Here is a 144,179-nt window from a genome sequence, read left to right as displayed (position 1 = left end):
TGCCACCAACAAAACTGCCCCCATCATATTGCCATCAAAACTGCCCCATCAGAATTGCCCCATCAAAATTGTCCCCATCAAAACTGCCCCATCAGAATTGCCCCATCAAAACTGCCCCATCATATTGCCACCATCAAAACTGTCCCATCAGAATTGCCCCATCAAAATTGTCCCCATTAGAATTGCCCCATCATATTGCCACCATCAAAACTGCCCCATCAGAATTGCCCCATCAAAACTGCCCAATCAAAACTACCCCGATCAAAACTGCCCCCATCAAAACTGCCCCATCATAATGCCACCTTTAAAACTGCTCCGTTAAAATTGTCCTCATCAAAACCGCCCCATCATATTGCCACCATCAAAACTGCCCCATCAGAATTGCCCCATCATATTGCCACCATCAAAACTGCCCCATCAGAATTGCCCCATCATATTACCACCATCAAAACTGCCCCATCATATTGCCACCATCAAAACTGCCCCCATCATATTGCCATCAAAACTGCCCCATCAGAATTGCCCCATCAAAATTGTCCCCATCAAAACGGCCCCATCATATTGCCACCATCAAAACTGCCCCATCATATTGCCACCTTTAAACCGGCTCCATTAAAATTGTCCCCATCAAAACGGCCCCATCATATTGCCACCATCAAAACTGCCCCCCATCATATTGCCATCAACACTGCCCCATCAGAATTGCCCCATCATATTACCACCATCAAAACTGCCCCATCAGAATTGCCCCATCAAAACTGCCCCATCATATTGCCACCATCAAAACTACCCCCATCAAAACTGCCCCCATCAAAACTTCCCCATCATATTGCCACCATCAAAACTGCCGCCATCATATTGCTATAAAAACTGCCCCATCAGAATTGCCCCATCAAAATTGTACCCATCAAAATTGTTCCCATCAAAACTGCCCCATCAGAATTGCCCCATCAAAACTGCCCCATCATATTCCTCTATTATAAATCAGTACATGGTGTGTCTGTCCCCTCCCCCGGCCTCTGTAATCAGAGCTGAGCTACTCCAGCCACCTCCCCCCTGTGTATAACAGAAGCTTTGGTAACCATGGCAACAAAAGCAACACAGTACACTCTGTTTAACAGCTAAAATTTCCTGAAATGACCACTAAACAAACAGCTTTTTCACAAAAACTGTAAAAGATATCAAACTGAAAAGATATAGCCAGATAGCTGAATATTTTGTGAACATTTTAAAGTTTGTTTGGCGTCTGTAGGTGAAAGTATGAAGGAGCTAAAACTTTTGGAAGTGGAAAAAGATTTTAAGGATCTGAAGCATGCTCCCATTGACTTCAATGTTAAAAAAAAGTGATAAAAAGCTTAATATTTTAAAAAGTATAAATGGTAGAAAAAAAGTTGAAAAAGTCCCATCATCAGCTAAAAGAGACGAACATTTTAATAGTTGAATGGTTTTAATAGCTAAAAGTATGCAGAAGTTACGCAGAGCCAAAAAACGTACGGAATAATAAACTAGAAAATGCATTTCCTGGGGAAAATGCATGGGAATGCTGAATAGCTGAATTGCTAAAACGGCCCACATCAAAACTGCCCCCATCATATTGCCACCATCAAAACTTCCCCATCAGAATTGCCCCATCAAAACTGCCCCATCAGAATTGCCTCATCAAAACTGCCCCATCATATTGCCACCATCAAAACTGCCCCATCATATTGCCACCATCAAAACTGCCCCCATCATATTGCCATCAACACTGCCGCATCAGAATTGCTTTATCAAAACTGCCCCATCATATTGCCACCATCAAAACTGCCCCATCAGAATTGCCCTATCAAAACTGCCCGATCACATTGCCACCATCAAAACTGCCCCATCAGAGTTGCCCCATCAAAACTGCCCCATCATATTGCCACCATCAAAACTGCCCCCATCATATTGCCATCAAAACTGCCCCATCAGAATTGCCCCATCAAAATTGTCCCCATGAAAACTGCCCCATCAGAATTGCCACCATCAAAACTGCCCCATCATATTGCCACCATCAAAACTGCCCCCATCATATTGCCATCAAAACTGCCCCATCAGAATTGCCCCATCAAAATTGTCCCCATCAAAACTGCCCCATCAGAATTGCCCCATCAAAACTGCCCCATCATATTGCCACCATCAAAACTGCCCCCATCAGAATTGCCCCATCAAAATTGTCCCCATCAAAACTGCCCCATCATATTGCCACCATCAAAACTGCCCCATCATATTGCCACCTTTAAAACTGCTCCATTAAAATTGTCCCCATCAAAACGGCCCCATCATATTGCCACCATCAAAACTGCCCCCCATCATATTGCCATCAACACTGCCCCATCAGAATTGCCCCATCAAAACTGCCCCATCATATTGCCACCATCAAAACTGCCCCATCAAAACTGCCCCATCATATTGCCACCGTCAAAACTACCCCCATCAAAAATGCCCCCATCAAAACTTCCCCATTATATTGCCACCATCAAAACTGCCCCCATCATATTGCTATAAAAACTGCCCCTTTAGAATTGCCCCATCAAAATTGTCCCCATCAAAATTGTTCCCATCAAAACTGCCCCATCAGAATTGCCCCATCAAAACTGCCCCATCATATTCCTCTATTATAAATCAGTACATGGTGTGTCTGTCCCCTTCCCCTGGCCTCTGTAATCAGAGCTGAGCTACTCCAGCCACCTCCCCCCCTGTGTATAACAGAAGCTTTGGTAACCATGGCAACAAAAGCAACACAGTACACTCTGTTTAACAGCTAAAATTTCCTGAAATGACCACTAAACAAACAGCTTTTTCACAAAAACTGTAAAAGATATCAAACTGAAAAGATATAGCCAGAGAGCTGAATATTTTGTGAACATTTTAAAGTTTGTTTGGCGTCTGTAGGTGAAAGTATGAAGGAGCTGAAACTTTTGGAAGTGGAAGAAGATTTTAAGGATCTGAAGCATGCTCCCATTGACTTCAATGTTAAAAAAAGTGATAAAAAGCTTAATATTTTAAAAAGTATAAATGGTAGAAAAAAAGTTGAAAAAGTCCCATCATCAGCTAAAAGAGACGAACATTTTAATAGTTTAATGGTTTTAATAGCTAAAAGTATGCAGAAGTTACGCAGAGCCAAAAAACGTACGGAATAATAAACTAGAAAATGCATTTCCTGGGGAAAATGCATGGGAATGCTGAATAGCTGAATTGCTAAAACGGCAAACATCAAAACTGCCCCCATCATATTGCCATCAAAACTGCCCCATCAAAATTGCCCCATCAAAATTGTCCCCATCAAAACTGCCCCATCATATTGCCACCATCAAAACTTCCCCATCAGAATTGCCCCATCAAAACTGCCCCATCAGAATTGCCTCATCAAAACTGCCCCATCACATTGCCACCATCAAAACTGCCCCATCATATTGCCACCATCAAAACTGCCCCATCATATTGCCATCAACACTGCCCCATCAGAATTGCTCTATCAAAACTGCCCCATCATATTGCCACCATCAAAACTGCCCCATCAGAATTGCCCTATCAAAATTGCCCGATCACATTGCCACCATCAAAACTGCCCCATCAGAGTTGCCCCATCAAAACTGCCCCATCATATTGCCACCATCAAAACTGCCCCCATCACATTGCCATCAAAACTGCCCCATCAGAATTGCCCCATCAAAATTGTCCCCATGAAAACTGCCCCATCAGAATTGCCACCATCAAAACTGCCCCATCATATTGCCACCATCAAAACTGCCCCCATCATATTGCCATCAAAACTGCCCCATCAGAATTGCCCCATCAAAATTGTCCCCATCAAAACTGCCCCATCAGAATTGCCCCATCAAAACTGCCCCATCATATTGCCACCATCAAAACTGCCACATCAGAATTGCCCTATCAAAACGGCCCCATCATATTGCCACCATCAAAACTTCCCCATCAAAACTACCCCTATCAAAATTGCCCCCATTAAAACTGCCCCATCATATTGCCACCTTTAAAACTGCTCCATTAAAATTGTCCCCATCAAAACTAGTCCATCATATTGCCACCATCAAAACTGCCCCATCAAAACTGCCCCATGATATTGCCACTATCAAAACTGCCCCATCAGAATTGTCCCATCAAAACTGCCCCATCATATTGCCACCATCAACACTGCCTCATCAGAATTGCCCCATCAAAACTGCCCCATCAGAATTGCCCCATCATATTGCCACCATCAAAACTGCCCCATCATATTGCCACCATCAAAACTCCCCCATCAGAACTGCCCCATCAAAACTGCCCCATCATATTCCTCTATTATAAATCAGTACATGGTGTGTCTGTCCCCTCACCCGGCTCTGTAATCAGAGCTGAGATGCTCCAGCCACCTCCCCCCACCGTGTATAACAGAAGTTTTGGTAACCATGGCAACAAAACCAGTACACTACGATTAATAGCTGAAATTTCCTGAAATGACCACTAAACAAACAGCTTTTCCACAAAAACTGTAAAAGATATCAAACTGAAAAGATATAGCCAGATAGCTGAATATTTTGTGAACATTTTAAAGTTTGGCGTCTGTAGGTGTAAGTATGAAGGAGCTGAAACTTTTGGGAGCGGAAGAAGATTTTAAGGATTTCAAGCATGCTTCCATTGACTTCAATGTTAAAAAGCTTAATATTTTAAAAAGTATAAATAGTAGAAAAAAAGTTGAAAAAGTCCCATCATCAGCTGAAAGAGACAACCATTTTAATAGTTGAATGGTCTTAATAGCTAAAAGTATGCAGAAGTTATACAGAGCCAAAAAACGTACGGAATAAAATTAAATAATAATAACTAGAAAATGCATTTCCTGGTGAAAATGCGTGGGAATGCTGAATAGCTGAATTGCTAAAATGGCCCCCATCAAAACTGCCCCCATCATACTGCCATCAAACTTGCCCCATCAAAATTGTCCCCATCAAAACTGCCCCATCATATTGCCACCATCAAAACTGCCCCATCAAAACTGCCCCATCATATTGCCACCATCAAAACTGCCCCATCAGAATTGCCCCATCAAAACTGCCCCATCATATTGCCACCATCAAAACTCCCCCATCATATTGCCACCATTAAAACTGCCCCCATCATATTGCCATCAAAACTGCGCCATCAGAATTGCCCCATCAAAATTGTCCCCATCAAAACTGTGCCATCAGAATTGCGCCATCAAAACTGCCCCATCATATTGCCACCATCAAAACTTCCCCATCAGATTTGCCCCATCAAAACTGCTCCATCATATTGCCACCATCAAAACTGCCCCATCAGATTTGCCCCATCAAAACTGCCCCATCATATTCCTCTATTATAAATCAGTACATGGTGTGTCTGTCCCCACCCCCGGGCTCTGTAATCAGAGCTGAGATGCTCCAGCCACCTCCCCCCCTGTGTATAACAGAAGCTTTGGTAACCATGGCAACAAAATCAGCACAGTACACTCTATTTAGTAGCTAAAATTTCCTGAAATTACCACTAAACAAACAGCTTTTTTCACAAAAATTGTAAAAGATATCAAACTGGAAAGATATAGCCAGATAGCTGAATATTTTGTTAACATTTTAAAGTTTGTTTGGCGTCTGTAGGTGAAAGTATGAAGGGGCTGAAACTTTTGGGAGCGGAAGAAGATTTTAAGGATTTCAAGCATGCTCCCATTGACTTCAATGTTAAAAAAGTGTTAAAAAGCTTAATATTTTAAAAAGTATGAATAGTAGAAAAAAAGTTGAAAAAGTCCCATCATCAGCTGAAAGAGATGAACATTTTAATAGTTGAATGGTTTTAATAGCTGAAAGTATGCAGAAGTTACGCAGAGCCAAAAAGCGTACGGAATAAAATTAACCCTTTCATGACTAAGCCTATTTTTGAAATTTGGTGTTTACAAGTTAAAATCCATATTTTTTGCTAGAAAATTACTTAGAATCCCCAAACATTATATATATATTTTTTAGCAGAGAATCTAGAGAATAAAATGGAGATTGTTGCAATATTTTATATCACACGGTAATTGTGCAGCGGTGTTTTAAATGCAAATTTTTGGAAAAGGGACACTTTTATGAATTTTAAAAAATCCAAACAGTAAAGTTACCTAAATTTTTTTCTATAATGTGAAAGATGATGTTACGCTGAGTAAATAGATACCAAACATGTCACGCTTTATAATTGCACGCACTCGTGGAATGGCGACAAACTATGGTAGCTATGAATTTCCATAGGCGACGCTTTAAATTTTTTTTACGGTTACCAGGTTAGAGTTACAGAGGAGGTCTAGGGCTAGAATAATTGCTCTCACTCTGATGATCGAGGGGATACCTCACATGTGTGATTTGAACACCGTTTACTTATGCGGGCGTGACTTCCGTATGCGTTTTCTTCGATGCACGAGCTCGCGGGGAGGCGGGGGCGCTTTAAAAAAAAATTATTTTTTTTATTTATTTAATTAATTTTTTTAATTATAAACTGTGTTTTAAAAAAAATGTTTTTTTTAACTTTTATTGCTGTCACAAGGAATGTAAACATCCCTTGTGACAGTAATAGGTGGTGACAGGTACTCTTTATGGAGGGATCGGGGGTCTAAAAGACCCCCGATCCCCCCTCTGCACTTCAAAGTATTCAGATCGCCGAAAATGGCGATTCTGAATACTGTGTATTTTTTTAAATTCGGCGCCATTGGCAGCCGAGTAAATGGGAAGTGACGTCATGACGTCGCTTCCGCGTTTACAGTTAGAAGGCTGAAACGAAGCCATTCATGGCTTCGTTCCAGACTGCCCCCAGCCGCCGGAAGCAGCCAATTGGACAGGGGGCCTGCCGATCGCACGGGAGGCCCGGTAAGAGCGGCGGGAGGCGGCGGGAGGGGGGGTCCCCTCCCGCTCCTCCAGTATAACAGCCGAGCGGCTTTTAGCTGCATCGGTTGTTATATACGGATAGCCGATCGCTGGCTCAAAACAACGGTACCGGGATGATGCCTGCAGCAGCGGGCATCATCCCAGTATAACCCCCGAAAACCGAGTACGCACATCTGCGTACGGTCGGCGGGAAGGGGTTAAACTAGAAAATGCATTTTTTGGGGAAAATGCATGGGAATGCTGAATAGATGAATTGCTAAAACGGCCCCCGTCAAAACTGCCCCATCATACTGCCATCAAAACTGCCCCATCAAAAATGTCCCCATCAAAACTGCCCCATCATATTGCCACCAACAAAACTGCCCCATCAGAATTGCCCTATAAAAACTGCCCCATCATATTGCCACCATCGAAACTGCCCCATCAGAATTACCCCATCAAAACTGCCCCATCATATTGCCACCATCAAAACTCCCCCATCATATTGCCACCATCAAAACTGACCCCATCATATTGCCATCAAAACTGCTCCATCAGAATTGCCCCATTAAAATTGTCCCCATCAAAACTGCCCCATCAGAATTGCCCCATCAAAACTGCCCCATCATATTGCCACCATCAAAACTGCCCCATCATATTGCCACCATCAAAACTGCCCCATCATATTGCCACCATCAAAACTGCCCCATCATATTGCCACCATCAAAACTGTCCCATCAGATTTGCCCCATCATATTGCCACCAACAAAACTGCCCCATCAGAATTGCTCCATCAAAACTGCCCCATCAAAACTACCCCGATCAAAACTGCCCCCATCAAAACTGCCCCATCATATTGCCACCTTTAAAACTGCTCCGTTAAAATTGTCCTCATCAAAACTGCCCCATCATATTGCCACCATCAAAACTGCCCTATCAGAATTGCTCCATCAAAACTGCCCCATCATATTGCCACCATCGAAACTGCCCCATCAGAATTGCCCCATCAAAACTGCCCCATCATATTGCCACCATCAAAACTCCCCCATCATATTGCCACCATCAAAACTCCCCCATCATATTGCCACCAACAAAACTGCCCCCATCATATTGCCATCAAAACTGCCCCATCAGAATTGCCCCATCAAAATTGTCCCCATCAAAACTGCCCCATCAGAATTGCCCCATCAAAACTGCCCCATCATATTGCCACCATCAAAACTGTCCCATCAGAATTGCCCCATCAAAATTGTCGCCATTAGAATTGCCCCATCATATTGCCACCATCAAAACTGCCCCATCAGAATTGCCCCATCAAAACTGCCCAATCAAAACTACCCCGATCAAAACTGCCCCCATCAAAACCGCCCCATCATATTGCCACCATCAAAACTGCCCCATCAGAATTGCCCCATCATATTGCCACCATCAAAACTGTCCCATCAGAATTGCCCCATCATATTGCCACCATCAAAACCGCCCCATCATATTGCCACCATCAAAACTGCCCCCATCAGAATTGCCCCATCAAAATTGTCCCCATCAAAACTGCCCCATCATATTGCCACCATCAAAACTGCCCCATCATATTGCCACCTTTAAAACTGCTCCATTAAAATTGTCCCCATCAAAACGGCCCCATCATATTGCCACCATCAAAACTGCCCCCCATCATATTGCCATCAACACTGCCCCATCAGAATTGCCCCATCAAAACTGCCCCATCATATTGCCACTATCAAAACTGCCCCATCAGAATTGCCCCATCAAAACTGCCCCATCATATTGCCACCATCAAAACTACCCCCATCAAAAATGCCCCCATCAAAACTTCCCCATCATATTGCCACCATCAAAACTGCCCCCATCATATTGCTATAAAAACTGCCCCATCAGAATTGCCCCATCAAAATTGTCCCCATCAAAATTGTTCCCATCAAAACTGCCCCATCAGAATTGCCCCATCAAAACTGCCCCATCATATTCCTCTATTATAAATCAGTACATGGTGTGTCTGTCCCCTTCCCCTGGCCTCTGTAATCAGAGCTGAGCTACTCCAGCCACCCCCCCCCGTGTATAACAGAAGCTTTGGTAACCATGGCAACAAAAGCAACACAGTACACTCTGTTTAACAGCTAAAATTTCCTGAAATGACCACTAAACAAACAGCTTTTTCACAAAAACTGTAAAAGATATCAAACTGAAAAGATATAGCCAGATAGCTGAATATTTTGTGAACATTTTAAAGTTTGTTTGGCGTCTGTAGGTGAAAGTATGAAGGAGCTGAAACTTTTGGAAGTGGAAGAAGATTTTAAGGATCTGAAGCATGCTCCAATTGACTTCAATGTTAAAAAAAGTGATAAAAAGCTTAATATTTTAAAAAGTATAAATGGTAGAAAAAAAAGTTGAAAAAGTCCCATCATCAGCTAAAAGAGACGAACATTTTAATAGTTGAATGGTTTTAATAGCTAAAAGTATGCAGAAGTTACGCAGAGCCAAAAAACGTACGGAATAATAAACTAGAAAATGCATTTCCTGGGGAAAATGCATGGGAATGCTGAATAGCTGAATTGCTAAAACGGCCCACATCAAAACTGCCCCCATCATATTGCCATCAAAACTGCCCCATCAAAATTGCCCCATCAAAATTGTCCCCATCAAAACTGCCCCATCATATTGCCACCATCAAAACTTCCCCATCAGAATTGCCCCATCAAAACTGCCCCATCAGAATTGCCTCATCAAAACTGCCCCATCACATTGCCACCATCAAAACTGCCCCATCATATTGCCACCATCAAAACTGCCCCATCATATTGCCATCAACACTGCCCCATCAGAATTGCTCTATCAAAACTGCCCCATCATATTGCCACCATCAAAACTGCCCCATCAGAATTGCCCTATTAAAATTGCCCGATCACATTGCCACCATCAAAACTGCCCCATCAGAGTTGCCCCATCAAAACTGCCCCATCATATTGCCACCATCAAAACTGCCCCCATCACATTGCCATCAAAACTGCCCCATCAGAATTGCCCCATCAAAATTGTCCCCATGAAAACTGCCCCATCAGAATTGCCACCATCAAAACTGCCCCATCATATTGCCACCATCAAAACTGCCCCCATCATATTGCCATCAAAACTGCCCCATCAGAATTGCCCCATCAAAATTGTCCCCATCAAAACTGCCCCATCAGAATTGCCCCATCATATTGCCACCATCAAAACTGCCACATCAGAATTGCCCTATCAAAACGGCCCCATCATATTGCCACCATCAAAACTTCCCCATCAAAACTACCCCTATCAAAATTGCCCCCATTAAAACTGCCCCATCATATTGCCACCTTTAAAACTGCTCCATTAAAATTGTCCCCATCAAAACTGGTCCATCATATTGCCACCATCAAAACTGCCCCATCAAAACTGCCCCATGATATTGCCACTATCAAAACTGCCCCATCAGAATTGTCCCATCAAAACTGCCCCATCATATTGCCACCATCAACACTGCCTCATCAGAATTGCCCCATCAAAACTGCCCCATCAGAATTGCCCCATCATATTGCCACCATCAAAACTGCCCCATCATATTGCCACCATCAAAACTCCCCCATCAGAACTGCCCCATCAAAACTGCCCCATCATATTCCTCTATTATAAATCAGTACATGGTGTGTCTGTCCCCTCACCCGGCTCTGTAATCAGAGCTGAGATGCTCCAGCCACCTCCCCCCACCGTGTATAACAGAAGTTTTGGTAACCATGGCAACAAAACCAGTACACTACGATTAATAGCTGAAATTTCCTGAAATGACCACTAAACAAACAGCTTTTCCACAAAAACTGTAAAAGATATCAAACTGAAAAGATATAGCCAGATAGCTGAATATTTTGTGAACATTTTAAAGTTTGGCGTCTGTAGGTGTAAGTATGAAGGAGCTGAAACTTTTGGGAGCGGAAGAAGATTTTAAGGATTTCAAGCATGCTCCCATTGACTTCAATGTTAAAAAGCTTAATATTTTAAAAAGTATAAATAGTAAAAAAAAGTTCAAAAAAGTCCCATCATCAGCTGAAAGAGACAACCATTTTAATAGTTGAATGGTCTTAATAGCTAAAAGTATGCAGAAGTTATGCAGAGCCAAAAAACGTACGGAATAAAATTAAATAATAATAACTAGAAAATGCATTTCCTGGTGAAAATGCGTGGGAATGCTGAATAGCTGAATTGCTAAAATGGCCCCCATCAAAACTGCCCCCATCATACTGCCATCAAACTTGCCCCATCAAAATTGTCCCCATCAAAACTGCCCCATCATATTGCCACCATCAAAACTGCCCCATCAAAACTGCCCCATCATATTGCCACCATCAAAACTGCCCCATCAGAATTGCCCCATCAAAACTGCCCCATCATATTGCCACCATCAAAACTCCCCCATCATATTGCCACCATTAAAAATGCCCCCATCATATTGCCATCAAAACTGCGCCATCAGAATTGCCCCATCAAAATTGTCCCCATCAAAACTGCGCCATCAGAATTGCCCCATCAAAACTGCCCCATCATATTGCCACCATCAAAACTTCCCCATCAGATTTGCCCCATCAAAACTGCTCCATCATATTGCCACCATCAAAACTGCCCCATCAGAATTGCCCCATCAAAACTGCCCCATCATATTCCTCTATTATAAATCAGTACATGGTGTGTCTGTCCCCTCCCCCGGGCTCTGTAATCAGAGCTGAGATGCTCCAGCCACCTCCCCCCCGTGTATAACAGAAGCTTTGGTAACCATGGCAACAAAATCAGCACAGTACACTCTATTTAGTAGCTAAAATTTCCTGAAATTACCACTAAACAAACAGCTTTTTTCACAAAAATTGTAAAAGATATCAAACTGGAAAGATATAGCCAGATAGCTGAATATTTTGTTAACATTTTAAAGTTTGTTTGGCGTCTGTAGGTGAAAGTATGAAGGGGCTGAAACTTTTGGGAGCAGAAGAAGATTTTAAGGATTTCAAGCATGCTCCCATTGACTTCAATGTTAAAAAAGTGTTAAAAAGCTTAATATTTTAAAAAGTATGAATAGTAGAAAAAAAGTTGAAAAAGTCCCATCATCAGCTGAAAGAGATGAACATTTTAATAGTTGAATGGTTTTAATAGCTGAAAGTATGCAGAAGTTACGCAGAGCCAAAAAGCGTACGGAATAAAATTAACCCTTTCATGACTAAGCCTATTTTTGAAATTTGGTGTTTACAAGTTAAAATCCATATTTTTTGCTAGAAAATTACTTAGAATCCCCAAACATTATATATATATTTTTTAGCAGAGAATCTAGAGAATAAAATGGAGATTGTTGCAATATTTTATATCACACGGTAATTGTGCAGCGGTGTTTTAAATGCAAATTTTTGGAAAAGGGACACTTTTATGAATTTTAAAAAATCCAAACAGTAAAGTTACCTACATTTTTTTCTATAATGTGAAAGATGATGTTACGCTGAGTAAATAGATACCAAACATGTCACGCTTTATAATTGCACGCACTCGTGGAATGGCGACAAACTATGGTAGCTATGAATTTCCATAGGCGACGCTTTAAATTTTTTTTACGGTTACCAGGTTAGAGTTACAGAGGAGGTCTAGGGCTAGAATAATTGCTCTCACTCTGATGATCGAGGGGATACCTCACATGTGTGATTTGAACACCGTTTACATATGCGGGCGTGACTTCCGTATGCGTTTTCTTCGATGCACGAGCTCGCGGGGAGGCGGGGGCGCTTTAAAAAAAATTATTTTTTTTATTTATTTAATTAATTTTTTTACTTATAAACTGTGTTTTAAAAAAAATGTTTTTTTTAACTTTTATTGCTGTCACAAGGAATGTAAACATCCCTTGTGACAGTAATAGGTGGTGACAGGTACTCTTTATGGAGGGATCGGGGGTCTAAAAGACCCCCGATCCCCCCTCTGCACTTCAAAGTATTCAGATCGCCGAAAATGGCGATTCTGAATACTGTGTATTTTTTTAAATTCGGCGCCATTGTCAGCCGAGTAAATGGGAAGTGACGTCATGACGTCGCTTCCGCGTTTACAGTTAGAAGGCTGAAACGAAGCCATTCATGGCTTCGTTCCAGACTGCCCCCAGCCGCCGGAAGCAGCCAATTGGACAGGGGGCCTCCCGATCGCACGGGAGGCCCGGTAAGAGCAGCGGGAGGCGGCGGGAGGGGGGTCCCCTCCCGCTCCTCCAGTATAACAGCCGAGCGGCTTTTAGCTGCATTGGTTGTTATATACGGATAGCCGATCGCTGGCTCAAAACAACGGTACCGGGATGATGCCTGCAGCAGCGGGCATCATCCCAGTATAACCCCCGAAAGCCGAGTACGCACATCTGCGTACGGTCGGCGGGAAGGGGTTAAACTAGAAAATGCATTTTTTTGGGAAAATGCATGGGAATGCTGAATAGATGAATAGCTAAAACGGCCCCCGTCAAAACTGCCCCCATCATACTGCCATCAAAACTGCCCCATCAAAAATGTCCCCATCAAAACTGCCCCATCATATTGCCACCAACAAAACTGCCCCATCATATTGCCATCAAAACTGCCCCATCAGAATTGCCCCATTAAAATTGTCCCCATCAAAACTGCCCCATCAGAATTGCCCCATCAAAACTGCCCCATCATATTGCCACCATCAAAACTGCACCATCATATTGCCACCATCAAAACTGCCCCATCATATTGCCACCATCAAAACTGTCCCATCAGAATTGCCCCATCATATTGCCACCAACAAAACTGCCCCATCAGAATTGCTCCATCAAAACTGCCCCATCAAAACTACCCCGATCAAAACTGCCCCCATCAAAACTGCCCCATCATATTGCCACCTTTAAAACTGCTCCGTTAAAATTGTCCTCATCAAAACTGCCCCATCATATTGCCACCATCAAAACTGCCCTATCAGAATTGCCCCATCAAAACTGCCCCATCATATTGCCACCATCGAAACTGCCCCATCAGAATTGCCCTATCAAAACTGCCCCATCATATTGCCAGCATCAAAACTCCCCCATCATATTGCCACCAACAAAACTGCCCCCATCATATTGCCATCAAAACTGCCCCATCAGAATTGCCCCATCAAAATTGTCCCCATCAAAACTGCCCCATCAGAATTGCCCCATCAAAACTGCCCCATCATATTGCCACCATCAAAACTGTCCCATCAGAATTGCCCCATCAAAATTGTCCCCATTAGAATTGCCCCATCATATTGCCACCATCAAAACTGCCCCATCAGAATTGCCCCATCAAAACTGCCCAATCAAAACTACCCCGATCAAAACTGCCCCCATCAAAACTGCCCCATCATAATGCCACCTTTAAAACTGCTCCGTTAAAATTGTCCTCATCAAAACCGCCCCATCATATTGCCACCATCAAAACTGCCCCATCAGAATTGCCCCATCATATTGCCACCATCAAAACTGCCCCATCAGAATTGCCCCATCATATTACCACCATCAAAACTGCCCCATCATATTGCCACCATCAAAACTGCCCCCATCATATTGCCATCAAAACTGCCCCATCAGAATTGCCCCATCAAAATTGTCCCCATCAAAACTGCCCCATCATATTGCCACCATCAAAACTGCCCCATCATATTGCCACCTTTAAACCGGCTCCATTAAAATTGTCCCCATCAAAACGGCCCCATCATATTGCCACCATCAAAATTGCCCCCCATCATATTGCCATCAACACTGCCCCATCAGAATTGCCCCATCATATTACCACCATCAAAACTGCCCCATCAGAATTGCCCCATCAAAACTGCCCCATCATATTGCCACCATCAAAACTACCCCCATCAAAACTGCCCCCATCAAAACTTCCCCATCATATTGCCAGCATCAAAACTGCCCCCATCATATTGCTATAAAAACTGCCCCATCAGAATTGCCCCATCAAAATTGTACCCATCAAAATTGTTCCCATCAAAACTGCCCCATCAGAATTGCCCCATCAAAACTGCCCCATCATATTCCTCTATTATAAATCAGTACATGGTGTGTCTGTCCCCTCCCCCGTCCTCTGTAATCAGAGCTGAGCTACTCCAGCCACCTCCCCCCCTGTGTATAACAGAAGCTTTGGTAACCATGGCAACAAAAGCAACACAGTACACTCTGTTTAACAGCTAAAATTTCCTGAAATGACCACTAAACAAACAGCTTTTTCACAAAAACTGTAAAAGATATCAAACTGAAAAGATATAGCCAGATAGCTGAATATTTTGTGAACATTTTAAAGTTTGTTTGGCGTCTGTAGGTGAAAGTATGAAGGAGCTAAAACTTTTGGAAGTGGAAGAAGATTTTAAGGATCTGAAGCATGCTCCCATTGACTTCAATGTTAAAAAAAAGTGATAAAAAGCTTAATATTTTAAAAAGTATAAATGGTAGAAAAAAAGTTGAAAAAGTCCCATCATCAGCTAAAAGAGACGAACATTTTAATAGTTGAATGGTTTTAATAGCTAAAAGTATGCAGAAGTTACGCAGAGCCAAAAAACGTACGGAATAATAAACTAGAAAATGCATTTCCTGGGGAAAATGCATGGGAATGCTGAATAGCTGAATTGCTAAAACGGCCCACATCAAAACTGCCCCCATCATATTGCCACCATCAAAACTTCCCCATCAGAATTGCCCCATCAAAACTGCCCCATCAGAATTGCCTCATCAAAACTGCCCCATCATATTGCCACCATCAAAACTGCCCCATCATATTGCCACCATCAAAACTGCCCCCATCATATTGCCATCAACACTGCCGCATCAGAATTGCTTTATCAAAACTGCCCCATCATATTGCCACCATCAAAACTGCCCCATCAGAATTGCCCTATCAAAACTGCCCGATCACATTGCCACCATCAAAACTGCCCCATCAGAGTTGCCCCATCAAAACTGCCCCATCATATTGCCACCATCAAAACTGCCCCCATCATATTGCCATCAAAACTGCCCCATCAGAATTGCCACATCAAAATTGTCCCCATGAAAACTGCCCCATCAGAATTGCCACCATCAAAACTGCCCCATCATATTGCCACCATCAAAACTGCCCCCATCATATTGCCATCAAAACTGCCCCATCAGAATTGCCCCATCAAAATTGTCCCCATCAAAACTGCCCCATCAGAATTGCCCCATCATATTGCCACCATCAAAACTGCCACATCAGAATTGCCCTATGAAAACGGCCCCATCATATTGCCACCATCAAAACTTCCCCATCAAAACTACCCCTATCAAAATTGCCCCCATTAAAACTGCCCCATCATATTGCCACCTTTAAAACTGCTCCATTAAAATTGTCCCCATCAAAACTGGTCCATCATATTGCCACCATCAAAACTGCCCCATCAAAACTGCCCCATGATATTGCCACTATCAAAACTGCCCCATCAGAATTGTCCCATCAAAACTGCCCCATCATATTGCCACCATCAAAACTGCCCCCATCATATTGCCATCAAAACTGCCCATCAAAATTGTCCCCATCAAAACTGCCCCATCATATTGCCACCATCAAAACTGCCCCCATCATATTGCCACCTTTAAAACTGCTCCATTAAAATTGTCCCCATTAAAACTGCCCCATCATATTGCCACCATCAAAACTGCCCCCATCATATTGCCATCAAAACTGCCCCATCAGAATTGTCCCATCAAAACTGCCCCATCATATTGCCACCATCAAAACTGCCCCCATCATATTGCCATCAAAACTGCCCATCAAAATTGTCCCCATCAAAACTGCCCCATCATATTGCCACCATCAAAACTGCCCCCATCATATTGCCACCTTTAAAACTGCTCCATTAAAATTGTCCCCATCAAAACTGCCCCATCATATTGCCACCATCAAAACTGCCCCATCAGAATTGCCCCATCAAAACTGCCCCATCATATCGCCACCATCAAAACTGCCCCATCACAATGGCCCCATCAAAACTGCCCCATCATATTCCTCTATTATAAATCAGTACATGGTGTGTCTGTCCCCTCCCCTGGGCTCAGTAATCAGAGCTGAGATGCTCCAGCCACCTCCCCCCCCTGTGTATAACAGAAGCTTTGGTAACCATGGCAACAAAACCAGCACAGTACACTCTGTTTAATGGCTAAAATTTCCTGAAATGACCACTAAACAAACAGCTTTTATACAAAAACTGTAAAAGATATAAAACTGAAAAGATATAGCCAGATAGCTGAATATTTTGTGAACATTTTAAAGTTTGTTTGGCGTCTTTAGTTGAAAGTATGAAGGAGCTGAAACTTTTGGGAGCGGAAGAAGATTTTAAGGATCTGAAGCATGCTCCCATTGACTTCAATGTTAAAAAAAAGTGCTAAAAAGCTTAATATTTTCAAAAGTTTAAATAGTAGAAAAAAAGTTGAAAAAGTCCCATCATCAACTGAAAAAGACAACCATTTTAATAGTTGAATGGTCTTAATAGCTAAAAGTATGCAGAAGTTACGCAGAGCCAAAAAACGTACGGAATAAAATTAAATAATAATAACTAGAAAATGCATTTCCTGGGGAAAATGCGTGGGAATGCTGAATAGCTGAATTGCTAAAATGGCCCCCATCAAAACTGCCCCCATCATACTGCCATCAAAATTGCCCCATCAAAATTGTCCCCATCAAAACTGCCCCATCATATTGCCACCATCAAAACTGCCCCATCAAAACTGCCCCATCATATTGCCACCATGAAAACTGCCCCATCAGAATTGCCCCATCAAAACTGCCCCATCATATTGCCACCATCAAAACTCCCCCATCATATTGCCACCATCAAAACTGCCCCCATCATATTGCCATCAAAACTGCCCCATCAGAATTTCCCCATCAAAATTGTCCCCATCAAAACTGCCCCATCAAAACTGCCCCATCAAAACTGCCCCATCATATTGCCACAATCAAAACTGCCCCCATCATATTGCCATCAAAACTGCCCCATCAGAATTGCCCCATCAAAATTGTCCCCATGAAAACTGCCCCATCAGAATTGCCACCATCAAAACTGTCCCATCATATTGCCACCATCAAAACTGCCCCATCATATTGCCATCAAAACTGCCCCATCAGAATTGCCCCATCAAAATTGTCCCCATCAAAACTGCCCCATCAGAATTGCCCCATCAAAACTGCCCCATCATATTGCCACCATCAAAACTGCCACATCAGAATTGCCCTATCAAAACGGCCCCATCATATTGCCACCATCAAAACTTCCCCATCAAAACTACCCCTATCAAAATTGCCCCCATTAAAAATGCCCCATCATATTGCCACCTTTAAAACTGCTCCATTAAAATTGTCCCCATCAAAACTGGTCCATCATATTGCCACCATCAAAACTGCCCCATCAAAACTGCCCCATGATATTGCCACTATCAAAACTGCCCCATCAGAAATGTCCCATCAAAACTGCCCTATCATATTGCCACCATCAAAACTGCCCCCATCATATTGCCATCAAAACTGCCCCATCAAAATTGTCCCCATCAAAACTGCCCCATCATATTGCCACCATCAAAACTGCCCCATCATATTGCCACCTTTAAAACTGCTCCATTAAAATTGTCCCCATCAAAACTGCCCCATCATATTGCCACCATCAAAACTGCCCCATCAGAATTGCCCCATCAAAACTGCCCCATCATATCGCCACCATCAAAACTGCCCCATCAGAATTGCCCCATCAAAACTGCCCCATCATATTCCTCTATTATAAATCAGTACATGGTGTGTCTGTCCCCTCCCCTGGGCTCTGTAATCAGAGCTGAGATGCTCCAGCCACCTCCCCCCCCTGTGTATAACAGAAGCTTTGGTAACCATGGCAACAAAACCAGCACAGTACACTCTGTTTAATGGCTAAAATTTCCTGAAATGACCACTAAACAAACAGCTTTTATACAAAAACTGTAAAAGATATAAAACTGAAAAGATATAGCCAGATAGCTGAATATTTTGTGAACATTTTAAAGTTTGTTTGGCGTCTTTAGGTGAAAGTATGAAGGAGCTGAAACTTTTGGGAGCAGAAGAAGATTTTAAGGATCTGAAGCATGCTCCCATTGACTTCAATGTTAAAAAAAAGTGCTAAAAAGCTTAATATTTTCAAAAGTATAAATAGTAGAAAAAAAGTTGAAAAAGTCCCATCATCAACTGAAAAAGACAACCATTTTAATAGTTGAATGGTCTTAATAGCTAAAAGTATGCAGAAGTTACGCAGAGCCAAAAAACGTACGGAATAAAATTAAATAATAATAACTAGAAAATGCATTTCCTGGGGAAAATGCGTGGGAATGCTGAATAGCTGAATTGCTAAAATGGCCCCCATCAAAACTGCCCCCATCATACTGCCATCAAAATTGCCCCATCAAAATTGTCCCCATCAAAACTGCCCCATCATATTGCCACCATCAAAACTGCCCCATCAAAACTGCCCCATCATATTGCCACCATCAAAACTGCCCCATCAGAATTGCCCCATCAAAACAGCCCCATCATATTGCCACCATCAAAACTCCCCCATCATATTGCCACCATCAAAACTGCCCCCATCATATTGCCATCAAAACTGCCCCATCAGAATTGCCCCATCAAAATTGTCCCCATCAAAACTGCCCCATCAAAACTGCCCCATCATATTGCCACCATCAAAACTGCCCCCATCATATTGCCATCAAAACTGCCCCATCAGAATTGCCCCATCAAAATTGTCCCCATGAAAACTGCCCCATCAGAATTGCCACCATCAAAACTGTCCCATCATATTGCCACCATCAAAACTGCCCCATCATATTGCCATCAAAACTGCCCCATCAGAATTGCCCCATCAAAATTGTCCCCATCAAAACTGCCCCATCAGAATTGCCCCATCAAAACTGCCCCATCATATTGCCACCATCAAAACTGCCACATCAGAATTGCCCTATCAAAACGGCCCCATCATATTGCCACCATCAAAACTTCCCCATCAAAACTACCCCTATCAAAATTGCCCCCATTAAAAATGCCCCATCATATTGCCACCTTTAAAACTGCTCCATTAAAATTGTCCCCATCAAAACTGGTCCATCATATTGCCACCATCAAAACTGCCCCATCAAAACTGCCCCATGATATTGCCACTATCAAAACTGCCCCATCAGAAATGTCCCATCAAAACTGCCCTATCATATTGCCACCATCAAAACTGCCCCCATCATATTGCCATCAAAACTGCCCCATCAAAATTGTCCCCATCAAAACTGCCCCATCATATTGCCACCATCAAAACTGCCCCCATCATATTGCCACCTTTAAAACTGCTCCATTAAAATTGTCCCCATCAAAACTGCCCCATCATATTGCCACCATCAAAACTGCCCCATCAGAATTGCCCCATCAAAACTGCCCCATCATATCGCCACCATCAAAACTGCCCCATCACAATTGCCCCATCAAAACTGCCCCATCATATTCCTCTATTATAAATCAGTACATGGTGTGTCTGTCCCCTCCCCTGGGCTCTGTAATCAGAGCTGAGATGCTCCAGCCACCTCCCCCCCCTGTGTATAACAGAAGCTTTGGTAACCATGGCAACAAAACCAGCACAGTACACTCTGTTTAATGGCTAAAATTTCCTGAAATGACCACTAAACAAACAGCTTTTATACAAAAACTGTAAAAGATATAAAACTGAAAAGATATAGCCAGATAGCTGAATATTTTATGAACATTTTAAAGTTTGTTTGGCGTCTTTAGGTGAAAGTATGAAGGAGCTGAAACTTTTGGGAGCGGAAGAAGATTTTAAGGATCTGAAGCATGCTCCCATTGACTTCAATGTTAAAAAAAAGTGCTAAAAAGCTTAATATTTTCAAAAGTATAAATAGTAGAAAAAAAGTTGAAAAAGTCCCATCATCAACTGAAAAAGACTAATATTTTAATAGTTGAATGGTTTTAATAGCTGAAAGTATGCAGAAGTTAGGCAGAGCCAAAAAACGTACAGAATAAAATTAAATAATAAAATGAAAAATAAATCGAACTAGAAAATGCATTTCCTGGGGAAAATGCGTGGGAATGCTGAATAGCTGAATTGCTAAAACGGCCCCCATCAAAACTGCCCCCATCACACTGCCATCAAAACTGCCCCTTCAGAATTGCCCCATCAAAATTGTCCCCATCAAAACTGCCCCATCATATTGCCACCATCAGAATTGGCCCATGAAAACTGCCCCATCATATTGCCACCATGAAAACTGCCCCATCAGAATTGCACCATGAAAACTGCCCCATCATATTGCCACCATGAAAACTGCCCCATCATATTGCCACCATGAAAACTGCCCCCATCATATTGCCATCAAAACTGCCCCATCAGAATTGCCCCATCAAAATTGTCCCCATCAAAACTGCCCCATCATATTGCCACCATCAAAACTGCCTCATCAGAATTGCCCCATCAAAACTGCCCCATCATATTGCCACCATCAAAACTGCCCCATCAGAATTGCCCTATCAAAATTGCCCCATCATATTACCACCACCAAAACTGCCCCATCAAAATTGCTCCATCAAAACTGCCCTATCAGAATTGCCCTATCAAAACTGCCCCATCATATTGCCACCATCAAAACTGCCCCATCAGAATTGCCCCATCAAAACTGCCCCATCATATTCCTCTATTATAAATCAGTACATGGTGTGTCTGTCCCCTCCCCCGGGCTCTGTAATCAGAGCTGAGATGCTCCAGCCATCTCCCCCCCTATGTATAACAGAAGCTTTGGTAACCATGGCAACAAAAGCAACACAGTACACTCTGATTAATGGCTAAAAGTTCCTGAAATGACCTCTAAACAAAAAGCTTTTTCACAAAAACTGTAAAAGATATCAAACTGAAAAGATATAGCCAGAGAGCTGAATATTTTGTGAACATTTTAAAGTTTGTTTGGCGTCTGTAGGTGAAAGTATGAAGGAGCTGAAACTTTTGGGAGCGGAAGAAGATTTTAAGGATCTGAAGCATGTTCCCATTGACTTCAATGTTAAAAAAAAGTGATAAAAAGCTTAATATTTTAAAAAGTATAAACGGTAGAAAAAAAGTTGAAAAAGTCCCATCATCAGCTGAAAGAGATGAACATTTTAATAGTTGAATGGTTTTAATAGCTGAAAGTATGCAGAAGTTACGCAGAGCCAAAAAACGTACGGAATAAAATTAATAAAATTAAAAATAAATAAAATCGAATAACAATAGTGGGACTGCTAAAGCAGTCCCACTAATAACAATAACAATAGTGGGACTGCTAAAGCACTCCCACTAATTAAAAATAAATAAAAACGAATAACAATAGTGGGACTGCTGAAGCAGTCCCACTAAAAAAAGGATAATGCTGATTGTGGATGTTTCAAGTGTAGTAAAGGCCAACGGTGACAGCCATGTGCTGTCTCGTTTGGACAGAAAAAAATATAGTCTGCAGATTAAACAAAGAATAGATAGACAGCAGTCCCCCAAGGATATGTCCTACCTGTGTCAGTTCCACGCTGCCAAATTAACCTTCAGCCTGTTTACAGGCTATAGAGATGAGAGAGACACCCTGAGCCCACTGCACCGTATAAGAGGACTAATCTTCTCTAAATTGTCCCTAGGTGTGGTCCGGCAGCCAGGATTAATGATCTCCAGCCAGATCCTAGCCCACTATTTCGAGGAAGGGGAATGCCCATATCTGAATGCCCATATCGCAGCCACTAATAGGGGGGAAGAAATTAACAATTACAATGCAATATATATATATAAGAATATATAACCTATGATTGGTTTCAAAAATTGTCACCAATTGACAATTTAGAGGGTCCCACATATTGACCCATACACATGGAGTAGCATAGCGATTCGTATTATGCAAGAAGGAGGGTAATAGGGCAATACACATCGCCTCACATAGTAATTAAAGGGAAAGTGTGGAGTGGGTCACATCATTAAACTCTTGAATTATCTAGAAAAATGAAGGCCCCAGCAACACGACTCGGAAGTAACAGCGACTTGGGAAAAAGCGCAATACACATCGTCTCACATAGTAATTAAAGGGAAAGTATGGAATGGGTCACATCATTAAACTCTAGAATTATCTAGAAAAATAAAAACCCCAGCAACACTGCGACTCAATGGGGCAATAGGAGATCCATGGGTGTGCTTTACATTTTTAAAAAATAATTAGTGGGACTGCTTTAGCAGTCTCACTATTGTTATTCGATTTTATTTATTTTTATTTTTTTATTTATTATTCCGTACGTTTTTTGGCTCTGCGTAACTTCTGCATAGTTTTAGCTATTAAAACTATTCAACTATTAAAACGTTCATCTCTTTCAACTGATGATGGGACTTTTTCAACTTTTTTTCTACCATTTATACTTTTTAAAATATTAAGCTTTTTATCACTTTTTTTAACATTGAAGTCAATGGGAGCATGCTTCAGATCCTTAAAATCTTCTTCCACTCCCAAAAGTTTCAGCTCCTTCATACTTTCACCTACAGACGCCAAACAAACTTTAAAATGTTCATAAAATATTCAGTTATCTGGCTATATCTTTTCAGTTTGACATGTTTTACAGTTTTTGTGAAAAAGCTTTTTGTTTAGTGGTAATTTCAGGAAATTTTAGCAATTAAATAGAGTGTACTGTGTTGCTTTTGTTGCCATGGTTACCAAAGCTTCTGTTAATCACAGGGGGGGAGGTGGCTGGAGCATCTCAGCTCTGATTACAGAGCCCGGGGGAGGGGACAGACACACCATGTACTAATTTATAACAGAGGAATATGATGGGGCAGTTTTGATGAGGCAATTCTGGTGGGGCAGTTTTTATGGTGGTAATATGATGGGGCAGTTTTGATGGGGACAATTTTAATGGTGGCAATATGATGGGGCAGTTTTGATGGGGCATTTTTAACGGTGGCAATATGATGGGGCAGTTTTGATGGTGGCAATATGATAGGGCAGTTTTGATGGGGCAATTCTGATGGGGCAGTTTTGATGGTGGCAATATGATTTTGTTTAGAGGTCATTTCAGGAAATTTTAGCCATTAATCAGAATGTACTGTGTTGCTTTTGTTGCCATGGTTACCAAAGCTTCTGTTATACACGGGGGGAGGTGGCTGGAGCATCTCAGCTCTGATTACAGAGCCCGGGGGAGGGGTCAGACACACCATGTACTGATTTATAATAGAGGAATATGATGGGGCAGTTTTGATGGGGCAATTCTGATGGGGCAGTTTTGATGGTGGCAATATGATGGGGCAGTTTTGATGGGACAATTCTGATGGGGCAGTTTTGATGGTGGCAATATGATGGGGCAGTTTTGATAGGGCAATTATGATGGGGCAGTTTTGATGGGGCAATTCCGATGGGGCAATTTTGATGGGGGCAGTTTTGATGGTGGCAATATGATGGGGCAGTTTTGATGGGGCAATTATGATGGGGCAGTTTTGATGGTGGCAATCTGATGGGGCAGTTTTAATGGTGGCAATATGATGGGGCAGTTTTGATGGGGCAATTCTGATGGGGCAGTTTTGATGGTGGCAATATGATGGGGCAGTTTTGATGGGGCAATTCTGATGGTGGCAATATGATGGGACAATTTTGATGGAGCAATGCTGATGGGGCAGTTTTGATGGTGGCAATATGATGGGGCAGTTTTAATGGGGACAATTTTGATGGGGCAATTCTGCTGGGGCAGTTTTGATGGCAGTATGATGGGCAGTTTTGGTGGTGGCCGTTTTAGCAATTTACCTATTCAGCATTCCCACACATTTTCCCCAGGAAATGCATATTACCACCATCAAAACTGCCCCATCATATTGCCACCATCAAAACTTCCCCCATCATATTGCCATCAAAACTGCCCCATTAGAATTGCCCCATCAAAATTGTCCAAATCAAAACTGCCCCATCAGAATTGCCCCATCAAAACTGCCCCATCATATTTCCACCATCAAAACTGCCCCCATCAAAACTGCCCCATCAGAATTGCCCCATCAAAACTGCCCCATTAGAATTGCCCTATCAAAACTGCCCCATCATATTGCCACCATCAAAACTGCCCCATCAGAATTGTCCCATGAAAACTGCCCCATCATATTGCCACCATCAAAACTGCCCCATCATAATTGCCCCATCAAAACTGCCCCATCATATTCCTCTATTATAAATCAGTACATGGTGTGTCTGTCCCCTCCCCCGGGCTCTGTAATCAGAGCTGAGATGCTCCAGCCACCTCCCCCTGTGTATAACAGAAGCTTTGGTAACTGAAAAGATATAGCCAGATAGCTGAATGTTTTGTGAACATTTTAAAGTTTGTTTGGCGTCTGTAGGTGAAAGTATTAAGGAGCTGAAACTTTTGGGAGCGGAAGAAGATTTTAAGGATCTGAAGCATGCTGCCATTGACTTCAATGTTAAAAAAAAGTGTTAAAAAGCTTAATATTTTAAAAAGTATAAATGGTAGAAAAAAAGTTGAAAAAGAGCACACATCAGCTAAAAGAGACGAACATTTTAATAGTTGAATGGTTTTAATAGCTGAAAGTATGCAGAAGTTACGCAGAGCCGAAAAACGTACGGAATAAAACGTACGGAATAAAATTAAAAATGAATAAAAATCGAATAACAATAGTGGGACTGCTAAAGCAGTCCCACTAAATAGAGTGTACTGTGTTACTTTTGCTGCCATGGTTACCAAAGCTTCTGTTATACACAGGGAGGAGGTGGCTGGAGCATCTCAGCTCTGATTACAGAGCCCGGGGGAGGGGTCAGACACAACATGTACTGATTTATAATAGAGGAATATGATGGGGCAGTTTTGATGGTGGCAATATGATGGGGCAGTTTTGATGGGACAATTCTGATGGGGCAGTTTTGATGGTGGCAATATGATGAGGCAGTTTTGATAGGGCAATTCTGATGGGGCAGTTTTGATGGGGCAATTCTGATGGGGCAGTTTTGATGGGGGCAATTTTGATGGTGGCAATATGATGGGGCAATTGTGATGGGGCAGTTTGATGGTGGCAATCTGATGGGGCAGGTTTGATGGTGGCAATATGATGGGGCAGTTTTGATGGGGCAATTCTGATGGGGCAGTTTTGATGGTGGCAATATGATGGAGCAGTTTTGATGGGGACAATTTTAATGGAGCAGTTTTAAAGGTGGCAATATGATGGGGCAGTTTTGATGGGGACAGTTTTGATGGGGCAATATGATGGGGCAGTTTTGATGGGGCAGTTTTGATGGGGCAATTCTGATGGGGCAGTTTTGATGGTGGTAATATGATGGGGCAGTTTTGATGGGGACAATTTTAATGGTGGCAATATGATGGGGCAGTTTTGATGGAGCATTTTTAACGGTGGCAATATGATGGGGCAGTTTTGATGGTGGCAATATGATGGGGCAGTTTTGATGGGGCAATTTTGATGGGGCAGTTTTGATGGTGACAATATGATTTTGTTTAGCGGTCATTTCAGGAAATTTTAGCCATTAATCAGAATGTACTGTGTTGCTTTTGTTGCCATGGTTACCAAAGCTTCTGTTATACACGGGGGGAGGTGGCTGGAGCATTTCAGCTCTGATTACAGAGCCCGGGGGAGGGGTCAGACACACCATGTACTGATTTATAATAGAGGAATATGATGGGGCAGTTTTGATGGGGCAATTCTGATGGGGCAGTTTTGATGGTGGCAATATGATGGGGCAGTTTTGATAGGGCAATTCTGATGGGGCAGTTTTGATGGGGCAATTCTGATGGGGCAATTTTGATGGGGGCAGTTTTGATGGTGGCAATATAATGGGGCCGTTTTGATGGGGCAATTATGATGAGGCAGTTTTGATGGTGGCAATCTGATGGGGCAGTTTTAATGGTGGCAATATGATGGGGCAGTTTTGATGGGGCAATTCTGATGGGGCAGTTTTGATGGTGGCAATATGATGGGGCAGTTTTGATGGGGACAATTTTAATGGAGCAGTTTTGAAGGTGGCAATATGATGGGGCAGTTTTGATGGGGACAGTTTTGATGGGGCAATATGATGGGGCAGTTTTGATGGGGCAATTCTGATGGGGCAGTTTTGATGGTGGTAATATGATGGGGCAGTTTTAATGGGGCAATTCTGTTGGGGCAGTTTTGATGGTGGCAATATGATGGGGCAGTTTTGATGGGGCAATTCTGATGGTGGCAATATGATGGGGCAGTTTTTATGGGGCAATTCTGATGGTGGCAATATGATGGGGCAGTTTTGATGGGGAAATTCTGATGGGGCAGTTTTGATGGTGGCAATATGATAGGGCAGTTTTGATGGGGACAATTTTTATGGGGCAATTCTGATGGGGCAGTTTTGATGGCAATATGATGGGGCAGTTTTGCTGGGGGCCATTTTAGCAATTCAGCTATTCAGCATTCCCACGCATTTTCCCCAGGAAATGTATTTTCTAGTTTATTATGCCGTACGTTATTTGGCTCTGCTTAACTTCTGCATACTTTTAGCTATTAAAGTCATACAACTATTAAAATGTTCATCTCTTTTAGCAGATAATGGGACTTTTTTAACTTTTTTTCTACCATTTATACTTTTTAAAATATTAAGCTTTTTATCACTTTTTTTTAACATTGAAGTCAATGGGAGCATGCTTCAGATCCTTAAAATCTTCTTCCGCTTCCAAAAGTTTCAGCGCCTTCATACTTTCACCTATAGACGCCAAACAAACTTTAAAATGTTCACAAAATATTCAGCTATCTGGCTATATCTTTTCAGTTTGATATCTTATACAGTTTTTGTGAAAAAGCTTTTTGTTTAGAGGTCGTTTCAGGAAATTTTAGTCATTAATCAGAGTGTACTGTGTTGCTTTTGTTGCCATGGTTACCAAAGCTTCTGTTATACACAGGGGGGAGGTGGCTGGAGCATCTCAGCTCTGATTACAGAGCCCGGGGGAGGGGACAGACATACCATGTAATAATTTATAATAGAGGAATATGATGGGGCAGTTTTGATGGTGGCAATATGATGGGGCAGTTTTGATGGGACAATTCTGATGGGGCAGTTTTGATGGGGCAATTCTGATGGGGCAGTTTTGATGGGGACAGTTTTGATGGTGGCAATATGATGGGACAATTCTGATGTGGCAGTTTTGATGGTGGCAATATGATGGGGCAGTTTTGATAGGGCAATTCTGATGGGGCAGTTTTGATGGGGCAATTCTGATGGGGCAGTTTTGATGGTGGCAATATGATGGGGCAGTTTTGATGGGGCAATTCTGATGGTGGCAATATGATGGGACAGTTTTTATGGGGCAATTCTGATGGTGGCAATATGATGGGGCAGTTTTGATGGTGGCAATATGATAGGGCAGTTTTGATGGGGACAATTTTTATGGGGCAATTCTGATGGGGCAGTTTTGATGGCAATATGATGGGGCAGTTTTGCTGGGGGCCGTTTTAGCAATTCAGCTATTCAGCATTCCCACGCATTTTCCCCAGGAAATGTATTTTCTAGTTTATTATGCCGTACGTTATTTGGCTCTGCTTAACTTCTGCATACTTTTAGCTATTAAATTCATACAACTATTAAAATGTTCGTCTCTTTTAGCAGATAATGGGACTTTTTCAACTTTTTTTCTACCATTTATACTTTTTAAAATATTAAGCTTATTATCACTTTTTTTTAACATTGAAGTCAATGGGAGCATGCTTCAGATCCTTAAAATCTTCTTCCGCCCCATCAAAACTGCCCCATCATATTCCTCTATTATAAATCAGTACATGGTGTGTCTGTCCCCTCCCCCGGGCTCTGTAATCAGAGCTGAGATGCTCCAGCCACCTCCCCCCTGTGTATAACAGAAGCTTTGGTAACTGAAAAGATATAGCCAGATAGCTGAATATTTTGTGAACATTTTAAAGTTTGTTTGGCGTCTGTAGGTGAAAGTATTAAGGAGCTGAAACTTCTGGGAGCGGAAGAAGATTTTAAGGATCTGAAGCATGCTCCCATTGACTTCAATGTTAAAAAAAAGTGTTAAAAAGCTTAATATTTTAAAAAGTATTAATGGTAGAAAAAAAGTTGAAAAAGAGCACACATCAGCTAAAATAGATGAACATTTTAATAGTTGAATGGTTTTAATAGCTGAAAGTATGCAGAAGTTACGCAGAGCCAAAAAACGTACGGAATAAAATTAAAAGTAAATAAAATCGAATAACAATAGTGGGACTGCTAAAGCATTCCCACTAAATAGAGTGTACTGTGTTACTTTTGCTGCCATGGTTACCAAAGCTTCTGTTATACACAGGGGGGAGGTGGCTGGAGCATCTCAGCTCTGATTACAGAGCCCGGGGGAGGGGTCAGACACAACATGTACTGATTTATAATAGAGGAATATGATGGGTCAGTTTTGATGGGGCAGTTTTGATGGTGGCAATATGATGGGGCAGTTTTGATGGAGACAATTTTGATGGGACAATTCTGATGGGGCAGTTTTGATGGTGGCAATATGATGAGGCAGTTTTGATAGGGCAATTCTGATGGGGCAGTTTTGATGGGGAAATTCTGATGGGGCAGTTTTGATGGTGGTAATATGATGGGGCAGTTTTGATGGGGACAATTTTAATGGAGCAGTTTTAAAGGTGGCAATATGATGGGGCAGTTTTGATGGGGGTAGTTTTGATGGGGGCAATAAGATGGGGCAGTTTTGATGGGGCAGTTTTGATGGGGCAATTCTGATGGGGCAGTTTTGATGGGGCAATTCTGATGGGGCAGTTTTGATGGTGCAATTCTGTTGGGGCAGTTTTGATGGTGGCAATATGATGGGGCAGTTTTGATGGGGACAATTTTTATGGGGCAATTCTGATGGGGCAGTTTTGATGGCAATATGATGGGGCAGTTTTGCTGGGGGCCGTTTTAGCAATTCAGCTATTCAGCATTCCCACGCATTTTCCCCAGGAAATGTATTTTCTAGTTTATTATGCCGTACGTTATTTGGCTCTGCTTAACTTCTGCATACTTTTAGCTATTAAAACCATTCAACTATTAAAATGTTCGTCTCTTTTAGCTGATAATGGGACTTTTTCAACTTTTTTTCTACCATTTATACTTTTTAAAATATTAAGCTTTTTATCACTTTTTTTAACATTGAAGTCAATGGGAGCATGCTTCAGATCCTTAAAATCTTCTTCCGCTTCCAAAATTTTCAGCGCCTTCATACTTTCACCTATAGATGCCAAACAAACTTTAAAATGTTCACAAAATATTCAGCTATCTGGCTATATCTTTTCAGTTTGATATCTTATACAGTTTTTGTGAAAAAGCTTTTTGTTTAGAGGTCGTTTCAGGAAATTTTAGTCATTAATCAGAGTGTACTGTGTTGCTTTTGTTGCCATGGTTACCAAAGCTTCTGTTATACACAGGGGGAGGTGGCTGGAGCATCTCAGCTCTGATTACAGAGCCCGGGGGAGGGGACAGACATACCATGTAATAATTTATAATAGAGGAATATGATGGGGCAGTTTTGATGGTGGCAATATGATGGGGCAGTTTTGATGGGACAATTCTGATGGGGCAGTTTTGATGGGGCCATTCTGATGGGGCAGTTTTGATGAGGGCAGTTTTGATGGGGGCAATATGATGGGACAATTCTGATGGGGCAGTTTTAATGGTGGCAATATGATGGGGCAGTTTTGATAGGGCAATTCTGATGGGGCAGGTTTGATGGGGCAATTCTGATGGGGCAATTTTGATGGTGGCAATATGATGGGGCAGTTTTGATGGGGCAATTCTGATGGGGCAGTTTTGATTGTGGCAATATGATGGGGCAGTTTTGTTGGGGCAATTCTGATGGGGCAGTTTTGATGGTGTCAATTTTGATGGGGGAATTCTGATGGGGCAGTTTTGATGGCAATGTAATGGGGGCAGTTTTGATGGTGGCAATAAGATGGGGCAGTTTTGATGGGGACAATTTTGATGGGGCAATTCTGATGGGGCAGTTTTGATGGCAATATAATGGGGGCAGTTTTGATGGTGGCAATATGATGGGGCAGTTTTGATGGGGCAATTCTGATGGTGGCAATATGATGGGACAGTTTTTATGGGGCAATTCTGATGGTGGAAATATGATGGGGCAGTTTTGATGGGGAAATTCTGATGGGGCAGTTTTGATCAGTTTTGATGATGGCAATATGATAGGGCAGTTTTGATGGGGACAATTTTGATGGGGCGATTCTGATGGGGCAGTTTTGATGGCAGTATGATAGGGGCAGTTTTGCTGGGGGCCGTTTTAGCAATTCAGCTATTCAGCATTCCCACGCATTTTCCCCAGGAAATGCATTTTCTAGTATTTAGTGGGACTGCTTTAGTAGTCCCAGTATTGTTATTCGATTTTATTTATTTTTATTTCCCCAGGAAATGCATTTGCTAGTTTATTATTCCGTACGTTTTTTGGCTCTGCGTAACTTCTGCATACTTTTAGCTATTAAAACCATTCAACTATTAAAATGTTCGTCTCTTTTAGCTGATAATGGGACTTTTTCAACTTTTTTCTACCATTTATACTTTTTAAAATATTAAGCTTTTTATCACTTTTTTTAACATTGAAGTCAATGGGAGCATACTTCAGATCCTTAAAATCTTCTTCCGCTTCCAAAAGTTTCAGCTCCTTCATACTTTCACCTACAGACGCCAAACAAACTTTAAAATGTTCACAAAATATTCAGCTATCTGGCTATATCTTTTCATTTTGATATCTTATACAGTTTTTGTGAAAAAGCTTTTTGTTTAGAGGTCGTTTCAGGAAATTTTAGCCATTAATCAGAGTGTACTGTGCTGCTTTTGTTGCCATGGTTACCAAAGCTTCTGTTATACACAGGGGGAGGTGGCTGGAGCATCTCAGCTCTGATTACAGAGCCCGGGGGAGGGGACAGACATACCATGTACTAATTTATAATAGAGGAATATGATGGAGCAGTTTTGATGGGGCAGTTTTGATGGTGGCAATATGATGGGGCAGTTTTGATGGGACAATTCTGATGGGGCAGTTTTGATGGGGCAATTCTGATGGGGCAGTTTTGATGGGGGCAGTTTTGATGGTGGCAATATGATGGGGCAATTCTGATGGGGCAGTTTTGATGGTGGCAATATGATGGGGCAGATTTGATGGGGCAATTCTGATGGGGCAGTTTGGATGGTGGCAATATGATGGGGTAGATTTGATGGGGCAATTCTAATGGGGCAGTTTTGATGGTGGCAATATGATGGGGCAGTTTTGATGGGGACAATTTTAATGGAGCAGTTTTAAAGGTGGCAATATGATGGGGGCAGTTTTGATGGTGGCAATATGATGGGGCAGTTTTGATGAGGCAATTCTGATGGGGCAGTTTTGATGGTGGCAATATGATGGGGCAGTTTTGATGGGGACAATTTTTATGGGGCAATTCTGAAGGGGCAGTTTTGATGGCAATACGAAGGGGGCAGTTTTGCTGGGGGCCGTTTTAGCAATTCAGCTGTTCTGCATTCCCACGCATTTTCCCCAGGAAATGCATTTTCTAGTTTATTTCTTTATTATTCCGTATGTTTTTTGGCTCTGCGTAACTTCTGCATACGTTCAGCTATTAAAACCATTCAACTATGAAAATGTTCGTCTCTTTCAGCTGATGATGGGACATTTTCAACTTTTTTTCTACCATTTATACTTTTTAAAATATTAAGCTTTTTTTCACTTTTTTTAACATTGAAGTCAATGGGAGCATGCTTCAGATCCTTAACATCTTCTTCTGCTCTCAAAAGTTTCAGCTCCTTCATACTTTCACCTACAGACGCCAAACAAACTGTAAAATGTTCACAAAATATTCAGCTATCTGGCTATATATTTTCAGTTTGATATCTTTTACAGTTTTTGTGAAAAAGCTTTTTGTTTAGAGGTAATTTCAGGAAATTTTAGCCATTAATCAGAGTGTACTGTGTGGTTTTGGTTGTCATGGTTACCAAAGCTTCTGTTATACACAGGGGGGAGGTGGCTGGAGCATCTCAGCTCTGATTACAGAGCCCGGGGGAGGGGTCAGACACACCATGTACTGATTTATAATAGAGGAATATGATGGGGCAGTTTTGATGGGACAATTCTGATGGGGCAGTTTTGATGGTGGCAATATGATGGGGCAGTTTTGATAGGGCAATTCTGATGGGGCAGTTTTGATGGTGGCAATATGATGGGGCAGTTTTGATGGGGCAATTCTGATGGGGCAGTTTTGATGGGGCAATTCTGATGGGGCAGTTTTGATTGTGGCAATATGATGGGGCAGTTTTGTTGGGGCAATTCTGATGGGGCAGTTTTGATGGTGTCAATTTTGATGGGGGAATTCTGATGGGGCAGTTTTGATGGCAATATAATGGGGGCAGTTTTGATGGTGGCAATATGATGGGGCAGTTTTGATGGTGCAATATGATGGGGCAGTTTTGATGGGGAAATTCTGATGGTGGCAATATGATGGGGCAGTTTTTATGGGGCAATTCTGATGGTGGCAATATGATGGGGCAGTTTTGATGGGGCAATTCTGATGGGGCAGTTTTGATGGTGGCAATATGATAGGGCAATTTTGATGGGGACAATTTTGATGGGGCGATTCTGATGGGGCAGTTTTGATGGCAGTATGATAGGGGCGGTTTTGCTGGGGGCCGTTTTAGCAATTCAGCTATTCAGCATTCCCACGCATTTTCCCCAGGAAATGCATTTTCTAGTATTTAGTGGGACTGCTTTAGCAGTCCCACTATTGTTATTCGATTTTATTTATTTTTATTTCTTTATTTATTATTCCGTACGTTTTTTGGCTCTGCGTAACTTCTGCATACTTTTAGCTATTAAAACCATTCAACTATTAAAATGTTCGTCTCTTTCAGCTGATGATGGAACTTTTTCAACTTTTTTTCTACCATTTATACTTTTTAAAATATTAAGCTTTTGATCACTTTTTTAACATTGAAGTCAATGGGAGCATGCTTCAGATCCTTAAAATCTTCTTCTGCTCCCAAAAGTTTCAGCTCCTTCATACTTTCACCTACAGATGCCAAACTTTAAAATGTTCACAAAATATTTAGCTATCTGGCTATATCTTTTCAGTTTGATATCTTTTACAGTTTTTGTGAAAAAGCTTTTTGCTTAGAGGTCATTTCAGGAAATTTTAGCCGTTAATCAGAGTGTACTGTGTTGCTTTTGTTGCCATGGTTACCAAAGCTTCTGTTATACACAGGGAGAGGTGGCTGGAGCATCTCAGCTCTGATTACAGAGCCTGGGGGAGGGGTCAGACACACCATGTACTGATGTATAATAGAGGAATATGATGGGGCAGTTTTGATGGGGCAATTCTGATGGGGTAGTTTTGATGGTGGCAATATGATGGGGCAGTTTTGATAGGGCAATTCTGATGGGGCAGTTTTGATGGGGCAATTCTGATGGGGCAATTCTGATGGGGCAGTTTTGATGGTGGCAATATGATGGGGCAGTTTTGATGGGGCAATTCTGATGGGGCAGTTTTGATGGTGGCAATTCTCAACTTTTTTTCTACTATTTACACTTTTTAAAATATTAACCTTTTTATCACTTTTTTTAACATTGAAGTCAATGGGAGCATGCTTAAGATCCTTAAAATCTTCTTCCGCTCCCAAAAGTTTCAGCTCCTTCATACTTTCACTTACAGACACCAAACAAACTTTAAAATGTTCACAAAATATTCAGCTATCTGGCTATATCTTTTCAGTTTGATATCTTTTACAGTTTTTGTGAAAAAGCTTTTTGTTTAGAGGTCATTTCAGGAAATTTTAGCCATTAATCAGAGTGTACTGTGTTGCTTTTGTTGCCATGGTTACCAAAGCTTCTGTTATACACAGGGGGGGAGGTGGCTGGAGCATCTCAGCTCTGATTACAGAGCCCGGGGGAGGGGACAGACACACCATGTACTGATTTATAATAGAGGAATATGATGGGGCAGTTTTGATGGAGCAATTATGATGGGGCAGTTTTGATGGTGGCAATATGATGGGGCAGTCTTGATGGTGGCAATATGATGGTGCAGTTTTGATAGGGCAATTCTGATGGTGCAGTTTTGATAGGGCAATTCTGATGGGGCAGTTTTGATGGGGCAATTTTGATGTGGCAATTATGATGGTGGCAATATGATGGGGCAGTTTTGATGGGGCAATTTTGATGGGGCAGTTTTGATGGTGGCAATATGATGGGGCAGTTTTGATGGGGCAATTCTGATGGGGCAGTTTTGATGGTGGCAATATGATGGGGCAGTTTTGATGGGGACAATTTTTATGGGGCAATTCTGATGGGGCAGTTTTGATGGCAATATGATGGGGGCAGTTTTGCTGGGGGCCCTTTTAGCAATTCAGCTATTCAGCATTCACACGCATTTTCCACAGGAAATGCATTTTGTAGTATTTATTTTTATTTCTTTATTATTCCGTACGTTTTTTGGCTCTGCGTAACTTCTGCATACTTTCAGCTATTAAAACCATTCAACTATTAAAATGTTCGTCTCTTTCAGCTGATGATGGGACTTTTTCAACTTTTTTTTCTACTATTTATACTTTTTAAAATATTAAGCTTTTTATCACTTTTTCAAATAAACTTTAAAATGTTCACAAAATATTCAGCTATCTGGCTATATCTTTTCAGTTTGATATCTTTTACAGTTTTTGTGAAAAAGCTTTTTGTTTAGAGATAATTTCAGGAAATTTTAGCCATTAATCAGAGTGTACTGTGTTGCTTTTGTTGCCATGGTTACCAAAGCTTCTGTTATACACGGGGGGGGGGGAGGTGGCTGGAGCATCTCAGCTCTGATTACAGAGCCCGGGGAGGGGACAGACACACCATGTACTGATTTATAATAGAGAAATATGATGGGGCAGTTTTAATGGGGCAATTATGATGGGGCAGTTTTGATGGTGGCAATATGATGGGGCAGTTTTGATGGGACAATTCTGATGGGGCAGTTTTGATGGTGGCAATATGATGGGGCAGTTTTGATAGGGCAATTCTGATGGGGCAGTTTTGATGGGGCAATTCTGATGGGGCAGTTTTGATCGTGGCAATATGATGGGGCAGTTTTGATGGGGCAATTCTGATGAGGCAGTTTTGATGGTGGCAATATGATGGGGCAGTTTTGATGGGGCAATATGATGTGGCAGTTTTGATGGGGACAATTTTAATGGAGCAGTTTTAAAGGTGGCAATATGATGGGGCAGTTTTGATGGGGGCAGTTTTGATGGAAGCAATATGATGGGGCAGTTTTGATGGGGACAATTTTTTATGGGGCAAATCTGATGGGGTAGTTTTGATGGCAATATGATGGGGGCAGTTTTGCTGGGGGCCGTTTTAGCAATTCAGCTATTCAGCATTCCCACGCATTTTACCCAGGAAATGCATTTTCTAGTTTTTATTTACTTTATATTATTTTCACTGACCACCAATGTAAGGGGCATTCTTCCCACTGACCACCAATGTAAGGGGTATTCTTCCCACTGAACACCAATGTAAGGGGCATTCTTCCCACTGATCAAAATTGTAAGGGACATTCTTTCTACAGGCCACCAATGTAAGGAGCATTCTTCCCGTTGACCACCAATGTAAGAAACATTATTCTCTCTGACCACCAATGTAAGAAACATTATTCTCTCTGACCACCAATGTGAGGAACACTCTTCTTACTGACCACTAATGTAAGGAACATTCTTTCCGCTGACCTCCAATGTAAGGAACACTCTTTCCGCTGACCTCCAATGTAAGGAACATTCTTTCTGCTGACCACCAATGTAAGGAACACTCTTTCTGCTGACCACCAATGTAAGGAACACTCTTTCTGCTGACCGCCACTGTAAGGAATATTCTTTCTGCTGACCACCAATGTAAGGAACATTATTCTCACTGATCACCAATGTAATAAACATTATTCTCTCTGACCACCAATGTAAGGAACATTCTTTCCGCTGACCACCAATGTAAGGAATATTATTCTCACTGACCACTGATGTAAGGAGCATTCTTCCAACAACTGATCACCAATGTAAGAAACATTCTTCTCACTGACCACCACCAATGTAAGAAACATTCTTCTCACTGACCACCACCAATGTAAGGAACATTCTTTTCACTGACCACCACCAATGTAAGGAATATTCTTTCTGCTGACCTCCAATGTAAGGAACATTATTCTCACTGACCACCCATGTAAGAAACATTCTTCTCACTGACCACCACCAATGTAAGGAACATTCTTTCTGCTGACCACTAATGTAAGGAACATTCTTTCTTCTGATCACTAATGTAAGGAACATTCTTTCTGCTGACCATCAATGTAAGGAACATTCTTTCTGCTGACCATCAATGTAAGGAACATTCTTTCTGCTGACCATCAATGTAAGGAACATTCTTCCCGCTGACCACCAATGTAAGGAACATTATTCTCACTGATCGTTCTCTCACTATACAGATATCAGTGTTATGGAAAAGCACTCAGTGTATAGATGTCAGTGTAACACATAGTGAATATCACTAAGTGCTTTTCCCTATATATAACTGACATCTATGCACTGAGTGCTTTTCCCTAACACTGATAATCTGTATACTGAGAACTATTTCTTATATACAACACTGATATCTGTACACTGAGTACAGATATCAGTGTACTAGGGGATAGCACCTGGTAGATGGGCACTGAGCAAGAAGGAACTCTGAGTCAGCCTGGCTGGTGATCATAGACACACTAAACTGCTGTGATTACACAGTGACCTGCTGCTGCGGCTCCTGTGCTCTGCTATTGAGTCCCACACTTTTCTAAATCAGGTGTATGTTCCAAAAGACTCTGTTCTGTAATAATAATTAAAAAAAAACAATTTGTAAAAAATGGCCATCTATCAGATCAATAAGACAGTAAGGTTACCACTAGTTATTAGAGGGTAGTAGGATATTGCACAATGTAATCTTTGGGGCCGAACATTTGAGGGTAAACCAAAGCACAGAAATGTAATAAATGCAACTTGACAGTCTTTAGTCTTTTTTTTTCTTTTCCTAATATTTAGGAGGAGAAAGCTCATTGTACCTGTAAGGGTAGGGGGTGACACTCCTTCCGTGTTCCCGTCCTTGTTAGGCGCCAAGCGTGGGTCACATGGAATGCCTACCCCGGGATTGGTTATTCTGGGCTACGCTAGGCACTTTGAATAGGGTCACTGCCTTACACATGGGGTACCTTTACTTGAACAGACAACTGAACTCCAATAAACTCTTTCAATGTATTATACACCACCACAGTCACTGATGCATTTAGGAAGGACATGCAGAGCCAATGCCCACTCCACCTATCCAGCGTATCACCGCTACCTCACTCCCAGTATGGGATCCTGTCGTGCACTCACTTAACTCTTCCTCTTCGGTACCTGTGTGCAGGATGGGGACCTCTGTGATGCTGATCTGCTCCTGTTGCTATGGGAAACAGACCTGCTCACAGAGTGAGTGCCGACAACCACTCCTCCTGCCAGAGGCTTTCCCACCTGTCACATGTACATGCTTCATGGTAGGCTGCTAAGAGACCTTAGTTAGCTTTGGACGGTAACAAAGACCCTTGGACCTCTCGTACCATTATCTTCATACCCCTGTGTGCTTAGCTGAATCGAACTGTATGCTATATGTGCTGGTTACTTGCATTACACCCCTTGAGTAACTTCAGACCAGGCAAAGACAACATTTCAAACGCTTTACCTGAGCAACTTGGCATGACAAAAAAGGTTACAGTCTTTCCTTAAACTAATCCCTAACTCAGGTTTTTGCCACCTGTGTGTGAAAAAAACCTAAAGCCTAGTACACACTAGTAGTTTTTTTTTTTGTTCAACCCAGCAGGGCCGAAAGAAAAATAAAACTGACAGCGCAGGAGGAGCCGCTGTACTAACAATCCAACGTTATTCCAGCGATCCCCCCCCCCCCCCGCCAGAACACTCTAGTCTACACTCTGAGCCATTGGCTGAGAGCACTGATTGGGAGACGATTGTCAGACCTTCTTGGAATGGCTGGCTTCTGTCGGACAGACTGCAGTACACACGGGCCAGATGTCGGCCAGTTTATATTGACCTGGCTGATGCCGCCAGACATTTGACCCATGTGTACAAGGCTTTAGAGTGAAAGTGAACTAGGAATACGAGAGGGGATTCTACGATTAAGCCCGTGGGCGGGTGAAATGAATTAGAGGCTTGGGAGGAGACGGGCTAAAGCCGATCTGCTACATATTATGACTGGAAGGTACGCCAGTGTGCGCCTCTGTGTTCTTTCTTGACGGGGAGGGAAGATGTTCTGTACTTCACTAACCTGGGCATGGCATATAAGACTCTGTGACATTTCAGTATAACAGAGCTACTGTGTTGTCAGGAAATTACAAATTCACTGGATTTCTGACTGGATCAACAGGTATGTTTTTGAGGTATTCGAACAGATATAACAAAATGTTTGTTGTATGGTATATTTACCAAACCAAAAGGAAGAAAATAAAAAATGTTCTGCCCCTGTTTGTATTTGGGATTCCTCCCCCAATCCAAAAACATACTGATAAGCTAACTGGACTGGTTAACTTGCTCTAATATGTATAAATCTAATAAGAATATTAGATTATGCATAGCTCCCAACTATCCCTCATTTAGATGGATAGTCCCTGCTATGGAACCAAATCCTTGTGTCCATTTGCTCACATATGTAGCACCCCCCCCTTAGAGTTGCTGATTTGTCCTGGGTTCTCTCCCCAAACCCGTGTAATGGCAGCCAGGCACACCACGACAGTCACTCCCCTGGCAAAATAAACAGTCTATTGGTTGCTTTTTCTGAAATGTATTGCTGAATAAACTTGGATAGGACATAAGGAGCTGTGGGATACTTCATTAACTCTGAACAGCAATGAGAGGACACTCTTTACTTTGGTGTTACTCCTAGGACAGTCCCCTTTAGTAATGCCCCAGAAATTGGACTGCACTGAGACACTGTCAGAAAGCACTGATACCAGGGAAGCACTAGTACCGACACACAAGGGATAGCAGAAGCAATCGTCACCAGGATCCTGCACTCAGGTCTGTACTCACTATGTCCTTGGATACTTGGATGCCTCGTTCCAATATCAGACAGACATTACCCTAGTGAGCGCTCCAGACCAAATCCTCAGCGAAACCCCTTGTTTAGCTTCAGAGATTCTCAGCAAACAGGCCTCAAAGCTCTAGAATACCTGGAACCTCAATGAGCACCTGTAGAATTTCAGCTGGGCTGCCAGGAAGGGCAGCAGTTCTTCAGACTCAGAACTTCTCCAGGACAAGGCTCCAGGCATCTGACTTTTTATACACTCCTCCAACCACTTTCTGGGCACACTCCTCCAGGGATTGGCTGAGACAACATAAATATTCAGGTTGCTAATTTGCCTTTTCAGCTCACTACATTCTGAAATCTTCCAGAGGGGATTAATCAAACCTGCAACCAGTGGAGCCCAGAACAGCCCTAAGCAATTACAAACTGCTCCAATGATTACAGTGGAGCCAAAAAGAACTACATTTACCTAGCTTCCCTAGCAACCTATCTAGGAGGGTGCTACACATACTTTGTATGAAAAGTTGAGAAGTATGGATTATTAGCTCTATCAGAAGACAAAGAATGGTGTGAATGGTTCAGTGTTTTCTGTAAAGTGCTATATATCATATTGTTCCTATAAAATATATCTATATGGTAAATCAGGAATTCAGGGATGGCGGGTAAAATGATCTGCCTTTCAGGAAAATTAAATAATATTGTAGATATACTATTTAAATGCTCTGCTTAAATCCTAAATATAAGGAAATTTAATTTATTCCTTTTCCAACTGCATAACTATTCATACTGTTACTTCTCAATTACGTTTTCGGGTTGAGTTTCTATTTATGTATAACTGTCTTTTAAGTTAATGTGTAATGTAGTACTATGTACTCTAATGCAGCTTTTCTCAACCAGTCCTCAGGGGTTCTTTGGAAAAGTATAAAAATTTGCTCCAACTAAGTCAGACAGTTATGCCGCGTACACATTCTGACGGACCTAGAAATAGAACATGTTCTAAATATTTCCAACGGAACCAATTCCTATCGGGAAAAACGCTTGTCTGTATGCTGTTCCGATGGACCAAAAACGACGCATGCTCTGAAGCAAGTATGAGACGGAAGCTATTGGCTACTGGCTATTGAACTTCCTTTCTCTAGTCCCGTTGTATGTGTTGTATGTCACCACGTTCTTGATGGTCGGACTTTGGTTTGACCGTGTGTAGGCCGCTCGAATGGAATTTTGTCGGAGAAACCTTCGGAGTTTATTCCGACGGCAAAACCGGTCGTGTGTACAGGGCATTTCAGTTTAAACATTCTCCCCTGCTGCTTCAGCCTCAGCGCTGTGGGTCTGTTTTTTGATTATTAAACTGCCATTAAAGCTGCAGGAGTGCTGTGCGGGCTGCCCGCCTGAATCCTGACACCAATGACATCATTGGTTGCCAAGGGCGCATTGGATGCCTGCACATTTTACTGGAACCATTGCGCACAGGTGCTTTCTGGGAACTCAGGGTGCCGCTCTTGTGCTGGGCTGTGTAAACTGTGTGTCTGTGTAAGGGGGGCCACGCACCGTGACAGAAAGAAGGATGGTCATTGGTCTTCTGAGCTTTTTGGAGGTACATGGCTAATTGGGCATAGGTAGTAGAGCACAATTGCTTTTCATCTGGTACAGTTTTTTTGCTTGGCACCTTTTTTTTTTTTTTTTTTGGAGATCTTGAAGTGATAATGCCCTGTTACACATTTTTAAAACCTTTTGCTTGGAATTTAATTATGGTTGTGTATTTTTTTTTATATATATAACTTTATGTATGTAGTGGTTTCTACCAATCTGTGAACTCTGTGTTTATACAGTAACTACTGAAACCTGAACGCACAGTTCAGAGTTCAGTATTTTGTAATGCAGAGTTCAGAAGTTTGTAAAGAAGACCCGTGGGGGTTATTTACTAAAGGCAAATCCACTTTGCACTACAAGTGCACTTGGTGGTGCAGTCGCTATAGATCTGAGAGGGACATGCAAGGAAAATAAAAAACAGCATTTTTGCTCGTACATGATTGGATGATAAAATCAGCAGAGCTTCCCCTCATTTCAGATCTTCCCCTCAGATCTAAAGTGACTGCACTTCCAAGTGCACTTGCAGTGCACTTATAGTGCAAAATGTATTTGGCTTTTAAATCAACCCCTGAGTTCTCTGCATTACAAACTACTGAACTCTGAACACTTTGTTACAAACGACTGAACTCTGCATTACAAACTACTGAACTATGTATGCAGGTTTCAGTAGTTTGTAAAGCAGAGTTCAGGTGGTTGTAAAGGATGAAGGTTTTTTACCTGGGTTTTGCTGAAGTCTAAAGGTTTTGCTCAGCCCCCTAATACTTAACTAAACCCGACACCCATCCAGCGATGTGCATGAGAGTCGAGGCTAGTGAGGAGGGAGCGGGGAGCAAGGCTGAGCCTTATAGACACAGAAAGCCGGCTCAGGAGTGAGCATGCACGAGTGCCCCCATAGCAAACGATTTGCCATGGGGGCACTCGGCAAGGTGGAGGGGCCCAGAGCACTGGCGGGGGCACCCAAGAAAAGGTAAATCAGGGATGCTCTGTGCAAAACCATTGCACAGAGCAGGGAAGTATGATATATTTTTTATTTTTTTATTTATCTAAATATTTTTTCCTTTACAACCGCTTTCAGTCATTTGTAACGCATAGTTCCGTAGTTTGTAACACAAAGTTCTCTGTGTTACAAACTATTGATCTCTGAACACTGCATTGCAAACTACTGAACGCCGCATTACAAACTTTTTACGATTTTGACTGGTGTGCCCCAAGATTCTGCCAAATTTTAACGGGTGCCTTGGCTAAAAAAAAGGGTGGAAAAACACTTTTCTAATTTGTTGGAGTTACCTTGTTCACAGTAACAAGTGATGGTAGTGTGATGCTGCAAAGGAAGCTGGTACCACATATTATTGTATGTTTCCTATCACTTTGTGCACAAGAGGATTGTGAGTATGGAAAGTTTGATGCAGCTTCCTGAATTCCCATTGACCACACAGTATGGAAAAACAATATTTCAATTTAAACAAACTATTCATGTAACTGGCAAAGCTGTGTTAAGATAATCTGTTCAGTAGATAGTTCATCCTCTAGACGTATAGAAGCTGATGTGGATATTTTCTGTTATTTCTATACACTGGCACTATTGTCACTTGGAGTCAAAGGTGGTGGTCCTCAATAATTTAAGGGATCCAGTTCATCTGCTACCTCTGCCTTTAAAACCCCTGAAAATAAACCGTCACGGCTAGAACCATTATGAACCCAATTTGTTTTTGTTACACCAGGTTTACATCAGTGCAGTGTGTTTTTTCTTTGTTGTGTTTTTAATGCACGTTTTACACACATTTTTAGGTGTGCTGACATTAAAGTTTATAACAATGCACATTTTATGAAAACGCATCAAAGATGCAGCATGCAGGACATTGGGGCTTTCATGAAAGGATCTTTGGTTTTTTGACAAGTGACAATTTTTTTTTAACTGGGGGTCCAAAGACATGGTCATGGCAATTGTGAACTGAGCCTATGGTGTGTAGCAGTGGTCTCCAAGCTCTTGAAGCAAAGGGCTTGTTTACTGCCGTTCAAACTTTGGGGGGGCAGAGTATGGCCAATGGGAGTAGAAAATGCCCTGGTATCTGTGGGAGTAAACAATGCTGTAGGCATTACATCATTGGTGTCAGTGGGAGGAATAGCGGCCCATCTCTGGTGTCAGTGGGAGGAATAGTGCCCCATCCCTGGTGTCAGTGGGAGGAATAGTGCCCCATCCCTGGTGTCAGTGGGAGGAATAGTGCCCCATCCCTGGTGTCAGTGGGAGGAATAGTGCCCCATCCCTGGTGTCAGTGGGAGGAATAGTGCCCCATCCCTGGTGTCAGTGGGAGGAATAGTGCCCCATCCCTGGTGTCAGTGGGAGGAATAGTGCCCCATCCCTGGTGTCAGTGGGGGGGAATAGTGCCCCATCTCTGGTGTCAGTGGGGGGGAATAGTGCCCCATCTCTGGTGTCAGTGGGAGGAATAGCGCCCCATCTCTGGTGTCAGTGGGAGGAATAGCGCCCCATCTCTGGTGTCAGTGGGAGGAATAGCGCCCCATCTCTGGTGTCAGTGGGAGGAATAGCGCCCCATCTCTGGTGTCAGTGGGAGGAATAGCGCCCCATCTATGGTGTCAGTGGGAGGAATAGCGCCCCATCTCTGGTGTCAGTGGGAGGAATAGCGCCCCATCTATGGTGTCATTGGGAGGAATAGCGCCCCATCTCTAGTGTCAGTGGGAGGAATAGCGCCCCATCTCTGGTGTCAGTGGGAGGAATAGTGCCCCACCCATCATTGGAGCACAGGTGTGTCAGGAGGAGGCTGTCTCTCTGGAGCTACTGCAGGTGATCCGTGTGAGAGGGGATTGGTGAGGAACTCTCTCCCAGCTCTCCTGGCTCCTTTCTGGGGAAGCCATGGAGGACAGCGGGGCCTCTCCTGCTGGAGGCTCCCAGCCATCTCCTGGGCCATCAGGTAACATACCTGCCCCTATACAACCCATGGTTGGTGATCTCTCTGCCCCTGGTGAAGATGAAGGTTCCGGGGCCATCCGGGAGCGAGTGGTGGCCGGGATTAAGGTCCTGAATAGGGAAAGAGACAAGCTGTACAAGCTCAGAGCGGAGCTGAAGCGCCTGAGAAGGCAGCGTGAGGGCTTACATAGCCAGAGACGTGGGTCCATGGATCCGGAGATCCAACTGGCCAAGGTTCGGGTGGAACACCAGGAGACCATTGTGGCCATGATGGAAGGCAGAGATGGGCCATTTAAAGAAAAGTTTTGTAATGATAAAAGATTTGCGAGGATGACAAAGATGGAGGTGGAGGAGGAGACCCCCAGTTCTGACCCCCTGCCCCCTCAGGGAGAGGTAAGCAGCCCCATGCCTTCCCAGGACTCAGGAGGCATGCTCAGGGCCATCCAGGTAATGGAGTCTCCTTTGCGGGGGGATCAGCTGGCATTTAATGATGAGGACATTACAGACAATGTGCCTGACAAGGTAAAGCCTGTCAAGTCCCATATTGTGGATAAAACAATTTTTGTGCCATTCAACACTGTGACTGATACAGACAATGTACCCAGTGAGAGTCAGGCTGCTAGTCCTATGTGTAGTAATGCTGTGCCTGCTGATGCTGCAGTACAGCAAAGTTTGCTTTTAAAAAATGACATTCCTGCAGATGAACTACAAGATTCAGCAGAGCCAATTAACCCCCCTTTAGCTGAAGCTGTTTGCCCCACAGCTGCTGAGGACTCTACAGCACAGCTTCAGGAGACAGCTGGTATTGCATCAGAAACTGTGACTATTCCTGATGGGAATGTGAAGTTTTGTGTGACTGATAAAAATCATCCCAGTACCAGTGTGATGAACAATGGTCCCAGTTCAAGTGTGGACAGTCCTACCAACTCCGTTCAAGCAGTGAATAATAATAGTAATGTACAGACTGCTGTGACTTCAGTGTGGGGCCTTGGCCCTGATAAACTTACCTTTGCTCAGGTGGTACGCTCTGCTCCTGGTAGCTCTGCTCCCAAGCGGGGTTTTCCCCTACAGGCTACCACTTTGAGCACCCCAGGATCTGGTCTTGGGTCTCTGGCTTCTGCTGGGGGTCCCAGACGTAATGTTGTTATTTTGAAATGGGAAGGTGGTGCGATCCCTCCAGCACGGCGTGCAGTGGTGGATTTGATTTTAGAGATGGGTTTTGGGGCAAATGATCTGTATGCCTTTATACATGTAGCTGGGACACGGGATTATACAGTTAGCTTCACCAGGCCAGAGGGTCTTGACCTGTTCTGGGAGAGATATGAGGCTCGTTGCAGGTCAAGACCTGAATGGGAAGGTCTGGCCCCAGTTGCAGTTTCTCAGAGGTCTACAGTAAAAAAAATCACAATTATCCTCACTAATGAGAGTGTCCCTGCCCGGGATCTAGAGGTTTGGTTAAGGAACTATGGGGAGGTTTTGACCAAGCCCAATAAAATCCTTGATGAGCGTAACATCTGGACTGGGGGTTGGTCAGTAACAGTGAGGTTGGCCAGGGATGGGAATGTTGTCCGTCACCTGCCCTCCTCAGCTTTTATAGGGAGGGATAGGATGACTGTTTTTTACCCTGGTCAGCCGAAGCTGTGTCACCGCTGTGGAGAAAAGGGGCATTTGAGCTCCTCCTGTTCAGCCTTGATATGTTCAGTGTGTCGGGGTCAGGGTCATATGGCTAAGGACTGCACCGAAATGATCAGGTGCAACCTGTGCCTGCGCCTTGGCCACCCCTACAGCAGATGTCCTGAAGCCTGGCACAATATGGAGAAGGAGGTAATAGATGACTTGTCAAGGCTGGACAGGATGGAGGGTGAGGCCCCTGGTGTACCATCCTCCTCTGCGGTGACCGACTCCCCTGGTCCTGCTCAGGATCCCTCTCCAGTTCCTGTGGCCACCCCTCATGTGTCTGTAAGTATTCCTTCTGTATCTGTATCTGTCTCCCCCCAGCCTACTGTATCCCCTCCTCTTGTGTCAGAACCTTCCAAGTCTGTGCCCCCTGAGTCAGTTACCCCCCAGGAGTCTACCCCTCCTAAGTCTGATTCAAAGGGAGCACCCCCCCCCACCAGGAGTGGCAGTGGGTACTAAAAAGGTTGCTTCTTCCTCTGTAAAGAAGTCTTGTGGAAAGACTTCACAGAAAAAAGTAAGAGATGAGGGCATCTCTGAAGCTGACCTGCAGTACCTGGAGGAGAGAAGGAAGGTTGGGAAGCGGAAGAAGCAGGTGGTGAGGACGGAACAGGCTCCAGTGCCTGTCTCCAACCGTTATAGGTCCTCTAATTGGGATATTTCTTCATCTGGAGCTTCTTCGGAGCGAAGTTCTGATTCCGAAATGGAGTTTGAGGCGGCCTCAAGAAAGAGAGAGGCTTCTGGTGATGAGCAGCAGAGGGGAGCTAAGAAGCAATCCACCCAATAACCCAAATGGCGGTTCCCCCTCCGTTAAAAGTGGTGACAATAAATGTCGCCAGCATTAAGTCAGTAAGAGCTCGTTCTATGGCCTTCTTTTTGTTCAGCCAATTAGATGCTGAAATTTTATTTTTGCAAGAGACTAGGCTCACCTCCTTGGCAGATATTCATATGGCCAAGAGAGAGTGGAGGTATGGTCCATCTTACTGGTCTCTTGCGGCCGAGCCTTACGGCGGTGTGGCGGTGTTGTTTAAAACCGGCATGGTAACTGTCCGGCGGGTTATTGAGGTGGAGATTGGGAGATGTATGGTCTTAGACGTCCTTGTGGGAGGGCAGGACCTGCGCCTAATTAATGTTTATGGACCGCACACAAAGTGGGACAGGAAATGCCTTTTTACAAGGATCAAGCCATTTCTTTTTACATCCCGGCAAGTGGTCTTTGGAGGTGACTTTAATACAGTAACTAGGCCCAAGGACAGGAAGGACTTCAAGGACAGGCTGGGATATGATAGCGTTTTTTTAAATAGTATGGTTAGGGATGCTGGTCTTGTGGATGTGCACATTAAGCACCTCCCGGATGACACTGGGTTCACCTTTCATCGAGGTAATAGTCAGAGTAGAATAGATAGGTTTTTTTTGAAGGAGACCTCTGCTTTCTCGCTCCCGGTGGTGCAGGCAGTAGAGTTCTCCGATCACTGTATGCTATCTGTGGTCCTGAATGCTTCAGACGCCCCTCAGAGGGGCAAGGGCATCTGGAGATTGAATTCGACTCTACTCAAGGAAGAACATGTTAGACAATCCTTTGAGGAATTCTTTCAGGCACAGGTGACCATCCTGGACTTTTGTAGCAGCAAGGCTGAGTGGTGGGAGCTGACCAAAAAGAGGATTGCTGGATTCTTCAGGGGCCTAGCCAATAGAAAGCAGTTTAATAAATACATGACCTACCAACGTTTACGGAGGAAGCTGGATATTCTTGTCTCGAGAGGAGGAGATCCTGGGGCAATCTCCGAAGTGAAACTCCTTCTCAGGAAGTGTCAATATGACCGGCATGCCTCTTTGGTTCTGGAGAGGGACTATGGGAAGTACCACTCGCCTGACCCTTACCAGAACTGCAAACAAGGTGTAGCTGTTAAAACGGTCGTTGGCCTTAAGGACAGTACAGGTTCCTTGACAAAGTCCAGGTCAGGGATTCTGGAGGTCATGAGGTCCTTTTATGCTGACCTTCTTGGGAGGAAAGAGCTTGACCGTGACAAGATGGAAAGCTTTTTGGACTCTACTCCAGGTCTAAATGATGAAGATGTCCCATTGATGAATTTGACAGAGGAGATCACAGTTGAAGAGGTGATAAGGGCAATTGAACAGCTTGCCATCAAAAAGTCACCTGGACCGGATGGCTTGACGGCTGAGTTTTACAAAGCTTTTAAGTCTATTCTGGCCCCACATTTGGTAGAGGTTTTTAACAGTTGCCTTGCTGAGGGGGTACTTCCCTCTTCCATGAGGCACTCAGCTGTGATTCTTCTTTCAAAGGGTAAAGATCCTTCGATGGTTGAGAATTGGCGCCCCATCAGCCTTCTTAATGTCGATAGAAAGATACTGGCAAAGATCATTTTCTGGCGCCTATCGTCAGTAGCAGAGTCTTTGCTTTCTCGTCATCAGCACTGTTCGGTCCAGGGTAGGTGCACCTTCACAGCAGTTTTAGCTGTCCGGGAGGCCTTGGAGCGGTGCAGGGCTGCAGGCTGGGGAAAGTATTTGCTGACACTGGATCAGGCAAAGGCTTTTGATCGTGTTAACCATGAGTACCTGTGGTTGCTCCTTAGTAAGTACGGTCTGCCGGGTGGTTTTGTCGATTGGTTAAAAGTCTTGTATGAGGGGGCAGAGAGCTTTCCTCTTGTTAATGGTTGGGTTGGGCAGTCCTTTGAGGTTGGCTCCGGGGTGCGCCAGGGTTGTCCCCTGAGTCCCTTGCTCTATGTGTTTGCAATCGACCCCTTCATCAGGAGGCTAGAGAGCAGCATGTTGTGTGGGGTGCCAGTGGGGCTTCCGGGTGAGCCGCCTTTGAGGGTTGTTGCCTATGCGGATGATGTGTCAGTGATTGTCACCGGGGCGGATGAAGCAGAGGAGGTGGTCTCTCTGACATCACGGTATTCTGAAGCATCAGGCTCCAAGATCAATCAGGAAAAGAGTGAAGTCTTCTGGATGGGAAAGGAAGGTGAGGGTTTTGATCTCCCGGACACCTTTCCAGTGCCCCAGGAAAGAATTAAGATTCTAGGCATTGAATTTGGACCCGGCGATTATGGCCTCAAAAACTGGGAAGGCAGACTGGAAATTGCCAATACTAAGGTGGTCAGCTGGAAGAAATGGAAGTTATCTATGAGGGAAAGGGTTGATCTGATTAAGACTTACCTGATTCCGATCTTTTTGTATGTCAGCTTTGTCTGCATCTTGCCAGTGTCTCTCTATGCTAGGGTCAGTAGTGTGTTCTTCCAGATGTTGTGGGGGAACAGACTGAACCCCATCAAGAGGAATGTCACCTATCTATCCAGGAGGGAGGGTGGCTTAGGTATGGTCAACCCAGTTCTTTTCTTTTCACTGCTTTTTCTCAAGTTTAATATTGGTAATATGCTTGCAGTGGAACCTCCTGGATGGGCAGGCATTTTTAGATCTTGGTTTAGGCCTTTTCTGCGACTTTGGGAAGAAGGTGGCCAAGTGAAGAATCTCAGGGGTCATCGTGGTCAGCTACCAGCCTATGTCGCTCCGTGCCTGAAGTTATTACGGCAGTGGCGATTGTCGGCTGAAGATCTCAGATCGGTTCCGAGGAAAGTCCTTATGAGTCGAGTCTTGAGCGAAGTCTTTCATGACCCACTGGCCTTAAGGGATTGCCCAGGCCCAGTTTTGAGGGCAGGGTTAAGACTTATTAATTTGGACAGAGTACCTCCTAAATTCAGGGATCTGGCCTGGATGTGCTTCCATGGGAGGCTCTATGTTAGGGGCAATTTGAAATTCCGCAGTGGGGTGGATCGTAGCTGTCCTCGGGAGGAGTGTGCAGGTGAGGAGGAGACTATGGACCATTTTCTGCTTCATTGCCCTTTTAACATAGAGGTGTACAAACAGGTGGGGCGGGCCCTCGGTGTCCCTTTCCTCTCCAGGCTGGGTTATGCTGAGTGGGTGTATGGAGCATTCAATACTGGTGGGGTTTTTTGTTTAGATACACTTTTTCTAGTTAGCCTAGTAGTCCGTTATTTCACTTGGAACGCACGGTGTCAGGTCAGCATTCGGCGTAAAATCCTTCCTGTTCAGGTGGTGGTGTATGACATTCTGCATGAGGTGGAGAAGATTCGGGTACTTGAGAGAGACAAGCGGAGTCAGGGGGCTTGGTTGAAGGCGTGGAGGGGTTTCAAGCCTCCCTGACTGCCAGGAGTCTCTTTCCCGGGTGTGGCTGTCTGTCTCTTATCACCCTAGATTATTATTTTTTGGATTAATTTTTGATAAATGGCTGCGTACATAGGTGATGGGTTGTGCCTCTTAGGCCCTCTCTGCTGCTTTATGTAAATAGTTTTGGTAACGGATTATGTACATATTGTATATATTCTGAACATGGATGTGTATTCCTTGGATTTCTGTTGAAGTTTTGTACTATGGTTTTGTTTTTTACTTTTGTATAAAATTGGTTGCTTGATTCTTTTAATAAAAGATCAATAGCGCCCCATCTCTGGTGTCAGTGGGAGGAATAGCGCCCCATCTCTGGTGTCAGTAGGAGGAATAGCGCCCCATCTCTGGTGTCAGTGGGAGGAATAGCGCCCCATCTCTGGTGTCAGTGGGGGGGGAATAGCGCCCCATCTCTGGTGTCAGTGGGAGGAATAGCGGCCCATCTCTGGTGTCAGTGGGAGGAATAGCGCCCCATCTCTGGTGTCAGTGGGAGGAATAGTGCCCCATCTCTGGTGTCAGTGGGGGGAATAGTGCCCCATCTCTGGTGTCAGTGGGAGGAATAGCGCCCCATCTCTGGTGTCAGTGGGGGGAATAGCGCCCCATCTCTGGTGTCAGTGGGAGGAATAGCGCCCCATCTCTGGTGTCAGTGGGAGGAATAGCGCCCCATCTCTGGTGTCAGTGGGAGGAATAGCGCCCCATCTCTGGTGTCAGTGGGAGGAATAGCGCCCCATCTCTGGTGTCAGTGGGAGGAATAGCGCCCCATCTCTGGTGTCAGTGGGAGGAATAGCGGCCCATCTCTGGTGTCAGTGGGAGGAATAGCGCCCCATCTCTGGTGTCAGTGGGAGGAATAGCGCCCCATCTCTGGTGTCAGTGGGAGGAATAGCGGCCCATCTCTGGTGTCAGTGGGAGGAATAGCGCCCCATCTCTGGTGTCAGTGGGAGGAATAGCGCCCCATCTCTGGTGTCAGTGGGAGGAATAGCGCCCCATCTCTGGTGTCAGTGGGAGGAATAGCGCCCCATCTCTGGTGTCAGTGGGAGGAATAGCGCCCCATCTCTGGTGTCAGTGGGAGGAATAGCGCCCCATCTCTGGTGTCAGTGGGAGGAATAGCGCCCCATCTCTGGTGTCAGTGGGAGGAATAGCGCCCCATCTCTGGTGTCAGTGGGAGGAATAGCGCCCCATCTCTGGTGTCAGTGGGAGGAATAGCGCCCCATCTATGGTGTCAGTGGGAGGAATAGCGCCCCATCTCTGGTGTCAGTGGGAGGAATAGCGCCCCATCTATGGTGTCAGTGGGAGGAATAGTGGCCCAAGGGCCAGATAAAGGCAAGCAAGGGGCCACAGTTTGGAGACCACTGCTGTAAAGGAACCTTAAGGTGCCGGAATACTGTAGTATCAGTTTAGTTTGAACGGAGGAATCATACCATTCACATCAGTGCTGCTTTGAAAATGCGCTACTGCTCTGGTACACACTGGTGCAATGCAGGAAACGCACAAGATTCGCTGCATTTCCCCCGCGTTGCACAGCGTCCATGTGATTTGCTGCAAGATTAACGACATCAGAAACAGAATGTAAAATGTGTGATTGCCAGAATTGCATCATATGAGTGTTAACACACATGTAATGGGAATCAGGTGAGGGAAAAAAAAGGGTCCTCTACCATTTTGGTGCGGATGTGATTTGAGCCATACACAGACATCATATGTGATGTGCACAGGAATGCAGTGCGATTTCTGTGGGAATCACATGCAGTGTTCCCCACACACCAGTGTGAACCTAGACTGCAACTTCAAAGCCCCTGATCAGTGCGATTTTCACCTCTGATTTCAGGGGCTTGCGACTTCATTTAACAAGTCTATATAAGCCAACGAAATCCCCAAAAAGTAGTGCAGGAACCTTTTTCAGAGTCGCTGCGACTTGCATCACAACGATTTGAACAGTTCCATTGCAATAGGGTATGAAGTGTCATGCGATTTTGAACTGTCAAATCACACCAGTGCTAACCAGGAAAACCCCTTCCACTGACAGACACCTGTCATGTAATCACTGTACACCTGTACTCTGATCTCTCCCACACACACTCCATACAATCACAACCGAAACCACCTCCAACTAAAGCGCTGATACAGCGACTGAGCGCACATCACGCAACAAACAAACCAGCAATCTCAGCCTGGTCTTGTGAAAGCCCACCAATCAGCGAGCCCTTTCACTTCACCTCCACCCCGCCTTCGACCGCTTTACAATCCCATAGGCTAAGCAGCATCAAGCCTCCGCCGTTCGGTTAACGCCTACTGCTCCGGGAGGCACGCCCACCTTCGATCTTCTTGTTGGGAGCAGAGGACTAGAAGGTTCTGTTCGCGCCGCCGGTTTAGTCGAGTCTGTGGAACCGCTGGAAGAGACAAGTGACCCGGACAGAGCGACACACCGGCAATGGCCAGCTTCAACAAGGGACCAGCATACGGACTCTCCGCGGAGGTCAAGAACAAGGTAAAGTGTGCCAATAGCGGACTATGAAACCGTTATGAAGGGTGAGGGGGTGACCTGGGGGGGTACCGAGACCGCTGAGAGGGAGAGGTCATGTGACCAGAGCAGCCAGCCAATGAGTGACGGAGCTGGCTATTATGTGCTGTGATGGCAGGCTAAAAGTAAAGGGGCCCCAATCTACTACTATACATCAACATAAAGTACTTATATAAAAGTACAATAGTCCTAATAAAAAAAAAAAAAAAAATATATATATATATATTATATACTTTAGTATTGTGTAAATACCATCAGGATCATTTCTATGCTTATCTGTTTAATTAAAAAAAAAAAAAGAGAGAGAGATATCTAATGTTCTGTATGGGATGCTGCACCCTCCTGCGTACGCTTGCACAGGCCAGATTTGGTTCCCCCCTCCCCCACCTCCAGTGGGAATTTGAGTCTTTTCCGAATCCTGCTGATTGAGCATAAAAAAAAAAAAAAAAATCGTCTCTCAGCTTTGTGAGAATTAAAAAATGTCCCTTTAATGGCTTGTCCTCCAATAATTACAGGCTGGTGATCAGTAGGCGTTTTTCCTCCATGATTTCTTTTCTTGGACATTGCGTCTTTTTATATGACCGATCCAATTTTTTTTTTTTTTTTTCCCCCATACTGGAAAAAGGACTGTGTACTCCTTTGTGTTCTGTGACCAGGATCATTCCTCCACTAAAGATTTGCATAGATCAGGGGTTTATTGTCAGCCTTCGGTGTGATTTCATATGTGTTGAGTATTGTGATCTCTCCTGAAGTCTCTTGAACTCTGAAGTGACTTGTGCCCTCCAGGACAGTGAAAAGGATTGTATGAGTTTTTCTTCCTCAGCACCCTGCAGAGAACAGACTTCTGGCATGATTCTTCTGGATTGTCCAGCTTCTAGAAGTGGAAGGGCAATGTGGGAATGTAAGGAGCAAGGTCTGGAAAAGTAAAACTCCACAGCTGTTACCCATCTGCACAGAAGATGATGACCCGACATTGACGGACATCCACCTCCTCATATGTTTCAGTGGGAGCTTTGTAATGGAAAACGAAAAGGATGAAGGTGTTGCCTGTCTGGTGGATGTTAATTAGCCTTGCCTCCATAGTCTGGGAAAATTCAGGGGGAAAAAAAAAATCCCCTCTTCTCATCCCTTCTCCCACCCCTTCCCCCATCACATTCCAGGGGCATTACCTCATGGCTTCTGGGCAGGGGAAACATCCAATGGTGTGGGCTCAGCATACAGAATGTTCATTGTCTCCTTCCAGCATCTCCAGCCAAACTGCAGAAGCACAGACTTGCTGCTGGATTTCACATTTCCATAACTCCTTCAGCACTTGTTTTTCTTTTCCCATTTCAGGCTCAAGTTTTAAACGGTTAACAATTGGTTGTGTTGGACATATTCTTTATTTCTTTACATTTTTTTTTTTTTTTTTTTTTTTTTTATAAATAAACCTGACTAAGCCCCTGTTTGTCAACTAATTTACAAAAATTTAAGCCAGGACTTTATAAATCTTGGAAGCAAGGTTGGCAGTGCTCCTTTAAAAATTAAAGCCAACATCAAACTTTTGAGGTTTTCTGTAGTTCCCGGAGAAGCTGCCCCCCTAAAAAAAAAAAAAAAAAAAAAAAAACAAAAAAAAAAAAAACAAAACAAAAAACAACAAAGTCCTGCTGGATTCCCAGAAAAATTGTCCACCTTTTAACGAGTACTTCACTGTAGAGATGCACAAATGCCACATATTTTTTTAAAGATCGAATACCTATACTTTTTCTCAAGTACTCGTCGATACCTATTTTTAGTGTAACGTGGCAGTTGTGTGTGTGTGTGTGTGTGTGTTGTTTTTTGTTTTTTTTTTTTTTTTGTTTTGACTAATAAAAAATTATTACTGTTTCTTTATAATTATGAAGACCTGTAAGACTGGGTTCACACATGTGAGATTTCAGCCCCCTCCAGTGCGACTTTGTTCAGCAGTTCAGGTGCGAATTGTTGAAGTGTATGACAATGGAAATTGCACCTGAACCAAAGGTATTGGTTTAAGTATGGGAGCATTTTGCATGAGTACTTGTATGCTTGGTATCAGTGCAATGCTACTTCATTGAGCTGCTTATTCACCAATTGAGCTATTTTAGGTAACTTAAATTTAGGCTCCGTTCACCTTATGTACCATTTTGAATGGGCTCAAATTGCACTAAAGACGTGTATGCAGCAATTGCATCCGGATCGCATGGTCGTTCTGTACCATGCAGTCTGGTGCCTGCAAACACAATGTGTTTGCTACCTGCGTTTGGGGTGTTAAGACTGCATTGCTACCTGCTGCGGCCCACAAGGGTAGTGCAATTTGAATGCGGTGTGGGAAACGTGCACGGATTGCATCCTTTCCCACACTGCATTAGTGTTTTTCTAGCTATAAGATTCATTAAAAAAACTTCATGTGAAAGATATTTATTTGAATAGTATGGCTGCCCGCGAAGGAGGAAAAAGACTGATGAAAAATACTTCATAATTTTGAAGAAATCTGATGATTTAGCGGATTAAAGACTAGTACACTAATCCCAAGCATGTGGTGATCCGGCTGACGTTTATGGACTCAACTGTCTTGTCTTTTTTTTTTTTTTTCACCTCTCAAATGTTCCCATGCAATTCACCTTTCTAATTGCAGACTTGTTTACTCTGTGCTGTTAGAAAATATAGGTAACCTTAGAGTTACTTTTACAGCATAAAAATTACAGGGATATTCCCAAATGACACCTTTTTTTTTTTTTTATAAAGCATTTTTCTACAATTATTTTTTTTTTTTTTTTTGGGGACTTTCCGAACACTAAACCTTTTTGTGTAAATATTTATAGTACAAAGTGCTTGCATGTTCCTAGCAAGGTCTATAATCTGTGCATGCCATCTGAGAAATCTCATTGAAAGCCGTGAAATCCACAGCCCCCAAGAGAGATTATTATTATTATTATTATTATTATTATTCTACAGGATTTTTATAGCGCCAACAGTTTGCACAGTGCTTAACAAAATGGAAAATGAAGGCAGACATTAAAGTTACGTTACAGCTTGGTGCAAGAGGAATCTAAGGGCCCTGCTCTTAGTTGCCTTTGAAAACTAATGTCCTATCAGAAGCCCTTTGTGGTTTAGGCCTACTGAGAAGCTACCAGTCTACTCCTGCTATTTATAATCTGTTTTTATTGATATTATCTTGTACACAGGCTCTGAAGGTAGACATGAGTGAGAGTTGGCCAGATACGTTTTTGCATGACGCAGCTGTAAAGCCTTTTTTAATAATCAAGATAAAGCTCCATTTTGAGAAGTGCTGTAGAAAGTTTGAAAAGGGAAAATAATTGATAAAAAGGTCATTTCCATCGTTGGCTTGCGGCTTGAAGTGCCATCAAACCTCTTAAAGCTGTTGTATGCCCGCAAAAAAAAAAAAAAAAACAAACCTCCTAAGCGAAAGGCCTTACTAGCCTCTAGCTCATTATGAAATACCTTAGAACGAAACGCTGGCATCGCCTCCCAGTCACTGCTGAGGGAGCTGACATGTTTGTTCCGGGTTCGCGGCTCCGGCACTGTGAGTTGCCGGAGCCGCAATGACGTCACTCCCACGCATGCGCGGGAGACCTATTTCCGGCCAGGAGTTTTTTTTTTTTTTTTTTGTTTTGTTTTGTTTTTATTTCCTGGCAGCATCCACCGGACCTTCAGAGCACATGCGCCGCTGACGTCAGCGTCTGCATGCACGGTGAATATCTCCTAAACCGTACAGGTTTAAGAGATTCATTTTTGCTACAGGTAAGCCTTATTGTAGGCTTGCCTGTAGGTAAAAATGTGGAATACAACCGCTTTAATGACTTCAATTAGAGAATGTTGCAGGTTGACCTTGCTGCAGCCACTTTGTTAGTGTAAAAAAAAAAAAAGTTTTAAAGGGTGTAACATGTTCCCAAAGGTGAACTTGCCCTTTAACCCTTTTCACAGCCAGCCAGAGCTGTGTTTTTTTTTTTTTTTTTTTTTTGCACATGTATAAAAAATTAAAAACCTCTAAAACATTTTCGGAAAGCAGACACCCTAGAGCAGTGATGGAGAACCTTGGCACCCCAGATGTTTTGGAACTACATTCCCCATGATGCTCAACTACACTGCAGAGTGCATGAGGATCATGGGAAATGTAGTTTAAAAAACATCTGGGGTGCCAGGGTTCGCCATCACTGCCCTAGAGAATAAAATGGTGGTCCCAATTTTTTGTCACACAATGTTATAAACGCAAAGGTCTAGAAATCCCAAAATTTCAGTAAAAAATGCATTTAAAAGTTAATTTTAAGGGGGCACAAAAAAAGCAATAAATCGCCCAATTTTTTGGTAAACTACAAAAGCAGAGGTTGTACTGAGTAAATACTTAACATGTCAAACCTTAAATTTTGCGCTCCCCTGTGAAATGGTGTCAAACTTCAGTACCCTATATTTTCCATAGGCAATGCTTTAAAAGACCCCTGTAGGTCATTTAGTGTTACGAGGATGGTCTGGTGCTAGAATTATTGCTCTTGTTCCAACGTGCGCAGCGATATATGTAACGTGTATCCCAATCAATGTTTCCAGTTTTAGGCGCCCCAATGCATGCGTTTACGCTTGTGCGTATATGTGGGGGGGCTCTGAACCTGCATGCCTCCCCTGTGCTGCACTGCATTACATTCTTTCCCAGCCTTCATAGTCAGAAACTGAATGGGGACCCGGAAATTATGTCCCTTTTTGGGTCACCCACAAGGTTACACACGTCCCCCTCTACCTGCCGGCACCTGCTGTCCTGGGCCCGCAGATAGGCAAGCAGGGGTTGGGGTTGTGCACACGGGGTGTGGGAGCATTCCGGCAGCAGGATACTTTCTTGCTGTGGCGACCCGGTGCCTGGATTGTCGAGCCCTGGACTAACAGGATCTCTTCCTTATTGTGAATCCAGGAACTTGATTGGTCACCGTGGACTAATAAAGAGCACATCTTTTCTACGTATTTTATACACTGGTAAAACATGGAAGCTGCCATTGCCGGCTTGGTTAGCCTTCATAACTTGGGGAGTCACTAACCTGGAACATGTGTGCATATCCGGTGTCCTGATCCATCACCCCCCCCCCCCCACAACTCCCCAAAAGCTTCACAAACAGGAGTTGGGGAGGAGGCCGCCTTAAAGTGGATGTTCCACTTTTGGATGGAACTCTGCTTTAATTACCTGTGAATCTTTTGATCTGTAAGATTTTGGAAAAAACAATAATACTTATCACAATCCATAAATAATGGCAGCATTTGAGTATTGGAAAACCCTGTGTCTGGGGAGGAGGGGTGTCTTAAGGTTGCGGGTATGTGCAAGAACCTAAGGGGATGCTTAATTTTCTTTACTAGTGTTGCTTAAGGGCACCCACAAGTATGTTGCAAATTGAATCAATGGCCAGTCTTGACACTGATGTAGCTGTCCATTTTCCTGAAAGTCTGACAGATGTAACCTTTTGGTGCCCACTGAGGATGTGATGGATGTTAGGAAATGCTGGAAAAGAATATCCATATTTTGCAGAATAAGGAAAGTTGAGCAGTATTGAAAGGAGGGATTAGACTCCAGATATGGGAACAATTATGTCAAACAAAAACTAATCATTCTGATTACAAAGTGTATTATTCCTGTTTCTGATTTTGTAGGATTGCCTTCAGTTTAGCTGACAGGAGGTCCTATAACTTTGATATTTGCATTGTCTGGAAAGTTGAACAGGAAGTTCAGATTATATGTACTCTTGGGAAAACCTTTCTTTGACATTCTGTGACTTTGACCTTTACTGTACTTTTACTAAACTTTGAGACATGAATGCACAACAGTTGTGCTCATGCTGGCATGTTAAAGTCTATATTTCCATCTAAGGAAAAGCTGTTTCTGGATCTAAAGAAACCAGTTGAGCGATGGCAAACATAGTAACTCAGCTGTCTAATGGAGTTTGGAACAATTCCCAGGGCAAGTGCAGCTTCACTTTTGGCAACCAGCTGTTGTATAAAATAGCTAAAGGATTTCTAACTTCCCCTTTTCATTCTAGTTTTAAAAGCGATTGTGTGACCATCGTAGTGTGGTGTGTGTTAGGTTTTTTTTTTTCTAGATTTAATGGGGATTTTTATGTACAAATTCTAGTTTTGACTAGGGGGGAAATATGAAACCCAAAGCTTTTGCTTTAAAACCGGTCTAAACCCAAAACACACTTTTTAATATACAGTAATGCCCCGTACACACGGTCGGACTTTGTTCGGACATTCCAACAACAAAATCCATGGATTTTTTCCTACGGATGTTGGCTCAAACTTGTCTTGCATACACACGGTCACACAAAGTTGTCGGAAAATCCGATCGGTCTAAACGCAGTGACGTAAAACACGTACGTCGGGACTATAAACGGGGCAGTGGCCAATAGCTTTTATCTCTTTATTCTGAGCATGCGTGGCACTTTGTGCGTCGGAATTTCCGACAACGGATTTTGTTGGAAAATTTTATATCCTGCTCTCAAACTTTGTGTGTCGGAAATTCCGATGGAAAATGTGTGATGGAGCCCACACACGGTCGGAATTTCCGACAACAAGGTCCTATCGCACATTTTCCGTCGGAAAATCCAACCGTGTGTACGGGGCATAATACCTCAGATTGCGAGTAATGTGGTTTACGAGCGTTTCGCAATTCAAGCAGGATTCAAGCCTCTGCAGTGTGCAGTACCGCATTTGGCCAGAGGTGCGTGGGTGTCGGTGATACTCCAAGCCGCTCGGAAACACTCCAAGCTGCTCAAACAGTCGGTTCCCAAGTGTTTGTGGCACCCCCCCCCCCCGAGGTTACATGCGGTACTGCATAGACTAGCAGTGCCACTGGAACGGATTATCTGAGTTTCCGTTATTTCCTATGGAGAACCTCGCTTTTGATATACGAGTGCTTTGGATTACAAGCATTCTTCTGGGATGAATTATGCTCCTAATCCAAGGTACCACTGTACCTCACCAATCCTTTAAAATGATTGTAAAGGGGGGGTGTGGGGTTTTTTTGTTTTTTTTTTTTTTTTTGTTTTTTTTTTTTGTTTAAAAAAAAAAAAAAAAGTTATACTTGCCTGCTTTGTGCAGTGGATTTACAAAGGACAGCCCCGATCCTCTTCTAGGGTCCCTCTTCCTGGCCCCTCCTCCCTGTTGAATGCCCTCGCAGCAAGCAGCTTGCTATGGGGGCACCCGCTTTGAGCTGCAGCTCCATGTGTCAATTCAGACACAGAGCTGCGTTTCGGCTCCACCCTCACGCTCTCCTAATTGGCTAACTGACTTTGACAGTAGTGAGAGTCAATGGCGCCGCTGCTGAATCTCAGCCGATCAGGAGGTGTAGAGTCCCAGACGGCCAAGGGACTCGTGGACATCGCTGGATAGAGATGGGGCTCAGGTAAGTATTAGGGGGGCTGAGACACACTGAAGGTGTGTGTGTGTGGTGTGTGTATATATATATATATATATATATATTATTCTTAATGCAGAGAATAGAATAAAAGATAAACCACCTGCTTCTACAACCCCTTTTAAATGTGGTGATTTGCAAACATATTTTCATTTTTCACACTACAGTTTCAGCAAGTGCAGAAAATAACTGTTGATCTTGAAGGAAATGCAGTGTCCTTGTCACATCTGTGAGCTTAAAGCATAAACATCCTAATCTTGTGTAAACTAATAGTCTGCCTATCCACCATGTATTGGAGATGAAGGCAGACGTGTTTGAGGTTCAGCCTGTGTGACAACCATGGCTTTTTCTAAAGATACAGATGAGAACTGGGTGTAGACATGAAGGAACAAAGTGTTATCCACGGGATTATGAGGTGTAAATAGATGCATGTCTGAAAATATTAAAACTAATGCAGCCACCCTATTTTGGGTGGCAGTAGCTTAAGTTTTTGCTTTTGGGCTTATATACACATGGTACTTTAAAGTAGAGCTAAAGGCAAAACTTGTTTTGGATAGTGGAGAAGGATTAGAACACCTTTCAGGTTTTACTGCTATCTGTGTCCCCCATTAGGAAGCAGTGTTCATTTTAGTCTTCTGCAATTGTTTTAGTTGTATTTAGTCGACAAAAATTTCCAGTACGTTTCAGTAATTGCAATTTCGTTTTAGTCATAGTCTTTTGACTAAAATGGCATTTTCGTTTTAGTCTCATCTTAGTCTTCGTCTCATTTTAGTCTTTTGACTAAAATGGCTTTTAGTTTGTCGTATTTTAGTCAACTAAAATAGCATTCATTTAGTCGACTAAAATGTTTGTCGACTAACTGTGTTAGGAAGATACACCCTCTATATTTGTCCTGCTTACCATTTATTAAAAGTGAATGTAAAAGAAAATCTCTAATTTTGTGTTGTCCACAGAAAAGTATTAGAGGGGAAAGTTTTCCAAAGGGGACGCTAGTTCTGGTGACCTGGGGTTCCCCAAGAAATTCCCTTAATTTGCAGGAATTTCTGCTCACTTCATGTTTGGCTAGGGGACAGAAAGTGAAGGGAGAGCTCCCCAATGGGACTAAAATGGCAAAAAAAAAAAAAAAATGACGGGTTAGAACCTTCCCTTATCCATTTTATCCAAAATGAAGAAAAAAAGTTTTGCTCATAGTTCTACTTTAAGTACAGGTTTAGTTGATAGTTGTAAAGCAGCATACTATAGGCAATACCACAGAAGGTATGATAGGTTTGTATACTTTGTAATAGCTGAGAAACCTGCTGAACGGGATATCCAGAGAAGTAAAATTTGCTCTTGTGCTGTAAGCTGAACGCCAGGCATTTTTTTTATAAAGAATCCATTGATTGATCAAGTTATGGTTGTTCTATCTAGAGGCTCCACTTTTCTTTGCACCTGTTATTTATGTTCCTAGGATTCAATAGTGATTTACAGATTGGTCTAAGAAAGAAAGAAATAATCTGAAATGGGCTGAAAGTGTACACGCCCAGGTTTAATTTGAGGTTATGTACATCCAAATCAGAGGAAGGGTTCAGGAATTACAGCTCTTAAGAATGGCCATCTCCCCTTCTTTTTTTTTTTTTTTTTTTTTTTCAAGGGACCAAAAGTAATTGGACAATTGAATCAAGCTGTTTCGTGGCCAGGTTTGGGCAACTCCTTCCTTTATCTTCATCAATTAAGCAGATAAAAGGTCTGAAGTTGATTTCTAAGTGTGGTATTTGCATTTGGTATCTATTGCTGGGAACCTACCTCATGCGTTCAAAGGAGCTGTCCATGCAAGTAAAACAGGCCATTTTAAGGCTTCAAAAACGAAACAAATCCATCAGATAGCAGCAACATTAGGCGTGGCCAAGTTAACAGTTTGGTACATTCTAAGGAAAGAACGCACTGGTGAGCTCAGCAACATAAAAAAAAGGCCTGGACGTCCACGGAAGACAACAGTGATGGATGATCGCAGGATCCTCTCTATGGTAAAGAAAAACCCATTCACAACATGACAGTGTCCTTCACACAAGTGAAGGACAGTCTCCAGGAGGTGGGCATATCATTTGCAAAGTCTACAATCGAGAAGACTTCAAAAGAGCAAATACAGAGGGTTCATCGCAAGCTGCAAACCATTCATAAGCCGGAAGAATAGAAAAGCCAGATTAGACTTGGCAAAAAAACATCTTTTTGAAATAGGATATTGCCTGCATAGGAAGTGCATAGTTTTCAATGAGTCAACAAACTTGTGGACTTGTAGTCTCCCATTCACAGATCTCTGCAACCAAATGAAATGGTTATGCTGGTAAAGCCACCCACAGCTGCACTAATTCAGAGGGGAAAAAGGATGCCACAGGGAGAACAACCCTGCAGTTTAGATAGGGAGGGTGGGTAGTTGGGGGAATAGGACCTTCTTTTTTTTTTTTTTTTTTTTTTAAATATGGTTGTGACATTACTCAAGGTAGACTATGCATTTCATGTCTTAACGAAAAATGAAACCACCCTGTGTACATACTGTAAGTACAATTAAAAAAGAACACGAATTACAATAAACCAATCTATTTTACATGTATAATGAAAGGGCCTGAAAAATGCATTCCTTTACCTTGAGCTATGACATTACTATACAGTTATGTCCATATACAGTATCTCACAAGAGTGAGTTCACCCCTCATATTTTATTATCTTTTCATGTGACAACACTGAAGAAATGACACTTTGCTACAATGTAAAGTAGTGAGTGTACAGCTTGTAAACCAGTGTAAATTTGCTGTCTCCTCAAAATAACTTCACACACAGCCATTATTGTCTAAATCGCTGGCAACAAAAGTGAGTACACCCCTAAGTGAAAATGTCCAAATTGGGCCCAAAGTGTCACTATTTTGTGAGGCCATCATTATTTTCCAGCACTGCCTTAACCCTCTTGGGCATAGTGTTCCCTAGAGCCTCACAGGTTGCCACTGGAGTCCTCATCCACTCCTCAATAATGACATCACAGAGCTGGTGGATGTTGGAGACCTTGCGCTCCTCCACGTTCCATTTTGAGGATGCTCAATAGGGTTTAGGTCTGGAGACATACTTGGCCAGTCCATCCCCTTTACTCTCAGCTTCTTTAGCAAGGCAGTGGTCATCTTGGAGGTGTGTTTTTGGGGTTATGTTGGAATACTGCCCTGCGACCCAGTCTCTGAAGGGAGGGGATCATGCTCTGCTTCAGTATGTCACAGTACATGTTGGCATTCATGGTTCCCTCAATGAACTGTAGCTCCCCAGTGCCGGCAGCACTCATGCAGCCCCAGACCATGACACTCCCACCACCTTTCTTGACTGTAGGCAAGACACACTTCTCTTTGTACTCCTCGCCTGGTTTCCGCCACACACGCTTTACACCATCTGAACTAAATAAGTTTATCTTGGTCTCATCAGACCACAGGACATGGTTCCAGTAATCCATGTCCTTAGTCTGCTTGTCTTCAGCATACTGTTTTGCAGGCTTTCTCGTGCATCATCTTTAGACGAGGCTTCCTTCTGGGACGACAGCCATGCAGACCAATTTGATTGTCATGGTTATGCAGTAATGTTTGTCTGTCAGCTTACCTCTCCATGTGTTCAGATTAGGAGGCCAGCCACTCTCACCTGGCTGCTTAAGTAATCTATCCTCAAAGCATGGCTCCACCCCAGGTCCTATCAGAGAACTCTATATTAACCTGTGCACTACAAGCCAGCTCTGCTGATCAATATTGTGTGTTTAGCTTTCGTGTGCGACTTGCTATGTCTTCTACATCTGATTCCAGTTACAAATCTTGGCTTGTTCTTGACTATCCTTACCTGCTTGTTTCCCCCATCTTTGGCTTTCTCCTGACTAATCTTACCTGCTTGTTGTCCTGACCTTTTTGGCCATCTCCTGACTATCCTTTGTCACTGTCTGCTGCTTCCACTCTACCTTCCTGTAGTCTACCGTGAGCTGGGAGGCCCTAGGGGTTGCGACCTGGAGCCAGACTGCAGCTAAATTCATCCCCACCACCAGGGGCTTCTGGTGAACACTCGCTGGCTCGTAGACTGCTCTAGCTCCCAGTGTCATCCGTGTAGGTATTACAGGGTACCTGCTCTCCTGTATATCCTAGAGCTCTATGCAGTGTATGGTCTGAGCACTGACACGCTGATCCCCCCCCCCCCCCCGACTTTCAACCTCTGCAGTAGAGCTGCACGATTAATCACGGAGAATTGTTATCGTGATTCTCCGCCCGCCACAATCGCAACTCTGGATTTGGGCGATTCTGACCCATCAAGCAATTGTAATGTGCTCACATTAAAAGTGCGTGCTGCGGTGTCCCCGGGATTGTTTCCTGTTGGGGAGGGGAAGCCGTCAGAGCCAGCGTGAAATGTCTGATGTCACTCGGCAAAGAATGTGATTGGTTGGGTATTTCTTCTGCCCAGAGGTCTTGGGGGCTGCAGCACTGACGAATTTACAAAATGTGAGTCTCCCTCTCCCTCCCTCCCTCCCATTTTTCCCAGAATCGTGCAGCAATGCTGGCAGCACTCATTCGTCTATTTCCCAAAGACAACCTCTGGATATGACCCTGAGCGTGTGCACTCAACTTCTTTGGTCGACCATGGTGAGGCCTATTCTGAGTGGAACCTGTCCTGTTAAACCGCTGTATGGTCTTGGCCACCGTGCTGCAGCTCAGTTTCAGAGTCTTGGCAATCTTTTTATAGCCAAGGTCATCTTAGGCCCCATTCACACTAGCGCGTTTTTTGATGCATTTTGCATTTTGCAGAAATGCACGGGAATTTTTTAACATGGGTTCCTATGGAACATGTTCACATCAATGCTTTTTTGTATCTCTGCGTTTTTGGAAAGGGTCGGGGACTTTTTTTCATGCAAAAAGCAGCGTTTTGCATGTAATGGTTTTCAATGGACAAGCATCAAAAACGCAAGTGCAGCGTTTTTGCAGCGTTTTTGCCGTTTTTTTTTTTTTTTTTTTTTTTTTTTGTAAGACTGTAAAAAAAAAATGAAAAAAAAAAAAAACGCAAAAACGCGGCTCAAAAACGTGGCAAGCATGAAAAAAAAACCTCCAAAAACGCTCAAAAGCAACATGCATAGGTGTGAATTGAGCCTTAATGTAGAGCAACAATTCAACACACCTGCTCCCCATTCACACCTGAGACCTTGTAACACTAACGAGTTGCATGACACCAGGGAGAAAGATAATGGCTAACTGGATCCACTTTGGGCATTTTCACTTAGGGGTGTACTCCCTTTTGTTGCCAGCGGTTTAGACATTAAAGGCTGTGTGTTGAGCTATTTTGAGGGGACAGCAAATTTACGCTTATACAAGCTGTACACTCACTACTTTACATTGTAGCAAAGTGTCATTTCTTCAGTGTCGCATGAAAAGATGTACCGTATTTATCGGCGTATAACACGCACATTCATTTTAAGAGGGAAGTTTCAGGAAAAAACTAAAATTTTTAATAAGGAACTTTGAAACAAAATAAGGGTCAGTGCCCATCTGCAGCCTCATCATTGCCATCAATGCAGCCTCATCATTGCCATCAATGCAGCCTCATCATTGCCATCAATGCAGCCTCATCATTGCCATCAATGCAGCCTCATCATTGCCATCAATGCAGCCTCATCATTGCCATCAATGCAGCCTCATCATTGCCATCAATGCAGCCTCATCATTGCCATCAATGCAGCCTCATCATTGCCATCAATGCAGCCTCATCATTGCCATCAATGCAGCCTCATCATTGCCATCAATGCAGCCTCATCATTGCCATCAATGCAGCCTCATCATTGCCATCAATGCAGCCTCATCATTGCCATCAATGCAGCCTCATCATTGCCATCAATGCAGCCTCATCATTGCCATCAATGCAGCCTCATTAGTCTACATCAATGCAGCCTCACCATTGCCATCAATGTAGCAGCCTTGCCATTGCCATCAATGCAGCCTGATCGATGCCCATCTGCAGCCTAGAGGGGACAGGGAGGGGGGGCGGGATAAGCGCCGACAGATTACATACAGTGAGAATCTCCTATGATAGAACAGTGGTCCATTGGCGGCCCTGGAGACGGGACTTTCTATTACAGAGGCCGCCAAGTAAACAGGAGATTCTCACTGTATTTAATCTGACGGCACTCTTCCCGCCCCGCTCCCTGTCCCTCAGAGGCAGCTAAAATTGAAGTATTGGCGTTTAACACGCACATGATATTTGCACCCGATTTTCATGGTGAAAAAGTGAGTGTTATACGCCAATAAATACAGTAATTAAATATTTACAAAACATGTGAGTGGTGTACTCACTTTTGTAAGATGCTATATATTTGGACACCGTCCACAGAAGAAAACATCCAAGTCGGATCCTCCTCTTAGTTGATGTGATTTGGATCTGACATTACAGGAAGATTACACAAGCATTCCCTGAAGTTGCTTCAAAGTAGTGTCAAAGTCTCGCCGAAGTAGCCTGGCAAAGTCGCATGACTTTCATGCCGGTGCAGTGTGAATCCGGTCTAATCTGTTCAGTGTGTGGAATCTTAGCTGAGATTAAGTTCATGAATTCAGAAAATAAATGCAGTTACCTTACAAGAAAACACATTTTGTTCACACCTGAAGTGTACAAGTAAAGTCATACATTAGGTCTGCACAATGGCTTATTGTTTCCACATTGAATACGGTTATGCAACATTTATCAAATGAACCACAGCTCAGCCAAGCATGCAGGTCAATAAAAACATGGCCTTCCAATGTACCTCTCATTAACAGCCTCTAGCACTGGGGATATGTTGCTGTTGATGAAATTCTGTGCTGCATACTAACAAACCTACAGTGGCTTGCGAAAGTATTCGGCCCCCTTGAACTTTTCAACCTTTTGCCACATTTCAGGCTTCAAACATAAAGATATAAAATTTAAATTTTTTGTGAAGAATCACCAACAAGTGGGACACAATTGTGAAGTGGAACGAAATCTATTGGATATTTCAAACTTTTTTAGCAATTAAAAAACTGAAGCGGTGCATGCAAAATTATTTGGCCCCTTTACTTTCAGTGCAGCAAACTCACTCCAGAAGTTCAGCGAGCATCTCTGAATGATCCAATGTTGTCCTAAATGACTGATGGTGATAAATAGAATCCACCTGTGTGTAATCAAGTCTCTGTATAAATGCACCTGCTCTGTGATAGTCTCAGGGTTCTGTTGAAAGCGCAGAGAGCATCATGAAGACCAAGGAACACACCAGGCAGGTCCGTAATACTGTTGTGGAGAAGTTTAAAGCCGGATTTGGATACAATAAGATTTCCCAAGCTTTAAACATCCCAAGGAGCACTGTGCAAGCGATCATTTTGAAATGGAAGGAGTATCAGACCACTGCAAATCTACCAAGACCTGGCTGTTCCTCAACTTTCAGCTCAGACAAGGAGAAGACTGATCAGAGATGCAGCCAAGAGGCCCATGATCACTCTGGATGAACTGCAGAGAACTACAGCTGAGGTGGGAGAGTCTGTCCATAGGACAACAATCAGTCATACACTGCTCAAATCTGGCCTTTATGGAAGAGTGGCAAGAAGAAGGCCATTTCTCAAAGATATCCATAAAAAGTCTCGTCTAAAGTTTGCCACAAGCCACCTGGGAGACACACCAAACATGTGGAAGAAGGTGCTCTGGTCCGATGAAACCAAAATCGAACTTTTTGGCCACAATGCAAAACGATATGTTTGGCGTAAAAGCAACACAGCTCATCACACTCAACACACCATCCCCACTGTCAAACATGGTGGTGGCAGCATCATGGTTTGGGCCTGCTTTTCCTCAGCAGGGACAGGGAAGATGGTTAAAATTGAGGGGAAGATGGATGCAGCCAAATACAGGACCATTCTGGATAAAAACCTGTTGGAGTCTGCAAAAGACCTGAAACTGGGACGGAGATTTATCTTCCAACAAGACAATGATCCCAATCATACAGCAAAATCTATAAAGGAATGGTTCACAAGTAAACGTATCCAGGTGTTAGAATGGCCAAGTCAAAGTCCAGACCTGAATCCAATCGAGAATCTGTGGAAAGAGCTAAAAACTGCTGTTCACAAACGCTCTCCATCCAACCTCACTGAGCTCGAGCTCTTTCCCAAGGAAGAATGGGCAAGAATTTCAGTCTCTCGATGTGCAAAACTGATAGAGACATACCCCAAGCGACTTACAGCTGTAATCGCAGCAAAAGGTGGCTCTACAAAGTATTAACGCAAGGGGGCCGAATAATTTTGCACGCCCCACTTTTCATTTTTTTTATTAGTTAAAAAAGTTTCAAAAATCCAAAAGATTTCGTTCCACTTCACAATTGTGTCCCACTTGTTGGTGATTCTTCACAAAAAATTAAAATTTTATATCTTTATGTTTAAAGCCTGAAATGTGGCAAAAGGTTGAAAAGTTCAAGGGGGCCGAATACTTTCGCAAGCCACTGTAGGTGAGGCTGGAAAGTGCTGGCTGTCAAAATTCGACAGACATAGTGGAAGTCAAAGAAAAACCTCAAAATTAAGGCTGAGATATGTAACTTTTTTTTTTTTTTCCTCTTACCTGCCACTGGCTTTGTCACTTTGATAAGTGAAATAATGGGCTGCCTTAAAGTATACATGAACCCCCTTACCTTGTAAAGCCCATTCAGTTTAAAAATAGAAATGCAAGGCAGTGTGTGTGTGATGTAAGTACAGTGAAAACATCTTTCCCACAGCCAGGGAAAATGGGTCATGGATAGGTATCCCAGCATGACAATGACCTAAAACACACTACCAAGGTAACAAAGGAGTTGCTCAAAAAGCAGCACATTAAGGTCCTGGAGTGGCCTCCGGACCTTAATCCCATAGAAAACATGTGAAGGGAGCTTAAGGTTCAAGTTACCAAACGTCAGCCTCCAAACCTTTATGACTTAGAGGATCTGCAAAAAGAGGGGGACAAAATGCTTCTTGAGATGTGTGCAAACCTGGTGGCCAGCTATATCTGACCTCTGATTGCCTACAAGGGTTTTGCCACCAAGTACTAAGTCATGTTTTGTGACGGCGTCAAATGCGTAATTAAACTAATTAAAATGCAAATCAATTTATAACTTTTTTTTGAAATGTGTTTTTTTTTTCTGGATTTTTTTTTTTTTTTTGTTCTCTCTCACTGTTAAAATAATCCTACCATTAAAATTAGACTGATTTCTTTGTCATTAGGCAAACGTACAAAATCGGCAGTGGATCAAATACTTTTTTCTGTGGGTGTGTGTGTGTGTGTGTGTGTGTGTGTGTGTGTGTGTGTGTGTGTGTGTGTTTAAGTCATGTTTCTGATGTAAAAAAAAAAAAAAAAAGACCAAGACAAATCATTTCAGAACTTTTTCCACCTTTTTTTAATGTGACCTATAAACTGTACAACTCAGTTGAACAACAAACTGAAATCTTTTAGGTGGAGGGAAGTAAAAAATAAAATAAAAAAAAATGGTTGCATACATGTGCACACCCTTTAAACTAATTCTTTGTTGGAGCACTTTTTTGATTTTATTACAGCACTCCGTCTTTTTGGGCATGAGGCTATCAGCATGGCACATTGTGACTTGGCAAAATTTGCCAACTCTTCTTTGCAAAAATACTCCAAATCTGTCATCTCCTGTGCACAGCCCTCTTCAGATTTTCAATGGGATTCGGATCTGGGCTCTGGCTGGGCCAATCCAAAACTTTAATCTTCTTCTGGTGAAGCCATTCCTTAAATTGGATGTATGCTTTCGGTCGTTGTCATGCTGAAAGATGAAGTTCCTCTTCACGTTCAGCTTTCTAGCGGAAGCCTGAAGGTTTTGTGTCAATATTGACTGGTATTTAGAACTGTTCATAATTCCCTCTTCCTTGGCTAAGGCCCCTACTCCAGCTGAAGAAAAACAGCCCCAAAGCATGATGCTGCCACCACCATGCTTCACTGTGGGTATGGTGTTCTTTTGGTGAAGTGCAGTTTTTGTGCCAAAAAACACATTTATTGGCATTATGGCCAAAAAGTTCAACCTTGGTTGTGTCAGACCATAACACATTTTCCCACATGCTTTTGGGAGACTTCAGATGTGTGTTTGCAAAATTTAGCTGGGCTTGGATGTTTTTCTTAAGACTTCCATCTTGCAACTCTATCCCATAGCCCAGACATATGAAGAATACGTGAGATTGTTGTCACATGTACCACACAGCCAGTACTTGCCAGATATTCCTGCAGCTCCTTTTAGTGTTGTTGTATGCCTCTTGGCAGCCTCCCTGACAAGTTTTCTTCTCGTCTTTTAATCAATTTTGGAGGGAGGTCCAGTTCTTTGTAATGTCACTGCCAGATTTTCTCTACTTGATGACTGTCGTCTTTGTGTTCCATGGTATATCTAATGTCCAGTATCCTGACGGATACCCTTTTTTTTTTAACAATGAGATTCCTCTGATGCTTTGTAAGCTCTCTGCGGACCATGGCTTTTGCTGTAGGATGCGACTAAAAGTCAGGAAAGACCTACTAGAACAGTTCAACTTTATTTGGGGTTAATCAGAGGCACTTTAAATGATGGCAGGTGTGTACTGACTCCTCCTTGCCTAAAAGATTTCAGTTTGTTATTCAATTGAGTTGTATAGTTTCTAAGTCGCATTTAAATAAGGGGGTTCTGAAATTACTTTTGTCATTTTGTTTACATCACAAAAACCTGATATTTTAACAGGGGTGTGTAGACTTTTTATATCCATTATGTGTATTGTGGCAGAACGTTTCCCTGACAGGGTCTAGGAGGTTGTGAAACCAGAATTCTCAACTGTGCAGTTTGAGGGGCTCTAGGGAGTTTGTGACATAAAGAGGAAACTGGCTTTTCAGTATCTTCTTAAAGTGATACTTAACCCAGTAATATTATGAAAATAATTAATCTGTGCCCACAGCTTATAAATCTTTACATTAAAATACTGCCACTATATACCTTTTTGGCTGATCTGTATACCACAGTCAGTGATGAACTGCAGTTACTTCAGTGCTGAGAGTTCAGGAAGGTGGAGATTTTTCACTGCAGCCTGTATACACACCCACATGTGATGTCAATATCATATGACCTGGCTATCTCTGATAACAAGAAACTTCTCTCCAGCATAAAAGACACAACTGGGCATGTGCAGGTTGGCTACTCTGCCTGTGTTAGCTGGTCTTCCCCAGATAGACATTGCAGGAGGGGAGGATCTATGCATACCGGATAAAACAGGCTTTTTACACAATGCAGAGGATTAACCCCTTGAGTTCCACAGTGCGTATAACAAGCATGCTATCCTGCATATACAGACAGATTTTACTGTCGTGGGTTTAGTACCACTTTAAGTTCGTTTAGGGACTTGGAGATTTCAAAGTGATCCGGGTGGGATGAAATCGCCAATCCTGGATCCAGGTATTCAGAATGGCCAGCGTACTGATTGATCAGGTGTGTACTGGACTTTTAGGAATGGACTGACCATGGTTCTGAGCTCCACCCCCCCGCAGACAGGTCTGGCCCAGGAGTCAGGAGGGCTCCACGTGGGAGCCAGTGCAGCAAGAGGCTGCTAGCTGTGTGCAATAAGTTGGTCGGTGAACAGTCTGTAGGAGACAGACCAGGGCCTGGAGTATAAGGACAGAGCGGCAGTGCTGCAAAAGAGAGCCCAAAGTACTGAATGTTGATTGGGTAAAGGAATGCTGAAAAGCCCTGCGAGGGGAAAACTCATGTTTTGTGTTTAATGAACTTTCTCTTAAATGGGCAAACAAAGCCCTTAAAAAGAAAACGGTGGGGCATGGCCTGGCAAGCAATGGAGTAGGACGTGGGTAGAACGAGCTCCCTGTCCTGATACTCCTGAAAGAGATCCTGACCTGACATCCGGGGAAGAAAAGCTTCCAACCTGTGTCCCCACACATCTGGCTTACAGCAAGCATGTTCCCGCCGAAAAGGACAACCGGGACGGCCGACAAGCTGGCTCAATACCGCCGGCAGGATAAAGACCCGCAGCAGGAAGATGGCGCCGGCACGTGCTTGGACTCTGAACCCCATGCAGACGGTACGGCCAAAGTACTAAACGCTATAGCGGCTCTTCAAGGCACATTAACGGCAAAAATTGATGAAGTAAAGATAGACATATCTCTGCTGAGGCAAGATCTTTCAAAGGTAAAAGATAGAGTAACAGAGACAGAAACGCGGATCGGCACAGTGGAAGATCTCATACATTCCATGAGACATGCTGCTGAGGACATGCAGACGCAGCTCCAACAGTTGCACTCCCACCAGGACAACATGGAAAATCGCCTGAGGAGATGCAATCTTCAGTTTATCGGATTGCCGGAGAAGGAGGAAGGAAATGATCCTGCCACATATTTGGAATCCCTCCTCATCAAAAGTTATGGCAGGGAGGCATTCTCCGTGATGTTTGCGGTGGAGAGGGCGCATCGAATTCCAGCGAGACACCCCCCCCCCCCCCCCCCCCCGACCGGAGCGCCTCCTCGTACCTTTATAGCAAAGTTCCTGAACTTTCGTGACAGGGATAAAGTTCTTCGACTTGAGAGAAAAAGGGAACATTTCAGTTGGGCAATGGCCAGATAGCGGTGTTCCCTGATTTTTCTGCAGAGGTGCAGAAGAAGAGAGCTCACTTTCAAGAAGTTAAGCGTCGGTTGAGAACACAGCACCTGAAGTACGCAATGTTATTCCCCGCCAGACTGAGGGTAGAAGAAGATGGCCGTGCACAGTTTTTTGAGGATGCGGCTGCTGCTTGGCTTGATCAAAGGGGTCGCCCATGGTAACAACCTACCTGAACCCAGTGAGTATATGCTTGTTTTCACAATGACATGTAACCCCGGTAATATGAGGCACATTAGAGCCTTTGTCCCCCTCACTACCCACTAGTTGTTTGCTGCTGGGATGTGGGGAGGAGTGAGAACTGTCGCAATACCACACGCCTGAGAAGCTCCCCTATCAATGGAATGTGGACGCAATGCAACATGACACTAAAGTTTTCAGTGCTGTGATGGGATACGCATCACACAGCTTCAAGCAGACACAGGCCCCAAATGTAGTCTGAAACGGATATGTGCAAGAGGTACAGGGAGCCCGTATAGAGGGGGGAGATTTTTTTTTTTTTTTTTTTTTCTTTTCTTTTCTTTTTTTTTTGAGGAGTTATCGCCCCCCTCCTATCACCTTGCTTCACGATTGTCAGTGGGAAATTTTTTCGCCCCCCCCCAAGAATGACTACACAACATGTAACAGTTGATAGATACTATAAGACTTGTGCCTCCAGGTAGTTTGATATGCTGAATGTTGCTTTTCATGTTGATGGTTTGGGAATGCATGCTCACACAAAGTTGGGCAGGTGTGCAGCTGGGAGGGAAGGGATGGGTTCAGTATTTTTGGAATAGTTACGGGAAGTACAGTATAAATGTTATTTATAGATATACATATCGCTCGTGTTAGTGAAAAGACATATAATATGCTGATACAAAACTGGAGCACTGGTATTGGGTATGATGTCTTGATCTTGTCCTGCTGGTCCGACTGCGACAAAATGGCTCAGGTAAACGGATGACTTCTATTAAATTTTTAACATGGAATGTGAGGGGCCTGCGGGACAAAATTAAACGAACCGCTGCCCTCGCATTCCTAAAATCACAAAAAGCTGATATTATAGCTCTAGAAGATACCCACATTACAGGCCACCTACAGGTGGCTTTGAAAAGACCGTGGGTGGGATGGGTCTATCATAGCACGCACACAAATCAATCCAGGGGTGTATCCCTCATTATTGCCAAAAACGTTCCATTTGAATTGATTGCGCTAGAGTCGGATCGGCAGGGAAGATATCTGTTTATTAATGCACTGGTAGGAGGGAGTCCGATTTTGGTGTTGGCAAGTTACGTTCCTCCCCCATTCACATCATTGGTGGTCTTGAAGGGACTGGCATATTTAGCCAGGAACCCAACGACCCCGGCTGTCTGGATGGGGGATTTCAACATGACCATGAACCCAGCTTTGGATAGGCCAATGCAGGACAGCTCCCCCAGTATCTCTCTGCAACACACTAGATTAAATCGCTTGATGACGGAGTTTGCCCTCACAGACGTCTGGAGATGGCAACATCCCTCCACAAGAGCATACACGTGTCATTCCACTGGTCACCATACAATGTCCCGTATAGACTTCATATTGGTAACGAATACTCTGCTACCTAAAATAACTGGGTCAGGGATTACACCTAGAGCACTGTCGGATCACTCCCCATGTTGGGTAACAGTCTCCCTGTTAAAATCTGCTCCCACTCCTCTATGGCGGCTTAACCCATTTTGGCTTACTGTCTTACCAGACTTGGAAGGTACTATGAAAGAAATACGATATGTATTAAATGTCGTGTGCAATATAGACATACCAGGCATGGAACGGGACACATTCAAAGACCAGGCACGCAGGTTATTATCAAAAATAAATAGGCTTAAAATGTCATCTAATTTTATTCTACAGGCGACAACAGATAAACTTCTGGAACTTGAAAATGCATATGCTCTAGATCCTAACTCTGATAATCTTCAAAAAGTGAAGCTGCAAACTAGAGTAGTTAATAATATGCACATAGAGAAAGCTAGACAACAACTGTTTTTCTGCAAACAGCGAGTGTATGAGCATGGCGAACAGGCAGGGAAGCTCTTAGCGTATTTGGCGCACTTAAATGATAAACCCCCAGTGGTGGTGACATTGCTTACACCGCAAGGGGACATGGTTAAGGATCCCCCATAAGTGGCGGCCAGGTTTCAGTCCTTTTTTTTTTATAGAGAATTATATAAATCGCAGAGTACCAATTCCCTGCAAGATATTCAAAATTACCTGCATAAATTACAGTTTCCCAAACTTAACATTGAACAAGTTGCAATGCTTGAAGCCCGTATATAACACAGGATGACATTGCGGAAGCTATATTCCAGCTATCTAAATCCAAGGCGCCGGGGTTAGATGGGCTACCTCTAGAATTTTACGATACCTTCTCGGAGATTCTTATTCCCAAGCTTAAACACTTATACCAAAACATCTTTGAAAAAGGAGCGCTTCCCCCCTCCATGCAAGAAGCACAAATAATTGTCCTACCCAAGTCAGGAAAAGATCCCCGATACCCCGAGTCGTATAGACCCATATCTCTGCTTCAAGTAGATGTCAAATTACTAGCCAAGATATTAGCGTCGCGCCTCAACAAAGCCATTTTGTCGTTAGTACACCCAGACCAAACTGGCTTCATGCCAGGGAAAAATACGGCCATGAATATTAGGAGGCTATTTATGAATCTTCAAGCCCAACATGACAACAACGGTACCAGTGTGGTGGCGGCCCTGGATACAGCCAAGGCCTTTGATTCGGTAGAGTGGCTGTTTCTATGGGAGTGTCTACGGGAATATGGCTTTGGACCTAACTTAATCAAATGGGTGCATATCTTATATCAAACGCCAAAAGCTAGAGTGTTTGTGAATGAGTGGCTATCAGATCAATTCCCCCTAGAGAGAGGCACACGTCAGGGATGCCCTCTATCCCCTCTCCTATATGCCTTGGCGGCTGAACCGCTGGCTATTGCCATTCGGACGGCACCTGACATAGATGGGCTACGCATAGACATATATATACTGAAAAAATAGGTCTTTATGCGGATGACACTATCCTCTACCTAGCAGATCAAGGCCCATCGCTTCAAGCAGCTCTGAAGATCATTGAGGAGATGGGAAGCTTTTCAGGGTTACGTATAAATTAGGATAAATCCCAAATTCTCCCCATTGATCACCCCCCCCCCCCCCCCGTATCAGTGGAACTACCCTTAGCTAGAGTAAACGTCATAAAATACCTGGGGGTACTGGTCACACGGGAGCTGGGGGACTACATTGTCAATAATGTGGAACCGCTGTTCTCCCTGGTTAAAACTAAAACGCAGGCATGGTCCAAATTGACTCTGGGGGTGATGGGACGGATAAACATCATCAAGATGATTTTACTCCCTAAAATTCTATATATGGTCTGGCATGCACCTCTATATATTCCCCTTAAGATTTAAAAAAAAATGGAGGCTATCCTGAACTCATTCGTCTGGGGGCATGGGAGGCATAAACTGGCCTGGCATGTTCTCAAAAATCCCACATCTATGGGGGGCCCGGCACTACCGGACTTGCAGGAATACTATATCACTGCACAATTATCCCACATGTACTATTTCAACAAGAATGAAATGCAGCGATACAAAATGTTAGTTTGCGAGGACCCAAGGACTCCATTGTCCATCCCCCCTGCAAGCTATTTTTCGAGGGGGACAAATGCGTAAAAAAGTTCCCAGATACAATGTGGGTATGCTTTCGCATCATCATAAAATATGGGAAATTGCTCTGAGAAAGCTCAAACTAGGACATATCCACTCACACACCCCCACTATGGCTTAATAATCATGCCTGAACTTAAAAATGTACCAGACCCGGCTTTATGGGCTAAATATGGGATAATATTCCTCCATCAGGTTATGACTGATTTACGGCCTAAGTCGTTCCAGTCTCTCAAAGACGAATACTCGGTTCTGCACCATATATTAGTCAGATACCTGCAGCTCCGCCATGCTCTATGCTCCCAATTTAGATACATCACTAGCACTATTGCTCGCCCTCAGGTCCTAGATATAATTATGGGAGATGAACCGCAAAAATGGATTTCAAATTTATATTATACAATTCGAATTCCCAAGATAACGGCAGTGGTTCGGAAGGCTAAGGCAGGATGGGAAAGGGATGTGGGAGCTATAGATGACACGGACTGGGATGAAATATTAATGTCAAAACATCATCGCCTAAACTCTCAGACTGACACAATTATCTATACTCCATCAAGCATACTTGACACCGAAGAGGCTGGCTAAATTCCAGCCTTCCTACACATCAACGTGCCCTCTATCACCTGATATGGGAATGCACCACTTTACAAACATACTGGGTACAAGTGATCAAATTTTTGCACGACAAAATGGGTTCCCCAGTGGTACTGGACCCACGACTGTGTATTTTGGGCCTATTACCTGATACTGATATAGACAAGTTCCACGCCACTTTTTTAACTATGAAACTTTATTTATAGCCAGAAAAGTTGTAGCTCGAGCCTGGATGCAAACCCTACCTCCCACGCTTTTGACCTGGAAAAGAGATATAAACAATACCCTTCCGTACAACAAGTTGATATACACACACAGAGGATGCATACAAAAATATTCGAAGATATGGGATAGATGGCTGGAAGATGGAGAAACCTGTACTTAAGTTCAAATTCGAGACAATCAGAATACTATCTTTGAACAAGTGAGAGGATATGAGGGTCACAGAGTTTGGGAGACTGGGGACGTACGAAAAAATTTGTGGTTTTTTTTTTTTTTCTAGGTTTAGAATGACGGTGGGATGCTTACTATAAAGGCATCTGTTGATCGTCCATAAATATAAGCAGGATAATAGTATGATATCATTAAGCACTGAATGCTGGTATGTTTTCAATATTGTACTTGTCGAATGCTGAATGTATATCTGTTGATCTATACTCAATAAAGTTGGATTTCCCAATTAAAAAAAAAAAAAAAAAGAAAACGGTGAGTGGCAGTGTCAGTTCTACACTTGATGCTAGTTCTCAGAGGGGGTGTGTATGTGTCAAAACCTTGCCAGCGCAAGTCTTGGCCATTGGAGCAATGCCAGAAAACTGACCATGCTGAGATGGATGTGCTTCTATGCTTAGCGTGGTCAGTTTGAATTAGGAAAGCAGGTGGACTGGCAGGATCACCAGTTATTTTACACAAAGAAAGCAATACAAAAAGCAGGATATTTGTTTAACCACTTAAGGACCAGCCGCCGCAGTTATACTGTGGCAGATTGGCTCCCCTGGGCGAATTGCCATAACTATACGTCGGCTGCTTTAAGAGCTGTAGGGGGCAGTCGCTGACCCCCACGATCGCTCCTGATAGAGACAGAACAGGGATTTGTCAATGTAAGTCCCCATTCTGTCTGGGGAGAAAAGACAGATCAGCGATCGGTTGTCTCTCCCCCCCCACTGGCAAAAAAAAAAATATATATATATATATATATATATATCGGCCTAAACTGCGGAATAAATAGTTTTTTTTTTTTTTGTATGTGTGTAATATAATATAAATAACGCAGAGGTGATCATATGCCACCAAAAGAAAGCTCTATTTGTGGGGAAAAAAAGGACATCAGTTTTGTTTGTGCGGTCGTGCGACGCTGTACCCAATTTTCAGTTAAAGCGGCGCAGTGCCATATCGCAAAAAATGACCTGGTTATTAACCACTGCCCGGCCTATAGTAGATTGACGTCCGGTAAGTAGTTCTGTTATCCTGACTGGACGTCATATGACATCCAGCAGGATAACATGCTGGTGCGTGGCGATCGCGGCGTGTCAGTGTGACACGCTGCATCTCCGATCGTGGTAAGGAGCCTCTAACAGAGGCTTTTTACCACGTGATCAGCTGTGACCAATCACAGCTGATCATCGTGTGAACCAGGAAGTGCCAGTAAACGGCATTCCTCGGTTCGCGCTGACAGGGAGAGCCGATCGGCGGCTCTCCCTGTCAGAGGGGGTGGGGGGGTCTGTACTGTAGATGTGCCCATGAGCTGCCAATCAGTGCCTCCTCAGACTCAGTGCCCAGCAATAATGCCTGTCAGTACCTCCATCTGTGCCATCTATTAGTGTCCCTCTGTGCCGCCTATTGGTGCCCATCCATTCTACATGTCAGTGAAGGAGAAAACAAAATTTTATGACAAACTGTTTTTTTTTTTTAAGTTTAGGAGTTTAGCAACAAATAAAAATCCCAGTGGTGATCAAATACCACCAAAAGAAAGCTCTTTTTGTGGGAACTAAATTATAAAAATTTAGTTTGGGTACAGTGTTGCGTGACAGCGCTGAAAGCTGAAAATTGTCCTGGGCAGGAAGGGACGGAAGTGCCATTGAAGTGGTTAAGGGGGCAAATCCTTTGACGTCTCAGGAGGGATTTTGGTCCACTCTTTACAGATCTTATCTAAATCCTTAAGGTTTCTTAGCTGTCACTTAGCAATTAAATGTTTGAGCTCCCTCCTTAAATATTCTATAGGATTAAGGTCTGGAGATTGGATTGGCCACTCCATGACCTTAATGTGCTTCTTCTTGAGCCACTCCTTTGCTGCCTTGGCGGTATGTTTTGTGTCATTGTCATGCTAGAAGACCCATCCACAACCCATCTTCAGTGTTTTGGCTGAGGGAAGAAGGTTCTAAATAATATTATTTATTATTATTATTATTATTATTATTATTATTATTCAGGATTTTTTAGCGCCAACAGTTTGCGCCGGGCTTTACAACATGAAGGCAGACAGTACAGATACAATTCAATACAGGAAAAATTCAAAGGCCCTGCTCGTTAGAGCTTACAATCTAGGAGACATCCAAGATTTTACAATACATGGACCTTTCCATTGGCCCCTCAATGTGACAGTTGTCCTGTACCTTTTTTTTTTTTTTTTTTTTTTTTTTTTTTTTTTTTTGCAGAGAAATGGCCCCAAAGCATAATATTTCTACCTCCGTTCTTGACTGTAGGTATGGTGTTCTTGGGGTCATTGTCAGCATTTTTCTTCCTCCAAACAACATGGTGAGTTGAGTTGGTGCCAAAGAGCTCAATTTTGGTTTCATCTGACCAACACTTTCTCCCAAGCCTCCGAATCATTTAGATGTTCTTTGGCAAACTTCAGACAGGCTTGTACATGTGCCTTCTTAAGGAAGGGGACCTTGCGGGCGCTGCAGGATTTCAATCCATGTCGGTGTATTGTTACGAATGGTTTGATTGGTGACCTGTGGTCCCAACTGCCTTCAGATCATTCACAAGCTCCTCCTGTGTAGCAAGGGGCCGATGCACGTGCAGGAATGTGGATCTGTGTGTAAACACACCCCCCCCCGTTAGAACACACCTAGGGAACACGGCTAACCCCTTTATTGCCCTCTAGTGTTAACCCCTTCCCTGCCAGTGACCTACAGTAATCAGTGGCTATTTTTAGCGCGGAACGCTGTATAAATGTCAATGGTTTCAAAAAAGTGTTGTCCACCGCAATTTCGCAGTCACGAAAAAAATCACAGATCGCCACCATTACTAGTAAAAAAAAAAATACTAAAAATGCCATACATCAACCTATTTTGTAGGCGCTATAACTTTTGCGCAAACCAATCAATATACACTTATTGCGATTTAGAATACATGTAGAGATAGAAAGTGCAGCGCTGGACTTATGACAAAAACATATGTGAGTGACAAATCAATTATTCAATCAATAAATCAAACTAATAAACCACAGTGAATGATTTCCAATCAATGGTGAGAAATTAACAATAATTGGGTGCTCAAAATTATTAAGTGTTGAAGAAAACAATAAATCAATAAAGTCCAAAATTGTGATGTGTAGAGATTCAGTACAGGATCCGGGATCAGTTTTCCACCGTATAGTGCTGCCCACCACCTAAGGGTAAAAATGGGGGCTTACCAGAAAGCCTGTGACCGCCCTTACTCAGGGGAGTCAACACAGGCTTAGTAGAAGTGGATCATCACGGGAATACTCCAGGACATACTGCTAGGAAAACACATCAGCCTCCTGCTTGAACGACCAGCTGGCAAAGTGTTTCACAAGGTGCTGTTCCAGGATGGTGTTCATAGAGCAATCAGGTAGTGCTTCCACACCTTCCATCCAGAGCTGTGACCTGCAGACCAGTTCCGCAGGCGCAAGTCCAGCGCTGCACTTTCTATCTCTACATTTTGTTCTGTGTGCCCTCATATCGGGGTTATAGTGCATTTTTTTCACGCACTGAGCGCAATTCTTTTATTCTGATTGAGAATACATATTGGCCTAAACTGTGGAAAAAGTGTGTGGTGCGTTTTATTTAAAAAAAAAAAAAAAAAATTTAGGATATAGCAAAGTAAAAAAATGTTGTTTTATAGCGCAAGAATAAAAAACGCAGAGGTGATCAAATACTATCAAAAGAAAGCTCTATTTGTGTGGAAGAAAAAATCAAAATATCATTTGTGTACAGTGTTGCATGACTGCTCAATTGTCATTCAAAGTGTGACCGCGCTGAAAGCTGAAAATTGGCCTGGGCAGGAGAGGGGTGAAAGTGCCCTGTATTGGTTAAAGCATGTTTTGGTTACATGCAGTGCAATGAGTTGCACTGCATAATAATGAGCATGTGTGCATTTTTACACAACTTCAGTTCAGTTCAGTTTTGTGGCATGAGCCCTTGTGTTGAGCCTGCATTGATCTATGGCAGTGTTTCTCAACATTTTTTTTCAGTCAAGGCACCCTTTGTGTATAATTTTAATCTTGAGGCACACCTTTCAAAAAAATGTAATAAAACCTAAACTAATAGTTTTCTATAAAGCAGCAGCATCCACGCACTTAGGGCACCCAACATTTAGAAGTGTTTTTATTTTTACAAACCAATACACACTGGTACCAACTAGTGTTTTAGCATTTCACTTCTCCCTGGTTCATCTATCGTAAACCCAATGCTGACAGAGAGGTAGGGAAGGGACAAACAAGGACGTTTTCAGGCTGACAGCTGACCTACACATTGCCCAAGGTTGTAATGCTGCACAATAAAAAAACTTGTGACTTTGTATAACATAAAAAAAAAAAAAATGGCACGGTTGATCCACTGGCTTGTTGCCAATTTTTAGGCATTTTGTCAAGGCACCTTAACCACTTCCCGGCCTATAGCAGAATGACGGCTGGGCGGTGGTTCAGTTCGTGACTGGGCGTCATATGACATCCTACAGGAAAACAGCCGCCGAGCGCCCGTGGGGACGCGCATCGCGGTGATCAGTGGTGCGGTGTGTCAGTCTGACACACCGCTACACCGATCTCGATAAAGAGCCTCCGATGGAGCTGATCACGATGTAAACAGGAAGAGCCGTTGATCTGTTTTTCTTCACTCGCGTATGAGGCACATAGCATGTGGATGGCCAGGTACATCCCCCATGGCCATCCACATGTGCCAACGTATGCCCAGTCTATGCCAATCAGTGCCCACAAATGGGCACTGACTGGCACCATTATGAAAACAAAAAAGATCAGTGCCCCCTGTCTGTGCCGCCTGGTTGGTGGGGCTTCGTCGGTGCCCGTCATTAAAGAAGAAAACGTACTTATTTACAAAAAATTTTAACAGAAAAAAACTTTTTTTTTCTTCAAAATTTCCAGTCTTTTATTTGTTGCGCAAAAAATAAAAATCGCAGAGGTGATCAAATACCACCAAAAGAAATCTCTATTTGTGAGAACAAAATGATAAAAAATTTGGGTACAGTTTAGCATGACCACGCAATTGTCATTCAAATTGCGACAGCGCTGAAAGCTGAAAATTGTCCTGGGCAGGAAGGTGTATAAGTGGCTGGTATTGAAGTGGTTAAAGAATCCAGAAGGCACCCTAAAAGACAAACCCTTGAAAGGCTGATCTATGGAGAAGAACTCTGCTCAATGGGGATAGTGGAGGGGTGTCCTCCAGGTGTTGCGGAACTACAAGACCTATCATGCCTCTGCCTGTGGGAGTCATGCTTGTAACTGCCAGCCTTGCAGTGCCTCATGGAACTTGTAGTTTCCCAACAGCTGGAGGGTCTCCAGTTTGACACTTGTGAGATAGTGTGAACCAGTCCTTCGTAAATCGGCTTGATAGTATTGCATCAGAAAGCCTACTGCAAACAGCCTTTTATGGAAGTGTCTGAGATTTGGCGAGCTCTTGTTACAATGGTTAAATGGGTAATGACTAATAATTTGTGGGTTTTAATCGGTGTTAGGCCATTAACCATGTCTAATAACAACCTCACATGTGGAAGAATCCCGGAGTGCAGCTAAGCAATGTGGCATGTGTCTGTCTCTGTACAAGTTTGTCTGTTGTGGTCACTCTCTGCACCTGTTACAACACTTTGAACAACATACATTTTTAGCCAATGCATTCTGAACAATATTGTGTACACAACACGTTTGGAAAGACAAACACAGGCCCTCACATGTCATGTTCAATGTTGTCAGAACTTGTCATCAACAAAATACTGCCTGAGTCACTGGGGTAGATTTTCTAAAGGGAAATAGACACTGCACTTTGCACCCGTCTTCCCCAGAGCATAGTGAATGTGGTAAAGCTTCACTTCGGAACAAATACCCAATCAAGTGCAAGGAAAATAAGAAAACAGCTTTTTTGCTTGCACGTGGTTGGATGATGGAAAACAGCAGAGCTTCACTACATTTGAAGAACTCTGGGGAAAATGAGTGCAACTGTACTTGCAAAGTGAACAGTCTATTTCCCTTTAGTAAATCAACATCGGTGTCCCACAAGTATGCAGTGTTAATTGCCATAATTTATTCACATAAATCCTATATATCATGTCACTGGATTTGGGGGTTGGGGGTGTTTTCTTTCAATCATCCAAGTACCTTTATTCCTGCAGTACTGTTGTGTGGTCACATGATCTCTCTGTTCTTTTGCATTTGCAGGGAAAGCTTTTTGGGAGGGGCTTCTATTACTCTGCTCATGTCAGCTCTCTACACTGAGTCTGTCTGACCGGTCCTAATTGGTGCTGTGCCAGTCACATGACTAAAATAAAGAGGTTTTGAAGAGTTTCTATACTATATCCTGCTCCCATAGTGTTTAGCAATTGGAAAAAGGAGGGAGAGAAGGGAGTATCATTTACTACTGTGTGTACTCCCACATATGACTCTATACTCATGTGGTTTGCACAGATCAGAAAAAGGACATGACTCAGAGCTTAGATGGAAACGGAAATTGAGCATGCTCAGTAGAGGACACAAGCTAGTCTACATAATCTCAACCTGCAGTGGGAACACTGAGAATATGGGAGGCACAGCTGAAAGTATAACTAAAGTGTGCGTGTGTATGTATATATACCATTACAATTGTTAAAAATCCTAAAAAGAAAATCCTATATCGTGGGTTGTCCCCAGAAAACTAATAGGAGGGAAATATTCCATTGGGGACACTAGTTCTGGTGACCCCAAAGAACTCCCTTAATTTGCAGGGATTTCCTGTTTTTTGGACAAGTGAAGGTAAATCTCCCCAATGGGACACAGACAGTGGCGTCGCTAGGGGGTGGCTGTTGGGTCTATAGCCCCGAACCTGGGTCCCATAGCCCCGAGTCTCTTGCAGCAGGGTGCTGGGTCCCTGTCTAACCAGCGGGCTGCGGCGGGTGGACTGCATGAGAAGCAGATGAGAGGAGAGAAGCGGGGGTGTGTCCTGGCCACTGAGCAGTAGAGCTGCACGATTCTGGCCAAAATGAGAATCACGGTTTTGTTGCTTAGAATAAAAAGATCACGATTTTCTCACGATTCTCGTGATGTAAAATCTTTCACATTATACAAAAAAAAGGGCTAACTTTACTGGTTAGATTTTTTTTTTTTTTAAAGTACCGTATTTATCGGCGTATAACACGCACTTTTTTTCCCCCTTAAAATCAAAGGGGAAAATTGTGGGTGCGTGTTATACACCGATCCCCGCTAATTGTGAACTATCGACGGCGATCGCCGCCGACATTCACATAGCGTGTCGTTTTAAATATGGCGCCGCGGAGTTCGGAGGGACTCGGCGGAGCTGAACGAGCGCCGCCGAAATCACAGTGAGCCGAGATACACATAGTCGAGTGTATTCGGCTCTTTCCGGCGCCGCTCACAGTCACGCCCAGTCCCGCCATTGGACCTGTGTTATGTCCATCATAGGGTGGGACTGTGAGTGGCGCCGGAAAGAGCCGAATACACTCGACTATGTGTATCTCGGCTCACTGTGATTTCGGCGGCGCTCGTTCAGCTCCGCCGAGTCCCTCCGAACTCCGCGGGGCCATATTTAAAACTAAATGCAGCTATGTGTATGTCGGCGGCGAGCATGGACACTGGGGGCCAAGGCTGCGCTGACCACTGGGGGGGCCAAGGCTGCGCTGACCACTGGGGGGGCCAAGGCTGCGCTGACCACTGGGGGGGCCAAGGCTGCGCTGACCACTGGGGGGGCCAAGGCTGCGCTGACCACTGGGGGGGCCAAGGCTGCGCTGACCACTGGGGGGGCCAAGGCTGCGCTGACCACTGGGGGGGCCAAGGCTGCGCTGACCAGGCTGCACTGGGGCAAAGCTGCACTGACACTGATGAGGCTGCATTGATGGGCATTTTAATGTAAGTTGTTTTTTTTTTTTTTTTTTTTTTTTTTTTTTTTTTTTTCCCTTAAACTTCCCTCCTAAAAGTTTTTTTTTTTTCCTTAAAATTCTCTCCTAAACTTGGGGTGCGTGTTATACGCCGATAAATACGGTAATTTTTTCCAAAAAAATTGCATTTGAAAAACCGCTGCGCAAATACAGTGTTACATAAAGTATTGCAACAACCACAATTTTATTCTCTAGGGTGTCTACTAAAAAAATATATATATGTATGTATATATGTGTTTTGGGGGTTCTAAGTAATTTTCTAGCAAAGTAAAATGATTTTAACTTGAAACCAACAAATGTCAAAAAAAAGTTTAGTGTTTAAGTGGTTAAACTTTTTTCACTTAGGCTCGATTCACACAGGGGCAACACGACTTCAACGCGACTTTGCAACGCGACTTCGCAACGCGACTTCAACCCGACTTCAACACGACTTGTGGATCCGACTTTCAATGAACGGGGATCCGACTTGGATCCCCGCCACTGTGTTTGGTATGAATCTTTAGGGGGAACTCCGCGCCAAATTTTAAATAAAAATCCGGCATGGGTTCCCCCCCCCAGGAGCATACCAGGCCCTTGGGTCTGGTATGGATCTTGAGGGGAGCCCCCCTACGCCGAAAGGACGGCGTGGGGGGTCCCCCCCCAATCCATACCAGACCCTTATCCGAGCACGCAGCCCGGCCGGACAGGAATGGGGGTGGGGACGAGCGAGCGCCCCCCCCCCCTCCTGAACCGTACCAGGCCGCATGCCCTCAACATGGGGGGGTTGGTGCCTTGGGGGAGGGGGGCGCGCTGCGGCCCCCCCACCCCAAAGCACCTTGTCCCCATGTTGATGAGGACAAGGGCCTCTTCCCGACAACCCTGGCCGTTGGTTGTCAGGGTCTGCGGGTGGGGGCTTATCGGAATCCGGGAGCCCCCTTTAATAAGGGGGCCCCCAGATCCCGGCCCCCCACCCTATGAGAATGAGTATGGGGTACATCGTACCCCTACCCATTCACCTAGGGAAAAGTGTCAATTTAAAAAAAAAACACTACATAGATTTTTAAAGTATTTTATTAGACAGCTCCGGGGTCTTCTTCCGACTTCGGGGGTCTCTCCGGTTCTTCTCCGCGCTCTCCGGGTCTTCTGCCGGGCTCCTCCGCTCTCTTCTGCCGCTCTTTTGCTAAAGCGGAGGAGCCCGGTCTTCCGTCTTCTGCCCTCTTTTCTTCTGATGTTGACACGACGCTCTCTCCGGCTAGAATGCTCTCTGTGCGCTCTGCTCTGACTTGTATAGGCGGTGACCCCGCCCCCTTATGCCGTCACAGTCCCTGGGCATGCTGGGACTATGACTGCATAAGGGGGCGTGGTCATTGGGCGATGACCACGCCCCTAAAACGTCACAGTCCCAGCATGCCCAGGGACTGTGACGGCATAAGGGGGCGTGGTCACCACCTATATAAGTCAGAGCGGAGCGCTCAGAGTGCATTCCAGCCCCAGAGAGCGTCGTGTCAACATCAGGAGAAAAGAGGGCAGAAGACGGAAGACCGGGCTCCTCCGCTTTAGCAAAAGAGCGGCAGAAGAGAGCGGAGGAGCCCGGCAGAAGACCCGGAGAGCGCGGAGAAGAACCGGAGAGACCCCCGAAGAGAAGAAGGCAGCAGACCGGGCTCCTCCGCTATAGCAAAAGAGCGGCAAAAGAGCAGAAAATAGCGGAGCAGCCCGGCAGAAGACCCGGAGAGCGCGGAGAAGACCCCCGAAGTCGGAAGAAGACCCCCGGAGCTGTCTAATAAAATACTTTAAAAATCTATGTAGTGTTTTTTTTTTTAAATTGACACTTTTTCCCTAGGTGAATGGGTAGGGGTACGATGTACCCCATACTCATTCACATAGGGTGGGGGGCCGGGATCTGGGGGCCCCTTTATTAAAGGGGGCTCCCGGATTCCGATAAGCCCTCCGCCCGCAGACCCCGACAACCAACGGCCAGGGTTGTCGGGAAGAGGCCCTTGTCCTCATCAACATGGGGACAAGGTGCTTTGGGGTGGGGGGGCCGCAGCGCGCCCCCCTCCCCCAAGGCACCAACCCCCCCATGTTGAGGGCATGCGGCCTGGTACGGTTCAGGAAGGGGGGGGGGCGCTCGCTCGTCCCCACCCCCATTCCTGTCCGGCCGGGCTGCGTGCTCGGATAAGGGTCTGGTATGGATTGGGGGGGACCCCCCACGCAGTTTTTTCGGCGTAGGGGGTTTCCCTCAAGGTCCATACCAGACCCAAGGGCCTGGTATGCCCCTGGAGGGGGGAACCCATGCCGGATTTTTATTTAAAATTTGGCGCGGAGTTCCCCCTCCAAGATCATCTGAGCACAAGTCGCATGCCGAAGTCGGATCATGCGAGACGGCGATCCGACTTCAATGATAGTCAATAGGCTGAAGTCGGATCAAAGTCGGATCAAAGTAGTACAGGGAGTACGCTCTGAAGTCGGAGCAACCTCAGTAGTGTCTATTAAGACGCTCCCATTCACTTAAATGTGAATCTCTTTCTGGGGCGACTTGGGGCGACTTGAGGGCGTACAAGTCGGATCCCAAGTCGCCCCAGTGTGAACCGAGCCTTACACAGGAAGTCTATTCCATTGACAAATTGTTACAATGTTTGTACTTAAGTTCAACCAATAAAGAATGTTTTTTGTTTCTTGGCAGACTGCCCAGTTTTTCTCTTCCTTTCTTTTGAGGGCTGTAGCTTCAGAAGAGCAGAGAGAATTCTTTGCATAGAAAGAATTGTGAAACACTTTAGTCAAGATCGCGATAACTATTCTTGACGATTAATTGTGCAGCTCTACTGAGCAGTGTGGCCGCGTGATCCGCTTCACAGGGTGAAAAACCCGGCTCATTGCATCTCAGCACGCCGATTTCTGTCCCTGCACACCAGCAGATCATAACCCAGCGGTGATTGCAGACATTGGGTCCCCGCCAGCGTTGCTGTGTGGGGGGGAGGGGCTGCACCGGGTGACACCCACCAAATGGGTGACACTGGGGCCGCCAACCAACACTTGCAGGACTTTTTTTTAACTTCCCGCAAGCGCACCGCCCCAATGTGAAAGCACTCAGGCTTTCACACTGGAGTGAGAGAGGTGCTTTGCAGGCACAATATTTAGCGTAAAGTCCCTCAGTGTGAAAGTAGCCTAAAAGAGGAAAGAAGTGAGGGGGCGGACGAGCAGAGATGACAGTCTCTCACTGCTCGCCCGCATCACCGCTCTCTTGCCCTCACTAAATGGACCAGTGCTGCCATCAATGCAGCGACGATGCACATTTGGTGGCGCTGGCATGGCAAGTGACAATCCACATCTGGTGCCAGGCGACATGGCAAGCGACAATCTGCAAATGGTGGCAGGAGAAATGGCAAGTGACAAGCCGCATCAGGTGATGTGACAATCTGCAAATGGTGGCAGGTGACATGGCAAGTGACAATCTGCAAATGGTGACAATCCACATCAGGTGACAGGTGCAAGTGACAATCTGCATCTGGTGGCAGGCAACAGTGGCAGGTGACAGTGGCAAGTAACAAGCTGCATCTGGTGGCATTTTATATTAGAATGTAACAATAGAAACAATGTGCTTCAATCACCCTGACACCATATCAACCATGGTGCCATGATGATTGAACCGCCAACACCGGCCATTGCCCACAAAAAATTGCCCCCCGGTTGGTGACTGCTGCTATGGGCTCTAGCCCCAGATCTTTTGCAGACCTAGCAACGCCCCTGGACACAGATCAACCATACCGGGGTTATAGCCCTCTTACTATATTCAAAATGCGGGGGGGGAGAGAGAAGAGTTTTTGCCTGTAATACTACTTGAAGGCAGAATCAACCAGATATATTTCACTCTACACAAAACACAAACAAAAAAATAGTGGCTTTGAGTATATATATATATATATATATATATATATATATATACACACACACACACTCTGTCTTGCAGAAGTATTCACACCCCCCCCCCCCCCCTTGGCATTTTTTTGTTTTGTTGCCTCACAACCTGGAATTAACATATATTGTTTGAGGATTTGCATTATTTAATTCACAGAACATGCCCACAACTTTGAAGATGTGTGGGGTGTTTTTTTTTTTTTTTTTATTGTGAGGCAAACAACAAATAGGACAAAATAACAGTCAATGTGCATAACTATTCACGCCCCTAAGTCAATACTTTGTAGAGGCACTTTTTGCGGCTATCACAGCTCTAAGTCGCTTTGGATAAGTCTCTATGAGCTTACCACTGGGATTTTTGCCCATTCCTCCTTGCAAAACTGCTTCAGCTCCTTCAAGTTGGGTGGTTTGCGCTTGTGAACAGCAATCTTTAGGTCTCTGAACACAGATTTTCTATTGGATTGGGGTCTGGGCTTTGACTAGGCCATTCCAACACATTTACATGTTTCCCCTTAAACCAATCAAGTGTTGCTTTAGCAGTGTGTTTTGGGGTCATCGTGCTACTGGAAGATGAGCCTCCATCCTAGCCTCAAATCACACACAGAGTGTTACAGGTTTTGCTCAAGAATAGCCCTGTATTTAGCACCATCCATCCTTCCCTCAACTCTGACCAGTTTCCCAGTCCCGACTGCTGAAAAAATCCCCACAGCATGATGCTGCCACCAGCATGTTTCACTGTGGGGATGGTGTTCTTTGGGTGATGTGATTTGTTGGGTTTGTGCCAGACATAGCGTTTTCTTTGGCCAAAAAGTAAAATTTTTGTCTCAGACCAGAGCACCTTCCTCCATACTTTTTGGGAGTCTCCCACATGCCTTTTCGCAAACTCAAAACGTGCCATTTTGTTTTTTTGCTGAAAGTAATGGCTTTCTTCTGGCCACTCTGCCATAAAGCCCAACTCTATGGAGCGTACGGCTTATTGTCATCCTATGTACAGATACTCCAGTCTCTGCTGTGGAACTCTACAGCTCCTCCAGGGTTACCTTAGGTCTCTGTGCTGTCTCTGATTAATGCCCTCCTTGCCCGGTTTGTGAGTTTTTTTTGGTCTCTTGGCAGGTTTGCTGTTGTGCCATGTTCTTTTCATTAGGTTATGATGGATTTGATGGTGCTCCTAGGGATCATCAAAGATTTGGATTTTTATTTTTTTATTTTTTTTTATAACCTAACCCTGACTTGTACTTCTCAACAACATTGTCCCTTACTTGTTTGGAGAGTTCCTTGGTCTTCATGGCAGTGTTTGGTTAGTGGTGCCTCTTGTTTAGGTGTTGCAACCTCTGGGGCCTTTCAAAAAGGGGGGTGTGTGTGTGTGTGTGTGTGTGTGTGTGTGTGTGTGTGTGTGTGTGTGTGTGTGTATATATGTAATGACAGATCATGTGACACTTAGATTGCACACAGGTGGACATCATTTCACTGATTATGTGACTTCTGAAGGGAAATTGGTTGCACCAGAGCTTTTTATGGGCTTCATAACAAAGGGGGCGAATACGTACACACTTGCCAATTTATTATCATTTTTTATTTCTGAAAAATAATTTTATGTATATATTCTAATTTTACTTCACCAACTTAGACTATTGTTCTGATCCATCACATATAATTTAGATTAACAAAACATTGAACTAAAGGCTGTAATGTAAAAAGCCAAGGGGGGTGAATATTTTTGCAAGGCACTGTAGCATGTAATGAGCGTTTTTTCACAACGGCTGGCTGGCTTTAGTGACACTTTAAGTATAACTAAACACAAAATGTGGTGGTGGGTTGTTTTTTTTTTTTTCTTCTTCTTCTTTTTTAGTGCAGAGGGATTGGAACAAGTGTCAGGTTTACATTGCTGTGTCCAGTTAGGGGAAAATTACCCTATTTTGTCGTGTTCACTATTATCGAAAGTAACAGAAAAGTTTACAGATAAAAAGGAGGAATCTTCATTAACCACTTCCTGCCCGCCCACCGTCATATGGTGTCCTGGGCTTTGGGCGGGTATATCTGAATGATGCCTGTAGGTACAGACATCATTCAGATATTGCCGGTTTCAGCCGGCGAATCACAACACCATAGGAACGATCATAGCGGCCGTTCCGCCGCTTGAACGTTCCTATGGGAGGCTAGAGGGGACGTGTCGTCCACCCCCCCCGCCCTCCGGTGCTTGCTCTGACTCACCGTTACGATCAGTGAGGCGGAGAGCGGATGCACCGGATGTAGACCATCTGGTCCGCCGGAGTCTCTATGATCGTCGGAGGCTGGGCGCGATGTTATGACGTCACGCCCGGCCTCTCCATTCAAAAAAACGGTGCAGCTTCGGCTGGGAAGCGGCGATCATTTTATTTATTTTTTTGATTTCAGGCTTCCCAGCCTAGTGGTGAGATATGGGGTCTTATTGACCCCATATCTCACTGTTAAGAGCACCTGACATGTCATATTGCTATTACAAGGGATGTTTACATTCCTTGTAATAGGAATAAAAGTGATCAAATTTTTTTTTTTTTTTCAAAAAAGTGTCAAAATAAAAAAATATATAATTAACAATAAAAAAAAAAAGAAAAAAAAAATTTTTAAAGCGCCGCTGTCCCCGTGTGCTCGCACGCAGAAGCGAACGCATACGCAAGTCCCGTCCACATATGAAAACGATGTTCAAACCACACATGTGAGGTATCGCCGCGAACGTTGGAGCGAGAGCAATCATTTTGTCCCTAGACCTCCTCTGTAACTCAAAACATGTAACCAGTAAAAAAATTTCAAGCGTCGCCTATGGGGATTTTTAAGTACCGAACATTGGCGCCATTCCACAAACGTGTGCAATTTTGAAGCGTGACATGTTAGGTATCTATTTACTTGGCGTAACTTCATCTTTCACAAAATGCAAAAACATTGGGCTAACTTTACTGTTTTGTTTTTTTTTTTTTTTTTTTTAAACACAAAACAGTTTTTTTCCCAAAAAAAAAAAAAGCGTTCGAAAAATTCCTGCGCAAATACTGTGTGAGATAAACTTGCAACAATCGCCATTGTATTCTCTATGGTCTTTGCTAAAAAAACATATATAATGTTTGGGGTTCTATGTAATTTTCTAGCAAAAAAATTATGATTTTTTACATATAGGAGAGAAATGTCAGAATTGGCCCGGTAGGGAAGTGGTTAAAATGTACTCTTTTCAGCCAGGGGTCCTTGAAAGTCTAGCTGCTGACTTTTTATTAAGAAACACACACTTGCCTGTCCCACGGTCAAGAGATGTGGCCACCCGAGCCCTTGATTCTTTCTCTCACCTCTCCCCTGCATTACAAGTGTGGGCACCCAGGCTGTGACAGCTTGTGGCTTCGCACTGCGCTAGATGCGCAGCGCCTCCCTATTGGTCGGGCAATCTGTGACGTGTCCCAGAAGATTGCAAGGAGGGAGGGGGAGAAGAGCGCTTCAAAATTAGGTACCTGCTCCCCCCCCCCCCCCAAAAAAAAAAAAAAAAAAATGCCAAATGTGGCATAGGAGGGGGGAAGCGTGCTTAAAGTGGAACTTCCCCTTTTGGGTGGAGCTCCGCTTTAAGGTGCCTGCTTAGTTGGCGGTATGGCATCATTTGGCAAAGCCACTTGCTTAACCACATGCTGACTGGGCCATAGCCGAAAGACTGCTACAGCGTGGTCGGCTTATTCTGAGTGGGCGTCCTCACAGAATCGCACTCCCGCGCGCCCCCTGGGGTGCGCACCCGGGAACATCCGTGACCGCCGTGTCTGAAGGATCACGGTAAATTGCCGCTGGTAGTGGCCGTTTACCACGTGATCGCTCAAATGACGGAGCATCACTTGTAAACAAACTGCCATCATTTCATGACGCCGGTTCCTCCCACCCCTCTCTGTACCGATCAGTACAGTGTGAGAGGAGAGGGAGAAAGAGTTTGCAGCCCACAGCGCTGCTCAGTGCCCTTACTTTGCCAACACTCGCCAATACTCTGCCATAAAGTTTAACAGAAACAAAGAATTTTTTTTTTTTTTTTTTTTTTTACCGAATACAAACATTTCAAATGGGTACAGTGTTGCATGACTGAGTAATTGTCATTCAAAGTGTGAGCACCGAAAGCTGAAAATTGGTCTGGTTGGGAAGGGGGTTTAACCACTTGCCGCACGCCCTATTAAAGAATGACGGCGGCAAAGTGGTTTGATATTCCTGATCGGACGTCATATGACGTGATCAGGAATATCAAGCCGCTGCGCGCCCCCGGGGGCGCGCATCGCAGCGATCGTTGTTGCGGGGTGTCAGTCTGACACCCTGCAACACCGATCTAGGTAAAGAGTCTCCGACGGGGACTCTTTACTACGTGATCAGCCATGTCCAATCACGGCTGATCACGATGTAAATAGAAAGAGCCGGTGATCGGCTTTTCCTCACTCGCGTCTGACAGACGTGAGTAGAGGAGAGCCGATCGGCTGCTCTCCTGACGGGGGGTCTGTGCTGTTTATCAGCACAGCCCCCCCTCGGATCCTACCCAGGACCACCAGGGAAGCGATCCACACTGGACCACCAGGTATGCCCCTAGACCACCAGGGAAATGCCACTGTGTGCCCAGGCAGCTGCCGATCTGTGCCCAGGCAGCTGCCGATCTGTGCCCAGGCAGCTGCCGATCTGTGCCCAGGCAGCTGCCAGTCAGTGCCCACTTCAATGCCTGCCAATGCCACCAGGGTTGCCCATCAGTGCCTCATATCAGTGCCGCCTTTTATTGCCCATCAGTGCCAACCAGTGCCGCCTATCAGTGCCTGCTCATTGGTGCCACCTCATCGGTGCCGCCTTATCAGTGCCCATCAGTGAAAGAGAAAACTTACTTATTTACATTTTTTTTTTTAACCGAAACAAAAGCAAAACTTTTATTTTTTTCAAAATTTTCGGTCTTTTTTTATTTAGCAAAAAATAAAAACAGCAGAGGTGATCAAATACCACCAAAAGAAAGGTCTATTTGTGGGAACAAAATGATAAAAATTTAGTTTGGGCACAGTGTAGCATGACCGCGCAGTTGTCATTCAAAGTGCGACAGCGCTGAAAGCTGAAAATTGGTCTGGGCAGGTTTCTAAGTGCCCTGTATTGAAGTGGTTAAGTACCCAGTGCTCAAGTGGTTAAAGACCAGTGGAGCCTCTGCTCGCATCTCTCAGATAAGCAACTACTGGTGCACTTTTTTTTTTTTTTTTCCCCCCTGACTTGGTGCAAGGAGGACCTCGTGCTGATCACCAATGGTCATGCTAATTTAAAGCGAGATGTAATTTTTACTAGATGTATAATTTTTTTTTTTTTAGAAGAGGTTCCTCAGTGTGAAAAAAAAATTGAGTGCCTTCCATGGAAATTTGACATGGGCCCCATTACAGAAATAGAGTGTGATCAGCTCTTACAGGCTGCAAGAGTGTAACTGTTCTATTCTAATATACACATAATCTCTTTAACATGTTAGCATTGCTTTGGCTGTCAGGATGACAACTGGGGGAATGGGGAGCTCACTTTGTTTAAAGTGATACTAAACACACACTGTCTGGAATTGTGACATCATCCCTTCTCTTTATGTATGTGGATGATGGCACTGTAATTTGGATACAAAAAATAAATAAATAAAAATCTAAGATCCTGTTTCCTAATCTATATCCAGCTGTCAAATGACCCAGATCTTTCCCAGCCTGTCTTCAGGGAAACATAAACAGGAGGAGCTTCTAATCCTCTGCTGCTAGTCACATGTTCCAAATAAAAAAAACTGCCTTTGGTGTCACACCCCTCCAGCCTGTGTCTTACAATAAGAGGGAGGTAAAACATTCAGCTATTAAGATAGTATTCCACCCCCCCCCCATTGTTTACCTGGTTAATGGGCATGAGGGAGGGGGTGGGCTGTCATTTACCACACTGTATTTGTCTATAGTCACATGGGCTGCTCAGATGTGATGAGGAGGAAATGCAGAACAAAAACTCACTGAAAACGAAGCATGTCCAGAGTTGCCCCCACAAAATCCCTAGCTAAATTGGGGAGATGGAAAGGAGGGGGAGATGGAGAGCAGGAGGATCAACCAAGCTTTTTTCAGAATACAGAAAACAAATCTTCTAGTGACTGAGTATGAAGAGCATGTAATACAGCACTTATTGATAGCTTTTTATGATGTGGGTTTAGTGACACTTTAAAATGGGGGTCGGCAATCTGTCGATCGCGATCTACCTGTGAACTGCAGGCAGGTGACAGATCGCCATTGAGTCCATGCCCCGCCATCCAACAAGCGTAGTACAGCATATGTAATTTGTAATGGGCTTTGTGCGTAGAGATTTTGAATGACTGGATGCCTGTGGACTGTGTTACACTGTCTGTGCGGCTGATTCACAGTGTGGGTCTTTTGGACAGTGCGATGCAGAACGTGCCTGTGTGAATATGATGGGACAGACCGTGCCCCTCCACTCAGGAGCCATGCAGGACGGGGCCGCTGAGTGGAGGCGGCATGTTACAGAACTACTGCACAGTAGTGGGTGGTGCACAGTCTTCTCCCCTCTGCCTCCCAAACCCATGTCCTCCCATGCTTCTCTGTGAGCTTGTCCCGCACTCCTTCTCCTGTGTTCCCTCACCTCTACCTCCATGTCAGTCCCCACAAATTGCCTCCCTCTTCTCTTGTTGCACCGCCCCTGATCTGCCGTCAGTCATGGGGTAATGCCATCCAGCTGGAGCTAGCCCGGGGTTGCTACAGCAGGGCAGCTCATCAAGAGAGGTGGTGAGAGCAGAACATGGGGGAAGGAGGGGGATGTGGAAGATGCTGGGAAAATTCTGTAGTCTAGAACGCAGGGCTGGGGGACTTCTACACACTGAGACCTCCCCCCTGTACTGAGGACATCCCATGTTTGGGAGAGTGACAGGAGCAAGCAGGGGGTGAGTCCTGGACGTGCTGGGACTTGTAGTGTGCAGGCAGCAGGGGACCCCCTGTGTGACATGAATGAACCACAACACTGGCATGGTGTCGGATAGCAATGGTGACACCACGCGTGCTCCAGTTGTCCGTGTGGTCTCCCTGTTACATTAGGTTTTACCCCTGGACAAGAGGGGCAGCTGGGTCGGCATTTTTTCCTCCTGCATATTTTCTGCCCCAGTCAAAAACTGCTGCTAACAGCCTATGTGTGCATGGACACATAGGATAACATGACGGAGTTTATTGACTGTAGAAAAAAAAACGTCTGAAGCCAAAAACAGCTGCTGTAAAAACGTCCAGTGTCCATGAGGCCTATGGGCCAAGGACAGCCTAAAAAGTCCTGGGTTTACTGTTAAGTGCATGTTTATAAAACAAACATTTTTAGCATGGTTCAAAAGTTATTTAAAAATCAATACTAGAGTAAATCCCTGAGGCTCCATGCACACAAGTGTTTTTTTTTTTTTTTTTTTTTTTTTTTAAGCTCAAATGCTGGATAAAAAAATGCTGATAATAGCATTTTTGTGCTGGCTTGTAGTAGTGTTAGATTTTGGAAGCATTAGCATTTTATTACCATTTAGTAGTATGTTAGATTTTAGGAGCATTAGCATTTTATTACCATTTTTATAGTACATAAAGGGGAAATTTTAAAAAAAAAAAAGCTGTTAAGAGCATTTTAGAAGCATTTAGGAGTGTTCAGCTTTTTTTTTTTTTTTTTTTTTTTTTTTTTTTCCAGCAGAAGAGAAAAACTTTCCAAAAAAAAGTAAGTTGTGGTCCCTGCCCCCCCCCCCCCCCAAACACTTTGTCAGGTTGAATGCAGTAGGTGGTGTTTTTCATAGGTTTGGGGGTAAAAAAGTCGTCAAGGATTTTTTCAAATGGCACCCAGAAGTTTATTGCAGTGATCACATCCCTGCATAGAACAGCAAAGTTTTGGGGTATGTGAGGAACCCTTCTTTAGTAACAAATCCAGTAAGGTGACGTTTAAAAGTACCTTCCACCTATTACAAAACCAAACTGCATCCTGAACTCTGTCATAATGTCACAAACCCTCAAATACTAACACCAACTAGATTGAACGCAATATGTAACAATAGCCTTCAAACCATCAGCACCAGATAGTGAGATTATGTGAAAACACATGAAGTGGATGCCCCGTTGTTTGAATTTAAAACATGAATGCTGTGCTGCTGCCAAGTCTGCTTTAAATTTTTGTTTCCAAGAAAAAATGTTTGTTTTGAGAAGCTGTGAAAAGTGTTAAGTGTTCTTCTTTTGCAAAGATTTAAAATTTAAGTCAAATGCCCAGTTTGTGCTCTAATCCGCTTTATTAGAAAAATATAAGATTGTGTAATTGAAATAAATTGCCCTTTAAACATGGCATTACAAAGAACAAGCCAGTTCTTCAGCCATGAGAAGCAGATCATATTCCACCCTGTGATATTGTGCACGTCCAGGCAATACTGCAAGCTCAACTGAAATGGCAGACCGCATTGTCCTCGTGACAAGCATTTCGGGAGACAATTAGATTGCTTATAGTTGTTTAGTGGTGCTGATTAGGAGGGGAGATTTTACCTTTTAGATATTTATTTTTTTTATAGCTTAATCACATCCCATTGTGCGTTACTAATTAAAGGGTAAGTAGTAATGCAGATATAAAACATTTGGACAGCGAAACATTTGCAACAGGAATGTCCAACCTGTGGTCCAAGACGGCAATAAATGTGGCCCAACACAAAAATGTAAACTTGCTTTAAAAAAGTTTGTGTTTTTTTTATGGGGGGTGGGATTTATTGTAAAAAATGCATTTACACTTGGCAAACATATGCGGCTGGACAGAACTTTTGACAGTGTCCCTTTACTGGACTTTTAAAAGTTGTGTGTTTTTCTTGTGGGAAAAAAAAAAAAAATCTCCCACTCTTCACAATCACACCTTATTTATGCAGATTTCAGCAGCAACTGTGTTTGAACAACTGTTTCCAAGGATGAAGCGCACAAAGGGCAATATTAAGATCAAAATATCTGAGCACCTTGGGAATTCATTGAGAATTGCTACCACAGCCATCAAACTAGATATTAGCCCAGGTTCACACTGAGCTGCGGGAATGAAGCCATGCAAGTTCAGCTGAACTCGCACGATTTCACTCCCGCATGTCAGTCCCGATTTTGGCCGCGATTTTAGACATCTGTGCAGGTTTCTGCACAGATGTCAATGTAAATCGCAGGCTGAAATCGCAAAAATTGGTACAGAAACTACTTTATGAAATCTGTGCAGTGTCGCGGTGTTTTTTTACCTTAATGCATAGGATGCATTAAGGTGAAAAAACACGAAGGTTTACAACCCCTTTTATTCATTTCTTAATAGGATAATAATGAATTGATGCGCAAGCGCTAAATGTGCCTAGTGTTGATGGGCATTTAGACACGTTTTATACATGTTTAGGCACGTCAAGCTTTTTTTTTTTTTTTTTTTTTTTTTTTCTACCAAAACGCTGCTGCTCCCTGAAAGGCAGGTCTTTTTTTTTCTGCCTCCTAAATGCCTATGTATGCACGGACACAAAGACTAAGGTTGAGGGGCATTCAGAGGCAGACAAAAAGTCAAATGCTCCTAAATGTGGCATTTTTAACACCCAGTGTGCTTGAGGCCTTAAAGCCTTTGTATAAAAACAAAATTTTATATATTTCAGCTTACAATCATTAAATGTGGTGGCTACATTAGTGGTGTGTGCGTGCGTGCGTGCGTGCGTGCGTGTGTGTGTGTGTGTGTGTGGTTAGGTTTTTTTTTTTTTTTTTTTTTTTTTTTTTTTTTTTTTTCTTTCCCTCTGTTTTTATCTGGTGATCTGGCCAGTAACACCTCCTGTGCCTAATGCAAGGAATACATGGTCAAATTGTGAACTCATATTTTCTTTTGAAAAGCAGAAATTTCATGCGTTTTGTGATCTGATAGTGCCACCATTGATTTTGAAATTCGACCAACCAAGCCTTTGAATTTCACCTCCTGTTGCTACAGAAGCGGGGGATAAAATATTTCCTGTCGCATCATGGCAGCATACACTTTGGGTTGTGACTCCGCCCCCACAACCTGATAGGACCACGTAGCTATAAATTGACGAGAAGGCACCGCCCCAGTATTCTCTCATTTTTCCTCACCTGTCAGGACTGCACGGATCTGCACCCCCTTACCGCTTCTCCCCAGCCAGGTTCTAGCCCCTCCTGGGTGGAAGTCCTTTCCTGTACAGCCTCTAAACGAGCTAAATGGAAGGAGCCCCACTCTGGTGATCTCAGGGGCATTTTCTTTTTCCTTACTGACTGTAATATAAGCCTTAAACAGGCTTAACTTTTGTCAGCAACCCTAAATATAAGCCTTAAACAGGTTTAGCAGTGTGCAGTGGTCTCCCCCCTTTTCCCTCACCTTTCTCCGGTGCTTCTGGGCTCTTTTGTCCCTCTGCCAGCTCCCCTATGCGCGCCGAGCGTCCTCGGCGCGCTTCCACTGTGCGCAGTGGCAGGGCGTGTTCTGCCTATGCCAGTTTCCAAGATGGCGCCGAGTGTCGCGTGGCGACACTGCACATGCGCGAGCGCTCGACGGTCATGGCGGCAAATTTAAAAAGCCCCAGAGATAATTTTCACTGCCTCTGCTGTATTTCTGCTAGTCAAAATCTCCCTACAGAGGTAAGTGGCTGTCCTCTGTCCTACTCTTCTTCTACCCTGCTGTTTTCTGCATGTCTCAACATTTATGTATCTACAGGCTTCACCACTCCTTCTCTATGGAGACCGCTGCCCCAGCAGATCACCGCCAGCCTAATAGGTAAGGGGGGGGGGGAGACATGGTAAGTAGTGAAGACTGAAAAAGAGAGCAGGATACTAACGCTGCCTAAATTGGTCAGCCCTATCAGGTCCTCAAGAACGTCTGGCTCAAGACAGACACCTCACACAGAAGAAGCCGCTCCGGACACAGGGGGAGTCGCAGAAGGAGCCGGTCCAGATCTTATTCAAGGCACAGCCGCTCCCCCCACAAAGAAGATCCCCCTTCGCGCAGACCCCGGTCTCCAGCACGCCACTCCCGCCCCTCCGGGAACGCCTCCTGGATATGCGGTGCGGTTGCCCTCCCAGACAAACTGGCCTGTCACAGGTGCCTCGAGGGGGCCACCAAAGAAAGGGTTCCAGATACCAGAGAATCCGCTGGAGTTTCAGCCCCACAGGCCTTGATTCTGGAAACTGAGTTTTCAATCCACAGTGCCTCTTGCTCCTGCCAGTACATCAAGAGAGCAGGACTCCCCGTTTGATAATGAGGGATTAGAAGTATTGGCTGGCTTCGACTTCTCTCTAATAGAGCCTTTTGTTTAAGTCAGTTAAGGAGGCAATAAACTGGGAGGAACCCCAGGAGGTTCAACAGAAACAAAGGAAATATTTCCAGAATCTTAAGAGAGACCCAGAAACTTTCCCATTCATTGAGGAGCTGGACGAGCCAATCAAGGAGGGGCAAAGACCCGAGAAAAAATCCAGTCTAAATAATAGACTTGCCAAGCTGTACCCGCTCAAGGAGCCTAAAGTAACCCCCCTGGTTTCCCCTCCTGTGGTGGACGCATCCTTGATGCGCCTAGCCAGGCATGTTACACTCCCTATAGAGGACGCGGTAACGTTCGGGGACGTGCTCGATAGAAAGATCAACACAGACCTTAAAAGGGTCTACCTATCGGCAGGAGGCACTTGCAGGCCAGCGATAGCGCTTGCAGCAGAGGGTAGAGCCATTTCCAGCTGGTCCGCAAACACAGAGAAACTGAAATCGGAGGGCGCAGACCAGGAGAAGATAATAAAAGCTCTGCAAGAACTAAGCCTCGCAGGGGACGTTATGGCAGAGGCCTCTGTCGATACAATCAGGTCTGCATCTAAGTCTATGCTGGCCTCTGTAATGGCCAGAAGTGCACTATGGCTAAAGCCCTGGACGACGGACCCCGCCTCCACATCCAACTGGTGCCGCATCCGTTTGATGGGGAGAACCTCTTTGGGGCGAAGTTGGACTCAGCCATCTCAAAGATGACTGGCGGTAAGTCCGGACTTATCCCTTCGGATAGAAGACCAAAGCAACAGAGACCTCCTCCCTTTTAAACGGAATCTTCCGGAGAGGTATAGAGACGCAAAAGCTTACAGGCCTGGGAAGGAATACAGAAGGAGCTGGATAAATCCTCAGACGTCCTTCATGAAATTTCAAAAGCCCAAGACTCCCGCTTCCAGTGACCAGAAATCCTTTTGAAGGTGCGGCCGTCCAGCTAGCAGTGGTGGGAGCCAGACTCTCAAGATTCAAACTGGTCTGGGAGGAAATTATAAAGGATCCTTGGACAGTGGCCACCGTCCGATTCGGACAAAGGTGGTCGTTCAAAAGTCGACCCCCAAAGGATCAGTTTTGCCTAACCCATCTTCCTTCATCTCAGGAAAAAAAAGATGTCGCTAATCAATTATGTTCAGGACCTTTTCCGAAAGCGGGCGATGGTGGAAGTTCCGCCAGCACAGAGGGGCAAGGGGTTTTATTCCCCGCTATTCCTCGTCAAGAAAAAATCAGGGGATCTGCGCCCGGTTCTAGATCTAAAGAATCTCAATCGATCCATTCGGGTGGAGTCATTCAAAATGGAAAGCTTGCAGTCAATCCTCCAGGCCATAAATCTGGGAGACTGGATGCTTTCCATAGACCTCCAGGACGCCTACCTGCATATCCTAATTCATACTGCTTTCCAAAGATTCCTGCGATTCTCAGTAAATCACGGACACTTCCAATTTCAGAGTCTCCCGTTCGGGATCTCGACTGCCCCCAGAACGTTTACGAAGGTCTTACTGCCAGTGATAGCCTCCTTGAGAGAAAGAGGTCTAGGTCCACCACTACCTGGACGACATCCTCCTTGTCTCAAACAGCCAGGAGTCCCTTGTACAACACCGGGAAATCCTAGTTGCCACGCTAAAGAGCTTGGGATGACTAATAAATTGGCAAAAGAGCAACATCCAGCCCACTCAAAGGATGGTCTTTCTAGGGGCTGAACTGGATACCCGAGCAAATACAGTAGAGCTGCCACTAGAGAAGATGCCTCCATTGATCCAGAGAGTAAAAAAGTCAATCTCGGCAGCATCCTTACCAGAAAGAGCATGCCTCAGCCTTCTACGCTCTGTCAACGACCATCCCAATGGTCCGCTGGGCGCAATGGAATTCGAGACCCCTTCAAACCTCTTTCCTGCGCCAGTGGGACGGTTTGTCCATGTCCGAACCGATTTTATATCTCGGAGGAGGCCAGACTATCACTACAGTGGTGGACGTGTCCTTGCAACCTCAGGGGGTTCAAACAGCCACCCCCCCATCAGGAAGTAGTGACTTCAGATGCCAGCCTGGAAGGTTGGGGGGCGCACTATCAACATTACGCGGCTCAAGGCCGCTGGCCTTTCAGGACCCAGGACTCTGTCTCAAACGTGCTGGAAATGAAGGCAGCCTTTCAGGCCCTCTTGGCCTTCAGCATTCATTTGAGGGGGAAACAAGTTCTCCTAAAAATGGACAACAAAGTGGCAGTAGCCTACATCAACAGGCAGGGGGGCACCAGGAGCATCTCCATGATGCAGGAGGTCTGCCCGGTGATGCAATGGGCACAACTGAACCTCCTGGATCTGAGGGCGGCTTACATTCCGGGGGTTCAGAATCTCCTAGCTGATTCACTCAGCAGAACCTTTATTTCCAACAACGAGTGGTCTCTGAGTCCCCAAGCGTTCATCCTTATAACTCAGACCTGGGGTCCTCCGGACATAGACCTTGCAGCGACACCAGCAAACACAAAGTGCCGGAGAATTTTGTCCAGGATTCCCTTTCCTTCAGCGGAGGGAACGGATTATCTCCAACACCCCTGGAACTTTCGCCTCGGCTACATCTATCGGCAACCAAGCCTTTTAGGAAATCGGAAAACCTAATCATCCCACACTGCTTTAAAAGAGGCCAGGCGGCGTCAGCCCGTACCATCGCCTCATGGCTGGTAAAGACTATCAAGAAGGCCTACTTGCTGAGCACCTTACAAATTTTGGAGGGCTTGAGGGCGCACTCTACCAGGGCAGTGGCTACTTCGTGGGCAGCCTACTGTAGAGTCTCGGCGGAAACCATTTGTAGAGCGGCCACCTGGTCTTCCAGAAACACCTTTTATATCCCATTATAAGGTGGATGCTGCGCGCCTATCAACAATGGATTTCGGGAAAACCGTTATCCAGGCCAATTCGTGTGTGTGTGTGTGTGTGTGTGTGTGTGTGTGTGTGTGTGTGTATATATATATATATATATATATATATATATATATATATATATATATATATATATATATACAGAGAATACTGGGGCGGGTGCCTTCTCATCAATTTATAGCTATGTGGTCCTATCAGGTTGTGGGGGCGGAGTCACAACCCAAAGTCTATGCTGCCATGAAGATGCGACAGGAAAGGAAAATTTACGGAAAGGTGAGTATATAATTTTCCTTTTTTTTTTTTTCCCCTCACTGTAAGTAATCACAGCCTTTGCCATGACACTCAAAATTGAGCTCAGGTGCATCCTGTTTCCACTCATTATCCTTGAGTTTCTACAACTTGATTGGAGTCCACCTGTGGTAAATTCAGTTGATTAGACATGATTAGGAAAGGCACATACCTGTGATGTGTGTGTCCCACAGTTAACCGTGCATGTCAGAGCACAGTCATGAAGTCCAAGGAATTGTATGGAGGCACAGATCTAGGGAAGGGTAAAGAAAAATTTCTGCAGCATTGAAGTTCCAAATGAGCACAGTGGCCTGCCCCATCTGTAAATGGAAGAAGCTTGGAACCACCGGATTCTTCCTAGAGCGGGCCGCCCAGCCAAATCGAGCGATTTGGGGAGTTGACCAAAAACCTGATGGTCACTCTAACAAAGCTCCAGTGTCTCTCTGTGGAGAGAGGAGAACCTTCCAGAAGAACCATCATCTCAACAGCACTCCACCAATCAGGCTTGTATGGTAGAGTGGCCAGATGGAAGCCACTCCTCCAGTAAAAGGCACATGACGGCCCGCCTGGAGTTTGCCAAAAGGCACCTGAAGGACTCTGACCATGAGAAACAATTATCTGGTCAGATTAAACCACAATTTAACTCCTTTGGCCTGAATGGCCAACAGCCCTCTACTGATCTGGGCTTTATAGCAGAGTGGCTATATGGAAGCCTCTCCACAGAGCAAAACGCATGAAAGCCTCCTTGGAGTTTGCAAAAAAAACAAAAGCACCTGAAGGACAGAGTGTGAGGAACAAGATTCTCTGGTCTAATAATCAAAGATCATACTGTTTGGCTTCAGTCCTTAATGGTATGTCTGGAAGAAACCAGGCACTGCTCATCACCTGGCCAATACCACCCCTAGAGTGAAGCATGGTGGTAGCAGCATCATGCTGTGGGGATGTTTTGCAGGGACTGGGGGAGACTAGTCAGGATCGAGGGAAAGATGAATGCAGCAATGTACAGACATCCTTGATAACCTGCTCTGGACCTCAGACTGGGGCGAAAGTTCATCTTCCAATAGGACAACTGCCCTAAGTGCATAGCCAAGATAACAAAGGAGTGGCTATGGGACAACTCGAATGTCCTTGAGTGGCCCAGCCAGAGCCCAGACCTTCACCTGATTGGACATCTCTGGAGAGATCTGAAAATGGCTGTGCACCGACACCCCCCATCCAACCTCATACTCGAAAAGACTTGAGACTGTAAGTAGTGCCAAAGGCGCTTCAACAAAGTATTGAGCAAAGACTGAATACTTGTGTACATGTACCACCTCTGCCTCCTCTCCTTGGCTTGTGCTTCATCCATATTTTTTTTTTTTTTTGCAAATATTTCAAACAAACTTATTTCACGTTGTCATTATGGGATATTGTTTTCATTATTTTCTTCAAAATTCTACATTTAATCCATTTTGGAATAAGGCTGTAACATAACAAAATGTGGAAAAAATGAAGCGCTGTGAATACTTTTCCAGATGCCCTGCATTCCCATGCTCTATTGGTAGGATCACCGGGGTGAAAAATAGCCTAGAAAAGAAAACTAATGCAGCCATCACATCTAATAATTGATAAGGTGCAATATGTTGAATTTTGGGGTTAATACAGCTTTAACCTTTCCCCTGTGGTTTAATTTTTTTTTTTTCTTCTGGCTTGTCTCAGAAATGTTGTGCCATATCTATGGGCACCCTAGCTTGGTGCATTTGAACTATGAAGTCCTGCATGCTGGGGGCTTTTTACTTGGCTGTTTCTTGTAGATGCCCCTGTGTTTTGTTTTTTTGTTTTTTTTTTGTTTGTTTTTTGTTTTTTAAATCTAGATATCTGTAGTTCTATACACTTGTGTATTTTATTTACAGCATTAAATTTGGATAAAGTTATTTGGTATATGGCTGAAAAAATCCCACATGCTGTTGTGTTTTTGACCTAGTCATCCATTGTTTTATATAGAGATTTCTATATGGGCCATTTTCTGTTTGAAATATTTACATTTCAGTGTGATTTTCTGTTGTCCCCATCCATCAATGATAATGTACTTACTGAACATAGAATATTGTTTCCCTTTTTAACTCTGCAGCTTTTACCAAACCTTGGTTTTCAGTGGGCTGACTCTTTCATAGCTCACTAATACCTCATTGAAAAGTGTGCCATACTCCTAAAAGCAATGACGTCAATATTTATTTATTCCAATTACTTGGTTAGAGGAATATTAAACTGAATGAGGGATATTGGAATACAATTCCAGCTTTTTATTATGTCATTCTAACTGTCCAGACAGGTCCTAATGGGGAAAAAATATTGTAGTGTTTTGGTGATGGTTTAGTGAGATTTTGGCAGTCCTTGTGGAAGACCTGAAGCAGATAAAATGTTTTGTTCTTTTAACCCACAAAGCCTCAGTACAGAGTTGATCTGAATATAGCTCCTGCCCAGAAATGGGACTCCTCTTATTATGGAAAGCTTCTGAAATTCCCACTCTTAGAAGCATGCAGGGAAAGTTTTTATAAGGCCTGGCGTAAGGCCATCTGTTGCAGTGAAATCTGAAACAGATTTTTTTCAAATTAGGTCATGTGAAACTTTGGTTGTTCTATGTAAAGGGTTACTGGTGCTTTCCATTAGTAGGATCATCTTGGTTAATGTACCACTGGTCTGATTTTCGTATCCTTGAACTGGATCATTTGTACAACAAGCACGTTATTTGATGCTTTTTTGCTTTTGACACATGATTAATGGTTTACCAGGATTTTCTTGGTAATGAAAAAAGAGCCCTGAAAGGTCAGCCCTCTTCCTGAGATCCTTGTGATCAAATAAATTCCTCAAATATTTTCTGGAAACCCGGCGTACACAGGTGACTTCTGATCATGGAAATAGTTTCTATATTGCAGAACAATGTTATTGACTGGCCTTATGAAAATGCTAGTTTCTTGGGTTACATGCTGACCCTCATGTTTAAAATTTATTTTAGTCGCAGACCTGGAAGAAATATGTTGATGAGGGCCTCCTTTTTTTTTTTTTTTTTTTTTTTTCCCCTTTTTTATATCTATTCTTCAGCTCCATGAAGCATATACACGGCTTGACAAATTTTGCTTTGAATCTGGGAGCCAAACTTCAGTACTTAATAATTTCCATAGCTGATGCTTTAAAAGCCCCCTATAGGTCATCAGTTTAGTGTTACGGAGGAGGTCTGGTGCTAGAATTATTGCTCACATTTTGCCGCGCATGCCAGAATGACACGTGTATTGCAGTTGACATTTTTATGCGTAGGCGCCCCAACGTTTGTACGTGCCTATATGTGGGGGGGCCCTCTTCCTTCCTTTTTTTTTTTTTTTTTTTTTTTTTTTTATGGCGAGAGGGATTTTGTGTGCTTGGGTGTAACTTGGATTTTTTGGAGGAGACCTATCGCTGTTCCTAACTAAACGGGACACACGATCTGTCTCTCCTCTCCTGACAGAAGCAGGATTTGTGTGTTTACACACACACAAATCCCTGTTTTGTCTCTCTCGTTGCGATCACGGGTGTCCGGTCATCGCAACCACCGGCCACGTGCATCGAGGCGCCTGCTAAGGCTCTTAAAGGAGCCGACATACCTGTACGTCGTCTTGCGCAGGGCTGCCGAATTATATGTACATGTGTCGGTAAAAGACCCTGCATGTCTCCCCTGTGCTTCACTGAACGTAATGCAGTGCGAGTTGCACTGCATTATATTGTTTTGTTTTTTTTTCCCTGGCCAGGGAAACTGCCACCGGGAACTTGGAAGTGATTGGCAGGAAGAGGGGTGCCACACATCCACGGAGTCTTATGGTGGTATGAGGGACCACCTCAGCCTGGGCTCCCACCAGGCTTCGCCCCAGCGTGTTTCACTCTGTCCCCCGGAGCTTAGCCATGGGGATCATGACCTGGAAGTGATGTCATGCATATCGCCTCTGGGTCCGGAACAAGATGGGGAGTAAGGCGGACGCATGTCCCTCCCCTCTACTCTGCGGCACCCGCAATGCCAGTCCCAGGCCTGCAGATGGGCAAGCGGAGCCCGGGATACGTAGTGGGGGGGCACGTTACCCACATGTGTGGAAGCAATCAGGCGGCAGCAGAGCCGCCTGAATGCTTCCACCTGATAAGCGAGCCCTGCTGCTAAATGTAGAAAACTACCTACTCGACACCCAGAGCTCAACATGTCCCAGGTGTTGGGCGGTAGAAATCGTGCATTCCTGCAACAGTGAATGGGTTGAAAAAAGTCTGGCTGCACAACAAAGCCTCCAATACTGTTTCTGAACAGACCTTTCCATGGTGGAACTAAAGCACTTTATGAAGTCCCCCATGCTTCGTCAGGCACGTGTCCATTACCTACTCCATTCAAAATGGCTTCCGTTAAACTCTCTATGCTAAAAAAAAACTTAATGCTGTGGACACAAGTGATGGTCATCCTGTGTGAATTTAATGCTTTAAAGTGGTCATAAAGATAAAAAATGTTTTTTCCTTAGTGCCTTCTCTGCATTATGGTAAAACACCTTTTAAGAGTAACTCCCCCTAAATACTCACCTGAGCCCGATCTCAGTCCAGTGCTGTGCACATCTACAGCAGCTTTTCTCCTCCTCCCCTGGCATGACTGAGAGCATTGGGAGCCATTGGCTCCTGCTGCAGGCGATCAAAACCTGTGAGCAGAATGGGGGGCAGGGCCAAGCGTCTGAATAGGCACACACAGCCCGGCTCGGGATCAAGCATGCGTGAGTGCCCTATAGGCAGCAGCTTATAGGGAGCACTGAGTTGGGGGTGGTTGGTAGGAGTAAGGAGTGCTGACAGGGGACCCAAGAAGAGGAGGATCAGGGCTTCCTTGTGTAAAACCATTGCATAGAGCAGCTAAGTCCCCATTTTTTTTTTTTTTTTAATGGGGGGGGGGGGGGGGGAGAGAATCTTTCAAGTCCCTTTTTAAGATGCAACCCAGGATCTTCATTTTCCCACCTCTAATCGGTTTAGCAGGTATATAGGTGACTATTGTCCTGTAATATGATTTCATTCTGATTTTTCCCATCTGTGGTTTCCAAGCAGTGTGTAAACAGAGCAGTAGGTGGGACAAAGTGCTTTACTCAGACATTCCATTCACACTGCCAAATGATGTGTGGTTCTGCTGTTTACACTAATCCCATGGATCATATAAAAGTGCTCTCAGGCCTCGTATTGTTTCACTGGTTATATATTTCTGCTTAGAATTTTTCAGGAACTCTTGAATAGGACATCAGTCTCACTAGGGCATAGGATACTTCCTGGAAGCTGCAATCTATTCAACTTATAGAAAGTGCACTTATCCTAATTCACTCTGATTTAGGCCAAGATATTAGAATAGGTGGAAATTTACTGGCCTGTAATAATTGAGGCAGTTTTAAGTGCAAACCCAGACAGCAACTCGCCTAAACCTATAACTGCCCTGTATTGTGAGTGCTGTCATCTGAGCAGCAGAATCGGCAGATTTGTTGTCTGGTTTAGCAGGACAAATTTTGATCAGTGTGTGGGCTATCTGTTCAACAGAAGTCCATCATTTAATTGACTTCTGTTGAACGGAGAAACTTTTGGCAATCAGCAACTGTAGCCAATAAGCCCTGTATATTAAAGCAGTAGGATCTTTTGTTAGAATGTAATATTCAGGCGGGTGGGATTTCTCCATATACCTAGTTTTGGATGGAGGAATGTTTTTGTTCAGCCTACTTATTGTACGATACAAAACTACCATTCTGTGGCAAACCTCATTTTATATATTCACTACTTCACTGGGCTGAGTTCACTTGTGTGTCAGGACTTCAGAACTGGTTTGAGTCAATTTGTGTATTGGGACCATGGAATTACCCCATATTCACCAATGTTTCAGGATTGCAAAACTTGTCTACGTTCACTGATTTGTCAGAATTGCAGAACTGGTTCACTGATGTGGCGGGAATACTGTGTTTTAGTATAGTGTCTACTTGTGTTTTGTGTGTAATCTTGTTTGATGTGGTAGTTTCAGAGAAAATGAAACTTCATTCTTTCCTTGTTTACATCTGTAGGTCTAAAGCTATGGTGGTGCCCCAGCTGAAATGATAGAATATTAATGTTGGAGGGGGGATGCTATTTCTAAACTGTCAAATGCTGTAATTTATAATGTAAGTGTTCACATTGTAACTTTAAAAATGCTTGATAAAATCTATTGGTATGTCTACTGCCCATATATAAACCATGTTTTTAATTTTTTTTTTTTTTTTTTTTTTTTTGCGCTTCCAGATTGCCCTGAAATATGACCCGCAGGTAGAGGAGGATCTGCGACTCTGGATAGAGGAGGTGACTGGTATGAGGATTGGCGACAACTTCCAGGTGGGCCTGAGAGACGGAGTCATTCTCTGCCAGTAAGTGTGCTTGCTCTATCATATTCTTATATCCTGTAAGAAGCTGTGTGGCCTGTCATTAAAAATGCTGATTCGACACTTGATCCAGTGCATTTGGTGCTTTCGGAGTCCCTAACCCAGACTGAGTTTACTTGCATGCTTGAAGATGGGTCATGGATGGGTCTTCCAGCATGACAATGACCCAAAATATACCGCTAAGGCAACAAAGGAGTTGCTCAAGAAGCAGCACATGAAGGTCATGGAGCCAGTTTCCAGACCTTAATCCTATAGCAAATTCATGAAGGAAGCTGCAACTTCGAGTTGCCAAGTGACAGCCAAGAAACCCTAAAGTGATTGTAAAGTCTCATTGTTTGTATTTTTAGGTAGTGGGAGCCAATGGTGCTCCGCTGCTTTCTCAGCCAATGATGAGTAGTCTCAGGAAGTAGAGTCTCTCATGCAATATCGCTGAATAGAGATGGGCTCAGGTAAGTATTAGATGGGTTGAGGGGGGATGCTGCACACAGGTTTTTTTTTTTTTTTTTTCATGCATAGAATGCATTAAGGTGGATGTAAACCCTCACCTATACCCAGTGAAGTGAACAGCCTCAGGTGATACACAGAGATGAAACAAATCTCCCTACATAAGTTTTTTACATGTATATCTGCTGTCTTCATCTCTCTACTGAGAAAGTAAATGTCGTGTTAGAAATTCTTCTACCTGTTGAGCACTGGGTGTGGAGTCTTGGCATACACTGCATGACAACTGATTGGAGGAAAGAACACACACACACACGCACGCAGAGGAATGAAGAAAGTTGAAAACGTGCAGAGCCATGCTGTGAATAGACAAGCTCTTTGCTTATCTATCTCTATGCACCCTCCCCGACACACAAATTTCCAGCTGCTTTTATCTCCAGTGTCGGCGAGTTTGTCAGAATTTTATGCTAACAGAGGAATGGTGCAGCAGAAAGACACAGGACTCAGCACTTTGAAGAGAGATACGTAAATGCTACAGATGTGTCTAGGTCAGATTTCATGAATGGGGTTTACATCCACTTTAAGGATTTAGAGGAGTTCTGTAAAGAGTGGACCAAAATCCCTCCTGAGATGTGTGCAGACCTGGTACCAACTACAAGAAACGTCTTACGTCTGTGCTTGCCAACAAGGGTTTCTTCAAGTACCAAGTCAGTTTTGCTTGGGGATCAAATACTTATTTTACTCACTGAACTGCAACTCAATTTGTATCATGTGTGGTGTTTTTTTTTTTTTTTTTTTTTTTTTTCTGGATTTTTGGTTGATATTATGTCTCTCATTTAAAATTAACAAATATAGAACCTTCATGTCTTTGTAAGTGGTTAAACTTACAAAATTTGCCGGGGATCACATTTTTATTTGATTAAACATTGCATATATAATAAATTATAACCATGTTGGCATGTATACCTAAAATGTTGACAAAATGCACTTGAACCCTGTAAAACTGCACTTTGTGTCCAAACTGTACACTTGACAGATACCTAGTAATGACTAGACATACACAGTCTGTAATATTTGCTGTTTTTATGCAAACACTAAATCATATATATATATATATATATATTATATCTCATATCTCTCAGATTGCACTGACCAGTGCTGCATACATTGACTGCACACACTGCCACACTGCTTGCTAGTTTTCCAGCAGGACTGTTTGACAGAAGATGGTTGTTAGACCACCTTTTGTTGCTGCTGAACCTGCTGAATTTCTGTGTGTGTGTGTGTGTGTGTGTGTGTGTGTGTGTAGCCAGCTTTATTCTTAGTTTGGTGAGCGAGCTAGAAGTGGAGAAGAAATGTATAAAGGAAGATATGGAGCTGAATGCTTTGAATAGTAGTTTTGGCCTCCTGGATAGAGGGTGGTGGTAGAGCTGTGTAAATCTCACTTGCGAGTGCCCAGAATTCTGAACTCTTTGACAGGTGAACAAATTAACACATGTATTTTTAAAAGGGTGTTTAGCTGCTCTGCCGGAGTTGTGGTTTTAATTTATAGAAAGAGAGAAATTGTACTTTGACTAATTACAAGTGTCCATATCACATTTTTGCCACAGGCAAGTATGTTCGGCAGAGGGTAGCAGGCAATGTGTTCATAGCAACCAGTCCTGTGGTTTTGCTTTGTACCTTGGACTAGGAAATTAATGTACTATTTTGATAGATATACACAGATGTATAGATGAGCAAAGATTTTCAGCAAAACATTTGTAATATATGATAAAAGGTTATAAAACTAGCAAGCAAAATTAAATTACAAAAATGCTACTAATGGCATTGAAAAATGTGACCCAATATATTTTGCATTGGGACTAAATTCTAAAAACATGTTGCACTTGATATTAGAAAGTGACCACTAGGTGTCTGAAGGCCTGACATACCTTTTATAGAACCCCCCAGGTACCCCTTGCACAGATTTTGACCAGCTCTAGTCATATAGAGCTCAGCCCCCTGTTTTTCTTGTTTTTGGGTCTTAAAGTGGATTTAAACCCTTTACAACCACTTTATACTACAGGCAAGCCTATAATTAGTTTAGGAGATATCCCTAAACCTGCACGGTTTAGGAGATATCCCTGTATTTGCATGTGCCGATGTCATCTGCACGTGCACTGAAGCAACGGCACATATGTGCCGTCGCTTGAGTTGTATTGTGCTGTTGCCGGCGGCTTCCTGCACGCAAGCGCAGGAGTGATGTCATCACGGCTCCGGCCAATCACAGCGCCGGAGCCGCGATAACAGGAAGTAACTCCCTGGAGAGATGTCGGCCGGAGCAATTAACTAGGACCGCTGCAGGGGCTTCGGTCTCGGGTAAGTAATTCATAATGAGCTAGTATGCTATGCATACTAGCTCATTATGCCTTTTTGTCTTGCAGGTGTTTTTTGGAATTTTTTTGCAGGGTTTACAACCACTTTAACAATGATTACCAGCTTATTGTGAGGGTTAGAGTTAACCTGAGTGCTCAGTAGATTGAAAGGATTCTTATAATGGAGAGCTCTAAATTTTAGGTTATCCCCTGTGCTTGATGAGGTATATCAATGAACATACAGTGCATCCGGAACGTATTCAGCTCTTCACTTTTTACACATTTTGTTATTTTACAGGCTTATTTCAAAATGGATTAAATTCATTATTTTCCTCAAAATTCTACAAACAATACCCGATAATGACAATGTGAAAGTAGTTGGTTTGAAATCTTTGCAAATTTATTAAAAAAATAAAAATAATCGCATGTACATAAGTATACACAGCCTTTTTCCATGACACTCAAAATTGAGCTCACTAATTTGTTTCCACTAATCATTCTTAAGATGTTTCTGCAAATCGATTGGAGTCCACCTGGGGTAAATTCAGTTGATTGAACATGATTTGGAAAGGCACACACCTGTCTATATAAGGTCTCACATTTAACAGTGCATGTCGGGGCACAAACCAAGCCATGAAGTCCAAGGAATTGTCTCTAGACCTCAGAGATGGGATTGTATCAAGGCACAGATCAGGGGAAGGGTACAAAAAAATTTCTTCAACATTGGAGGTCCCAGTGAGCACAGTGGCCTCCATCATCCGTAAATGGAAGAAGTTTGGAACCGACAGGACTCTTCCTAGGGCGGGCTGCCCCAGCCAAACTGAGCAATTGGGGGAGAAGGGCCTTAGTCAGGGAATTGACTAAAGAACCTGATGGTCACTCTGACAGAGCACCAGCATTTTTCTGTGGAAAGAGGAGAACCTTCCAGAAGAGCAACCATCTCTGCAGCACTCCACCAATCAGGCCTGTATGGTAGAGTAAAAAAAAAGTGCAGCTCCAGATAATAAACCAATGAATTACCAAGTGAACATAATATAGGTGTTTGCACTAAAGTGAAATATGTCATATTATATCAAATATCATAATCAAAAATATCAGGTAAAAAAGGTCCATACATAAAATTAATGTGTTAGAGAAAATATGTGCATAAAAAAAAACACATAATGTGACAAAAGTTCATAAGTGAAGGTATCCCAATGAAAGAATTCCAATACAGGAACCAGGGTCTATATTCTCCACCGCTTGTGCTGCCCGTCACCTTACAATAGATAATGGAGGCTTACCAAAAAGCCTGCGACCGCACTTCTCAGGGGGGCTCAAAACAGGCTTGGTAGAAACAGCAGGAACACTGTTAAGGATTCCCAGGTGACCAACTGGCATCAGTAAGGAGTAACTTCCATAGCTCACTTCCAGGAGATAAGTGCTGCGCACCAATGGATGACCGATGAGACGGGAACTGCGCACCAATGGATAGCCACTTATCTGAAACTGTTAAACCGCTTTGAAATAGAGTTTTGGTTGTGCCCAAACATTTAACACTGCAGAAAAAATCCTGTAGAGCACAGGATGGACCCTACCTTACCAAACATTCGCTCTATGTGCAAATATCGGACATTTGCAGATAGAGCAAATGTTTGGTAAAGTAGGGTCCATCCTGTGCTCTACAGGATTTTTTCTGCAGTGTTACATGTTTGGACACAACCAAAACCCAATTTATTTCAAAGCTGTTTAACAGTTTCAGATAAGTCGGTATCCATTGGTGCGCACTTCCCGTCTCATCGGTCATCCATTGGTGCGCAGCACTTATCTCCTGGAAGTGAGCTATAGAAGTTACTCCTTACTGATGCCAGCTGGTCACCTGGGAATCCTTAAGTGTTCCTGCTGTTTCTACTAAGCCTGTTTTGACCCCCCTGAGAAGGGCGGTCGCAGGCTTTTTGGTAAGCCTCCATTATCTATTGTAAGGTGACGGGCAGCACAAGCGGTGGAGAATATAGACCCTGGTTCCTGTATTGGAATTCTTTCATTGGGATACCTTCACTTATGAACTTTTGTCACATTATGTGTTTATTATGCACATATTTTCTCTAACACATTAATTTTATGTATGGACCTTTTTTTACCTGATTTTTTTTTTCTCACTGGATATTTTTGATTATGACACATCTTTCACTTAAGTGCAAACCTATATATTATGTTCACTAGGTAATTCATTGGTTTATTATCCGGCGCTGCACTTTTTTATTTTAATAAATATATATATATATATATATATATATATATATATATATATATATATATATATATATATATATATATATATATATATATATATATATATATATATATATATATATACATTTATCTCTTTGTGCCCCATATCAGGGTTATAGTGCTTAGCAGCAGGATATCCTTCACGGTTTAATTTGTAGTAGTTTATTTATTTATTTATTTTTTTTATCACACACCTAGCGCAATTTCTTTCTTTGTATTCTGTATGGTAGAGTAGCTAGACTGAAGCCACTCCTCAGTAAAAGGCACATGACAGCCCACCTAGATTTTTTCCAAAATGCACCTGAAGGACTCTGACCATGAGAAACAAAATTCTCTATAGAAGCTATAGAAGTTACTCCTTATATGCCAGCTGGTCACCTGGGAATCCTTAAGTGTTCCTGCTGTTTCTACTAAGCCTGTTTTGACCCCCCTGAAGGACTCTGACCATGAGAAACAAAATTCTCTGGTCTGATGAAACAAAGATTGAACTCTTTGGCCTGAATTGCAACCCTCGTGTCTGGAGGAAACCAGGCACCACTCATAACCAGACCAATACCATCCCTACAGTTAGGCATGGTGGTGGCAGCATCATTTTGGGATGTTTTTCAGCGGCAGGAACTGGGAAACTAGTCAAGTTCAAGGAAAATATGAATGCAGTAATGTACAGACATCCTTGATGAAAACTTGCTCCAGAGCGCTCTGGGCCTCAGACTGTGGCAAATGTTTATCTTTCAACAGGACAATGGCCCTAAGCACATAGCCAAGATAACAAAGGAGTGAGATACAGGACAACTCTGTGAATGTCCTTGAGTGTCCCAGACCTGAACCCGTTTGAACATCCTCTGGAGAGATCTGAAAATGGCTGTGCACCGACACTTCCTATTCAACATGATGGAGCTTGACAGGTCCTGAAAAGAAGAATCGGAGAAACTGCACAAAAATAGGTGTGCCAAGCTTGTAGCATGCTCAAAAAGACTTGAGGCTGTAATTGATGCCAAAGGTGCTTCAACAAAGTATTGAGCAAAGGCTGTGAGCACTTGTGTACATGTACCACCTCTGCCTCCTCTCATTGACTTGCGCTTCATCCATATTCCTGTGTGCCAAGCCTAGTTTTGGATTCATGTTCCCTGAGCGTATTACGCTGCGCTGGGGCACTTCCACCTGCCGGTAAATGTAGCCGTTCACTCAGCTGCTGATCTGCTCCTCTCCTTCCCATGGCTGCCCCGCCGTACATCACCGGTGCTCCAGCCCGACTGTCTGCTCCATCTACTTGGCTCTGCATTATTCCTCTCCCTCTTTACATTGGAGGTTGTTTTGCTTATGAGGAGTCCAGTCCATCACTGCAGCACCGCTCCATACAGCTGGTTTACATCTCACAGCTTGTTAAGGTACTGCCACAGTAGTTTCCATGTTGGTCAGGCATTTCATTCATGCGAGGAAAGTTTTTTTACCACATTGGCATCATCAGAGATTGTTTTCAAGTGACTAAGCAATCAATTGCTTTCCTTCTATAGGAGTTTCCATTCAGCGCTACCAGTTGTGGCTGTTTTTTCTGAGTATACTTATGTACATGTGAATTTTTGTATTTTTAATACATTTGCAAAGATTTCAAACTTCTTTCACATTGTCTGTCATTATGGGGTATTGTTTTGTAGAATTTTTAGGAAAAAATTAATTTAATTTAATCCATATTGGAATAAGGCTGTAACACAGGGGTCTCCAACTTTTTAAAACATGGGGCCAATTTTACTGGTCTTTAGGGGGGGCAGACAGTGGCCAGTGGGAGTAGAAAATTATATCAGTGGAAGGAATAGTGCCCCACTGTTGGTGTCAGTGGGAGAAGCAGTGCCCCAAGGGCTGGATAGAGTCAAAGGGCCAAATCCGGACCGTGGGCTGCAGTTTGGAGACCACTTCTGTAATGCGCTGTGAATACTTTCTGGATGCACTGTACAGAGATTTCTGTGTGCTAAAGTTCGTGATCTTCTTCCAGTTTAGTGTGTTTGTTTTGTTTTTTTTTTTTTTTTTTTTTTTATATGACCACTAGGTGAGCTTTAAACCCAGTAAACCCAGATCATGTTCTAACTGATGGTAGATACATCCATTTTACAGCAAAAACAACATTTAAACAACATTTAAGCACCTGACATTCACCTTCCTAAATCTGCAAAATGTTGCAAAACCAGATCACTATGCTCACAAAGCAAACCGCGCTTGGTGTACTTTTTTGTTTCTAAAAATGTATTATTTTGGATGGAGTTTAACAATAGAAGGTTTACCTCTGATCAGGCGATTGTTCTGCTATTGCTGCTGCCTCTGAACTGACCGGTTTTATCCGTTTATCATTCGCTCTGGGTGAAGAATTTCTGTGCTGCTCTTTACATCAAACTAAGCTCTCAGTTTTACTTTTCTAATATTGTTAAATGCAAACTGACAGCGCTCAAGTGTTGAAAGTATACACTCTTAATGATAGATTACTTACCATCCAAAGTTCATTCCAGTATTTAACATAGGAATGCACATATGAAGATCATATCTACAGCCTTGCAACTCTTTCCAGACTTGGAATTCCTTGTGCAACCATATAGAACAAATGGAAAGCACACCGGCATTGTGACATTTTCAAAAGTTTTAAGTATATCTTCTCACAAAAGTTACTTTTGTAACTGTGCACAAAACCTAAATCCATGAGACTTGATGCAAAATATCCAATTGTCGAACCTATTTAGCAACACATAATTGCAGCCTCAAAAGTGCATCATGGCTTAAAATTTAAGGGTGAACCTCCTTCCTCTGAACTCTGTGAATATACTTTTTTCTAAAGTTATTTTATCGGGGCATTACATGATAGGAGGGGCGGGCATCCCAGCTGGGAGAACAGTGATTATTTCTAGCAGCTATAGCGGCTGGCAAAATCAGTGGATTTTTCATGCGGTTGTACCCAAGTTGATCAATCAACTTGGGTACAATTGGCATGTTTATACATATTCGAACTATCTATGGTCCGCTTTAGAACAGTTCAGTACATTTGTTAATTCCTTTTTTCCCTCTAGTCTCATTAACAGATTACAACCAGGCGCAGTAAGGAAAGTAAATGATGCAAAAATAAACTGGCACAAGGTAAGGGCTTTGGGCACATTTCTTAGACTCTGTAGTTATGATATCATGTAAATGTGTCTTGATTTTGTGATGTGCTGATTGTTCTACAGCTGGAAAACATTGGAAACTTTATTAAAGCCATGCAGGAATATGGGATGAAGCCACATGACATTTTTGAAGCAAATGACCTATTTGAGAATGGAAATATGACCCAAGTTCAGTCGTCTTTGGTATCCCTGGCTGGTTTGGTATGTACCTCTCTGCACACTTATGAACTAAATATAGGGAAAGAAAAAAATACCCTGTGTGTGTGACTTTGTTTTCACATGTAAGTAAAGTTTGAGGGAGAGAGTAGAAGAACATTTAAAAAGTATTAATCGTACGTAATGGGACTAGAGGTTGACCGATATGGGGTTTTTCTCTTGCTGATGCCGATATTTAGAAATTGCGGTGGCCAATGGCCGATATATGATGCCGATTTTTTTTTTTTTTTTTTTTTTTTCTCTCCCCCTTCATCTCATAAAATCTAACAGTTAGACCCCTTTCACACTGGGGCGTTTTTCAGGCGCTTTTGGGCTAAAAATAGCGCCTGTAAAGTGCCTGCAAAACGGCTCCCCTGCAGTCTGTGTGAAAGCCTGCATGCTTTCACACTGAGGCGATGCGCTGGCAGGATGTTAAAAAAAAAAAAAATGCAAGCAGCATCTTTGGAGCGGTGTATACCGCTCCTTCACCATTGAAATGAATGCGCACCGCTGCCCAAGCGCCTGCAAAGCGTTTCAGCAGCGGGGCATTTAACCCCTTCCTCGGCCGCTAGCTGCGTTATAAGCGCCCCCCTAGCAGCCGAATGGCGCCGCTAAAATGATGATAAAGCGCCGCTAAAACTAGCAGTGTTTTACCGTCAATGCCTGCCCGCTCCAGTGTGGAAGCAAACTTAAGTAATAAGTGATACAGAAATTGTTTTACATTTATTAAACAAAACAAACCTCCAATCAGTTCACTTGTATGTATAATTTAGATTAAAAAAAAAAAAAACTATATCTTTAAATATTAAATACACAAAAACAGGTAATCAAAACTTTTAAACGGAAAAAAAATGGGCTAACTTTACTGTTTAGTTTTTTTTTAATTCATTAGAGTATTTTTTTTTTTTTTTTTTTTGAAATTGCGTTTGAAAGACCGCTGCGCAAATACAGTGTGACCATAAAATATTGCAACAACTGCTATTTTATTCCCTAGGCTCTCTGCTAAAAAAAAATATCTATAATGTTTGGGGGTTCGAAGTGATTTTCTAGCAGAAAATACAGGATTTTTACTTGTAAGCAACAAGTGTCAGAAAAGATTTAGTCTTTAAAGTGGTTGTATACCTTTTTTATTTGTAACTTTTACCTACAGGTAAGCCTATAATAAGGCTTACCTGTAGGTAAAAAAAAGGGTAAGGTTTAGGAGATATTCCCCTCGCAATGAGCCGCTGACTGCAGCGGCGCATGCGCACAGGGGACTCTCGGCTGACAGCCCGGCAAACTCCGGAGCTTGCCGGGCAGAAGTCTCCCGCGCGCAGTGAGTGGCCGGAGCCGCGATACCTGGAAGACACGCCAAGGGGAGATGTCAGCTCCATCGGTGTGGACCAGGTGAGATGCCAGCGCCTCGTTCTAAGGTAAATATCTCATAATGAGCTAGTATGCAGTGCATACTAGCTCATTATGCCTTTTCCCTTGCAGGTGTTAAAAAAAAAAAAAGACAGCGGGTATACAACCGCTTTAAATGGTTAAACTGAGAGCTTCTACACACAGAGTTCAGCTCATTCACAAGTATAAACATTGTGTCTTTTCAGCTTCTTTTATCAGATTTGGCAGGCTGCCCAGAGAGGAGAGAAGTCCCTTCACAGAAGACTTCAGGCAACTTGCATTGATTTCTATTACAGAAATCATTTGCAAGTCACGCTGAAGTTATATAATGTCCTTTTTTATCAGCACAATCGGCCGATGCTGATTAATTAAAAAAACGCCAAATATCGTCCGGCCGATATATCGGTCGACCTCTAAATGGGACACAGGAGAGTTCATTCTTAAGAAACTGGGTTATATGGCATCTCCAGGTGATTGAACACTGACAAATCTCCCAGCATTGCTTCAGTTTTTCTCTAGTGTCTGCAGACTAGCTCTTACTCTCTCTCGTGCACATGTTTCTACATGAACTGCTTTTCTCTGTGGAGCCCTTGTACTCTATAACAGTAGCCGTTTTCAAGATCGGTCCCTACAGATGCTTATATCCAAAAGGGACAATACCTGGACCACAGTTGAAGAATTGGGGACTAGCCTGTAAACTGTGGCACTCGGTTTGGTAGGTGGTTGCATCTGTTAGCTGCTTGGGTTCTTTACAGCTCCAGGGTCATGGTCAGCTGTGGCTGAACCCAGCCCCTAAAGGCGCTATTGGGTATGCCTATCTAGGTGAGGGTGAAGATTGAAACCATTTACTGGCTCTGCTTGGCGTATATGTAAGTGCCTCTGTGGGGGGGGGGGGTACCCCAGGTGCCATCTCCCTGCCATTCGGATGATTGGAGAGACTGGTTGTGGGTGGGAGTATCATCTTTACTGCCACCTATAGGAATGGTTGGTGCTGGCTGGGGTCACTAGAGCACACTGTGGGCATTCATTATTACAAGGTGCATGCACCCCACCCTGTTTGGGCACACCAATTCTTTTTCTTTAGCTGCTCTGTGCAGCCACCTGCCTTTTTCGCAAGTGTGGCCCATTTGTGCTACTGCACAGGTGCAGCCAGCCCATCTGTGATACTGTGCATGTGCCGCCAGCCCATCTGTGCAGGTGCCATGTTGGAATCGTCCATTTTACATTGAGGACACATCCATATAGGACACTTAAAACGTGAAGTTTATCCTAGGTTCACATGGGAGTGATTTGGCATGCAATTTGACATCAAATCGCACGCCAAAATCAGCTGCTATTGCCAGCAATGGCACAGTCCGAATCAGTGCGGCGTCGCACCGATTCCCAAAAGTAGTTCCCGTACTACTTTTGGCGACTTCGGAGGATTTGTATAGACATCTGTGCAGGAACCCGCACAGATGTCAAATCGCAGCTAAAGTCGGACTGCATTGCTGGGTTGAAATCCTGCAGCAGTGTGAACCTAGGCTTAAAGCGGCGGTCCACTAAAAAAAAAAAAAAAAAAAAAACTAAAAGCAAGCAGCTACACATACAGCAGCTGCTGGCTTTTAATAGGACACTTGCCTATCCTGGAGTCCAGCAATGTCTGCACAGCTGATGTTTCAGCTGTCAGGTACTGCCGCCGCCATTGTGTGTAAAGGAACCTGGCAGTGTAGCCTTGCGGCTTCACACCGGGAACTCACTGCGCATTCGCAAGGCCCCGCTTCTCTCTCCCACTGGCCCGGCGACGGGGGTAGGAGAAGGGAGCCCCACAGTGACGTCATGGGGGCCGCGGCGCAGACTCCCAGGAGTGGAAACATGATACCTGTCAAAGACAGGAATCCTGCCCCTACCCCCGCCCCAAAAGGTGCCCATTGTGGCACTGGAGGAGGAGAGACAAATGAGCGAAAGTTCCACTTTTGTCTGGAACTCCGCTTTAAGGACAGTTTTTAAAACTGACAAATCCAATAAGGCACCCACACAGTAGCACAGATTGGCTTGCTGCACTTGCACAGTAAGACATTTTGCATGTCTCCTACATAGCACAGGCTGCAACGTGACCAGGGAAACTAGCATGGTGGATCTTGGCACTAGGGTATCAGGACTAGGTGAACTAGACTGCCTTATTTCAGGGGGCAGTCTTCCCTCCACAAATTAATGTGGCAGAAAACCGGCTGTGGTTTTCAGGCAACATCCGGCTTCTCACTCCTTACTTCAGCTGTGTCCTCAGGACCTTTGTGTCCAAGTAGAAATTCTCAGCTGTTCTTCCACTGTGTTGGAACAGCTGGCAGATATCATTCATCCTAGCATCTTTTTTTGGGTTGAATGAAGAGGAAGTGGAGTAGGCAGTGTCTGAGGATTTGGACTCCTCCAACGTAGATGAATCCTGTTTAGAGGGCACCCAGGAACAGCCCTTTTTGCACCACTGGACCAGTTGCACCCTCAGGATGTTATTGCTCCTGTTCAAGTACCTTGGACACAGCCAATCACAGATCGTGCTAAATGGCCAATCACAGCGGCCATTTAGCACTCGATCGGCGTGTCCAATGAGAAGTGATCTCATATGTAAACATATGAGATCATCTCTCATCGCCAGCTCTCCCTCCTCACACAGATAGCGTGTGAGGAGGGAGAGGTCCCGTGCTGCAGCGGTGTGTACACACAAAAAAAAATTGAAAATTCAGTGCCCACAGTACCTGTCGATGCCATCTTATCAGTGTCACGTGTCATCAGTGCCATCTGTCATCGGTGTCACCAGTGCCACATCAGTGTCACGTGTCATCAGTACCACATATTAGTGCCATTTTTCATCTGTCACGTGTCATCAGTGCTATGCATTAGTGCCATCTGTCATTGCCATCAGTGCAACGTATCGGTGCCATCAGTGCCACGTGTCATTGCCCTGGTGCTCCAGGGCCTTCAAAAGTGTAATAGGTAGTCCAACAAGTTAGATGTGTAATTTATGCTCCTAGAACATGTGATGGTGCTCCCTGCATGTTGGGCCTCTCTATGTGGCTAGGCTGTGGAAAAGTCCCATACATGTGGGATCGTAATACTCAGGAGGAGTAGCAGAATGTATTTTGGCGCGTTATTTGTGGTATACACATGCCATGTGAGAGAAATAACCTATTACAATGACAATTTTGTGGGAAAAAAAAAAAAATCTTCATTTTGCAAAGAATTGTGAGGAAAAAATGACAACATCAAAAACCTCACCATGCCCCTTACTAAATACCTTGGAATGCCTACTTTCAAAAAAGGGGTCATTTGGGGGGTATTTGTACATTCCTGACTTGTTCGGGTCGCAAGAAATGAGAGAGGCCACCAGTACATCAGGTGTGATCAATTTTTTTTAAGATTTGCACCATAGTTTGTAGACTCTCTAACTTTCACAAAGACCAAATAATATCCACTAATTTGGGTTATTTTTACCAAAGATATGTAGCAGTATAAATTGTGGCCAAAATTTATGAAGAAAAATTAATAATTTGCAAAATTTTATCACAAACTAAGAAATGTTTTTTTTTTTTTTTCCTAAATTTTTGGTCTTTTTACATTTATAGCGCAAAAAATAAACCCAGAGGTGATCAAATACCACCAAAAGAAAGCTCTATTTGTATGAAAAAAGGACAAAAAATGTATTTGGGTACAGTATTACATGACTGAGTAATTGTCATTCAAAGTGTGAGCACCAAAAGCTGAAAATTGGTCTGGGCAGGAGGGGGGTTTAAGTGCCCAGTAGGCAAGTGGTTAATAATAATATATTATTATTTTTATTATGAGTTTGATTCAATCGTTCAGGCCTGTAGCTGCACAGGAGGGATTCCTTTTGGATTCTGTTCTTTTTAAAATTCTGCATGGAAAAAAAAAAAAAAAAGTTCCAGCAATAATGTAAAAGAATAAATATAGGCAGGTGAAGGAAAGAGGTGGAAGGGACGTGATCTGACGCTTTGATCAAATTGATACAGTTTATATACAGAAACGCATAAAAAAAGTAGCTGCGTATTCATAAAAACAGGGTTACCTTTACACGGATGCAGGTACAACCAACAGATATCTATCTATCTACGTTTATATAGAGCGCTGAGATGTTGGCAGAGAATCCATCACTTACCATGTGATATACCTCCCAACTAGCCGCTCTTTTATGTTGGTCTAACAGATTGTACAGACTTCTCCTATTCTTCAAGGCTCTGATGAAGAGGGAACCCCTCGAAATGCGTCAGCCACCTTTTAGCACTTGTCCTTGCATGGGCATGTCCAATTTCTAAAATTTTAATGTGTATATTTTGTAACCCTGTTTTTATGAATACATAGCTACTTTTTATATGCATTTATTTGTTTCTGTATATAAATAAACTGTATCAATTTGATCAAAGCGTCGGATCACGTGCCTTCCACCTCTTTTCTTCACCTGGCTCTCTTTGGACCACCCCTGGTCAGCTTAGGCAGCGGGATGCGCATGATCATCTTTTAATTCCCTCCCTTTGAAAGTACTACCACTCTCTATACTAGCAATGCCTTCACAAGAGCAGGAGAAATTCTTTCTTTGTTTAGATTTTCAAAGAATAAATATAACCTGACACATGGGAGCTGGACTAGCTGTTATCTGTTTCACATGAAGTTGTATGATGACAGCCTGGCCTTTTGGTTTCTCTCAGCATTTTTAAGGAGGGAAAGATACCTGACAGGGTGGAGTGGGATCTGTACCACAGGCTGATCTACCTTTGCACAGAGAAACGCAGGCTGCCATTGCTGATGCTCTGAAAATGCTGGTTGTCATGATGATCCATTAGCCTTTGACCCAAAACAAGTATGCAGATCGGATTTTTATCGTGAATAAACCTTTTGAAGCCAGAAAGTTGTCCTAACTGACATTTTCAAATGGTGAATGACAGCCTGCACATTTTTTATAATGCAGTTTAATGTATTAAACTGCAGTATGGTTACACATGAAATATCCCCCAGTACCAGATATTGTATTGTCAGTGTTGGGTGGTGTCCGTTATAGAATAGCAGGTACTGTGCTTTAAATCAGCATTGATTAGCTCAGTTTCTTTGTCATTCTGTGGAGTTGGCATGTGTGTGTGCACGTGACAAATGTTCTGATTTATTGAGCTTGCAGGAAGATGTCTGCAGTGACATTTCCTCTTGGACTGTCTCCTGGTGTCAGCTAGACCACCTCCCACCTATTGCTGTTTGTCTGAAGAATTTGTGGTTTCCCCTCTTGTTTTTTAGGGGGGGTGAGACGCCCCAGTCATTACGAAACCATAAAGGTCACTACAACATTGTCATTTAAAGCCAACAAAATGATAAAAAATACTTTTTATTTTATTTTTTTTTCTCCTTTTTCAGCCTGAGGCTTTTATATAATAATGTTTTGATTCTTTTATTAGCTTTTGAAGCAGTTGGCACTATCAGATTCAGTAATGAAATGAGGGCTTGTCTGCTCAAAGCCTTGACTTCAGCTTTTTGTGGCTGCCTGCAGATTTGAGTTGTCTGCCACCTTTTTCATATCTAATTCTGGCCATACACTAGCAAAAAAAAGTTTGTTTTGTCCAGTTAATGGGCACAAATGGAAAATGAGTTTGGATTTTTCGGCTCTGAAAAATTTAAGGAACTGCACATATGTGACAGACAAAAATCTGATTCATTTATGTCCATTGAACGATTTGTGTTCCAAATTCGGTCATTACATGATGGCACTATTGTTTGCTCTCACCACCAAGTGTTGTGTGTGGTGTGGTGTTTTTTTTTTTTTTTTTTTTTTTTTTTTTTTTTAGCAGTATAATTGCTATTTTTTATAAATGTTGAATGACCATGACGGATACTGGTTAATATCCATTATCATGCGATAATGGGTTACCTGCTATTACTTTGCTCATCCAGGAAAGGCTCCTCAATCTCCTGCTTTCAGTTTATGTAAGGCCCCAATTACTTGACTTTGGGCATAGATTCCTGTTGGGCTACTTTCACACTGTAGCCCCGTTAGCGGTAAAGCGGCGATTTACCATTGTTTTTCAGTCAGTAGCGGGGTGCTTTTAACTAGCGGTTGACCGATATATCACCGGCCGATATGCCGATATTTGGCTTTTTTTTACTTAATCGGCATCTGCTGATTGTGCTGATAAAAAAAGCCGATTATTAGGCCCCTTTCACACTGAGGCGGTTTGCAGGCGGTATTGCGCTAAAAATACCGCCTGCAAACAGCCCCTAAACAGCCTCCGCTGTTTGCTCAGTGTGAAAGCCAGAGGGCTTTCACACTGAAGCGGTGCGCTGGCAGGACGTTGAAAAAAGTCCTGCAAACCGCTTCTTTGGAGCGGTGAAGGAGCGGTGTATTCACCGCTCCTAAACCACTCCTGCCCATTGAAATCAATGGGACAGCGCGGCTATACCGCGGCAATAGCCGCGCTGTACGAGGGATTTTAACCCTTTTTCGGCCGCCAGGCGGGGTTAAAACCGCACCGCTAGCGGCCGAATACAGCTGCAAGAACGACGTTACAGCAGCGCTAAAAATAGCGCTGTTGTACCGCCGACGCCCCCACCGCCCCAGTGTGAAAGGGGCCTAACTTCAGCAGGACTTGCAAATTACTTCTGTAATAGAAGTCAATGCAAGTTGCCTGTGGAAAGACTTCTCTCCTCCCTGGGCAGCCTGCCAGGTCTGATGAGAAGAAACATTGTATCTCTTCAGGTTCTTTTATCAATAGACTGAACTCCTTGTATAGAAGCTCTCAGTTTAACCATTTAAAGACTAAATCTTTTCTGACACTTGTTGCTTACAAGTAAAAATCCTGTATTTTCTGCTAGAAAATCATAGAACCCCCAAACATTTATTTATATATATATATATATATATATATATATATATATATATATATATATATATATATATATATATATATATATTTTTTAGCAGAGACCCTAGGGAATAAAATAGCGGTTGTTCCAATATTTTATGTCACACGGTATTTGCGCAGCAGTCTTTCAAACGCAATTTTTTTTTTTAAAAAAATACACTAATGAAATAAAAAAAAAAAATAAGCAGTAAAGATAGCCCATTTTTTTTCGTCCAAAAGTTTTGATTACCTGTTTTTGTGTATTTAATATTTAAGATATAGTTTTTTTTTTTTTTTGTTTTTTTTTCTAAATTACATACAAGTGAAGTGATTTGGAGGTTTGTTTAATAAATGTTTATATGTAAAAAATTTTCTGTATCACTTATTACTTAAGGTTGCTTTCACACTGGAGCGGGCATGCGTTGACAGTAAAACGCTGTTAGTTTTAGCGGCGCTTTACCGTCATTTTAGCGGCGCTATTCGGCTGCTAGCGGGGCACTTATAACCCAGCTAGCGGCTGAGGAAGGGGTTAAATGCGCCCCTGAAGCGCTGCTGCCGAAACGCTTTGCAGGCGCTTCAGCAGCGGTGCGCATTCATTTCAATGGGCAGGAGTGGTGGAGGAGAGGTATACACCGCTCCAAAGATGCTGCTTGCAGGACTTTTTTTTTTTTTTTTTAACATCCTGCCAGCGCATTGCCTCACTGTGAAAGCACTCGGGCTTTCACACTGAGACTGCAGGGGAGCCGTTTTACAGGCGCTATTTTTAGCCCAAAAGCGCCTGAAAAACGCCCCAGTGTGAAAGGGGTCTAACTGTTAGATTTTATGAGATGAAGGGGAAAAAAAAAAAAAATCGGCCTAATATATGGGCCCAAAAAAATCGGCATCATATATCTGCCATCGGCCACCGCGATTTCTAAATATCGGCATCGGCCAGAGAAAAAACCATATCGGTCGACCTCTATTTTTAACCCTTGCTAGTGGCTGAGGAATGGGTTAAAACCGCCCGTGTTACTGCGCTTCCAAAGCACTGCCCATTCATTGCAATGGGCAGGGGCGCTGTAGGAGTGTTGTATACAGCGCTCCTACACTGCTGCAAAAATGCTGCTTGCAGGACTTTTTTTCCCGTGTTTTTTTTTTTTTGTTTTTGTTTTTGTTTTTGTTTTTGTTTTGTTTTTTTGATGATTTACATTTTTTAAATATTCATAATGGATAATGGTTCACTTTTTAATAAAGAATTTAGCTTTTAATAGGAAAAAAAGCACACTATGTGCTATAACTAGTTCTAGTGTTATCAAACCTACTGGAATACCCTAGCCTAGACCTATACCTTCTACGTTCTTCCCATATTTATTTATGCAGGTTTCCTCTCCCCACCAGTCCCCTATTGGATTATTAAAGTGGAGGTCCACCACAAAAAAAAAAATTGCACCAAAAAATTGGAGGGGAGGAGGGGGATTTTTTTTAACTCGCCTGAAATGGCTGTTGCTAGGCAGTCTTCCTAATCTGCCTCTTTTTACGCCGCGGTAATGTTCTGTCTTCTCCTCCCCGCGTTGTCTTCTGGGGAATGGGGCGCGGTGTGTTATGGGAACTGTGTGTGTCCCATTCACAAAGCGCTGCGCGACTCGCGCAGTAGGAAACGGGCAGTGAAGCCGTAAGGCTCCACTGCGGCTCCACTGCCTGTTTCCCTTAGTTAGGATGTCGGTGCCGGGACCCAAGAGCCGAAGGACGGGTCGGCCTCGGGCGGCCAACATCGCGGGCACCCAGGACAGGTAAGTGTGCTTAAAGTCAGCAGCTACAGTGTTTGTAGCTGCTGACTTTTACATTTTTTTTTTTTCCTGGCCGGAACCCCCATTTTAAGCTGGAAATGGAGGTATGGATCTGCATGTTCCCTTTAGTCACTAGTGCTTTTGTTTTCGGTTTTAAATTTAGCATAGTATGTCTGGGGTATATGAAGGTAAATGAACATGCATCCATTCAATGAACTGACTCTTGCTAGACGCCTAGATTTACATAGCTTGGTGATGGCCAGCAAGTCTCTGTAGAGGTTTATCTTGATTTTTTATTATTTTTTTCCAGGCAAAAACAAAAGGCTTTCCCACCACAGTAGACATTGGTGTCAAATATGCAGAAAAGCAGAAGAGACAGTTTAATGACGATAAACTAAAAGCTGGACAGAGTGTTATTGGTTTACAGGTAAAATGGGTTATTCCCAACTGCAGAAGAGAAAAGCAGACTTTGATTTGTACAGGGTCTTTTTGTCAGTTACATTATTTTGGCTTGATTGACTCTACTCATCCGTAAGTGGCTCATATGATCTCTGCCTAACCTTAGTCACTGATGCTGATATGTGTTAAGCTGTGAGAAATGTGAATTGTCCGATATGCAAAGCGAAACGGTAACCAGGGCTTTGCAGCACACCGGTGCCTTGTCCATAATAGTATTAAGTAAAACTCTTAAGGCCTGGAGTGCTAAGTGTGTTATAGAGGAGGGAGTATATTCAGTGGATATAAAATGTCAGGTTTCTGTGATGTAAAAAAAATGGGACAAAGATGAATCATTTCAGAACTCTTTCCACGAGTAAAAATAAAAAACCTAAAATAGTGTGGTTGCATATGTGTGCACATACCTCTTTTATAACTGGGGATGTAGCTGTGTTCTGAATGAAGCAATCCCATTTTAACTCATGTTAAATAGGAGTGAGTCAGTACACACCTGTCATCATTTAAAGTGCCTCTGATTAACCCCAAATAAAGTTCAGCTGTTCTAGTAGGTCTTGAACAAAAACGACTGGCACAAACCCAATCTAACCATAAACACTTATAGCCCTATATTTAAGCACATGTAAGCATGGACAACAGTAAACAGTCCTTAGGGCAGATCAACTAGGATGGGTCCAGTATTAGAATAGTGGTGGCAGCTGTCCTCAGATAAGCCAACTCTGTGGGGTAGAAACAGGAAGAGACAAAGCAGGAAGCGCCACCTGAGTGTAGTATTAAAACAAGCAGTTTAATGTAGGAGTAAACACTCACAAGATGTAAGTGTAAAACAAGCTCATCTGCAGCTGGGAGGGGGTGATCTCATCCATCCCACAAACATTGTGCTGCGCCCAGAGGACACTGGAGCTGTGGAGAACCTGGATGTCATTCTGGAACCACAGGAAAGCCAAAAGAACCACCGTGCTGAGCAGGGCAGATATGATGTCACCGGAGGTAGGGAGGCGGTCAAGGGACACGGGTACACACTCGGAGCTTCTGCTCCTTCTACTGGCCCTCCCAAAATTGATGAAAAGCCGAGAAGAAAACTGGTCAGGGAGGCTGCCAAGAGGCCTACAGCAACATTAAAGGAGTTGCAGGAATATCTGGCAAATACTGGCTGTGTGGTACATGTGAAAACAATTTCCTGTATTCTACATATGTCTGGGCTATGGGGTAGAGTGGCAAGATGGAAGCCCTTTATGAAGAAAAACCTCTAAGCCTGGCTAAATTTTGCAAAAGCACATCTGAAGTCTCCCAAAAGCATGTGGGAAAATGTGTTCGAGTCTGATGAAACCAAGGTTGAACTTTTTGGCCATAATTCCAAAAGATATGTTTGGCGCAAAAACACTGCACATCACCAAAAGAACACCATACCCACAGTGAAGCATAGTGGTGGCAGCATCATTCTTTGGGGTTTTGTTCAGCTGGAACAGGGGCCTTAGTCAAGGTACAGGGAATTATGAACTGTTCCAGATACCAGTCAATATTGGCACAAAACCTTCAGGCTTCTGCTGGAAAGCTGAACAAAGCATACATCCAAATCAACAAAGGAATGGCTTCACCAGAATAAAGTTTTGCAATGGCTCAGCCAGAACCCAGATCTGAATCTGATTGAAAATCTGTGGGGTGATCTGAAGAGGGCTGTGCACAGGACATGCCCTCGCAATCTAACCGATTTGGAGTGTTTTTGCAAAGAGTGGGCAAATATTGCCAACTCACGATCTGCCATGCTGATAGACTCCTACCCAAAAAGACTGAGTGCTGTAATAAAATCAAAAGGTGCTTCAACAAAGTACTAGTGTAAGGGTGTGCACTTATGCAACCATATTTTATTCTTTTTATTTTTACGTCCCTTCACCTAAAAGATTTCAGTTTGTTGTTCTACTGAGTTGTACAGTTTATAGGTCACATTAAAGGTGGAAAAGGTTCTGAAATGATTTATCTTCTCAGATATATATAGCCTTTAGGACTGTGGCAATAGGTTGGAATATCTACAGTAGATATAAAATGTCAGGTTTCTGTGATGTACAAAATAATTGTGTGTGTGTATATATATGTGTGTATATATGTGTATATATGTGTGTGTGTGTGTGTGTGTGTGTGTATATATATATATATATATGTATGTGTGTGTGTGTGTATATATGTATGTATGTGTGTATATATATATATATATATATATATATATATATATATATATATATATATATATATATATATATATATATATATATATATATATATATATATATATATATAATTTATATATTATGGGAGGGTACCCAAATGACCAGTAAACCTAGTTGTGCAGTTTTTCAATACCTACTGGGGCCCCTTGTTTACAAAAAAAGTGAACTTGCCCTTTTAAGTCTGTTTTAAAAAGTTGAGCAGCACCTCTGATATAACACAAAAAGCCTAGCTTTATTTCTTTGTTAAAAAAGAACAATCTACTGCTAATGTGCTTCAACCTTTACTGGGTCTCCTCAAATGCGTTTTTGTTTTTTAAACAAATTTGAAAGACTTAGTAAGGCCTCAATGACATGGGTGCTGGCAAAAGTCCTGCATGAATGAGGCTTTTTGTTTCTGTGCCTGCATCCACCCGGGGTGCACAGAGGCAGCATATGAAAACTGGTGCAGTCAGAATTTGACAGGTGTGCAGGAGCAGATGCGTGGCTCCAAAAGCGGACAATATGAGTTGGTAGTGCTTTCACTTTTGCATAACTGTCAAATTTTGACAGGCAGTTGTCTGTGCAGCCCATGGGTCTGCATTCACTTTAGTAGGCTGCTGCACACAGCCAAAAAATGAAACGGAGAAGTGGGACTTTAAATATGCCATCGAGAGTGAATGTTTGAAAACAAATAGAATATCATTTAAGAATCACATTTTATTACAAAGAGTAATGTATAAAACTACCAGTAGAGTACACAAGAGAAAGCTTAAAGGCAAATGAATAAGCATGAAATGAGGTTGTTACAATAAAGTGAACGGTGTTGGCATTTCATGGGATTTCCCACTTCATCAGGACTATCTACACCTTTATGAATAATCCACAATCATTAGGAATAAACGTACTGAAAGAAAAGCAGAATAAACAAAATGCATAAAATACATAATCCAAAATGTATTGTTTCACAAAATATATTTTCCTATCCAGCAAAGGGGGAAAAAAGGGAGGGGAGAAGGGGGGGGCGGGATATGTTTAAAGACCTCCCTCACACTTCCCAAAATTGGGTTATGGGCATAACTCTCAGAATTGGGGGGAGGGGGGGGGGGGGGGGGGGGGAATAGTGCCTATAAGCTTGTGGGTGGAACTTACAAAATGCCCGATAGCTGTAACAAACCCAAGATGCACGCAATAGGAGTCTCCGTAATATCTGTAGAGTATACAAAATACGGGTATACAATATAAATGTAATAACTCCGTGCCAAAGGTGTAATAAAATAAATCCAGTTGCAGTCACTTTGTTCTTTGTGGATTGTGCAAAACAATTGTGTATGACCCACATTGTTATCATATGGCACACTGACAAACTATAAAGGCCCACAGAAGCTCCCCATAAACTATATAGTATAAGAAGTGGAGAAATATTCCCTAATTGACCAATTGCACCCCACTAATTCAGAGAAAACATCTAAAGAAAAGGGGGATAAGATGTAAATCTGTTTCAAAATTGCGGCCCAGCACGAACTGCCCTACCAACAAGATATAGAACACCTTAAAGTGATTGTGAAGTCTCGTGTTTATTTAAAAAAAAAAAAAGTTATACTTGCCTGCTCTGTTGCCGTGGATTGGCCCGGATCCTCCTCTTCTCGATCCCTCTTCGCTGCTCCTGGCCCCTGCCACCTGTCGAGTGCTCCCACACCAGCTTTCTATGGGGGCACCTGAGCCGAGCTGCAGCTCCATGTGACCATTCAGACACCGACCTCTGGTCTCTTGGTCTCTCTCTCTCTCTCTGAGATTGGGCTCGGGTAAGTATTTGGGAGGGGGGGGGGGTTGTGCTCCACACAGAAGGCTTTTTATCTTAATGCATAGAATGCATTAAGATGAAAAACTTTCTGCCTTTTATAAATGTTTGATGTTAAATATGGTGCTCGGGGTACCCAGTGGCCGCCCCCACACCATGCTATGCTCCCAGGGTGTTGGAATAGGCTCCTCCCAGCTCTCCAATGCTATCCGGAGCTTCCACAAGCCAGAAGTTGTCATCCTGGTCCAGAAGCGATGTAGATTAGGCCTGGCGTGGTACCAGAAATTGTGCCACGATGGTCTTTAAATAGACCACACCTTCACAGTTGACAAAATGGCTGGGTTTGAATCTACTTTTGGATTGATAATCACTAGTTTCCCCATCAAAAAAAAAAAAAGAATTTGCCTCATTTTAGGTGCAAATGCCACATTCATGCAGTACTTTTTTCTTTTAAAAGGCTATGACGGACGTGCAAGAGTTAATAGATTGTTCACCATGAGGCAGCCTTTGGGAAAGCTATTTCTGGATGAGCTGATCAAATTGTTTTATTGAATGTGAAAGTACACCTGGCAGAATTTTTTTCCTTTTTGCTTCCGTAGATGGGAACAAACAAATGTGCAAGCCAAGCAGGAATGACGGCCTATGGTACAAGACGGCATTTGTATGATCCAAAGATGCAGACTGATAAACCATTTGACCAGACGACAATCAGTTTACAGATGGGAACAAACAAAGGTGCCAGCCAGGTGAATAGCCCAATCAGCGCCAATAATTATATGCACAATATATTGCCGTTTCTTTCATTGGTGGCAGGTAGTGTGTGCATATTGTATAGGACTGATATTCCTTTTTTAGTTGAGCTTAAAGTGATACTAAAGTCTCGAGTGTTTTTGTGTTTTTTTTTTTTTTTTTTCTTTAAGTTTAAAAATAACCAACCTAGTATACTTACCTGCTCTGTGCCGTGGTTTTGACAGAGCAGCCTGGATTCCCCTCTTCTCGGGTCCCTCACTGGCTCTCCTGGCCCTCACAGCATGCAGATTGCTATGGAGGCAGCCGAGCCACAGCTCCATGTGTCCATTCAGACATGGAGCCGCGGCCTTGATCTGCCCCCTTTCTCTCCTCATTGGCTGACTGACTTTGACAGCAGCAGGAGCAAATGGCGCCACGCTGCTGTCTCAGCCAATGAGGAGTCCCGAGCAGCCGAGACACTCCAATATCACTGGAAAGAGATGAGGCTTAGCTAAGTATTGGGGGGGGGCTAATACACACAGAAGGCTTTTTATCTTAATGCATAGAATGCATTAGGATAAAAAAAACCTGCCTTTACTACCACTTTTTTTAAAGGTACCCTTTTTTTTGTCCTAAAGATATCAATCACTAGATCAGAGTTTTTTCCTCTTACCACTATGATTATATATATATATATATATATATATATATATATATATATATATATATATATATATATATATAATATATTTTTTTTTATATATATATATATATTCCTAATGTACATTATACTGCAGTAGAATCAGTCGCAGTACTATTATATTCACCACAATGGGTAAAATAAATCCTATTCTATAAAACATGTTCTCTCATGCTTTAACCGCTTCAATACAGGGCATTTTTACCCCCTTCTAGCCCAGGCCAATTTTCAGCATTCAGCGCTGTCACACTTTGACAATTGCGCGGTCATGCTGCACTGTACCCAATGACTTTTTTTTATCTTTTTTTTTTTTTTTTATTCTTTTTTTTTTTTTTTCTTCACTGATGGGCGCTGATGAGGCTGCACTGATGGGCGATTATGGGGCAGACAATGGGCAGTACTGCTAAGCACAGACTGGCCTCACTGCTGAGCACTGTTGGGCCTGCACTGATCAGCGCACTGATGATCGGTTCCCTGAATATCTGTACAGGTCTCCCTTGTGATGTGAAGAGATGTCGCTGATCGGCAAGCCTATCCTCACACTGTCAGTGTGAAGTGAGGAGAGCTGATAAACGGCATTTCCTTGTTTACATGTGATCAGCTATGATTGGACACAGCTGATCACATGGGTAAAGAGCTGCATCATTGGCTCATTGGCTCTTTACTGAGATCGGGGTCGCGCCGTTTTTTACCTTCATGCATAGAATGCATTAAAGTAGTAAAAACCTTTTAGGCTTTAGGCACCTTTTCACACTTGTGTGACCTGAGTTGTGCGTTTTTGCAGTAACTTTGACGTGACTTGAAGCAATTCCTGTGTAATCTTGATCTATGGACCTCAAGTCACAAAGTCTGACCAAAGTAGTGCAGGGACTACTTTGAAGTACTCATTGAAAATCATGCGGTATGACTATTCATGCAATTTTGCAGTCCCAAGTCGCAGGGCAAGTTGCACAAGTGTGAAAGAAGCCTTAGAGTTACTTTAAGCTGTCCATACAATAGTAGATTTTTGAACAAATGTAAAAATTTCTACGAGCATTTGTATGAAAATTCTCAGCACATTTGATGACCTGACAAGTGTCGTTCGAAAATACCGTATTTATCGGCGTATAACACGCCCTTTTTTCCCTTTAAAATCAGGGGAAAATCGTGGGTGCATGTTATACGCCGATCTCCGCTGATTGTTTGCGATCGCGCCGACATACAAATCTGAGTGTACAGATTTAAATATGGCGCTGGCGAACTCGGCGGACCAGAGCGAGCGCTGCCGAGATCGCAGGGACTGGGCGGAGCCGAGATACACATAGCTGAGTGTACTCGCTCTTCTCGGCTCCGCTCACGGTCACGCCCAGTCCCGCCATTGGACCTGTGTTATGTCCATCATAGGGCGGGGACTGGGTGTTACTGAGCGGAGTCGAGAAGAGCCGAGTACACCCGGCTATGTGTATCTCTGCTCCTCCGAGTCCCTCCGCGGCGCCATATTTAAATCTGTACATTTGGATGTGTATGTCGGCGCGATCGCAAACAATCAGCGGAGATTGGCGGTGATTGCAAGGCTGCACTGACAAGGCTGCACTGGGACAATGCTGCAAAGGACACTGGGGAAGGCTGCACTGACATGGCTGCACTGGGGCAAGGCTTCAATGACACTGACAAGGCTGCATTGATGGGCATTTAAATGTAAGTTTTTTTTTTTTGTTTTTTTTTTTTTTTTTTTCCCTTAAACTTCCCTCCTAAAAGTTTTTTTTTTCCTTTAACATTCCCTCCTAAACTTGGGGTGCGTGTTATACGCCGATAAATACGGTACTTAAACATTTTTATTTTGGGTTTAACACTTGATTTTGGAAGGAATCCAACTCCTTGAACAAAAAACACTGTTAGAAATTTGTGCATTTGAGAAAAAATTTCTATCATGCACCTTAATATATTTTCGTCCCTATGGTCAAGGAGGAACCTTAATTTAACTCCACTAATGATTAGAAAATCAGACAAAAGTTCTTAAAACCAAAAATTTCCAATGAAACTCTACTCGTGTATAGCCAGATTTTTAGCGTAAGACGTGGCTTCACACCATACTGTGTAGTGCCTTGTTGTGGCATTCATTCTAAATGGGCTACCTTAACCACTTGACCTCCGGTAGGTTTTTATCCCCCCACACCCCCAAGCCTCACGTTAAATGCTTGTGAGACGTGTTTTTTTGACATTAGACTGTTTTTACAGCTGAAAAACTCCTCTCAGAACCCACTAGTTTTGGGTTTATTTTAAAGCCAAAAACTGCTAACGGGCTATGTGTGCATGGACACATAGGATAACATGAGTTTATTGACTGTAAAAAAAAAACATCTGAAGCCAAAAACAGCTGCTGTAAAAACGTCCAAAAACACCCAGCGTGCATATGAGGCCTCATGACCAGGGCATTTTTTGCTTTTCAGGACTGTTCTTACTGTAAGTGGCAATTACGCGGTCATCTAACACTACACAAATGAAACTTATCTAATTTTTTCACAGAAATAGAGCTTTCTTTTGGTGGTATTTGATCACCACTGGGTTTCTTATTTTTTATTATAAACAAAAAAATACTGAAATCTAAAAAAATTTTTCTACTTTCTGTTCTAAAACGTATCCAAAAAAAAAAAAAAGAAATTTCTTCATAAATTTTAGGCTAAAGTGTTATCTGCTACATGTATTTTGGTAAAAAAAGTGTATATTGGTTTGTGTGAAAGTTACAGCATCTACATACTATGGTGTATTTACTGGAATTTACACAGCTATACTGTGATCAGCAACTTATAGCAGGACTGTGATAGGGTAGCGGGCAATTTGGCGCTAACAGACACTATTCGAGGGTCACTGACAGTGATGTCACTAGTGCCATTAATACAGAGATCAGTGATAATAATTTACACTGATACTGTACTAATGACACTGGGTGGGAAGCGGTTATAATCTAGGGGCAATCAAGGGGTTAACACTGAGCCCAACCATGTGTGCTGCTTTTTCTTTTTGATCTGCCCGTTTTTTTCTCCCTGCTTTTCAGGGAGAGAGGGCTAGATCGCTGTTCCCTGTACAGAGTTCTGTGTGTTTGTAAACACAGAACTCTGTGTGTAATTGGACACAGCCGATCAGCTGACTTCAGCCAAATAATTGGTTGAAATCAGCTGCCAAACTCGTGCTGTGTCCAATCACGGCAGGGGGCCAGAAGAAGGTATTTGTGTACACGTATGTGATTGTACCTGCTGCTTGCTAGCTGTGTATTTACTTTGAGTAGTCAGCAGGTATTTAATGAAACACAAGTTGACCAACAAAGCCTGTATGTTAACTTACCGCAATGGAGCGGTCCGGTTTGATTTGGGCCTGATCTCTTACAGTACCAAAGTTGTGAGGAAAATTATGTCTTTCGATTATGTGGAGCTATCTGAAAAGCTATGGAACTGTGAATACTGATTAATCTGCAATACTATGGCCTTTTTGTTTCTTTACTAGGCTGGTATGCTGGCACCAGGAACAAGACGAGACATCTATGATCAGAAAGGAATTCTTCAGCCCATCGACAACTCCACAATCTCACTACAAATGGGCACCAATAAAGTGGCATCTCAGAAAGGAATGAGCGTATATGGCCTGGGCCGGCAAGTGTACGACCCTAAATACTGCGCCGCCCCCACTGAACCAATCATACACAACGGCAGCCAAGGGACCGGCACAAATGGCTCAGAGATCAGCGACAGCGACTATCAGGCAGAATACCCTGAAGAATACACAGGAGAGTACCCAGACGACTACCCTAGAGATTACCATGGCCAGTACAGTGACCAGGGCATAGATTACTAGGTCTATACAGTCTCCTCAGTATTAGTTCTTATTTTATTCAATGAAGACCAAGCTAGCCTTGTGTAATTTTTTTTTTCTGTCTTCCTTAAACACTACTATGCTTTAATACGGAAAAAGAAACAAATTGCCTTATGTACATTCCTTATTTCATCTCTGCCTTGTATCCCTAGTTGCCTTCTAGTGCTGAGATTGAGGTTACCCGGCAGCATTACCAGGAACTGCATATGAAGTAAAAGGAATACTGTGAATACGGAAGGGAGATTTGTACAGTTAAGCTCGATCAGGACTATGCATATTACTGCTATACATATCATGTTGCATCCTAGGTTCATAAGTCTTTGTATTTTTTTTTAATTGCCAATGGCTAAGGTAACATTTTTAACTAGTTGAAAACATTTTCTATTTCCATTCAGTGTATTTTAGGTGGTTTTAAGTAACGTAGGCAGTAGCCATGATGTGAAGTGAGAGCATTTGCCTTTTGGCTAAATGTTTTTATTACAAAATGTCTGCCTTGACTAGATGGTATGTACTTGCACTCTAACTATTAGTTGCCTTAGCAGAGCTCTGATTTTTTTTTTTTTTTTTTTTCCCTTCCCACATGTATAGCAAAACTGCACCAGAAGAAAATTCTAGAATAATGTTCCAAGTAATTTGTAAATGGTTATACTTTCAGTTATCTCCCCACCTAGAAAAATTGCAGACACCAGTCTTGTTTATAGCTGTGCTGTCTGAGAGAGGTGTGATTTGTGAGGTATATTTTGGTGGTACAGCGGGTAGTGATATTGTCTTTTTTGTGACCGGCTTTCCTGTCTGAGGCTTTGGGTGCAACAGATTAGTGATTGTTCAGTGAAAATAGTGGTTAGGGGAAGACTTGGATAAATAAAACTGGAAGTAAGAAAAATCTGCAGTGGGTGGCTCTTAAAGTCCTCCTACATGGTGGTTTGGAGATTGCTAATGTACTTTCTCGGTCTTCATTTGAACTGTGCTGTACCTCCCAAGGACCCATTCCCACCACTTCATTGGGGAATTTTCTACATGCTGCATTAGTCCTGCAAGGTTCTAATTCAGTAAGTTGGATACAATGATATAAAAATGGTAGCATCCATTTCTACTGTAAATGTTACAGTGAGACTGATCCCTAGAAAATAGACATTAAGTATTTAGTGTGTGGCTGCAATCGCATCTCTAAATTTCATACGGCAAGGCTACTTACTGTTTCCGTGTCCCTATGACTGGGCATATGGAGTCTGGAGGAAGGCTTTTGCATTTATGGCCAGCTGACTGGATTTCTCTAGCAGGAGGCTTCTCTCTAGCTTTGTTCTGGTATTACTGGAAGAGCTGGATTTTATTGTTTATATACTTGCTGTATGTTGGTGTTTCCTAGCCCTCTTACCAGTAACTGGAGTTGTGCCGCCAGTCAGAGGTTGTATGAAGCCAGAAGTGGGGTTCTCCTTTTTGGGGAATAAATTGTGACACATTGCAAACACTTTAGTTCAAGCTTCGTACACTAAGATGTTTAGGATGTCCAGCTGATCCTTGGTAAAAGGTAAACGACCCAATGGAAAACCTTTTATTAAAAACAAAGTGCTGCACCGGCTGACGTAGCGTGACTGTCATCCGTTTCATTGAAGCTAATGACAACATAAAGGCATCAAACAATGGTTCAACCCATAAAATGAAAATGACTGCCTGCAATTTTATGTTGAGTGGCTAGTAGCTACAAAAACAACTTGTGATTTTATAGTTTGACAGGCAGGGTTTTATCTTCAGATAAAGACTGTACAAAATATTTTAATTTTTATTTTAAATGGCAGTTTATTGGTGTCTTTAAATCCAGTAGAAGACTTGTGATATTTGCTAGGATTACTTGGTTAAAATGTTGAACCTAATATGAAAAGTCAATCCACACAGCAGAGCAGCCAGTGGTTGCAGGCCACCGCGTTAGGTGCTCCAGCAAGGTCAATAACAGTTTAATGTGCACATAATCTTTTTACCTGTGTACACAACATTCCAGCATGAAAATGGTAAATCATGTTCTAACTTGGCCTGGCAGGAAGATTTGAAGGTTATGATAGGTGAAGGGACCACATGTTCAGAGATGCAGAAAGTGTACCATTTATATTCCCGTGCTGCTGGCAGGAAAATCCTGTGCTTTGTAATCTGCCCTGCAATGTTTAGTTATCTTATGAAGGGAACATGTACAAAAAGTCTGGACCATGCAGATGTCTTATCTCCATTGCTCAAAGGTCCTGCAGCCGTCATGTTGTAGATACCCATTGGGCATAAAAGGATTTTAATGACAGTGCATTTACAGTTGTCTGTGCCATAATGTACCCATGTAGATGTGCTTAGTTTCTTTTATGTGTATTTATTGCCACATTTCTCAGCATAAACTGATCCCATTGTATTTTTTTATAAATAAATTTTGATATTTTTTTTTTTTCTTTGGAGATCTCAAACTGTCTCGGTTTCATTTGTTTCTGCATTTTAGTTGATTCAACAGCTTACCTGCATTGTAAAGGCCCATGAAAACATGAAGACCATGGGGGTTAAAGATGGAAAAAAATAGCCCCATTTACTATTTTGGGAAAAAACAAAGCAAGCTGTTGACAGGTATAATTTGAAATATGGGAAGAATAGTTTGCCGCGCAAGTAGCAAAGCTCAGAGAATTGTCCAAGATCCACGGATGAACTCCAGATGCTGGTAAAAGTAGAGCTTCACTCACAAGGGGAAGCTCTACTTGTTTGCACCCTCCACTACAACATTTGGCACCTTTTGGGGGTGAGCAGGTACCCACTCCCGCCTCAGATCGCAGCAGCTCGGACCCCCTCCTTCCCCTGCACAAGGTGCAGCATGACATGTGCAGTAGGAAACAGGAAGTTAAACCATGCAGCTTCACAGCCTGTTTGCTTTGCCAGCGCCTGTACCCAAAGCCTGATTGAAGAATCAGTTCGGGTGAGGACATCACTGGATCCTCAGACAAGTGTCCTTATATTAACAACTTGCTTACTGGGCACTTCAACCCCCCTCCTGCCCAGACCAATTTTGAGCTTTCAGCACTGTCACACTTTGAATGACAATTGCGCGGTCATACAACACTGTACCCAAATGAAATTTTTATCATTTTTTTCCCACAAATAGAGCTTTCTTTTGGTGGTATTTGATCACATCTGGGATTTTTATTTTTTGCGAAACAAACAAAAAAAGATGGAAATTTTTGAAAAAAAAAAAAAATCATGTTTAATAGTTTGTTATAAAATTTTGCAAACAGGTAATTTTTCTCCTTCATTGATATGCGCTGATGAGGTGGCACTGGTGGGCACTGATAGGCTGCACTGATGGGCACGGATAGGCACAGATAAGGCGGCACTGATGGGCACAGTTAAGGCGGCACTGATAAGCACAGTTAAGGCGGCACTGATGGGGACAGATAAGGCGGCACTGATGGGGACAGATAAGGCGGCACTGATGGCCACGGATGGGTGGCACGGATGGGTGGCACAGATGGGTGGCACAGATGGGTGGCACGGATGGGTGGCACGGATGGGTGGCACGGATGGGTGGCACGGATGGGTGGCACGAATGGGTGGCACGGATGGGTGGCACGGATAGGTACCACTGATGGGGGGGCACTGATGGGTGGCACTGATGGGCACTTATGGGCACTGGTAGGTGACACTGATGGGCACTGATAGGTTGCACTGATGTGGGTGTTGATGGGTGGCACTGATGTGGGTGCTGATGGGTGGTACTGATGGGTGGCACTGTGGGCACTGATGGGTGGCACTGTGGGCACTGATGGGTGGCACTGTGGGCACTGATGGGTGGCACTGTGGGCACTGATGGGTGGCGCTGATTGTTGGCACTGTGGGCACTGATGGGTGACGCTGGTGGGCACTGGTAGGCAGCACTGCTGCCTATTGCCTTGTGTCAGAAGATCGCCGTGATCGGGACTGATGTCCCGATCACGGCCGCCGGTGATCGGGTTTTTTTTTTCCTCCTCGCGCTGTCAGCGCGAGGAGGAAAAATAGCCGATTACCGGCTCTGTTTACATCACATGATCAGCTGTCATTGGCTGACAGCTGATCATGTGGTAAGGGGTCGGGACCAACCCCTTACTCTGATCTGTGATCAGGCGAGTCTCATAGACTCGCTGATCACCGAGCGCGCCGCGCGCGCCCTGCAGGGGGCGCGCAGGCCGCTCATGCACGGGACGACGTCAATAGACGTCGTCCCGGCAATTTAGATCCGCGCTGTTGACGTCATTTTACAACGGCCCGGATCTGAAGCAGTTAAAAGTCAGCAGCTGACTTTTTAAAAAAATTTTTTGGGGGGGGGAGCTAGAGCTCCTCTTTAAGCAGCAAATGACAAAAAGCTGCTCCTATATGGACTTTCTCCTCAATAAAAATGGAGTATGCCAGCTTAAAGTTACCCAGTTGGGGAAAAAAAGGATATTTCTTTATCGTACTTCATGGGACACAGAGCCTTAAGTAATTACCTAATGGGTTATGGGCCACCTTCAGGTGTTGACACTGGTATACCCAAGACAGGAAGTTCACTCCCTATATAATCCCTCCTCCTTCCAGGAGTACCTCAGTTTTTTCGCCAGTGTCTAAGGTGTTGGTCACGAGTGAAGATGTGCTCTGAGGAGCTCCAGGAGGGATCCTTGCTGGATTTAAAAAACCTCCACAACCGGATCCATCCATGCCACTGTGGCCGCGGGATGGTACCCGGGCCTCACATAGAAGAACGAGGTTTTGCCTGTAATGCTTCTCTTTAAGGGCTGGACCCTAGGAACCATGACTCTTTTTGGTCTTGCTACATTACCTAAAGTTGTCCTGGGGGATGCTATACAGGTCCAAAGGAGTGGAACCCCCTATTAAAAGGGACCCGGTCTTTGAAGATTTAACTATGCTGCCCACCGTGAAGTTTGGATCTGTCTTGTTTTTCAGCAGTATCTTGCGCTCACAGCCTCCTCCTTTGGGTCTGCAGTTGCAGACCCGAATGCCGTTTCGCATGTGTGGACTAGTTTTGTTTTATAAAAAGGAGGGGGGCGCGGGTATTAGGGGCGTGGTCAAGCTAATAGCCGGTGCCATGTGCGGGACATAGCGTCCTCGTGGCGCACGCACTCGGAGAAGCTGGATCACCTGAGGCTTTTTAAAAGGACAGACGCTCTCTTATCAGTAACTCTAAGAGCAATCCCTGCAGGGGAGGAATTCTGACACTTGAGGACACAGGAGCACTGGGTCACGTGAGGGGTGTATAAGGCATTTCCAGTACAGGAAACACAATTGTTATTCAGCATCAAAGCTGATCTTTATGGTAGCATTGTTTTCTAAACTATTGCTCAACAAGTGACTTTCCTGAGTGCTCTGGGTTTGTGCTTTGCACTATGACTTCCAGAGCTACCGCTAAGGTGCCAAAAATTCCACCCCCAGGCACTGAACTCCAGTAATGCCTCCATATTGTCCTCCTCTCCGGAGATACCAGATATGGCAAGCCAGGGTGAGTCATTGGAACCTGTTGGTGGTGCAACTGCTTTTCACACTTCAGCCCCTGTATACGTGACTGAAGATGCGTTTTCCTCTGCCCTGCAGGGCTTAGAAGGAAGATTAGCGGCTTTTAATTGCATCCTCCATCCAAGGGGATAGGAAGCGTGCTAGATCCCTCTCTCCC

At 43.6% G+C, this 144,179-nt stretch overlaps 1 protein-coding gene across 1 annotated transcript; it reads left to right on the top strand.

Annotated features, from left to right (window-relative positions):
• Window positions 1-52,727: 52,727 nt before the first annotated feature.
• Window positions 52,728-140,961, top strand: CNN3 (calponin 3). Its single transcript, XM_073593077.1, has 7 exons — window positions 52,728-52,923; window positions 110,229-110,350; window positions 118,482-118,548; window positions 118,638-118,775; window positions 129,101-129,217; window positions 133,845-133,991; window positions 138,155-140,961. Exons 1-7 carry the CDS (start codon window positions 52,867-52,869, stop codon window positions 138,500-138,502), a joined length of 996 nt encoding a protein of 331 aa, XP_073449178.1. The 5' UTR covers window positions 52,728-52,866; the 3' UTR covers window positions 138,503-140,961.
• Window positions 140,962-144,179: the final 3,218 nt, after the last annotated feature.

Source organism: Aquarana catesbeiana, linkage group LG07 (genome assembly GCF_042186555.1).
Source record: "Aquarana catesbeiana isolate 2022-GZ linkage group LG07, ASM4218655v1, whole genome shotgun sequence".
In the NCBI taxonomy this organism is placed as follows: Eukaryota; Metazoa; Chordata; class Amphibia; order Anura; family Ranidae; genus Aquarana; species Aquarana catesbeiana.
The sequence above is the reverse complement of the archived record's forward strand: the minus strand, read 5'-3'. Positions and strand labels throughout refer to the sequence as shown.

What these genes read in the sequence shown, in the direction of transcription:
- CNN3 (XM_073593077.1), top strand. Translation starts at nt 52,867, where the DNA reads ATGGCCAGCTTCAACAAGGGACCAGCATACGGACTCTCCGCGGAGGTC. An exon ending in TGGTATCCCTGGCTGGTTTG is followed by an intron (nt 118,776 to 129,100) that starts GTATGTACCTCT and finishes ATTTTTTTCCAG; the next exon opens with GCAAAAACAAAAGGCTTTCC. An exon ending in CAAACAAAGGTGCCAGCCAG is followed by an intron (nt 133,992 to 138,154) that starts GTGAATAGCCCA and finishes TTTCTTTACTAG; the next exon opens with GCTGGTATGCTGGCACCAGG.